Below are 144179 nucleotides of genomic sequence, written 5' to 3'. Positions count from 1 at the left end.
TGTCAGTCTGGTTAAAAAAGCAAGACTCAACTATATGCTATGTATAAAAAACAGCTGTCTACAAGAATCTTTAAATAAAGATTCAGCAATCGAATACCAAAAGATATGTCATATAATCACTAACCATAAGACACCTGGTATGGCTTTACTAGTGTCAGACAAAAGAGACTTCAAGACAAGAAGTATTACCAGGTATAAAGAGGGACATTTTATAATATTACAAGTGTAAACTCAACTGAAAGACATAACAATCATTTTTTTGTGGTAGAATATATATAACATAAGATTTACAACTTAACTACTTTCAGGTGCACAGTTCAGTGGCATTAAGTACATTCACATTGTTGACCAACCATGGCCACCATTCATCTACAGAACTTTCTCATCTTCCCAAACTAAACCTCTATACCCCTTAAACAATAACTTCCCATTTCCTGCTTGCCCCAACCCCCTGGATACCACCATTCTATTTTCTATCTCTATGAAGTTGACTACTTTAGGTACCTCATATAAGTGGAATCATACGGTATTTGTCCTTTTGTTTCTGGCTTATTTCATTTAGCACATCTTCAGGGTTCCTTTACGTTGTGAAATGTGTCAGGATTTCTTTCCTTTTTAAGGCTAAATATTATTTCATTGCATGTATATACCACATTTTTATTATCCATTCATCTGTCAATGGATGTTTGGATTGTTTCCACTTTTTGGCTATTGTGAATAATGTTACTATGAACATGGTTGTATTGATACAAATATCTGTTCAATTCTCTTCTTTCTATTCTTTTGGGTATATACCCAGAAGTGAAATTGCTGGATCATATAGAAATTCTATGTTTAATTTTTTGAGGACCAGCCATACTGTTTTCCACAGTAGCTGCACCATTTTACATTTCCACCAGCAATACACAAGAGTTCCAGTTTCTCCACATCCTCATCAATACTTGTTATCTTCTGGGTTTTTTAAATATATAATGACTATCCTAAAAGATATAAAGTAGTATCTTATTGTGGCTTTCAATTATATTTCTGTAAAGATTAGCGATATTGAGTAGCTTTTAATGTGCTTATTGGCCATCTGTATATCTTCTTTTGAGAAATCTCTACTTAGTTCCTTTGCCCATTTTTAAGTTGGGTTGTTTGTTTTTTGTTGTTGAGTTGTGGGAGTCCCTTATATACTCTATATTAATCCCTTATTAGATACATGATTTGCAAATATTTTCTCTTATTCCATTGGTTTTCACTCTGTTGATCATGTCCTTCAATGTACATATAATAATCTTAATGAACTTCAAAATACAGGAATCAAAAACTGACTGAATTAAAAGGATAAACAGACAAATCCACAATCACAGTTGATTCCTTTAACATTCCTCTATCAGAAATTGATGGAACAACTAGACAAAAATATCTATCAAGATAAAGATTTGAATAACAAAGTTGACTTAATTGACATTTATTTTAAAAATAACTGACTGCAGGCCAAAATTTTATAGAATATGTTATCTGAGCACAACAGAAGTAAACCAGAAATCAACAACGGAAGAGATCTATGAAATGCCAAAATATTTTTAACTTAAGTAACACATTTCTAAATAACCCATGGGCCAAGAATAAATCACTGTTTTAATTCAATTAAAACAATTTTAATTGAATAATTGAATAGCAATAAAAATACAACATATTAAAATTTGTGTGATGCAACTAAAGCAGTGCTTAGAGGGAAATTTATAGGTTTAAACACATATATTAGGAAGGAAAGATGGTATAAAAATAGTGATATAAATTTCTACATTAAGAATCTGGAAAAAGAAGAGCAAATAAAAACCAAGGTAAGTAGAGGGAAGGAAATAAAAATATTGGAGCAGAAAAAAAAAGGAAATAGAAAAAAAAATCAGGGAAAGTTAACAAAATCAAAAGATGGCTGTTTGAAAAGAATAAAAATAACTGATAAACTTCTAGTGAACTGAGCAAGAGATTAAGACATAAAATATAACTTAGTGAGAGGGGATATCACTCCAGATCCTACAGACATTGAAACTATAATAAGGGCCATTCCAACACTGGCTTAGATATAGAAAGTTGCAAGAGACCATCACTCTCATCCTAGCAACCAAAACAAGGCAGATCAGATAAACTACAAAATAATAGGATTATAAAACCAATCAAAATACTGAGCACAAAAAGAACCGCAAATAACCCAAATGTCAGAAATAGAGGAGCCATATTATGTTGGAAAAGTAAAACCTCCAGATGCTCTCATCCCAGGCAGAAACGTGAAGAATCTACCACTGGTGGGATTAGGATACAAAGTATTGGGTTGTAGGCCAAAATGTGCCTTCGGTTCTTAAATAAAAATAAAAGACACATTTTTCATCTTTACAAAGAACTTTATTGAACTACATATTCGCCCTTTTGTTCCACTGCCTTCTGCCATTTTTCAGGCAACTTCATAATTCCATCTTCCCAAAACTTTTTATCTTTCTGAGCAAAGAACTGTTCCGGGTGCCTTTGACAGTCTTCCAGGGAATTGAAATTTTTTCCATTAAGAGAATTTTGTAAAGACCAAAATAAATGGAAATCCGAAGGTGCAATGTCTGGTGAATACGGCAGATGAATCAGAGCTTCCCAGCCAAGCTGTAATAGTTTTTGTCTAGTCATCAAAGAAACATGTGGCCTTGCAGTATCCTGATGGAAGATTATGCGTTCTCTGTTAACTAATTCCAGATGCTTTTCATTGAGTGCTGCTTTCATTTGGTCTAATTGGGAGCAGTACTTATTGGAATTAATCGTTTGGTTTTCCAGAAAGAGCTCATAATAGAGGACTCCCTTCTAATCCCACCATATACACAACATCACCTTCTCTGTATGCAGTCCGGCCTTTGGTGTGGTTGGTGGTGGCTCATTTCGCTTACCCCACAATCTCTTCCATCTCACGTTATTGTACAGTATCCACTTCTCATTGTCCATCACAATTTGTTTTAAAAATGGAATGTTTTCATTACCTTTAAGTAGAGAATTGCATAAGGAAATATGGTCAAGAAGGTTTTTTTGTTTAACTCATGTGGAACCCAAACGTCAAAGCCATTCACATAACCAAGCTGGTGCAAATTATTTTCAACACTTGATTTGGATATTTTGAGTACGTCAGCTATCTCCCATGTGCTATAATGTTGACTTTTCTCAATTAATGTCTCAATTTGATCGGTATCAACTTCAACTGGTCTACCTGACTATGGAACATCGTCCAGTGAGAAATCTCCAGCACAAAACTTCACAAACCACTTTTGACAGGTTTGATCAGTCACAGCACCTTCTCCATACACTACACAAATCTGTTTTTGCATTTCGGTTGCATTTTTACCTTTCTTGAAATAATAAAGCATAATATGCCAGAAATGTTGCTGTTTTTCTTCCACCTTCAATATTAAAATGGCTACACAAAAATTCACCAATTTTGATAAGTCTTTTTTTTAAATGCGCGCTGATAAGACAGCTGTTACATACAGTCTAACCAATTTGTTCTGAATGAAGTTAAAGACGACTAAGTGCTGCTAGAGCCATCTTACGGAAAAAAACCGATTGAACCTTTTGGCCAACCCAATAATAAATAAAGCAATTATATTTCTGTATCCTATCAGCAAAAACTTAGAAAATAAAAATTTTCCATTTAAAAAGCACCCAAAATACATACTTATGAATACATCTAACAAAAAAAATCAAGACATATATATTGAAAATTCAAATCATTCTGTGAAACACTAAAGAATTCCTAAATAAATGGACAGAGATAAACCATATTCAGAGATTAGAAGACTCAATAATGTTAAGATGTTAATTTTACCCAAATTGGTGTAGAGTCAATGTAATCTCAATCAAAACCCTAGAAGAATTTTGTAAAAATTGACATATATATCATAAAATTATATTATGCTATAAAGGACTTAAAACAGCCAAACAAACTTTTTTTTACAAAAAGCAAAATAAAGTTGTATTGATGCCACTATTTGATTTCAAGACTTTAATATAAAGCTACCATAATTATGTGATATACATGTAGTGCTAGTGTAACGATAGACAAAAAAACTCTGTGTAAAAATACGTTAGGGTGTATATATGGTCAAGATAGTTTTGACCAAAGTACCAAGATTACTCAATGAGGAAAGGAAAATCTTTTCAACAAGTAGCACTGAAATAAAAGGATATCCTTATGGAAAAACAAACAAACTTCACCCCCTATCTCACTCAATATACAAGAACTAATTTGAGATGGATTACAGACCTAAATGTAAAAGCTAAATCTATAAAACTTGGAGAAGAAAATATAAAAGAACATTTTCATCACCTTGTGGTATGCAAAGATTTCTTAAATAGGACACCAAAAAAGCATTAACCTTAAAAGAAAATATTGAGTAGACATCATCAATATTAAAGACTTGTTCTTAACAAAATATACCATTTATGCATATAAAAAAGCAGGCAATGGACTGTAAGGAACTCCTATAATGCATACACCTAACAAAGGATTTGTATACAGAGTATAAAAGGAACTACTACAATCAGTAATAAAAAGAAAAACAATCCATTTTTTTCAAATGGGCAAAAGATTGAACAATTTACAAAAAAAGATGCACAAATGGTCAATAAGGTCACAAAAAGTGCTCATTGGAGAAATGCAAATTTAAACCAGAATGTGGTACTATTTCACACACACTTTTTTAAATGGCTAAAATTAAAATACTGACAAAATCATATGTTGGTGAGAATGTGTAGCAACTGGAGCTCTCATATACTTCTGGCAAGAGTATAAAAATGCTACAACCACTTTCAAAACCAGCAGTTTCTTATATAGTCAAACATACATTTACCCTCATTACCTAGCAGTTCCTCTCCTAGATATTTACCCAAGAGAAATAGAGACATATGCCAAGACAAAGACAAATATAATACTTGTACAAGAATGTTTGTAGAGACCTTATTCATAATAGCCAAAAAAAAAAAAAAAAATGGAAGCAATGCAAAATCTCAACAAGAGAATACAGTAAAAACAAAAAAAAACATCCGTGGCATATTCATAACATCAGTTACTATTCAGCAAGAGCAAAAAGAATGGATTGATACAAACAGCAACTGGATGAATCTCAAATGGATTGTGTTGAGCAAAGAAACACAAACACATACTTTATTATTCTATTATTCCATGAAATCCAGAACAGGCAGAACAAATCTAGGTACAAAAAATCAGAATGGTGATTGCCTATGGGGTTGAGAAATATTCATATATATATATGTGTGTGTATATATATATATATATATATTTCTCAATGAGAGAAAGAGTGAGAGTTAGAAAGAGAGAGAGAGAGAAATAGAGAATGAGAGAGAATAGGAAAAGAGAAAGTTGAGATAGCAAGTAGGGATAACTCTTTGGGGAATTTCTGCTACAAAGAGATTCAGAAAAACAGAGCAGGAAGGGAATGTGGGGTCAAGGTAACGTTGTTTGTATAAAGTCGGGTGATATTTCAGCCTTTTTGCACCATGATTCAGAAAAGAAAGAGTACGTGAAGATACAGGGCAAGAAGACCTAAATATAGAAGTGACGTTCTTCAGAAGGTAAGATGGGATGGATCCAGAATATAAATGGAGGGACTCTTCAGAAAGGTTTTTGAACAACCATCGTGGTCTCTTTAAACACACCAAATTAAAAGAGATAGTGCATTTAAAATGTTTAATGCAGTGCTGGCATATACTCAGTTGCCAAACAAGAAACACACACACACACACACACACACTACTATTGCTCCTCCTTTTCTTTTCTTTGTTTATACAGATTACATACCATGGGTGATTTCACAATTAACACTTCTCACAGCATGCAAAGAAAGCAAGTTTGTCACTAAGGAAGGATGATGAATTTGGGTTAAAGAATTTTCACAGAAGGTTTTAGAAACTGATAACTTTTAATGGCTATTCTCAAAAGACAAGCACAGCATAAAGAGGAAATGTAAACTTCTTGGTCCAATGCAGGTTCAAGAGCTGAATTAAGGTTACAGTAGAATAACTGGTAATCATCCTTTCCTCATTTTGAAAAGATTGAAAGCTCCAGCTCTTCCATAAATGTTACAAATATCCTAAACTGCCAGTGATTTCCATAAGCCTCACTGGTTTAGAATTAATACCACTAAAGCTCCATTCTCACCACTTACAGGACTGTCACACACACACACAAACACACACACACACACAGCCTGTGTTCAACATCGACAAATACCCACAGCTTGAGACTAATAGTCAGGAATTAGGAAGGCAGGAACCTTTGATAAAAACCACATATAAAGGCCAAAGTGGATTTTAATCTTGGGGACAACAAGAATTTACTAATTTTTTCTACTGTAGTGCACTGTCCTTCAATCTCTATTTCTGCTCCTAATTGTTCCTGCAGGTAGTAGGTTAACATGCATCGTACTTAGAAAAGGAAGCAATTGAATATGGCATAGATACTGAAAGAAAGGGCTCAATAAAAGAGCAGCATGCACTTTAATCGGGCCTTTTACAACATCCACTATCAAAGAGCTTTGGGGGTTTAAGGGGATTAGATACCATAACCCATCTGTCAGGTCATTATGTAAAGAAACGCTCCTGCTGTTTTCAAGGGAAGATACCCTACTGTATATTATTATCATTAAGCATTTACAGAGTACCGTAGGCTCACAAAGTACTTTCAAGGCATTTTTATCTGTTTTTCCTCAAAAAACACTGTCAACTCTGAGAATTATTTACAAATGAAGAAACTGAGGTTCAGGAAGATGATGGCAAACATCTCAGTCACCCAGGGAGTAGCAGGAGGTATGAGGTGAATTCAGAGCCTTAAGAAAAGGGAATACTTCCTGTCTCCCTTTACCTAAAAATATTCCAAAGGATTTATTTTCTTGTTTGTTAGTTTCCTTTTTTCAGCCAAGACCATTTCTCCTGTGTTTTTCTGCAATCTTATGCATTATTTTATAGCAAATACTTATGGGTTATTTTCTGTAGACATAGGATGCATCTTAACAACAGCTGTACATCAATGATTGACATTGTTCCATATGGGAGGAGAAGCAAGATGCATTCAAGCATAAGCATGTGTAAAGATGGCCTGAAATATCATAGCTATCATTTACAAAACTGGAGATCCCAAATCTAAGGCATAATGAGGCAAAAGTGAAATACTACATGTCCATTCATCCATATTGCTCATAATTTACTAGAAATAATTTAGCATTCCAGTAAACCCTAAGCAAGCCACTTAGGATACAGGGAAAAAAAATAAAGATGCCCGCTGGAAAATAGCAAAGCTATCTAATATGGGCTCCCTGGAGAGATGTAACATGTCACAATAACATGGGTGCAGTTACCTGATTACGTTTGTTTTCCTGAGATTTTCCTGTTTTTGAGTTTTTTCCTTTTTGTCTGAGACATTCCTTATTTCTCCTTTATTTCTTTTTCTTCTTTACATCTTTATTGGAGTATAATTGCTTTACAATATTGTTACTTTCTGCTATATAATAAAGTGAATCATCTATGTGTATACAAATATCCCTATATCCCCTCCCTCTTGCACCTCCTTCCCACCCTCTCTATCCAACCCCTCTAGGCAATCACAAAGCATCAAGCTGATCCCTCTGTGCTATGCAGCTACTTCCCACTAGCTACCTATTTTACATTTGGTAGTGTATATATGTCCATGCCACTCTCTCGCTTCATTCCAGCTTCCCCTTCCCCCACCCCCATGTCCTCAAGTCCACTCTCTACATCTGCATCTTTATTCCTGTCATGCCCCTAGGTTCACCAGAACGATTTTTTTTTTAGATTCCATATATGTGTTAGCATACGGTATTTGTTTTTCTCTTTCTGACTTACTTCACTCTGTATGACAGATTCTAGGTCCATCCACCTCACTACAAATAATTTAATTTCGTTTCTTTTTATGGCTGAATAATAGTCCATTGTATATATGTTCCACATCTTCCTTATCCATTCATCTGTTGATGGACACTTAGGTTGCTTCCATGTCCTGACTATTGTAAATGGTGTTGCAATGAACATTGTGGTACTTGTCTCTTTTTGAATTATGGTTTTCTGGGTATATGGCCAGTAGTGATATTGCTAGGTCTTATGGTAGTTCTATTTTTTGTTTTTTAAGGAACCTCATACCATTCTCCAGAGGGGCTATATCAATTTACATTCCTACTAACAGTGCAAGAGTGTTCCCTTTTCTCCACACCCTCCCCAGCATTTATTGTTTGTGGGTATTTTGATGATGGCCATTGTGACCAGTGTGAGGTGACACCTAATTGTGGTTTTGATTTACATTTCTCTAATGATTAGTGATGTTGAGCAACCTTTCATGTGTTTGTTGGCAATCTGTATATCTTCTTTGGAGAAATGTCTATTTAGGTCTTCTGCCCATTTTTGGATTGGGTTTGTTTCTTTGATATTGAGCTGCATGAGCTGCTTGTATATTTTGGAGATTAATCCTTTGTCAGTTGTTTCATTTGCAAATGTTTTCTCCCATTCTGAGGGTTGTCTTTTTGTCTTGCTTATAGTTTCCTTTGCTGTGCAAAAGCTTTTGTTTCATTAGGTTCCATTTGTTTATTTTTGTTTTTATTTCCATTATTCTAGGAGGTGGGTCGAGAAGGATCTTGCTGTGACTTAGGTCAAAGAGTTTTCTTCCTATGTTTTCCTCTAAGAGTTTTATAGTAAACAGTCTTACATTTAGGTGTTTAATCAATTTTGAGTTTATTTTTGTGTATGGTGTTAGGAAGCATTCTAATTTCATTCTTTCACATGTAGCTGTGCAGTTTTCCCAGGACCACTTATTGAACAGGCTCTCTTTTCTCCATTGTATATTCTTGCCTCCTTTATCAAAGATAAGGTGACCATAGGTGTGTGGGTTTACCCCTGGGCTTTCTATCCTGTTGATCTATATTTCTGTATCTATGTCAGTACCATACTGTCTTGATTATTGTAGCTTTGTAGTATAGTCTGAAGTCAGGGAGACTGACTCCTCCAGCTCTGTTTTTCTTCCTCAAGATTGCTTTGGCTATTCAGGGTCTTTTGTGTTTCCATACAAATTGTGAAATTTTTTGTTCTACCTTTGTGAAAAATGCCATTGGTAGTTGGATAAGGATTGCATTGAATCTGTATATTGCTTTGGGTGGTAGAGTCATTTTCACAATGTTGATTCTTCCAATCCAAGAACATGGTATATCTCTCCGTTTATATTATCTTTAATATTTTCATCAGTGTCTTACAGTTTTCTGCATACAGGACTTTTGTCTCCTACATAGGTTTATTCCTAGGTATTTTACGCTTTTTGTTGCAATAGTAAATGGAAATGTTTCTTTAAATTCTCTTTCAGATTTTTTATCACTACTGTACGGGAATGCAACAAGTTTCTGTGCATTAATTTTGTATCCTGCTACTTTACCAAATTTGTTGATTAGCTCTAGCAGTTCTCTGGTAGCTTCTTTAGGATTCTCTATGTATAGTATCATGTCATCTGCAAACAGTGAGAGTTTTACTTCTTCTTTTCCAATTTGGATTCCTTTTATTTATTTTTCTTCTCTGATTGCCATGGCTAAAACTTCCAAAACTATGTTGAACAAGGGTGGTGAGAGTGGCCCTTTTGACTTGTTCCTGATCTTAGAAGAAATGGTTTCAGTTTTTCACCATTGAAAATGATGTTGGCTGTGGGTTTGTCATATATAGCCTGTATTATGTTGAGGTAGGTTCCCTCTATGCCCACTTTCTGGATAGTTTTTCGCATAAATGGGTTTTGAATTTTGTCAAAAGCTTTTTCCTCACCTATTGAGATTATTATATGGTTTTTGTCCTTCAATTTGTTAATATGGTGTATTGCATTGATTGATTTGCGTATATTGAAGAATCCTTAAATTCCTGGCATAAACTTCACTTGATCATGGTGCATGATCCTTTTAACGTGCTGTTGGATTCTGTTTGCTAGTATTTTGTTGAGGAGTTTTGCATCTATGTTCATCAGTGATATTGGTCTGTAGTTTCCTTTTTTTGTGACATCTTTGCCTGGTTTTGGTATCGGCGTGATGGTGGCCTTGTAGAATGAGTTCAGGAGTGTTCCTTCCTCTGCTATATTTTGGAAAAGTTTGAGAAATATAAGTGTTAGCTCTTCTCTAAATTTTTGACAGAATTAGCCTGTTAAGCCATCTGGTCCTGGGCTTTTTGTTCGTTGGAAGATTTTTAATCACAGTTTCAATTTCAGTGCTTGTGACTGGTCTGTTTGTATTTTCTATTTCTTCGTGGTTCAGTCTCAGAAGGTTGTGCTTTTCTAAGAATTTGTCCATTTCTTCCAGGTTGTCCATCTTATTGGCATAGTGTTGCTTGTAGTAATCTCTCATGATTCTTTGTATTTCTGCAGTGTCAGATGTTACTTCTCCTTTTTCATTTCTATTTCTGTTGATTTACATCTTCTCCCTTTTTCTCTTGATGAGTCTGGCTAATGGTTTATCAATTTTGTTTATCTTCTCCAAGAACCAGCTTTTAGTTTTATTAATCTTTGCTCTCATTTCCTTCATTTCTTTTTCATTTATTTTGATCTGATCTTTATGATTTCTTTCCTTCTCCTAACTTTGCAGGGGTTTTTTTGTTCTTCTTTCTCTAATTGCTTTAGGTATAAGATTAGGTTGTTTATTTGAGATTTTTCTTGTTTCTTCATGAAGGATTGTATTGCTATAAACTTCCCTCTTAGAACTGCTTTTGCTGTGTCATAAAGGTTTTGGGTCATCGTGTTTTCATCGTCATTTGTTTCTAGGTATTTTTTGATTTCCTCTTTGATTTCTTCAGTGATCTCTTAGTTATTTAGTAGCGTATTGTTTAGCCTCCATGTATTTATATTTTTTACATTTTTTTTCCTGTAATTGATATCTAGTCTCATAGTGTTGTGGTCAGAAAAGATGCTTGATATAATTTCAATATTCTTAAATTTACCAAGGCTTGGTTTGTGACCCAAGATATGATCAATCCTGGAGACTGTTTCATGTGCACTTAAGAAAGCACATTCTGTTGTTTTTGGATGGAATGTCCTATAAATATCAATTAAGTCCATTTGGTCTAATTTGTCATATAAAGCTTGTGTTTCCTTATTTATTTTCATTTTGGATGATCTGTCCATTGGTGAAAGTGGGGTGTTGAAGTCCACTACGGTTATTGTGTTACTGTCGATTTCCCCTTTTATGGCTGTTAGCATTTGCCTTATGTATTGAGGTGCTCCTATGTTGGGTGCATATATATTTACAATTGTTATATCTTCTTCTTGGATCAATCCCTTGATCACTATGTACTGTCCTTCTTTGTCTCTTGTAATAGTCTTTATTTTAAAATCTATTTTGTCTGATATGAGTATTGCTACCCCAGCTTTCTTTTGATTTCCATTTACAGGGAATATCTTTATTCATCCCGTCACTTTCAGCCTGTATGTGTCCCTAGGTCTGAAGTGGGTCTCTTGTAGACAGCATATATACAGGTCTTGTTTTTGCATCCATTCAGCCAGTCTGTGTCTTTTGGTTGGAGCATTTAATCCATTTACATGTAAGGTAATTATCAATATGTATATTCATATTACCATTTTCTTAATTGTTTTGGGTTTGTTTTTGTAGGTCTCTTGTGTTTCTTGCCTGGAGAGTCTCCTTTAGCATTTGTTGTAAAGCTGGTTTGGTTGTGCTGAATTCTTTTAACTTTTGCTTGTCTGTAAAGGTTTTAATTTCTCCATCAAATCTGAATGAGATCCTTGCTGGGTATAGTAATGTTGGTTGTAGGTCTTTCCCTTTCATCACTTTATATATGTCCTGCCACTCCATTCTTGCTTGCAGAGTTTCTGCTGAAAAGTCAGCTGTTAACCTTATGGGAATTCCCTTGTATGTTATTTGTTGTTTTTCCCTTGATGCTTTTAATATTTTTTCTTTGTATTTAGTTTTTGGTAGTTTGATTAATATGTGTCTGGGCATGTTTCTCCTTGGATTTATCCTGTATGGGACTCTCTGCGCTTCCTGGACTTGATTGACTACTTCCTTTCCCATGTTAGGGAAGTTTTCGACTATAATCTCTTCAAATATTTTCTCAGTCCCTTTCTTTTTCTCTTCTTCTTCTGGGACCACTATAATTTGAATATTGGTGTGTTTAATGTTGTCCAGAGGTCCCTGAGACTGTCCTCAATTCTTTTCATTCTTTTCTCTTTATTATGCTCCCTGGCAGTTATTTCTACTATTCTATCTTCCAGGTCACTTATCCTTTCTTCTGCCTCAGTTATTCTGCTATTGATTCCTTCTAAAGTGTTTTTAATTTCATTTATTGTGTTGTTCATCACTGTTTGTTTGCTCTTTAGTTCTCCTAGGTGCTTGTTAAATGTTTCTTGTATTTTCCCCATTCTATTTCCGAGATTTTGGATCATCCTTACTCTCATTACTCTGAATTCTTTTTCAGGTAGACTGCCTATTTCCTCTTCATTTGTTTGGTCTGGTGGGTTTTTACCTTGCTCCTTCATCTGCTGCATATTTCTCTGTCTTCTTATTTTTTTTAACATACTGTGTTTGGTGTCTCCTTTTTGCAGGCTGCAGGTTCATAGTTCCTGTTATTTTTGGTGTCTGCCCCCAGTGGGTGAGGTTGGTTCAGTGGTTGTGTGTAGGCTTCCTGGTTGAGGGGACTGGTTCCTGTGTTCTGGTGCGTGGGGCTGGATCTTGTCCTTCTGGTGGGCAGGACTGCTTCTGATGGTGTGTTTCGGAGTGTCTGTGAACTTAGTATGACTTTAGGCAGCCTCTCTGCTAATTGGTGGGGTTGTGTTCCTGTCTTGCTAGTTGTTTGGCATGGGGCATCAAGCACTGGTGCTTGCTGGCTGTTGGGTGGAGCTGGGTTTTAGGGTCGAGATGGAGATCTCTGTGAGAGCTCTCAACAATTAATATTATGTGGGGCCAGAAGATCTCTGGTGGTCCAATGTCCTGGACTCGGCTCTCCCACCTCCTCAGCTCAGGCCCAACACCCAGCTGGACCACCAAGACCCTGCCAGCCGCATGGCTCAGAAGTTAAGGAAGAAAAAAAAAAAGAACAGATAGAACCCCAAAACAAATGGTAAAAGCAAAACTAAACAGACAAAATCACACAAAGAGACATACACACAAACCCTCATAAAAAGAAAACAAACAAACAAACAAAACAAACAAAAATGAACAGGCAGAACCATAGGACAAATGGTAGAAGTAAACCTAAACATACAAAATCACACAAAGAAACACACACACACACACACACGCACAGAAAGATCAAAAGGAAAAAATAAAAGGGAGAGAGCAACCAAACCAATAAACAAATCCACCAATGATAACAAGCACTACAAGCTAAACTAAGATAAACATAAAACCAAAAACCAATCAGATGCAGAAAGCAAACTCCAAGTCTACATTTGCTCCCAATGTCCACAGCCTCAATTTTGGGAATTTTTGTTGTCTATTCAGGTTCTCCACAGATGCAGGGTTTATTAAGTTGATTGTGGAGATTTAATCTGCTGCTTTTGGGGCTGCACAGAGAAATTTCTCTTTCTCTTCTTTGATCGCACAGCTCCTGGGGTTCAGCTTTGGTTTTGGCCCCGCCTCTGCATGTAGGCCACCCTCAGGCATCTGTTCCCTGCCCAGACAGGAGGGGGTTGAAGCAGTGGCTGATTAGGGCTCTCTTGCTCACTCAGGCCAGGGAGAGGGAGGGGTATGGGAGCCATAATTGGAATGCTGGACGAGCCTGTGGCTGCAGAGGCCAGTGTGACATTGCAACAGCCTGAGACACACTGTGTGTTCTCCTGGGGAAGTTGTCCCTGGATCACAGGACCCTGGCAGTGGCAGGCTGCACAGGTTCCCATGGGGAGTGTGGGTAGTGACCTGTGCTTGCACACAGGATTCTTGGAGGCAGCAGCGTCAGTGTTAGTGGTCCATACCTGCCTGTAGGGTTTGAGATGATAGCTTCAGCTTGCACCCATCTCTGGAGCTCACTTAAGCCAGCTGTGGGCACACAGAGCAGGAAGCCCCTCTCCACGTGCACCCCAAAACAATGGTCTCTTGCCTCTTAGGCAGATCCAGACTTTTTCTCAGACTCCCTCCTGGCTAGCTGTGCCACACTAGCACCCTTCTGGCTGTCTTCACGCAGCCAACCCCAGTCCTCTCCCTGGGATCTGACCTCCAAAGCCCGATCCTCAGCTCCCAGCCCCGGCGGGTGAGCAGACAAGCCTCTCGGGCTGGTGAGTGCTGGTCGGCACTGAACCTCTGTGCGGGAATCTCTCCGCTTTGCCCTCTGCACCCTTGTGGCTGCGCTCTCCTCTTTGGCTCTGAAGCTTCCCCCCTCCACCACCCGCAATCTCCGCCCACGAAGCGGCTTCCTAGTGTGTGGAAACTTTGCCTCCTTCACAGCTCCCTCCCAGAGGTACAGGTCCCATCCCTATTCTTTTTTCTCTGTTTTTTCTTTTTTCTTTTGCCCTACCCAGGTACGTGAGGATTTTCTTGCTTTTTGGGAAGTCTGAGGTCTTCTGCCAGCATTCAGTAGGTGTTTGGTAGGAGTTGTTCCACATGTAGATGTATTTTTGATGTATTTGTGGGGAGGAGGGTGATCTCCATGTCTTACTCCTCCACCATCTTGAAGGTCTCTCCTCCTCTGCTTTTTAAAACAGAATTATGGGAGTCATTTTTGTGAGTTTTACTATTGAAGGATTGCAGTTTTCCTTTGAAAAAGAATTAATCCCTATTTAAAATAAAGGAATGAGTAGCATTTATATATTTAGATCTTAATGTCAGAAAATGGAATCTTCAAGTGTGCAAAATTTTATGAAGATTACGATCAAACTGAAAGACTTAATTAAAACTATGTTTTGTATCTTTTAAAGTTGTTGTGTCTCCCCCACATTGAAAAGAGGAAAATATACTATTCTTTTAATCACGAGTTGGTAAACATGATTACCAATATTCACTTACTTATTATCTACTGAGCACCTATCTTATGCCAGACATGATCCCTTTCCTAAGGAGTTCACAGCCTGATAGAAAAGATAAGATATATTCATATATAACCTTATTGCATGGTAAAAGGTGATGGTCCATCCACGAATTATAGGTTAATTATTCTGGAGCTTGAGGCAGGATTATCATCTCAGTCTCATTCACTGGATGAGTCTGGGTTTGGACATGTGAAGAAGGAAGAGGGATGTGAGAAAGCTTTACATGACAGATTTTAATTGTGGTGGTCCTCCAAGGATGTCTAGGAATTGGCCATGCAGGGAAGTAGGATACTGGACATTTCAAAAAGAAGGTAGTGGCACATGTAAAGGCACAGGGGCAGAGAAGGGACTTATGGGGAGCACTAACAGTAGCTGGTAGACATTCAGATTTACTAGGTGGTTAGACTGGATTGTAACTACTAGTAAAAGGAGGTAGGAGAGAAGTCAAAGGCAGACCAATCAGTGCCACTATTTGCAAATCTGGTTAATCGTCAGTTTTAAGAAATTCCGACTGAGGTGGCCTGGGGTACAGCCTTTGAATCTATAGCTATAATGATCCACAAGTGATCCGATACTCAACCAAGTTGGGAGTCACCGGCTACTTTCAATTTCCTCTCATTCAATATGTCTCTTCCTTTCATACCCACCCCCACTGCCCACCTCAGGTCCTCACTATTTCTTACCTGGATGACTGTAATAGCCTCCTGCCTCACTTTCTCATTACTGCTAGAATCATATTCCTAAATTGTATGTATATTCCTCACCACCCTACTTCAACACCGCTGATGGCTCCATATTGCCTATTAAACAAAGGACATGGTATGTACTTGGTTAGCCAAAAGCAGACCCATAATCTACCTTTTATCTGCTTCCAACACAAATGTGCACACACACATACACCCTCCCAACATTTCCTAAAGCCCATTCAGCCTCTGTTGCAATGTCCTGTGCTCCCCTTCTCTCCCAGCAGAAATACTAATGACATTTATCATTTTGTTCCAGGGAATCTATTCTAAAGGAAGAGTCTAAAATATTAAACTGTCTCTCTTTAGCCCTATCTCTGTCACTTCCCACAGCACTCTCTAGCTCCAGCTGTAAGGAACTACTGGCAATTCTCATTGTCTTTTGTTAACAGTCTCCCTCTACTTAATGGCTTCCAGCTGGCTGATTCCCCCCCTTGCTTTTCACTTCTCTGTATTTCCTCCTTAAAGAACAGTTCCAATGCCCCTTCCCTGACGAGTCTTCTCCATTCCGCTAAGCAGTTAGCTCTTCCCCAGACTCCATAGCAGCTTGACTGTGTCTCCACTATCACACTCATCCCATTGCATTGCAGTGACTTACTGATGAGTCCATTGCTCTCTAAACCACAAGGGCCCAGAGAACTAGTAGCATTTCTTATCTAGCTGGGTAGGCTTTATCATAGGCCTTTCTACATTTGTGAATAAATCAATAAATGGTTCAACTCAGAAGTAATAAAGTCTTAAACTAGGGGTGTTTTGGAGGCTGTTGCATAGGTTTGTTGCCTGTTAAACATGAATGATAAAGCTATGAAGGGTGTCAAATACAAAGTCAAGCCTAGGTGATGGTGAGGATGATCTTGCAAAAGAAATCAGAAAACACAGGTTAGAATGAGTAAGAAAGTAAAAGATAAATGTTAACAATTTCAGGCTGGGGCTTGAAGAAGACAAGGAGAAAGAGAGGTCAGGGTTCCAGGCACAGACACAATAGACATGCATGTCAGCCCATTCGTACCTCTCTGTGAGCTGGGGAATCTGAGCCCCTCCATGTTCTGCTTGGGATCCTCCATCTTCTGGCTTTCATGCTTGGGATTCAGTGTGGGTTGCTATTAGTCATTGTATGACTACATGAAAATCAATAAATGTGTAACCAGTCTATTGAAAGGACTGAACATACTGAGTACAAACAGGAAGCAGCTGTATCTTCCTCCTACCACTGCCTTTCAACATGTCAGATTCCCTTCTCCCATACCTGAATGACATTTTAGGCAGCTTCATTACTTTCTAGTCATTTTCAATAACAACAACAAAAATTAGTCCCATTTCAGTAATTATGACACACTTCCAGATAGTAAAAGGTTCTCTTAAATTTGAAACTTGAGGCCTTTCTCACCTTCTGAGACGGCCCACACTCTGTCTGTGGAGCGTGTTTCTCTCTAAATAAATCCACTTCTTACCTATCACTTTGTCTCTCACTGAATTCTTTCTGCGATGAGACATCAAGAACCTGAGCTTCATTAAGTCCTGAAACCAGATACTGAAACCCCCACCAGGTGGGAGAGGTTAACTGTGTTCTACCCACAGGCACATAGACCCCCAGACCGATAGGAACCAGAGGGCTGATGATGCTGACTCCTGCTTGCCTCCCCACCAGCCAATCAGAAGAATGTCTACCAGCTGATCATGCCCTCCTCTTTGTACGATTACTATGAAACTCCTCACTACCCCCTCCAGGTTGGGACACACAGTTTTGAGAGCATGAGCCCACTATGGCCCCCATTGCCTGGCAAAGCAATAAAGCTATGCTTTTCTACTTCACCCCAAAAAAAAGAAAGAAAAAATTGAAACTTTAATCTCACATCTCATTCAAAGCTTCTCTTCTCCCCCAAGCACGGTTCAGGCCCAACCTGAGTCCAGGATCCTGTAGCAGAAAAGCTGGACATTGTCTGTTCCTCTCTCTCTCTCTCTCCTCCACCAGCTACTCTGACTTTTCTAGAGTCAGGACAGGGAGAAGGAGTGTCCAGAGAAAGGGACAAAATATTGTTACTTAGGCAATGATGCTTATAGTTCTATACTGGCTGCTCCTGATACTTTACATGCCATCTGTGTATTCACATGTTAGCTTTTCTGCGGGGGCCATTTGCGGGTACATCATAGCCCCCTATTTAGTAAATGTGGGCATGCCCCACCTAACTTCTTATCACACACACACACACACACACACACCAGGGTCTCATCAAAGCAGTTGGAGCCCAGTTACATTGAGAACTTGTTCTATGGAAAATACATATTTGTGTGACACCAGCTGATGGGAGCAGAGACCTGCCTTAATGCTGCCACTTCTCCCTGCACAGGTGCCTCCATAAGCCCCACAAAATCTTGATGAACCCATCACTCAATAATGAATATCCTTCTTTGTCTCTGGGAGATCAGCCTTGTTATAACAGGAATGAAAAGAGAGAGAGAAGAGAAACGGTCAGTGCTCAGTTTTTAGTTTTTTATTTTTTAACATCTTTATTGGAGTATAATTGCTTTACAGTGGTGTGTTACTTTCTGCCTTATAACAAAGTGAATCTGCTATACGTATACATATATCCCCATATCTCTTCCCTCTTGTGTCTCCGTCCCACCCTCCTTATCCCACCCCTCTAGGTGGTCACAAAGCACTGAGCTGATCTCCCTGTGCTATGTGCCTGCTTCCCACTATCTATCTAGAGTCTGTCATACAGAGTGAAGTAAGTCAGAAAGAGGAAAACAAATACTGTATGCTAACACATATATATGGAATCTTTAAAAAAAAAAGGGGTTATGAAGAACCTAGAGGCAGGATAGGAATAAAGACACAGACGTAGAGAATGGACTTGAGGACATGGGGAGGGGGAAGAGTAAGCTGGGACGAAGTGAGAGAGTGCTCAGTTTTTAAATTTTAAAGTAGATTTGCGAAACTGATAGCAGAGAGCAAAGTGTGAACACTGAAGCTTTTCCTTGCAAGAACCAGGTTATTTTGCAAGAAAGACTTTTTTTAATTCGAAAGCATGGTTTGGGGAATTGGGTAAGAAATAAAAAGGCAAAGCACTGAAAGAACTTGGGACATAAACTTTATGCCATAAACACTAATTGGAAAGACCAAAAGAGAGCCAGGTTACTGCACTCCAGAGAAGATAAAGATTCACGGGGCTGGAAGAGGAAAGACAATAATGAAAGAGGATGTGACTAGGGGAAGAGGTCCCTGAGGCCCAAGACGGGGGCCTGAGCCTGAAGGAAAAACAAAGTGCACCCCGAAACTGCCCAGCCTTTGCCAGAGCAAAAGGTACATGTTACGAGCATCAGAGAGGCATAGAAAACCCTCTCATTGTCCCATGTCCATTCTAAGAGCATCCAATGGACCAGTACACATCATTGATGCTAAGAAATTCCATTGGCTTTTCTTTTTATTACCATCCAGGAATTTACTATTCACTGCAGTCTACTTATCACCTGGTGATCATGCCTATCTGTTTCAGCCCTATCTGAATCATCCTTTATGGACAATCTACTTCCTCCTACTGACTCTCTGGAAGCTCAGGACACTTGAAAGTCTCCAACAGAGTGCACTGGAGTCTTAGTGTGGTGGTATCACAGTAGAAGGAGAGGCCACCAGCCCCCAGCTTCTGTACATGGGTTATGTTGAGTGATTACTCCCACCCAATGCCCCTAGCAGCCCCCATGCCAAAACACCACAGTTATCATTGTTTCAAACATACCAAGGTTTACCTAGGAGAAAAGCATAACAACAACAATAAAACCTGACAATCTGAAAAAAGCAGAATACAGCAAAGTAAGTTTCCATCTTACTACAAGTTATCACACCAGCTATTGTAACTACTTTCTCAACTAGAATATGTGGGGAAAATGGGCTTTCCTGGATAGCAGGGCTTCAAACCACTTTCTCCCATAGTCTCATATATTAAGAGCAATATAACAAGAATATTTTATTCTTTTCTAAAAACTCTAAGTTATGTCAAATAAGTTTCTTATTAAAAGAAAACAGAGAGGAAGGAACATATGCAGAGGTGGTATGGCTATGAGGAATTCTAAAGTCAAATCAACACAGGCATTTAAAGACACTCTATACTGAATTCAATAATACTCGGTTTTCAAAATTAAATACCTAAAATTTATTGGGTCGTAAAAAATGTTCGTGGTGCATTCCACACTTCTCTAGATATTCACAAGCAAATATTTATTTCAACTTCTTAGAAATTTTTTCGGTGTCTTTTGAAATGTATTTGTATTGACCATTTCAGAACATATCAGTGTTGACCTCAACAATTATAAGTCATGACTCCTTCTTCCATTGCTTTCCATATCAGTAGGCTAAAGCATAATGGAAAACCTTCAATATTCAGTGAATCTCTTACAGTCCTTGGATGAGTGACTACAGTTTATATATTCTGTTCATGCCTGTAGTTGCAAAGTACCTTTGTAGGCTACAGAATGAGCTATTACTCAACAAGAAATTGTTTTCTGTTTTTTCAACATTTTAACAAACATTTACTAAGAACCTACTTTGGTGTACTAGGAGCTGAAGACACAAAGATAAATGAGAAACAAGCCTTGCCTTTAGGGAGTTCATAATCTCTTTTATTTAGTGTATTTATATGGTGTTCTTTTCTTCTATTCAATTTATCTAGATAAATGGGGTGTGCCTGTTAAACTTTGTTTTCATACTTGTGTTGCTGTGTTTGAGGGGAAATCTGATTCTCCTTCCCTCTCTTGGTAGCTGTCCACATGAATGTCAGAAGTCTATTTCTTTTTCTGGTCCTCTCCCTCCTTCCACCTCAAACTTCCTTATATTTCTTCTCCCTTCCTTAGGGAGTTAAGTGACAGTATACTTTATTTTATATTTGTTAGATTTGTTAGATTTTTGTGTTCCCTGATCTCAAATCTTAATTTTTACACTTAAAATGTCTCTTTACTGCTTAGGTAGCCTATATTTCTCCCTATATATGTCAGTAGAACTCAACAGAAAAACAAGTTCTTTACCTTCTGAGCTGACAACTTTGAGGTTCTTTTCATATTTAGATGCTTCAATTATATCCCAAAACAGTTCCTCATGAAATATAATGATAATAATAAAAACCCATAAATAATAGAAGGTGATTACATTCATTTCTCATTTCTACTCATTGTCTGATAGCAAGTGTCTCACTCTATGATTTTCATTAGACTTGACCTCATTTCTTTTATGTTCTTAGTATGTGGGCCAAAATAAAGCTATTTAATTTGAGAGCAATAAGAAATGCCCTTAAAAGAAATCAGAAAATGAACAGATTATGAGCAAGAAAAAAAATTCCATCACACCTAGAAAATAACATATGAACAAACCTGGCTCAATCATCATTTTACTTTATTTCATGCCCTTATATAATCAACTCCCCCGTGCAAAGCAAGATCAAGTTTACATGTATATTAAGTAAACAATATTTTGTGAAACTCCAACATTCTAAAGTCAGATTATTCACCTTATTTATTCTTATTTGGGGACTCTTTTACTATTAAGACTTACCCTTAATCTTAGCTCAAAGTACTGAGTGAATATATTATCAACTGTTTTCTCCTGAAAACTTTGCCTCCGCCAGTCCGCTTTATGAACTCCTGGCCACGGCTGTAGACTGCTGCAGCTCCCTGTCTCTCTACCACTGCACAGCTCCCTGTCTCTCTAACACTGCACAACAAACATGTCTGAGTTCTCTCTGTAGGGACCTTGGATCCTTTGTTCTAACAGCTGCCTTCTCTCTATGCTGTGTGTTGGGAGAAGTTTTAAATCTCTTTGGTCACATGTCTGCATTTGGCGTTTAAACTGAAAACGGATTGCACTACTGCACTGCTGCCTAAAGCATCTGTGTAGCTCCAGTGTTCCCTGCCCTCTCCTTACCCCCACAGCAGTCCTTACTGGCTTCATGCTCCACTCACACCGTGGGACTAAAGTAATTCAACTCGGTCAAAATGTTTGGGATATGTACTCTATGCTGCACAATCTGATCGGTGTTTAGAGATAAAAAATGAAAAGACACGTTAGGGGCAGGTGGAGATTTCAACCGATTTCAAGTAAAGGGAATAGCATTTTAGAAAAGGAAAAGCAAGGAGGTAACCAGCAGAACCTCTTCCAAGAATTGCATGAAACAAATGTTACGGATAAACAAAGAGCCTCAGAGAAGCTTAAGATAAAAGAGGCTTAAAAGCTCTTGTAAAAGTCTTAAGATGACAGAACTAGTATCAGATTTAGAATTAATACTCAGGTCTGACTCCAGAGCCCATGCTCTCCACATTATTGACCCAAACAGAATGCGATTCACTGTCCATATTACACATATGTCACATATGTAGCAACATGAGATACCTTCTTAATTCCTAATTCCTTGTTGATATTGTGCTTCCCATAATATGGTCAACCTAATTTAAACTGGCTTCCTTCCCTACCGCTCTATTGAAACAGCTCTTGTGAAGGTCACAAACTGTCCCATGTTGACCAATTCACCTCTTTTCTCATCTCACTCAATGTCCATGCAGCTTTCATCTGCTTGAAACAATTTCTCCTCTTGGCTCCTATGACCCTTCCTACCCCTGGTTTTCCTTCGACCTCAGTTGTGGCTCTTTTTCTGTCTCCCTTGCTAGCTTCTCCTTCAACACCTCTAATGCAGGAGTGTACAGGCATGGCTGGGAGTCTTTCTACTCCCTATCTACCTTCTCTTCCAGAGGGAGCTCCTTCCAACACCATGATTTTAAAAATCTCCAACCCTGAATGCCAAAATGACAGAGAAGTGGCTTAAAGAGTAGACTCTGGAGCCAGACTTCCTGGATGGTAATCCTAGCTCCACTGACTAAACTAAACTGGATGATCTTGGGTTAGTTGCTTAACCTCTCTGTGCCTCAGTACTCTCATTTGAAAATGGATATGAGAATAGTAGCTATTTTTATATACAACTATCTTCCTAATAATTCCACTTGGATATCAAATTTAACACATCAAAAGTGAATTCTATATTCCCCAGCCCCTCACAAACCTTTCCTTCTCATGTCAATAAATGTCAATAAACCATACACTCAGGTGTTCACGTCAAAAAATCTAAAAACATCCTTGATTCTTTCCCTTTACTGACCCCCAATACCAGCAAGTCTTATCCTTTACCTCCCCAATATTTTAATTTCTCCTTTCTTCATCTTCATCGTCTCTTTCACCCTCATCAAATCTACTAACATTAGTAGCCTCCCAAATGACGTTATATTCACTCCTTCCACCCTACAATCTGTCTTATGCATAGGAGTAAGAAAGGTCTTTCTTCAAAGGTATAGTAGCGCCTCACTCTTCTGCTTAAGACTGTGCAGTGGCTTTCCACAGAACTTAAAAAATCCAGCCTCCACACTATGACCTAGCAAGCCCGTGTGAGTAGCTCCTTCGTCTCCATCCTCATCTGTGCCACCCTCCCTGACCTACCACAGGCCACCCCTCCCTCTTGTCAGAGCCTTTCTCTGTTCCCTAAACTTGCCATCTTGTACTTTTCAAGGACTTTGAGCTTTGGTGGGATGTCCTTCCACTGGCAGAGATATTTTACCTCTGGATCTCTACTACTCATCAGACTGCCTGGAACATAGTGCGTGTTCTATAAATAGCAATAGCTTTTTGATTGATGGATGGCCCTTTAAAGTCTACAAGTCAAAATTTTATTCATTTAATTTGTATTTTAAATGCTTTAGGGGAATTTTCTATATAAAGAAACCAGAAGTAAAATATTATTAAATGTGCAAAATAATTCCTAAGTTACAACTTTAAAATTGGGATCTTGCAGTTATAAGTGTGTGTTATACGAATTATACGAGTGTGTGTGTGTGTGTGCACATATACATGATCTGAAGATTTTTTTGCAAAGTAGGTGGCTCACTGAATACATAAAATTTGTTATATTCTGAGGTAACTATGTCTAGTATAGAGTTAGGCGCAGGATGTTAAATATAATTACTGTTTTTTCAAAACTAAGTACAATATGAAAGGACAAGAGCAGGACCAGACCTCAAGGGTACAGGGCAACGCCTCCTTGTGGCATTAACATTCCTAGCACACGCCTGTCAACATTCCCAGCAGCAAGCTACAGAAACCAGGCAAATATTTACACAGAATTTTTTAAAGCCACAAGCTTCTTCTTATAAAGAATTCTAGAAGTAAATCTTTTAAAAATAAATGCTTTAGGTGTATTTTTTCTGAATTTTCCTGAATTAAAGTAACATGAAAGTAACTTTCCTAAAAGCATAGATCTGATGAATTTATTTGCAGCCATGACCTTTTTTTTTCTTTTTCTGCCCTCACCTGGTAAATGCACTCCCAGAGGTTGACAAGTATCTAAAGATCCATAAAACTTGAATTTAAAAGTATAATAAATCATTTGTCACTGACATTTTTAAGATTTGGCCTTATCGAGTTTTAACTGATATGTTTTGCAGGCAGTCCTGCTGTTATATGGAAGCAGTATAAGTTTAATATTTAGTTACTGCAACCTAAAGACACTGTCTTACTAAAGTATGAAAACCTTAAGAGGAAATTTTGTCCCTAAAGTAATTAAGGCAAGACTTCGAGACACAAAATCCAGCAAAATGTCCAATTAAAGTTAATCACAATTAATTCTTTGAAAGCTCAAAATTTATTGGTGACATCTTCACACTTCCACTTTATGGTCAAGTGCCAGTTGTTTGTATTCAGAGTTGCCATTCCATTTAATAAAACTAAAATCTCCCTAAAGAAAAGTTCCAGACATACCAGTTCTCTTAAAGTTGGATATTATACACCTTAATTATTTTCAAACAATATAAAAATTAAAAATCCACCACTCACACATTTAAAACTCCTGCAGTTTCACTTAACTTCATTATATCAGATGGAGAAAATATATCTTGTTGAAAAACATTTCTGACAGGACAGTGTCAATATTCAGAAACTTAAACATGGACGATAAATGAAATCGTAATGAAGAAACATATTGTGCATAGAAAAATATCTGAAGGCAAAAATATGATCTTTATAGAGATCGTCAACTGCCATAACCCTAACTAATCACTGCACCTCATCCATCATGTTCAGAGGCAGGTAAAGTAATAGATTCCTAAGTAAAGCTCGGACACGATTCTACCACTTACAGTGTAAAATGGCCACTTAATGTATTTTTGTAAAGCGTGCTTATGTTGCTCTCTCTTGGTGAAAAGGTAGTACTGTTCAAATTGATTGCCACCGATTTTTTTAAAACTTTGTTTAAAGGTTTTCTTGTTAAGAGAAACAGTCTGTTTCAAAACAGCATTTTCAGTGCCATTTGCACAAATTGAAGTGCTAATTGCTAACCTTAGAACAGCTAGAACTGCTTCAAATAATTCCGAGTTTCTAAATTGACATGAATTAAAAGCCAGTTGGAGCACACACTTAAACGTTTTCATTTATGGCCTGCCAGGAAATTTCATTTTGTAATAAACAAAGTACCAAAGAAAATGAACAGGAGGGTACTAACTACTTAAAAAATTCAGCTTTGAGAAACTGATTTACTGAAAAGTGAAAGTCTTTGCAGTTTCCTAAGTGCTCTATCCATTTACATATTTGCAGAAACAAATTATGAACCATTTGAAAAGAAAACTTACTGTATAAACATAAGTAGTAGCAAAAGTCCAAATGATTAATAAAAAAAAAAACTTGTGTGATTACCAATTTTAAAATCAGAGCCAGTGGTTTGCTGGAGCCAACTCTTACCAACTTGCAAAAGCTGACTCTGAAAATAATGTCCCAACTCCACGTTCACTGACATAATTTTGATATGAGAAATCTGTCATGTGGGAGTATTAACACTACAGAAATTGGCAAACACTGTAAATCAGCGTTTTGTTTTTCTGTATGTGTGTGTATTTACCAGCACACCACCAGAAATGTCAAAAAACATGCCAAAAAGGTCTTTCCCACTGGTTAATGACAATTGATCTATAATTAACAAATTAACAAAAAACAAGATTTTTCCTAATTACGATGAATATAAACACTGAATAAAGAACCAGGGGAAGCCAATACCTACTAAACATTGTATAAATGAAAACACAACTAAACTGAGTGTAGAATCTTGGAATAAACAGGCAACTTTTCCTTTCTCTTTAATTCACTTATAATTCAAGCAACATATAGCATTTTATTGTCAGAATAGAAACTTCACAATTACCATTTCCTCTCCTCCAAATCAAGAGTCTTTTCAGAGAGTCACTCCAGTCATACTTTAACCAGTTCTCTGCATTAGTCAAATAGACCTGACTAACCTTTGGGAAATTTAGCTTACCAAAATACCACACTCAACCAACAAAGTGAAAGAACGTTTTGTATGCTTTTGTATTTTAAATACGAGACTGAATAAAGTGGATGTTCTATCAGGTGAACGAAGATATGAAAGATGTAAGCAAAAGTTTCTTTGACAAAGACATGAAAATGGTATTCCATAAGCCAAGCCCCTCTTGTGCTCACTGGGTCATCTTTGGAAGGCAAGACTCAGGGACTTCAGAGTTTTCCTTTCCCTTGGAAGACTTACCCATAAGTTTAGAGAAATAACCTCAGGAAACAAGTGTTATGTTGTTTAAAACCTTAGAGCAGGACCTTCTATCTACAAGGTACAAAAACTTAACTTCTGAAGTATCATAGTCTTCTGCAGCTCACAGATGTCAAAGGCAATGCAAGGAACTCACAGCGCACGGTCTGGTAGCTTGCATCTGCATTAAGTACAGTTCACTGTGCAGGGAGGATTATCGAATAGAGGTTTGATTATTATTATTTCAGTTCTGCCTCTTCCCACAGGATCTGCTTGAAGATGTTATACCACAAGGTGACTATTTTATTGAAAGTAATATAATATTAATTAATGATTGCATATAAATAATGGAAAGAGACTAACTGAGCAATAGTTCAGTTAAGTAGCTTAACAATGTCACTAAGAGTGACAGCAGAGCTGAGCAATGGATAAACAGTACCAGATACTGAGGGCAGAAACAGTGTCTTTTAAATTAATCTTTCCATGTATTTCCTCCTAATGAAAACCAATAACAGAAGCACACTTTAGATGAAAAGATGTTAGAGAATATATAATCATTAAAGCAGCAAGAGTTGTCTCTCTATCATTTAAACCTCAGAATAGAATATCTAGCGATATAAGGTTGTTGCTAATATTGACAGACAAACAGGAAGATCATCATATCAGTAACGTAGAAAGAAAGAATTATCACACTGCAAAGATCAATGGGAATGCAATTTGCACTGTTACAAGTCATTCAGTTGAAGATATGTGAGAATCAAGTTTTAAATACAACATATAATCAGAATCTATTGTGAAACCATATAATAAAAATAACTTTAAAAACTGCATCAAATCAATAAGGTATTTCCTTACTAAAATAAAATCCTGACCTCTGGTACAGCTATTTTGAAGGTTATCTAGCATAAGGAATGAAATGCATCTCTCTCATTGATGACTTCAGAAATGCACAAAAAATCTTCATAACCACCCTATCAACACTGTCATTATTCTCTCCATTTTACAGATAAGGAAAGTGAGAAACAGGGTATTAAGGTCAGACTCTTAGGAGGTGGTAGGACTGGGATTCAAATCCTGACAGTTTCACTTCTGAGTCCTGCCTCCGAGCAGCTGCATTACACACCTCTCATCATTTGGACTAAAGCTGAAACTGTAGAAAATCCAGGAGTCCTTTCTGAAGAGAAAGTTTAACTTTTTTGTTTTTTTTTTTTACCTCTTCCTATTATGTGCTCCTATTTTTAATCTAAATATTAAGCCTCAATTCCGCTTTCTGTTAAGCAAATTACTCATGGTACCTGGATGCCTATAAGGGCAATTCCATCTGGCAACCAGAGCTAAGCCCTCACATTATAGAGGTCCTCCATGTCACCAAGAATAGAACATTTTACAGAGTTCCTTACATATCTCTCTGTTATTTATCCTTAGTATATTTTATTATAACGATCTATTTAGCTGACTTTTTCATCTGCTGGAATTGCAGCTCATGGAAAGTGAGCATGTTGTCTTATTAATCATTTGTTTCTCTGGTATCTAGCACAGCTCCTGACATACAGCTGATACTTGATACATGTTTGTCAAAATGAAATTACATGCCTCAGCCAACAAAAGCAGGCTTGAAAGGAACAGCTTCAGCCTGAATATTAAACACAAGTTTTTTACACTAAATTTTTCACAATAATTTTTTAAAAAGTAGACAATCCCTTGATCTCTCTCCTTCATTCCTCATATAAAATTGGTCCAAAGGTCTGAAGGATTCTTCCTCAGAAGTGTCTCTTGAATCTGGATCCACCCACCTAAGTTGAGGCCCTGGTCCTAACTCCAGTCCTAACTACTTTCCTGCCGCCCAGCCCAGTCTTCCTCCTTCTCCCACCAGGCCAGCGTAGCCAACTCCATAAGTCGCAGACCCCACCTCCTTACTACTTGATTTTTTTTTAATGCCCATCGATTCCAGTGTGTAAAGGGTATAATCCAAACTCTTAACTGTAGCATCTAAGGATTTTGCAGTTTGGGCTCAACCTACATCTCTTCATCCACTCCATACCCCAACCCACGCTGAGCCACACGGAGTTTCTCGGCTCTGTGAGTGAGTCGGGCCCTCTCACCTCTGATATTCCCTGTATCTGGAACCCTCTTCTTTTCTTTTGAAATCCTGCTCATATATCAAGATCTAACACCACTGCTGTCTTGTGACACTGTTCCCAGTTCTCCCACGCAGGATGCTCGTGGTTTCTGCTGTTCTCGCACAAAACCCTCATATCTCCATTGTGCCACCTGCCTGCGTTACCGTTACCTAGCAGTGCCTATGTATCTCCCCACCCAGAATGTGAGGTCTGTATACCCCAGAGCTCCGTTCAGCAGTGCTTGACAGGTAGGAGGCCTAGTGCTGTTTGTGGTGCTGACAGCATACATCAAGCCCTAGTGAGCAAAACCAAGAGCAGCCCATAAAAATTTTCACTTATTATGATTTTTCTTTACATCTTCTTGTTTCAGAAAAGGCATGTGCACGGTAATTCTGTGATGTTTATACTTAGCATTTCCTAAGAACAAATATGTAAGTCTGTTCCTTACAGAACACTCTATTTTCCCTTCTATTCAGTGTATTCAGAGATCTTGATGGTTAGAGGAACTTTTGGGGAATTGAACAGACACATTGTTCCCTTGACCAAAACTGACCTGCTTCAAGAGGAGGAACGAGCTAGACAGCAAGGCTGGAAATATGTGATGGGAGGACCTGGAGCATGGCCCAGAGTGCTGTGACAGTTCGGGGAGCTCTCAATCCTAAAATATCACCACAGAATTGTGTTTCTCTGGGATGGTGGAGAAAGGCATCACGTGGAAGTAAAATGACAGCAACGAACATTTATTGGGAGGTATGCACCAGGCTCAGAACCCTGCATAGAATAGTCCAGTTAGTTCCCTTACGACACTATAGGGAATGCCCTATTCTACCATGAAGAAACTGAGGCTCAGAGTCATTGAAACCCAGGCCATCTGGCATCTGAGGCCAGTCTTTCAACCAGCATCTTACTTTACTTAGAATAACAAAATCTACAGATTTTGGTTTTGTTTTGTTTAAAATCCCTGGCTGTGTAAATAACTTTTTTTTTTTTTTTTTTTTTTGCGGTACTCGGGCCTCTCACTGTTGTGGCCTCTCCCGTTGCAGAGCACAGGCTCCGGACACGCAGGTTCAGCGGCCATGGCTCACGGACCCAGCCGCTCCGCTGCATGAGGGATCCTCCCGGACCGGGGCACGAACCCGTGTCCCCTGCATCAGCAGGCGGACTCTCAACCACTGTGCCACCAGGGAAGCCCTGTGTAAATAACTTTTAACTTACTTGTGATCTTGAGACTGAATTTAGTGGGTATATGTACGGTGTTTTTATAGAATGGGTGAAGATGATCACCACCTGGTAACAAGTTTCCTTCGTCTCATTCTTACAGATCCTGACATCCTGATGATACCCGACAGACTCAGAATCACAAAGAAGAGTCTTCTGATCGTCGGTGAGATTTTTTTTTATATACAATGGGGAAATGACACTACTTTACTACAGAGACTAGTGCTTCCTATTTTCCTCACAACACAATTCTCATATAGACAAAGTTGGTTTTTATTTTTAAGAAACGAAGACCCTGTCCCACTCAGGTAGATCATAGCAGAACCAGGATTGGAACACACATCATCTGCTTCCTATTCCATTGGATGTTCTATTACATAAGAAAAGTAAAAAAGACAGTAGATGAGAGATAATAAGCTAAGGAAGGTAATAAAGCAGACTCCAACCTTTATAAAGAACTTCCTTTTATTTTCCCAAAGCCTTGGGATTACTTAGCAAGGTGTTATGGTGCCATGGAGTTCTCTAGAAATCTGTAATCCCCTATTTAATAATTAAGTACCTAGGTCAGATGTGCAAACTGGTGTGGAAATTTCTAGCACGTATAAGAAGCAAGATCGATATTAGAACATTTCAGCTCTAGAAGTGAGCTTCTCCTGGTTTATCAGGATGTACATTCTCAGGAGATTCTAAACAACACAACTTAAGAGAAGTGAAACCATTTACCTGTTGCTCAGAAAAAAATGGATACTATGTGGACCAAAATGCTGAAAAAAGTATTAATCCAAAAGTGTAGACAGTAATGCAGAAGTGGAATCTGCCTTTGCACTTTGTATACATTTATAAGAACTCAGTGTTTTAGTTAAAACAACCAAAATAGGCAATGATCATTTAGTATTTTTAGAGTGAGAATAATGTGGTAATGCTTCACATGGTAATAAGTGGAACCAGAGGAGATGAAATGCAGAAAATTAGAAATGATCAGGAAAAAAATTCAAAAACACAAATATAAGTAATCTGTGGCTGAGAAACCTGAGGCTAAAATACAAAATGAAGCTAACTTCTGAGGAATGTACTTATTCTTTATTTGTAGTAAATGTTTCATGACAACAAGATTGTTGCTTCAGTTTGGAAGTCAAAAACATAATGGGATTAGCTAAAGTTGCTTTTTAAAAAAATAATCCCTTCATTTTCTTCCACAAATGTGAGATTTCCTTTCTACATCACATTATGGTGTAGAACATTTACTGAACAAATACCAATTTGAGTTTAAATGATATTAGGTTTTGATGATCTACCTATTTTTAGACTAAGGACTATGTGATTTTCTGAATTCATATTTTCATCATTTTAATGAAAATGAGGTAATATGTTGAAATTGTATTTTCTTAGATTGCATTAAGGTTTATATACTCTGTATTTTTCACACACACTGTCATATATTTTCCACAAAATCAGATATAGTATAACCATGGCAATATATTAATGTTTTTACTGCTAACAGCATACTGTACTGCCATTTAAAAAAATAAATTTTATTATGTTTCTTGACCTTTAAAAAGTTATCTTATTCTATCACTAGCAACAGCAGCATCTGTAATAGAACAAAGCTTGGCTAAATTTACATAGTTTTGTTATTATCCTTGAAGGTTTTTGTTACAACAGTGCCAATTTATGTGGTTTATGTCCGCTTGCACCTGTTCTTAGGACAAAATTTGGAATTTGCTTACCTTCACTGTATATTTCTACTTCTATATAAAATATTGAAGGCTGCCTTGCTATAAAGTTATAAAAATGGTGTCATTTCTGTACAAAAGTCTAGACACTACTTTCCAAGCCAAAATTTTAGTATTTTTGATAACTATATAAAATAGTTCAGTTTAGGTCATTATAGTACCATTCAGTGTATAACTCCCTAAATATACTGAATAGCAGTATTTTTCCTATATTTTTAAAGAGGGAGACTAATTTGGCAATATTTCATAAGGACAAATAGAAATGAAAGATGAAACTTCTGAAGGCTCCCAAAGTGTCTAACATACTGCTTAAGGAAAACTTAACCACAGAAAATAAACTGGTTCAGTAGATTTTGTCTCTCACAAATACAACAAATTTTTAATAAATTCCAGCTCTGAAGGAAACTTATCAGCCACAAACAGGCCTTTTTGTTTATATAAGAAGAGTCTTTCAGATGGCCAGCAAGGGCATCTAGATATATTGTCTGTTATACAAAGCTCTTATCATCTGCTGATGGGTGACATTAGACTCTCATTAAAGACAAACTTTTATCATGTTAGACCCAATACATCATTAATAGTTTTTCATAAGGGCTTGAACCACATTCTGACCACATCTTAAGCATTTTATATTACTTTGCATATCATGATTATGTTTCAAGTATCTAATATAACTCATGTTTACCATTAAGACTACTTATCTGCAGTCATCCTTCTTGGGTCAAGACATTCCTGCTGAAACACTTGTTCAAATATTCCTCTGGAAATGACCAAATTCTCAAGCAACAAGTGCAAGTAAATTCTTGCACTAGATTTGTCAGTGTTCATAATTATATCACAGTATATATTAAATAAATAAATTAATAAATACCTTGATTCCTTTATTAGTGAATGACTTGGTGTAGTTAAGTGTTTTCCAAACCTTAGTCAATAGAAGACTAGTCCTGGGAGATGCATTTTAAATAAGATACCATAGCGAAATTAGTTTAGGAACTAGTGTATGTCCCAGTCCCTCACTGGGGACTCTCAAAGCATCTTAGAATACTAAAGACTCTTGATAGGTCCTGAAAGTAGAAGGAAACACATTCCAATTTATACATCCAATGTTTTCCACATTTACTTGACTGTTGTGATGGACATTTTCGTCACTATATTCTATATGTACATGAATAATCACTAAGAGACTAACTACTCTCTGCAAATTAAAGATCTATTATCTTACTTTCTACAAAAGAGTGAAATGTTAATCTTATTTTAAGGCACTACAAGAAGTTTTCTAACACTTGAGATTATTTCAGAATGATTTATTTATAGTGTTAAAAGATTTTCAATCATTTACTATATGTATATTTATCTTACAAATTATTTGATATAATAGGGAGATACTAAACTACCCACATTGGTCTCATCTTTATCTATCACTGAAAAAAATTCAAAGTTTAAAGCTTTTATAGAATATTTTTACTTTATAAAATAACAAATCTTTAAAAATACATTTAAAAAGTCAATATCTATATCACTTGTTGCTGAGGTATACATGCATTGAAGTTCCTATCATGATAGATTTTTATCCAAAGAGCTTCCTTTCTTTAAAGGAAAAATATTCAATTTCTTTATATACAATCATCTTATAGACAATGGTAATAGTGGCAATAAGACTAGGATATGCTACTTATTGAGGTTTAGTATATTTTAATAGTGATAAAATTATAAATTCCTGAAAAAAATGTCATAGCTGAGATGCTGACATATTTCTATTCAGATTAGTAATACTATTGTTATAATGATGCTAGAAAGATATAAAAATGTCATTTCTAAATTTTAGACCAGTCTACCTTCCAGCTAACTAAGAGAGGAATTGACACCAATTCTGTTTACTCAACCTGACTTTAATAGCAGGTAAAGTTATCCCCACAGTTCTACTGCTGACTCTACAGCAGAAGAAAATTACTGTGAAAATATATTTCATTACCCTGAAAGCTTAATTGAGAGCCAGTCTCTTCTACTACTAAAAACAGTGTGTGTGTGGGGGGGGGGGGAACAGAAATAACCATCTGATGACATATGTAGCTTTCTTATATTAAATATTTTTTATTATAGTAACATATCTGAGTAATTGAAATAACTTCACCATACAGATATCACATGCTGAAGCATGACAATGCAATACTAATTGCACATTGTGTTGACATTTCAAGCATATTTTCTGTAACAACATTTGCATTCATATACAGGTAGTAAAACACATGGGGATAATTTGCGTCATGATTCATGGTAGCAAATGTATTGCTTTCAAGCTAACCCTCAAACCCAGAATCTTCAGCAAATCTATTAATATTCAATGTAGTAGCATGTACATTAGTTATTGTATGAACCAACCAGCTCAGGACCAAGAACTGTCATTGTTAGCCTTTGAAAGAGAAATATCAGCATTATCTGATTATTTTTGTAAGGTAAGTCTTACTAATTTAGAAAATATTAGTGTACTGAATGATGACTTTACCAACAGTTTTCAAATTAGCAGGTGGGGATAAAATAAAAACTTTACGTAGCTCTTTTTAGGTAATACAGCCCAGTTAATGCAGAATGTTTCACCTGAATAGTTTTCCTTCAATACCCATAACAAGGCAAAAAAGCACCAAAAAAGGGCAAGAATCTCAAAATGTGCAATTAGTTTTAATTTAACAATTTTTGGTCGCAAGACTGTTATTTGTGGCCATTATCTTGGTTCATATGGATCCAGACAATTAATGCTTTTTAGACATTGAAAGTTCAACCTTGTTCTTAAAAATCTCAGCAGAAAAACTGAACTTGATCCAATAACACATCTTATAAGTTTTATTGTTGCTGAAGCAAAAATACACCACCATAAACCAATGTTTAAAAGGCAGGATTTCTCTTTTCTTGAATTTGTCCATGCAAAGGTCAAAACTTCAAATGGAACTTAAGTTTAAAAAAGAAGAAGAAAGAAAAAACAGTGTAAGGAGTAAAATTTTGATTATCAAAATACTTTCAAAATTTTAATTTATTGGTAAGTAGCATTAGTGCAAAATATTTAGATAACTAATTCAGTTCTTGAAAGCTTTATTAAATTTCTCAATTTAAAGAGAAAAGAAATTTTCAAAAACCATCAGGTCACAGGAACACAACTAATTGTACTTACACTTTTTATTGTTTAACCCTTAGAACCAAGTAAACTAAGACTCAAAATGTAAAACAGCATTACAGAACAGAAAAGGAAAGTATTTATTGTCACTCTTCTCAAGATATTTGGTATTATATTTTCAAGAATATACGTTTAAGAATGAAGCAATGCTTTATATAGAGTTTATGCAACTATCAATTTTTTGGTACTTTTGAAAATAAGTAATGTGGAAGTTTAGATTTAAAGAGAAGTTTTAAATGGAATGACTTTGTCATGCTAAAGAAGAAAGCGTTTGGATTAATTTATATTAAAATGTGAAATTTAGAGTTAGGTAACAAAATTCTATAATCATATACTTTCCAAATTAAAAAAAAATTAGAATGAAATCTTTTTCTTGATGTCTAGAAGCCACTATCATCTAGCTGTGTGTAAATATTAGATGAGAAGAAGATCGGGGTTTTTTGCTTGAGTTTGGTTCATTTTAGTTCTGGGGGGAGGAATTAGTAGAAAAATTTTGTATTTAGACCTAATTCAGATATATGAAAAAATTTGTATAGATCTTTGCATCTGATAGAGGTTACCATTGGCATTTCCATATTTGATCCTGTTATAATTTCATTTTTACACATGCAACATGAAATAAAATTTGTTGCTAATAATCATAATATGAATCACAAATAGTTCCTTCAACAGAATACATAAAGCAAATGGTAATTATTACAATGCTGGATTATTACAGTGAAAACTAATCTTCAATCTCATACAATGTTCATAGATGATAATTTAACATTAAAAGGTTACTTCTTATACAATTCTGCAATCATTCCAAACATATACAGTTCTGGAAAGCATTAGTCACAGAATGAGCAGGGATATATTTTTTAATAACAGAATGAAAATATGCTTTCATCATAAGTAAACCAAATTCCCTATCAAAATCTCTTGGTAAGATTGAATAGCTTCTGAGTTTTTCAGATAAAGTTATTTTCTCTCCTAGAAGAGAGAGAGTCAGACCCATACTATCACTTATACTGCTACGTTTTAACTCTATGAATAAAAAATTTATAATTAAAAACTAAGGAATATTTTATATCACTAAAATATTTCTATGGCCTCTAAAGACTTCCACGGTTTATTACTGTATCTTCTTTTCTTAGTTTCTCATTAGGGAATAAGCATTAACACAACCGTAGTCCACAGCATACCAGGTAGTATACATAAATAATGAGCACATGGCTTTTATTCACAACTTCATCATATCAGACTAGATCAGTATAAAGAGGCAAATGTGGGCAATAAAATTCTAGCACTCAAACAATGCCAGACTTAGGTAACTAGAGGAATGAAAATGAAATTTGCTCATCAGTAACTAACTGGGTAGTTTCATACATTTAAATTTACTTTTTTTTGTATTTATTTTTCCCCAGGGGGAGACATGTTAGATATTCTTTTCTCGTTTTAAATAAAAATTTCACTTTTATACAACTAAGAAAAGAACTTCCAAAGTACCCACTCTAGCAAATTAAGTCACCGTTGTGATTTAAGCTAATGCAAGTGAGTGGCCAACAAACTGGGTTGATATCATATATCAGACACTTGAAATTGTGTCTCATTCATGAACAAAATCATGAATTTCAATGAAAAATGACTAAAACTGCTCCATGAAAAGGCCTACCTGACGATCATTCTTATAATAATTTTGTTAATCTCCCAATTTTTGCATTATTTATTCCAAAAAATTCTAAACATATTTAAGAATTCACAAAATGGCGTCATAAACACTCAGAGCTACACTGCAATTTCCTTCATCCTGACATCCTTATCCTCTTTTCCCACAAAGACAATAACAAACTCTTCTTTGGGATGCAATTAGCAAGGAAAAGTATCCACTGGAATACGGATGATAGGTAGTCATAAAGAATCAAGTAGCCAGCAATAATTTAGGGAAGAACCTATTTTATCCTAATCCAGCCTCAGAACATGGCTTTAAAAGCACAATATATCAACTTACAACTTTGGGTTGCCAGTTATCCAGCTTGTGAATTAAAGCAGGCCAGTTTGCCCCTCTCAATTCTCCTTCTGCTTTGGGACCATTTCTCCATTTACTGGAAATAGCTTTCAGGATAGTAAAAGGAGGTAAAACACTCATGAATGTTGCAAATAATTACCATCTGTGAGAGAATAAAACTACTGGGAGAAGTTTAAATAAAATTCTAAAAGGTGAATATTGCAATCTCTAAGGATATCCATGGTACTATTTATATTTGTATAGAAAACTGAAAGCTCACTCATTGTTTTTGAAACTGTAAGCAAAAAAAAAGGAAGTAAACTGCTATGAAACTTACACATAATAACTCTGGACAAGAAGAAAACTTCAAACTCTATTTTGACTTTTTTTTAAATTCTCAAGGGCACGTCGATAACTAATAATATTTAGTAATCAGAATCTCCTATTTGCAATAATTTAGCTTATTTTCTATGGTGCAATATGAAACTCTGTATTAGTCTTTGCAATGTAATTTGGTCTCAGCATTGAGAGATTTATAAAATAAGTGTGACACTTCTGTAACACTGAAATAAGTTTAAAATACCAGCTCTTTGAACAGAAGAAATTGTATTTGACCATATGTACTCATCAGAGATATACTTTCCAAAAAAAAGTGAGTGGTAACAGCGGTAAGAGATACCAAAATCATATGGAACGATTTTGTTATTACCACCATTTTCTGTTCCCTTTATGTGACTCCCAATAAAAAGTAAAAATACAAGCTAGTAAGTTTTGTTTATTTTTAACCCACTGGATTGTCTTCCATTTTAGATCATAGTATGACCTTACTAGATCCTTACTGAAAATTTACATTATCACTTTCACAAGTAGCTAAATTTCCACACTGAGGGATAAAAATCTTGGAGAATCTGGTTGGGATTTTTATAGTACTTTACAGTGTGCTATAGTAATGACAAACCTGTTTCCTACTTAATCCTATCATCAAGCAACACCAGGCTTCTAATTTTTGTTTTCATTTTAAATAGCCACTATATATGAGAATTAATAAGGTAATTTACTATTAATGCTTTTTCAAGTCAAAAGACATATTACCTAGAAAATAATTTAACACTGTAATGGGATCTTCAAGATCAATTCTGTTTTATACACTCTGCAGCAAAAATAACATTTCTAGTAGGAAGGTATTAATTATAAACCTAGCAAATTCTAGACATTCACATATTTGTGTAAACAATTTTAACATGGTTTATTACATTTCCAGAAAGGTTAAATCTTATATCCAGTTTCCTGCTAATTCTTCCTTCATATATTATAATAAATATATATGTTATTTGAGTGCATGTGTGTATATAGTTTCACACACATATATGTCATATATACATAAAACAGCACTTAATGGTCACTGTCTTTGCAATGTTAAGTTGGGAAAAATATGAATTGCTATTGTGCATAACCCATGGCGATCTTCCCTCTGTTTCACAAGTGGCCATACCGGGATGTAAACAAAACATTGGAGCGAGCCATTCCAGGTGAACTGTATTTCAAGTTGTAGGTTGGTGTTCTCATGAAGAATTGTGTACTTCCTGGTAGTAAATACCTAAAAATGATAGTTAAAAAATTAGACTTTACAAACTAATATTAACATCTCTCACTAAAATATTATGTGGTTAATAATTTGTACATCTTACATGAGAAATGATACTATAACAATGCAACCCACATAAACAGATTTCCTCTCCTGAGTTGAGGAGGGGAGGCAGGGAGAGGGTCATAAAGCCTCACCCAAAGAGTTGAATATAGATGTAACATGTGATCTTAGTGTCCCGAGACATCCCATAAACAGCCATGAACTCACATGCTAGGAGACTGTTTATATGACTCATGTTAATTTGGAATTCATCATTCACCTCTGTAAATAATGTGTGTAACCAGTCAAATATTTCTTAAAAACATGTGACAGGAGAATTTGGCTAACCAATTAAAATAATGTTTCAAGGATGTTGAAACCATTGATTATTATTTAATAAATATATCATTGATGTGTTATGACTATAGGTAATCTAAAAGAAAAAGTTAAAGATTAACATTCATAACTAGATTGTAAATTTTATATTCTTGGACTACTGGGTGCTTGTGATTACAGACAACCAAAAACAATCATAATTACAGGTTGCATGCAACCGTTTCAGCCAAATATATTTCAGAATACATAAATTTTCCAGATTTTAGGACACTATAGTATATATATTATATATAATGTAACATCATCAGGGTCTTGGGGCAGCATCCTGTAAACAAATCATTAATATTTCTGTAGTGAAACAGAGAAATATTCACAATAAATTGGATAAAGACTATAAACAACTTCGTGTCAATTCAGATGTGCCAATAAATGGGTTACTTTTATTTTACTTTTATTCGTTTGAGTTTTCAGAGCTTTGGGATTCAGTAATTACAAGTAGGAGTGTGTGCCTGTATAATCTGTTTTCTCTGGAAAACCTCTGATTAGCATTAGGCCAGTCCAATCTATATGTCGAGAGAGAAATGATCAAGGAAATCCACATGAGCAAATGCAAATAAGCATCACTATTAAAAGCGTTAAATCCTGGTAATGATGAGAAGGACATGCTAGAAAGTCAGGACAAAGATATCTATAAAAAATTCCAAGAGCAGAAGTAGCAACAGAAGGAGATTTATAATTAGTCTTGAAAAAAGAAACGAAGGTAGAGCATCAAATCACTTATTTTCTTCACTTGACTTTAGCATCTTCCAGCCACAGTATCATACTTCCAAAGACACATGAAGAAATTGAAGGCCAAGGATTAGCTACCTATTCTATATGAAATAATGTTGGTAACTACTAACCTCTGTGTCAATGGGAAATTACATTTATAGTTGTGTTATATGAATTTTGTAGAAGAATATGAATTCACTATGATCAAACTGCATATAGCATTCAGATTAAGATGGCAGAATTCTCCATAATATTCATAAATATCATTTGATCATGAATTATCTGATAATATCCCCTTAATCTATTACTTAATATCACAAACTATAAATAATTGCTCAAATCATTAAGTTAATAGAGCAGTTAAATAATATACAACAATATAAATTAAATCAAAATTGCACAATGGGTGATGAATAATGAAACAATTGATTTCTCACATCACAGATTATATAAATTATTTTCTTAATACCACTTGGGTAATTTATATGGATTAATTATTATGTCAAGAGCTAGTGGAGTCATGATGATTGATCTGATATCTTCTGCCAGGGAAAGGCTACCCTTCCTATCTAGGGCAAAGGTGCAAAAGAAACTAAAGTGTTTGATCAAAAACCACTATTCCATATTAGTTGAGAGTTATTCTATCTTCTACTGAAAATACATTCTGATTTCATTGATAATTATTATAGTAAACAGTAACTTTTGCTGACTTTCTTTTGAAGAATTTCCAAGCAGTAGTTACTACTGACATTACGATAACATTCACATAGCCTTCTGAGCTAAAGATCTCCATTTTCACAGATGAAAAAATAAAAGTACAAAGTCCAGGGTTAGAGCTAACTTACACTATTTTCTTTAACACTATTTTGTATTTTAAAAGTGTTTTTGTGTGCCAGGACCATTATAATTGATTTAAAAATATTAGTTATTTCTAACGATTCTCTATGATACGTATTATTATCAGCTCCATTTTAAAGATGAAAACACCAGAGTGCACAGGAGTTAAATGCCTTGCCCACAGGCACGTAGCTAGTAAGTGGCAGAGCCAGGATTCAAATCCATTTGGTCTCACTCCAGAACCAGTGCTCCCAGCAACTATACTATACTGTCATTTCTGTGTGAATCCCAATTTTAAAACTAAAGGATATAATGATTATACTCATTTTTTTCAGAAATATAAAGTATAAAAAACCTAAAAAGTAGAAAAATATTATATATCTGCAAACCTAAACTTTTTAATAGAAGCAGAAAAGGCTAAAATAAAACTTTTTTAAAGACTTAGAAAGGAAAAGAAATTCAGTGTGAACTAGAAAAAGCATATAAAATCACATTGGAAGAAACATTTTGCTTCCCTAAAGCAAGTGCTGTGGGATATTTTAAAGCATTACAGGGAAACACAATGGATTATTTGCCTTAATATCTCCATTAGTATCTCTTGGGAGATCCCACACTAGCTGAACATCAAAGATTAGTTTTGAAATGTTCTTTGCAATGAAGTTAAATAATACAATTTGATTTTTTTAGCAGGAAGAATCTCTAGAAAGTGGTTCTATAGACTGTATCTAAAGAGTTTGTGCTAAAGCACCAAAAAATGTGAAGTTTCCAGCTTTATTTTTATTGTAGCTTACTCTCGAAGTACAAAACTAGCTAACTTGTAGCTAACTCATCCCAAGGAGAAACACCTTAGACTTACACATTTTTGTTACATTTATTCCTAAGAATTATTCTTTGATGCTATTGAAAAATGATATTGTATCTAAAATGTCATATATTCTAGCTGTTTGTTATTAATATAGAAAAACTACAATTGATTTTTTTTTTTTTTTTTTGGCGGTATGCGGGCCCCTCACTGTTGCGGCCTCTCCTGTTGCGGAGCACAGGCTCCGGACGCGCAGGCTCAGCGGCCATGGCTCACGGGCCCAGCCGCTCCGCAGCATGTGGGATCTTCCCAGACCGGGGCACGAACCTGTGTCCCCTGCATCGGCAGGCGGACTCTCAACCACTGCGCCACCAGGGAAGCCCCTACAACTGATTTTATCCCAACTTTGATTTCATCAAAATTGTTAAATTTACTTAATAATTTATCTGTAGATTTACTTAGATTCTGTGAACACAATCATATCCATTAGTAATTAGTTTTAGTTCTTTCTCTCAAATCCAATGCCTTTTACTTCTTTGGCATGCTTCCTTGAATGAGCTAGGTCCAACACAATGGTAAATAGAAGCGGTAATAACAGTCAATCTTGTTTTGTTTCTCACCTCAGAAGGAAAGCCTTCAACATTTCACCATTAAGTATATGATTGTAGGGTTTTTGTACTTATCTTTTATTAGATTAAGGAATTTCCCCTTGGTTTCTAACTTGCTAAGCATTTTTTAAGCATGAATGTAATATACTGAATTCTAACAAGTGACTTATCCTTTTTTTTTTTTTTTTTTTTTTTGCGGTACGTGGGCCTCTCACTGTTGTGGCCTCTCCCGTTGCGGAGCACAGGCTCCGGACGCACAGGCTCAGCGGCCATGGCTCACGGGCCCAGCCGCTCCACGGCATGTGGGATCCTCCCGGACCGGGGCACGAACCCGTGTCCCCTGCATCGGCAGGAGGACTCTCAACCACTGCACCACCAGGGAAGCCCATCCATATATTTTTAAATGATTTTTTATTCCACTAAAATTACATTGATCACTTTTTAATGTTATTGTACAATTAAGCTGATGCAATAAACAAAAGTTAGTCATGATACATTATCCTATTTAAGGTTTCTGGGTTTGTTTTGCTAATATTTTATGTAAGATTTTTCCATCTATGTACAGGAGTGAGATTAGACTGTCAATGTCCTGGTCAGGTATCAAAGGTATGGTAGCCTCATAAAACAAGTTAGAGAACATTCCTTCCTTTTCTCTCTTCTCTGGGTGGGTTTAATTAGATAGAATTAGATAGTACTTCTCTCTTCTCTGGGTGGGTAGAATTAGATAGAATTAGATAGTAATTTTCTCTTCTCTGGATGGGTAGAATTAGATAGTAAAGACCTATGAATCTGGACTCATCTTTGTGGGAGGGTTTTTAATTACTGATTCAATTTTTTCAATAATTAAGAGTATATCTTCTTCTCACTTTTGGTAATATGTGTTTTTCAAGGAATTTGTTAACAATCTAAATTACCGAATTTATCAGCATGAAATTATTCATATTTCTTATAAAATTTTCAATATTTGTAATATCTGCAGTAACATCTCTATTTCTATTCTTGACGTTAACTATTTTTGTCTTTTACATTTTGATCAGTCTCACCAGTTGTTTATCAATTTTATTAGCCTTTTAAAAAACCCACTTTTGCCATTTTGATCTTCTTTATTCCGTTTGCATCATTATATTAATTTCTGCTCTCATTTTTATTATTTCCTTTTTCTGTATTCTTTGGGTTTACTTTAATATCATTCTGTCATCATTCAGGACGGTTGCTTAGATCATTTAATTTTTGCCTTACTCCTCCCTAATATGTTCATTTAAGCCTATAAGTATTCCTATAATAATGATTTATGTACATACTGTGTTTCTATTTGTAATATTTTTGTTATCATTCAGTTAAAAATATTTTCTTACATTCATTATGATTTCTTCTTTCATTCATGGGTTATTTAAAGTATATTTTTTATCTTTCCAAAGTATGGATTTTCTGGATATTTTGTTATTTTTAATAGCATGTGATGAGAAACGATACTCTGTGTGATTTTAATTTTTCGAACTATGTTTTATTATTCCACTATATAGTTGATTTTTATAAAAGATTCAGATATGCTTGGTGTATTGTATTCTGAGGTCACTGAATTCACTATTATATGACAGTTAAATTTGTTAATCATATTGTTAAAATGTTCTTTGTCTCTAATTTTTTGAGAAGTATATATTAAAATCTCCCTCGATGGCTGTAGATTTGTCTATTTTTCCCTGTAATTCTGTCAACTTTTGCTTTGCAAAACATCTGGGACATTGTCACTTGAAGGAATCTATGGTGTTTATCAAGGCCCCAATCTTTGACAGGCCCTGAACTCCTACTTTTTTCCCTTAGGCCCATGAGTCTGTCAAAAGCATTATTCAGTACTAACAAGTACTCACTAACAAGTACCTGGTTTTAACTCTCTGATGTCTTCAAGCAAATGTTTTGGTATTTTGTCCAGCTTTTCTTGTTGTCATCAGAGGGAGGATTTGTCCAAATACCCAGTGCTTGCTCTATTACCAAAGGCAGAAGCCCTAACTCAGTGGTTTTTAAAAAATGTTTTTACCCACGTAAATGAGCTTATATGGAAGCTCAGTACATGAAAGATAGAAATACAGAGATGCTGAGACTGAAAATTGTCTCTGAGAGTACTACAACTTACACATACTAAAAGTCACATATTCGTCTTTAATTCTAAATGGAACTACGACTGTCTTGAGAAGTGCTAAAATGTACTTCCTGTTTATTCGTGTATCTTTGCAGCTTAAAAACAATATTTTCATACTTTTGGAAAACTACCTATTTTAACTGGACAATATTTATAAAAATCCAGTTTTTAAATGGAACTTAAAATCCACCTCCCATAGATCTTTTTGGTGATGAAGGGAATAGTAGAGGCATACTGAACAATAAAAATTAAACTAAAGGCATCTTCTCAACTATATTAGGATAAAGGACAAATGTTGAAATATCCCTACTGGGGGAAAAATTAAATTTATTACCCTTTTGTATGCTCTTACTTGGCTTTTGAAAGCAAAAGTATATAAGTTAAATAATACCATCTCCATGTAGGTTATTTCTGTCACCTCCGGCTTTGTAATTGCTGTCCTTGTTCAGTCCTTTAAAGGTAAAGATTGTTCAAATTAAAAGGATCTTATAGATAATAGCATGTATGAATTTTTAGTCTTTAGCTTTTTCTCTAACCATATAGACAAAAAGCGACTTTCAATTTCAAACTGCATTGTGGCATTACTTTATATAAAACTCACAGGGTCTAGGAAATGTAAACCAGTACCTGGAATTACCCCAATTGGTACCAATGCCTGAGAGTGATCCTCTTGAGTCAGTTGCATATTTGTAAACCACTAGCAGGCACTGTTTACAAAGCTCGACCAGGCGCTGGCAACATTGGAGCTGCAAAGGAGTCACCACCTCCCGGCTTTTACTGAAAATACTCTCCCAAGAGGATCTGTTGGCATGGAAACAGACATGACCTCATGTGGCTGTTAAAAATGGCAACCAACTATATCACTTACCTAGCAACAAACCCATTAAAAAAATGTAGAAATGGCCTCACACATTTGAAGTGACTACAGATGGTTGAGAGGTATGAAGTAAATATACAAATTTGGAAATTAATCTTTACATGAAAAAAAACACAACATAGAATTCATATCTTTAAAGACTTCACTGCTGCTAGCTCTAAGTAACAGGATGGTTTCCCAACACCTCCTAAAAAATGAGTTACTCTACATTAAAGTAACTGTAAAATACTGAGCTAATTTCTCACAAGTTAGGTATTCTAAGAATTTACATTTTCTAGGAAGCTACATTTATTTTTATATTAATAATGATCCCACAAATTAAAAAGTTGCTGCAACTTAATTTGTGACCTCTTAATTGTTATCTCTCAGATTCACTCTGAGAATTTTGGTTAATCCTTTGCTTATGACCACCCCTTTCAAAACACTTTCATATGTAATTATGTCCATGATATTCCTAGAGCACAGGTTCTATACTGTAGATGTAATGTAATCTCCACAAGTCCTGCCCTACTGCAGTTCCAAAGGTAGTGTCTTCCCTCCTTCAGTGCACTCAGCTTAGTGCACAGCAGGCAGTAGTACATACTGTCTTGGTAAATTTAAATGTGTGCATGCATGCATGCGTGCGTGTGTGTGTGTACACATATATATGTATTCACAATTCCTAAGCTGATTGTCATGGCCCAAATCAGGAAACATCTTATCATCCTACCACCATCGAGAAAGGGAGAGAGAGACAGAGAGAGAGAGAGAGAGAGAGAGAGAGAGACTGACTTATTTCCTTAGTGTAACTGAAACTCCTTTCAAGCCTCAAGGGGAAGGTTTGCTTTAAGATTTGGTAATGGTTCAAGTCTCATTTTACATAAACCAATTCGCTTAACCCGCAGAGAGAGAAAAGACTAGAAAGAAAAAAATATTAAGGAAAATATTTTTCTGAAGAAATGTACTTCCCAGTGGGAAATTCAAAGATTCCATTTTCAATCTCCTGTGGATATTTGATATCTTTGGAATTTTTTAAAAATGCTTTAGAAACTCAGAAAGGTATTTTTTAGTAGAAAGGCTACTGTTTATTTTTTCAGGAGAAAAGACAGCATGTCATCAGTGAATGACAGATTTTCTTAAAGGGAATAAGATTCAAATAAGTAGATTGAAAGGAATAAATTTTCCTCCATTTTCTAAGATGTTCAGGGCTAAATATAATACTGTTTTTATTATTTAAAAAGGATTAAAAGTTACTTTCATTCAAGAAATAGTAATATGTTAGTTAAATTAACTCTAAAAATTTAAATTATTACTAAATATAAGAAAAACTAGATATGATATGCATATTTGTGTGTATATAGATATATCTCCAATTTACTTGATGTAATCAAGAAAAACAGGAGAACACCAATTAATAAGGGAATATGTTTATAACTGATAAGTCTTGATCTAGCAAGGCTTACATGCCTGGGCCCAGAGAAATCAAAATTTCATACAAACGTAAATACACGAAGAAAACATTCTGACTGTCTGACTCTCAGCTGAGCACTTTTACTTTCTCTCCCCTGGGATTCTGGGTATTTCTGTAAAAGCCTACCTCCATCACCACCCTCCCCCCTGAATTTGAATATATTTATATTTTGATACTTTGGAGACATCTGATTAGATTCACTATCAGGTTCCTCACATCACGGTAATTTTTCTTTTGCTGACTTGGAGTACAGACGTAAGAAAAGAACACATAAAATGGAGGAAAGGCAAAGGACCTTCTTCAAATAGCACCTTAATTTGATGTAACACTCTGAGTAATATGTGAGTTATAATATAAGCAGCTTTGGCTTCTCATTCTCTCATTGTTCCTTAAATATTTAAAATAAACATATGAATCAAGGTTCTCTACCTAATTTTGGTGTGTATGTTCACCATCACTGACCAAAGACCACATTCTACTCTATTAATCCATATTTAAGTGTCAACACTCCAGAATCACTCATAAAGAAAAAAGAAAATGACCAGGACTTGCTTTGTTTGGTACTAGGCTAATGGCACCCCCTCTGCACAAAAGAAACCTATTCTTCAACCTGAATGTTTTTGAACCGTGTCCCCTCCCTCCTACCCACTACCTGGCACAGCTGAGTAATATGAAATGCCTCTAGAACACGACAGTGTTCTCAATTTTCAATACTAACACACAAAATTTTAAGAAGGTGAAAGGATGGAGAAATAATTTAAAATACCAGTGCCTTTATCAAAGAACCCAGGGTCTTATCTGCCTGCTTTCTAAATCTAAATTCCAAGGAAATGGGAGGGCCAAAATCTATGAATTCAAAAAGAAAAATTAAATGGTTAAAAAGTTCTCTCCAGAACTCCCTAATCCTCAGAGAAATATGAAAAGAAATGACTTCAAATGACATTTTTAATAATATAACAATAAGATACAGAATACTGAATAACCTCCCGGTAACAAAGGGGAATGATTAATGAAATCCAGAGACTTGAAAAGCCTCATATTATCCAGTAATCCAATAATCTTTACCAGCTTTTTCATCAAAATATTTAATAAAGCAGCTATCTAAAAAGTGAAACATTCATTTCTTTCTCCTCTGGTAGAAGCCCAAATGAATGACTGAGTAGCCCAAAGAAGAAAGGAAAGTAAAAAAAAAAAAAAAAAAAAAAATCTGGACTACACCAACCGGACAATCAGCAACAGAAAGATTAATGAGCTGAAAAGTATGAACAACGCAACATCCAGTTGAAAGTGATATAAGAACAGAAAGATTCACATCATTTTAAGTAGTCTATATGATACGCATACATTTTCAGGTAGGCATATAATTCAGCCTAGAAGCAGACTGCTGCCTTAGAATACTCCTTACAATTTCTTCTTTCCCTGAGATTGTAAAAGAAAAGCTTTTCTACGACAAACTTCCATAGGAAAATGTCTTTGGCTAAAGGGTCTAAACTAGATTCTTTTCTTTGGGGTTTACATATCAGGAGTTTGAGTGGAAAGAGGGCTTTTCCAAATAATACATTCCTTCTCCCATAGTCCCCCTGCCTCCTCCTCTTTGCTTTACCTGGCAGATTCCTCTTCTTCCTCATCCTGCAAGTCTAAGCTGAAATATTGCTTCCCTTGGCCACCCTTCCTGAGCTCTGTGGCCTGAGTTTGAGTCCCATAGCACCTAGGCTTCCCCTAGCTCAGTAAAACATGGTGGATAATTTTATGCATGAAAATTCCAAGAGCTGTTCCCCTGGAGAGGACACATTCAGAACGTGGAGCATCATTCTGAATAGCACTCCCAGGAGGCTGCATGTGATAAAAAACGGTCACTGAGCATGGGCTTCAGCAGCCTGGAAGAGCAAGAGAGGGGGATGAGGGTGTTTTCTCTTTGATGCATCAGCCAAACCCCTGGGCCAATTCTAGGAAAACCTATGACAAACATCTACAATATTCTTTGAAGTTTCTGGACGTGGACAGGGAATGGTTTATTCATTTTGTTTTATTATTGAGATGTTGACAGGCAGAGGCAGGAATCAAGGTGGCCCAGAGTTATTTGGAATATTTTTTCTAAGAGTTTTACACCTAACTGTGAAAGACAGCTACACCTTTTATTAAAATCATTCCTTTAGAAATGAGCTAAGAGTAGATTTTTACCTAGACCGCTAGGCTGTTAGATCAAAGGTTAAAGGAGTATACATTGACTAGATACGATTCAAAGAATAAGCAGAACTAGTCTGGGTTCAAAGTGACAATCAAACACACACAACACTATGTGACTTCACTAAGTTGAAGAAGCCTAGGAATGCCATTTGTAAGGGTACAAAAAAAAAAAAAATCGGATGTAAAACTCATCTCTACAAGCCTCCAAGTTTTTAAAGAAATGGATGGAGAGTGGAGGTCAAATAGGACTCAAAGCTACTCCTGCTCCAGCCGCTCCAGTGCAGGGGGCTGGGGATTGGGCTAATGCTATGGGCTTGCAGTATAGCAAGCTCGGCAACCATGGGCAATGCTGCTTTGAGAGGACTGAATAAAGCATAGAGTTAAGAGCTTGGGCTCTTGACTCAGACAACCTGGGTTTAAATCCAGGCACACTATGAGAACTTGGGCAAGTTATATACTTTATGCTTCCATTTCCTTATCTATACAATGAAAATAATAATAATAGTTTATTCAAAATATTGTAGTGGTAATTATAAAAATGTTTACTATGAAAAACAGTATCAGGCACTTAGTAATCTTTCAATAAACGTTATTTACATTCTTTACAATTACTAGTAGTAATAGATACCACCAGAGACATCTGGGGGGGAGTAGTGTGCTAGGTACAAGAGGAAAGGATTCTGAATGGAGTCAGAGTAAATTACCAAAATGGTGTCATCAGCACCAATTTCAGTAGCAGACTATCTCAGTGCCTTCCATTTGTGAAGAGTAGCTGAAATCCATGTTCAACATTCCAACCAATGGATCAACAAACAGAAAAAAATTCTAATTATGACTTTAGATTAATTGAACTTCTACAGACAGCCATCAACTAAGGGCCATGGAGTACAGTTCAAATGTTTCACTTAAGTCTCTGTAGAAATAATTTATGGCCAAGATTATTCTCAGATTTCATCACAACCCAGAGCACCTTGTGAATTCTCCCCGTTGGTGAATGGTAGCTGAGGAAAATTATGGTGGTGAGAATAAGTCTGCAAATGGTATAAATGATTCAGTACTAGATGACTAGAATATTTAAATGGAAGACATTCAGAGATCATGTCAGACTAGAATAGTCTGTTAAGGTTTTACCAAAAAAAGGGCACGGTCTGGGTCTTTACATAGGATTTAAATAATGCAGAGGGGATTGGAGAAATGGGGTTGTAGAAGGCAGCCCAATCAGCTACTCATTGACACTAACAGTTCGGAGGCAGAAAAGGACAAATTTTTAAGATATTTGAAAAATAATGAATTTATTTTTGGGGAGCAAAGTTTAAGTAGGAGAGTAATGAGAGAGAAGACTGGAGAAATAAGAAAGAATCAGCATATTAGAGAGTCTTATATCTCTAGATAAAAAGTCTAGACTTTAATGATAAATGAGGGAAATCATTAGATTTTAGGAAATGACTCTGACAGTAGGATGGATAAGGGAAACAAAAAACTGGAGGCAAAAATGCCTGGGAATCTATTAATTTCATTTAGCCTTTCTACCAAAAAGGCTCCTCTTCTCTGAAATCCTAAAATAACGTATCTGTCATCTCCTTCATGATCATGACTTTTGCATGTATCTTATTTTGTCTATTAGAGACAGCAGAGTTTTATTGGTTAAGAGCATGAAATCTGGGACCAGGCTGCTTAAGTTCAAATCCCAGTTGCACTAGGTCCTTAGCACCTATCTGTGCCTTGGTTTCCTTATCTATAAAATGGAAATTATCATAAAACCTGCTTCAAAGTGATGTTGTGTGGATTAAATTACTTAATACATGTACAGTGCTTAGAACAATGCCTGGCACATAGTATAAGTGGTATAGTGTTAGCTATTATCATTTTTAAGTTTCTTCAGGGCAGGATCTATGTCAGATTCAGCTTTGTATCTCCAAAAGTATTTAAATTATCAAGTAAATACTCGATAATTGTGAAGAACAGTGAAAAACAACCTACAATTAAATAATTGATAATTGTTAAGAATAATGAAAAATAATCTAGAGTAGCCACAGTGGGGATGTGACAGAAAAACTAACAAGATTTAGCACATGACTGAATAAAGAAAATGAAGGAGAACAAGGATGCGGATGCCCCTGAGATATCAAACCCATGTGATTGGGAGAATAACAATGGGGTTTTGGGAAGTCCAGAAGGGAAGCCATTTCTGAATAAAAGGGAGGTATGGAACGTTTGGTTTTAGATATCTTGAAGACAAAATGACAGTGAGTCACAACAGCTTTGACAGGACTGAAAGTCTGCAGAGGAGCAGGAGTGTAGCCATGATTTTGGAAGTCTGCTACATAAAGGCAACAGCAGAAGAGCTGTAAGGATACAGAGGTCTAACTGAGACTTTTTATTAATTAAGACTACTTTCTCTCCACTGAATTCAAATTTGTTGAGTGGTGTTGTGTTCATATCCATCATCTCATCTACATCAGCTTAAATGCTATAAATTATAGTTGAGTACTGAAACTTACATGCAGTTACAAATCCACACTTTAAGAGATCAAAGAAATTCAGCCATTTTATTGGGCTAACTTTATAACTAAATAGTAAATTATTAAAAATGACAATAATAAAAGGTAACTTAACACTTACCCTGAATCACAGAAACAGTTCCACAGTCCTTGGCCATGACTCCAGAGTAAGCGATTAAAAACTCGGTTGAAAATCCGATATAAATTTACTTCCTCAACATCAGGTACCTTCCAGATGCGTGGAAGAACTGTACGGACACTTGTTTTTACTATGTCCAAAACCTAGTGGAAAACCCAAAATATTTCAAAATCTAGGTGTATACATGTGTGCCTAAAATTCAAAGATGAATATATATAATTCAAAAATGAATACACACACACACACATACTCACTCACTCACTCACTCACTAAACGACAGCACAGAATGAAAAGTCCAGAAATAGATCCAGTATTTATGAAACTCTGGTATATGACATAGGTGGCAAGTCTGACTCATTGGAGTAAGAAGAGATTAAATTTAAAAATTAAAGTTAAGTGAAATTTAAATTAAATCAATAAATGGAGAATTTTTAAATAGTAATCTTCATGGAAAAAATAGATAAAGTTGAATCATTCCCTCAATTCACAAAAATCAACTCTAGAGTGATTAAGGTTTTAAGTTTGAAAAATAAGCCATTAAATATCTTAGTGAAAAGTATTAGTGAATATCTTTTAGACCCTGGTTTAGAAAAAGGTTACTTAAGTAGCAAAAAAGTATAGAACATAAAAGATTAATAGGTTTCCCTTATATTAAAATTAAGAACTTCTGGCCGTCAAAAGATAGCTTAAAAGAAATAAAGATCAAGTTACAAACTGGGAAAATACATTCAAAACATATACATCTAACAAAAGATTAGTATCAGGAATATATAATGAATGCCTAACCAATTGTTAAATACACACCAACAAATTAACAGAAAAAAATGGACAAAAATACATGAACAGGAATTTCACAAAAGAGGAAATAAATATGTCTGATAAACATAAAGAATAAAAATTAAGACTTATATAAGACATCATTTTCTATCCATTTAATTGACAAAAATTAAAAGTCTGACAACACCAAGTGCTGGAGAAATATGGATCTACAGCATCTCTTAGACTTGTTGGCAGGAGTACAAACTGGAAAATAGCTGGGCATTATCTCCTAAAGTTGAAAATGCATATACCCCAAGACCCAGCAAGTTTATTCCTAAGAGAAACTCTCTCACAGGTTAAAAACAAAAGCCACGTACAAGAATGTTCAAACAGCTGTTCACAATTACAGACAACTTGAAAAATTCTAACTCTCCATCAATGGGAGAGTGAATAAAAGTCGTATACTCATTCCCTTGGACTTTTATACAACAGTCAAAATGAATGAAATTAAAGGGCACACAACAATCCGGAGCATCTTAATTATCAATGGTTAAGTTTTTAAAAAATACATACCAGTCATTACATACAGTATGAAACTCTTTTAATAGAAGTAAAGACAATTAAATTTTAAAAATACTTACGAGGAATACACATAGATATAATAAGAATATATAAAGAAAGAAAGGAAGGGACTGGGGAATACTGAATTTAAGAAAATGGCTACCTGAGACATAAAGGGCCAGGGGGATGGAAGGTAGTCATTTGATAAGAAAATAGATTATTGCCAAGATACTTGATTTGGGTGTTGGGTTCACAAATGGTACAATAACTTAAAAACACTAACTAAATAAAAGCAGACCACATATGGACCATAATGAGGAAGTATCATGAAATAGGCCTAGGATTAATCTAATTCTGGGAAACTAAAATCCTAGAGGTTCTGAAAAATTTATAAATCCCAAAAAGCTACTTTGACTAATTCAATGTATTTAATACTTCTGCAATTCAGGTATTTGCAAGGAAACACTTTTTTTAAAAAGTAAATATGAACAAACACAGTTATCCTAATTTCAGTTCACCAAAGTAGAATTTTCACTTCTTATTTTATCTAATTAAAGGGACTCCTTGTAAAGATGACAGTGAGAGATGAAAAGAGAAAGACTTTCAAACATACAGACTGAATGAAGATCGATTTTTCTCCATAGGTACAAACGTATAGAAAATTGGGAGCATATAAAAGAAGAACTGAATTTGTTTCTCTTTAAAACAGCCATATTTAAAGAAGTGATATTAGTTTTCTCGGAAAAAGGCAAATTTAGAATAAACATCTGTTTAAAAACTCATTCTACGAGGCCACCATCACCTTGATACCAAAACCAGAAAAGGATGTCACAAAGAAAGAAAACTACAGGCCAGTATCACTGATGAACATAGATGCAAAAATCCTCAACAAAATACTAGCAAACAGAATCCAACAGCACATTAAAAGGATCATACACCATGATCAAGTGGGGTTTATTCCAAGAATGCAAGGATTCTTCAATATACGCAAATCAAACAATGTGATACACCATATTAACAAATTGAAGGAGAAAAACCATATGATCATCTCAATAGATGCAGAGAAAGCTTTCAACAAAATTCAACACCAATTTATGATAAAAACCCTGCAGAAAGTAGACATAGAGGGAACTTTCCTCAACATAATAAAGGCCATATATGACAAACCCATAGCCAACATCATCCTCAATGGTGAAAAACTGAAAGCATTTCCATTAATATCAGGAAAAGACAAGGTTGATCACTCTCACCACTCTTATTCAACATAGTTTTGGAAGTTTTAGCCACAGCAATCAGAGAAGAAAAGGAAATAAAAGGAATACAAACTGGAAAAGAAGAAGTAAAGCTGTCACTGTTTGCAGATGACATGATACTATACATAGAGAATCCTAAAGATGCTACCAGAAAACTACTAGAGCTAATCAATGAATTTGGTAAAGTGGCAGGATACAAAATTAATGCACAGAAATCTCTGGCATTCCTATACACTAGTGATGAAAAATCTGAAAGTGAAATCAAGAAAACACTCCCATTTACCATTGCAACAAAAAGAATAAAATATCTAGGAATAAACCTACCTAAGGAGACAAAAGACCTGTATGCAGAAAATTATAAGACACTGATGAAAGATATCAAAGATGATACAAATAGATGGAGAGATATACCATGTTCTTGGACTGGAAGAATCAACATTGTGAAAATGACTCTACTACCCAAAGCAATGTACAGATTCAATGCAATACCTATCAAACTACCACTGGCACTTTTCACAGAACTAGAACAAAAAATTTCACAATTTGTATAGAAACACAAAAGACGCTGAATAGCCAAAGCAATCTTGAGAACGAAAAATGGAGCTGGAGGAATCAGGCTTCCTGACTTCAGACTATACTACAAAGCTACAGTAATCAAGACAGTATGGTACTGGCACAAAAACAGAAAGATAGATCAATGGAACAGGATAGAAAGGCCAGAGATAAACCCATGCACATATGGTCACCTTATCTTTGATAAAGGAGGCAGGAATGTACAGTGGAGAAAGGACAGCCTCTTCAATAAGTGGTGCTGGGAAAATTGGACAGGTACATGTAAAAGTATGAGATTAGATCACTCCCTAACACCACACACAAAAATAATCTCAAAATGGATTAAAGACCTAAATGTAATGCCAGAAACTATCAAACTGTTAGAGGAAAACATAGGCAGAACACTCTATAACATAAATCACAGCAAGATCCTTTTTGACCCACCTCCTAGAGAAATGGAAATAAAAGCAAAAATAAACAAATGGGACCTAATGAAACTTCAAAGCTTTTGCACAGCAAAGGAAACCAAAAACATAAACAAGGCCAAAAGACAACCCTCAGAATGGGAGAAAAATATTTGCAAATGAAGCAACTGACAAAGGATTAATCTTCAAAATTTATAAGCAGCTCATGCAGCTCAATAACAAAAACAAACAAACAACCCAATCCAAAAATGGGCAGAAGACCTAAATAGACATTTCTCCAAAGAAGATATACAGACTGCCAACAAACACATTCTTTCATGTGTTTCAACATCATTAATCATTAGAGAAATGCAAATCAAAGCTACTTTCATGTGTTTCAACATCATCAATCATTAGAGAAATGCAAATCAAAACTACAATGAGATATCATCTCACACCAGTCAGAATGGCCATCATCAAAAAATCTACAAACAATAAATGCTGGAGAGGGTGTGGAGAAAAGGAACACTCTTGCACTGCTGGTGGGAATGTGAATTGGTACAGCCACTATGGAAAACAGTAAGGAGGTTCCTTAAAAAACTACAAATAGAACTACCATATGACCCAGCAATCCCACTAATGGGCATATATCCTGAGAAAACCATAATTCAAAAATAGTCTTGTACCAAAATGTTCATTGCAGCTCTATTTACAATAGTCCAGAGATGGAAACAACCTAAGTGTCCATCATCGGATGAATGGATAAAGAAGATGTGGCACATATATACAATGGAATATTACTCAGCCATAAAAAGAAACGAAATTGAGCTATTTGTAATGAAGTGGATAGACCTGGAGTCTGTCATACAGAGTGAAGTAAGTCAGAAAGAGAAAGACAAATACCGTATGTTAACACATACATATGGAATTTAAGAAAAAAAAATGTCATAAAGAACCTAGGGGTAAGACAGGAATAAAGACACAGACCTACTAGAGAATTGACTTGAGGATATGGGGAGGGGGACGGGTAAGCTGTGACAAAGTGAGAGAGTGGCATGGACATATATACACTGCCAAACGTAAAATAGCTAGCTAGTGGGAAGCAGCCGCATAGCACAGGGAGATCAGCTCGGTGCTTTGTGACCGCCTGGAGGGGTGGGATAGGGAGGGTGGGAGGGAGGGAGACGCAAGAGGGAAGAGATATGGGAACATATGTATATGTATAACTGATTCACTTTGTTATAAAGCAGAAACTAACACACCATTGTAAAGCAATTATACTCCAATAAAGATGAAAAATAAATAAATAAAGCAAAAAAAATCAATTTAGGGAAAAAATTTCAAAATAACATTTTATTTATAGAAGAATATCAACTACAGCTTCTCACAGTGAATTGTGTAAGCAGCATGATTCCTTCGTTTCCTACTCCAGCTTCTTTCACTGTGAAGTGGGAACAGTATGTAAACCCTACAGGTGTCAGGGGTGTGTGGGCTGAAGGGGAGGAGAATGAGGAGAGATAATGCAATCTGTAATAAAGTAGCTTGTGAAAAACATTGTCCTGGAAAAGCTTGTTATTAGATAATGAAATCTTAATTATGAAAAGGGATTTAAAAGTTTTTGATATGAGTTGTTCACAATAATACTGATATAATTTGGATATCAGACATTAATTCATACTTTTTATCTTTTTACGATTTTCAGTTAAGCTAATAGTTTAACCTTTTATATTTTTAATGTAGAAAACAGGACTCATAATTGATGTGATACAAGAATCAACACTAGCAGTAAACAGCAAATTTTAATCAATTCTCTTCTCAACTTCCCTTCCTCCTTTCTATGTATTAGTGAGTAATAACAGGCCAAAAGTCATAACGCAGGAAGAATTTAAAAAGCAGCAAAGATAACCCATAAATTGGTTTCAAGAATAAATATGAGTTCTACATAATAAATGCAATTAAAATGTTAACAATACTGGAAATTTTAACATTATCTTCGTTTCATATTCTATTATTAAATAATTATTCAGCTTTAAAGTGACACAGCATTTGAGATGACGAGTTATTCGTTATTCCTTCTGAATATGTGCACAGTGAAATCCATAGGATGCGACAGAACCAAAGAGGAGGGCAGCTCACATGAACTGGCTGCCTGCTCCGCGCCAAGCACTGCTCTCCGTACATCACTTAGAGGAGGCTCTCTTGGCCGCTACTCTGTACATGCTTTGTTCTTAATTTCGAGGGAATTTTAAAGCATGATGGTCTAATATACTAGCCTACACATGGCTAAAAGCAGCAACTTCGGAAAACGGCCCAGGAGTTAGGGATAGGGAATGCAGCTGTGCCACTCCTCATGTTTCCTCCAACATGGAGACGGATAAATCTTCAGGCCTCTTGCAACCCAGCAAACAACTCTGCCTGAGGAGTGATCTCCCAGATTGTGAGACCAGCATGGTCTGGGCAACCCAGAAACTTGCTCGTTCTTTGCCAGAGCACCTTCTGGGAAGATACATTCTCCTTTGCTTCCCTTCATCTTTCAATTTCAAGCTCTGGTCCTGGAGAAAGGAGTGGGTTAGAGAGACCTGTAATTTGGAGGATATGAGGGCATATAAACCAAGGAAGCAAGAGCCCAAACCCTTCATCTCTCCTCTGAGTCTTCACACAGCCTCACTCCTCTGCCTGGAACAGTCTTGCCCCAACTGTTCACCTGGTGAACTTCTATGTTTTACCTCAAACATCACTTCTCCAGGGAGACCTTTACCTGCCACTAAACTATTGTATGATCCCTGAATGCCCAACTCTTCCCCTATTAATAATTATCTCACTTTATTTTAATTTCCTGTTTAGTTAATGGAGACTGTTGGCTACATAAAAAGAGGAATTATACCAGTATACCTACCATGTCCCCAAGGCTCAAAAGAGGTCTAGCACTTAGTAGGTGTTTGTCTTAGTGAAAATGCTTCTTGCAAGAAAGTGAAACCTATGCAAACAAGGTAAAAATCAGAGCTAACACTTATTGAAGGCTTACAATGGACCAAACACTGTTCTAATCACTTTTACATATAGCAATTCATTTAATCCTCAAAATAAAAACACTGAGATAGATAACACTGGTCCACAATCCCTTTCCAAAAATCTTGAGGCTAGATTTCATAATCATACACATTACTATTTCCACAGGAAAACATGTGAATATTCAAACCAAGAGACAGACAAAAATAATAACTTCCTGTAGGGTCATTGTCTCCAAAGGAGTTCCGGCGGGTTAGGTTTTGCTGCCTAATGGTTATGAAAAATGTTTGGTTCTGAAAACATTTTGGATCTCATTTTATGGATGAGAAAACCCAGGCATAGAGCAGATAAGTAACTTACCCAGGATTGCACAGTTAGGTAATGGATAGCTATGTAGCCTGACCCATGATCTTAACCACTACCTGACAATGCCTCATAATTAATTTGATCTGTCCTGGTGCCAACAGCAAAATCCTAGAAGAGATTGTCTCTTCTTAGATTCAGATTCACCTCTAGTCAAGTAATACTTGGGAAAATGGGTGGAGTCACTGTGTACAAACAAGGTTGCCCAGGCACCCCCTCCAATAAGGCCATGCAGTCCATCAGGAACCAGTTTGCTTAAAAGGCCACACAGATGGGGAGACAATGCCTGTACCTCTAGCAAAACACTGGCTGAGTAATTTTAGGAAGGCAGAAAACAGGCAAGAAATCAGACTGGGATGAGGAAAATTAGTGTCAGTTCTATCTGCAGTGCTATTTGGATTTCTGGGTGTTTTGCAGTTAGAAGTAAATGGATGGGAGATGAATAACTTGTGAAACACAAAAACAAATAGTCAGCAAGGTGCCCTTTGTGTTTACCTGTGGACTCATGTGAGGCTAACTTATAGAATATGTTAGGTAATGGATCCATTTCCTGACATTGTGACTTTTAAAAGCATCCCGATCCAACATCAAGCTCTCCAAGGGAAAAAATAAATGGGATATTCAGTCAATGAAAGCATTAATAAAATGAAAAGATTTATCTTTTCCATATGAAATATAGCACATTTGAAGGCATAAAGCCCACAGACAAATTCATATTTTGCAAGAACATACAGATGCTGAATGACAAACTGCTCCATATGGCTGAACAGTTGGTCCTAAATTAAAATAATGGCATGAGGTGAGGGAGGTTTAGAAATAACATTAAAAACACTACATGCTGTACTAATGATGCATGCAGCAGCCGTGACATAGAGTAAAGGCATCTTTGCTGATGGAAAATGAACAGCCCTGTACAGCATCTATGTCAGCCCAAATGAAAAAGAGATGGAAAATAATAACGTCAAAATTCATGCAGAAGCAGCTACAGTAGGTATTTAAAAAATTGCTATTTAGAGAAGAAATACTTGATAAACAAGGGTTTCTTAGAACCCCAAAATAAATGCAAATATTGTACAACCTTATTATCACTACTTATTTCTCTTCCTTCTCCAATCTTAGTTTATGCCTAGATATCAGAGAATAAGCTTTTCAGAAAATTTGGCATTCTTCACAGCCCACCATTGCTGTGATATTTTCATACTTCAAGTATATTCCTTACAAACTATATAAAGCAACTGCATTCTTAGCAGAAAGCTGAATTATGCTAGTGTGGAGTTACCACAACATGCATTAAGTAAGATCAGCTGATTCCATTTTCACCTGGTGAGGATTCCTTTCAGTAGTTTAGTCCTACATCACTGACCTTTAAATTTTACTCCCATTAAGAAAAATTTGAAATAAGACATGTGGAAGAGTTTGTGTGTGTGGTATTCTAATCTTAAGAGTTTTGCAATATTCAAATGAGAAACTAGCAAAAGCTTCCAATACTGGAGCAGAAAAAGTGAGATACATATTTCAACAATGGTTTCTAAATGGAATTAAGAGATTTAAATGAGTCTTGTGCATTCCACATCTAGAATTCTCCTTGCGACATGGTCGTCTCTCAATCAATATTGTTGAGTGCATGTTTTAATGAGCAAATAAATAAATGAATGAATAAACAACTCTCAAAATCCCCAACAGTGCCTAGTATAGCTCTTGAACAAAATTGGCAACCAATAAATGTTTGTCAAATTAAATTGTATCACACACAACCTTTGTGGTAGTCATGGAGACATGCCATTTGAATCAACCAGCTTCTAAGAGTGCAGTTAGCTGACAGCATCCCCATTCAGGATTTGTTACAACAGTCAAGCCAAGCTTATACTCTCCCCGGGCTGCTCCCGACCAAGGATTGAGCACGATTGGGATACCAGAGGGGGAATATTTCTGCCCAGTGTGATCCTTCTAACAGGCAATCTGTGTTCTGGGCTCCCCATCAGCCTGACAGGCCTTTCTCAGAACTTCACTAAAGTCTGAAGATCTTCCTCCCCAATCCTCCTGCCTTCCATTCACTGGTGTTAGACCAATACTGCAGGTGGAAGGCTCTTCTACCTGCTCAAACTTTCTCTCCCCTTTATCCTTCTTGGGTGTCTTCTCTCATAAATGTCTTTCACTTCTAATTCTGTCTTATGTCTGCTTCCCAGGGAACTGAACTGACATAGCCATCCAATGATTATTGACTATCATCATAGTCCAAAGGATAGATCTGATTAATCCACATCTAGATGTTAAATGAGTTAAGTTCTTGGCCTTCTAAATGGGTAACTTTTAATAATACCTAATGCTACATTCTAAAGCCGACCCACATTTCTAGGTTTCTTTTTTGTCTTGGTTGCAGTTTCTAGCTTTATAAAGCAATAGCACAGGTTTCAAACAGATAGTCAAATGAAGAGTCAACATGTTACAACCCAACAGACAAATTTTTATACTTCATTTATACATATTCTACATAAAATAATTCTACACATGAAGAGTTCTTAGTAATAAAATACATCAGAGAAACAGCCTGGCATGAAGATCCTTAGAAGGAAAAAAATTCACCTGCATTTTATACCTTCTAAGCCTAGAGCACCTTTGCCATATGATGGCTCACTTCCTCACAAGAACTCTCCAATACTTAATGCTACGAACCTCAGAGAAGTTGTGAGAGGTTACCTGCCCCCGCAAAAAGGGCAGGGGCAGTACTGAACCCAAGTCCATATGACTGCAAGTCCAGTTCCTCTTTCCACTACCTATTATTGCCCCTTTAGTTTAATATCAACATATAAAAGCTTTAAAAAAAAATTTCAATACACTTTGCAGCTAATTATTATATTGGCTCTCTTGTTGTCAAGAAAAAAAATATTCCAGTCAGTCAGTCATTCTCTGATCCCACTTTACCTCTGATTTCATCTGAAATAAACAAGGTAGGGAATAATGTATAATATATACATTATTATAAATACATAAGGAAGTCTCATCCATCGCTATATATCCAGGAAATTAGAGTCTGTTTTGGGGGAAAAAAGCCTTTTAAAGAACAAAATGTTGATGAAAGAACAGGAAACAGAGTAATCGTAACAACTGGAAGAAAAGTTGCTACAGATAAGTTGCCTACTGTGTAAATACTGGGCTTCCTCTTCTCATCATAACCTACACCTAGCATCCCTCAGCCACCTTTCTGGACCCTCCATGAACCTGGGCAACTTTGCAAGATAAACTTATTCTTGTTAAGATCAGCCCTTACTCTTCTCTGAGAGTCAAAATTCAAGCTATGAAATAATGCCATTTGCAGCAACATGGATTGCCATACTGAGTGAAGTAAGTCAGACAGAGAAAGACAAATATTGGGTTGGCCAAAAAGCTCATTCGGGTTTTTCCGTACAGTGTAATGGAAAAAAACACAAACGGACTTTTTGGCCAACCCAATATCATATGATATCGCTTATATATGGAATCAAAAAAAAATAAGGTACAAATGAACTTATCTAAAAACAGAAATAGAGGCACAGATGCAGAAAACAAACTTATGGTTACCAGGGTGTGAGGGAAGAGGAGGGATAAATTGGGAGATAGGGATTGACATATACACACTACTATATATAAAATAGATAACTAATCAGGATGTACTATATAGCCCAGGGAACTCTGCTCAATACTCTGTAATGACCTATATGGGAAAAGAATCTAATAGAGTGTATATATGTATAACTGATTCACTTTGCTGTACAGCAGAAACTAACACAACATTGTAAATCAACTATACTCCAATAATTTTTTTTTTTTAAATTCAAGCTATGAATTCTTCTGCCCCAAATAGAACTGTCTATTAAATTACCTTGTAGAAGAATGACTATAACTGCTTGGGTAGCTTTGTGTTGGAGATGGGACATCTTATCACTGATAACAAGCACAAAGGAAATATAGTAGCTTTGAGTAATGCCAAAATGGAAGATGCAACAAAGGAGTTCAAAGAAAAAGAAAAAGGTGTTTAAGTTGTAATAAAAAACATGCCCTCTCTCATCAGTGCTCTCACTCCCTTAACATAACAGGGTATGATGAATACAGAGATGCAGATGCACATCTGAGAACTGGAGGGAAGGATTACACAAAGATAACTTACTCCAAATATTCTTAGAGTAAATCACTATAGCAGAAGTCACTATACTGACACAAGTACTTGCTAGTAAATTTAGAAGCAAGTATTTACTTTTACTCGAAATTTATAAACACAATCGAGCATAACAACCCTAAAACATGAAATAGATTGTTTCTTCTAATTGATAAACATTATTACTATTCATGCACATCATTTGATCACCCCATACAATGTTTTATCAGACCTTCTCGTATCACATGTTAAAAAAAATAACAGCATTATCTTAATTTGTTGATGTTCAGATAAATACATAGCACTAGTAAAGAAACAAGGGTAAAGAAAGAAGAAGCTAACTTGCTATTGACAGGATCCACAAAAGAGTCTAGATTTGAATCAACTGAACAAATGTTTATAGAAAGCCTACAGCTGACTACAAAGTAAGACACACCTCCCCCCCTCGCCCCTGGCTTTTAGAAAGGTGGAAAAATTAATACAGAAACCTCTCAAGTCAGATCATAAGTACAACTGAGTATGAAGTACTGTGAGGATTTAGAATAGGGAAAGATAATATCTGGTTATGGGGGAATACAGACAGGCCTCACAGAAATGCCTGTGTCTCCCTGTCATTGTTTCATTTCTAAAAAGATTATGTTCACTTGAAAAGAAACAGAAATATACAAAAACAAAAGGAAACATGACACCAAATATTACCACTTTCCTTCCTCTGGCTCAGTAAGTCTATCCTCCAGAAATAAAATATCTTAATTTTTGAAATTTTTTAACACTAGATATATATTTTTAAAACAGTAAAAATCAGAGTGGTGATTTAAAGTAGAACAACACATATTACTGTATAACTTGTTTGTTTAATTTACTATCTTGGTATAAGATGGCATATGAAAAGGAAAAAGGCACTCTCTCTTTGAGATGCCCAAGGCAATGGTGACCTTAATGGACATCCTTGCAAACCCTCTGATAGAATTTCTCAGCAGGAAAATAACTGAGAAGGTTCTCATGTAAGAACTTAGAAGGCTACACGTGGTCTGTCTAGATCCACGCTCTTAAATGCAGTAGTCACTAGACACATTTGGCTATTTACATTTAAGTTAATTAAAATTAAAAGTTCAGTTCCTTAGTCACAATAGCCACATTTCAAGATCTCACTCAATGGCCACATGTAGCTAGTGACCACCGTATTGGACATCACAGATACAGAACATATCCGTCATTGCAGAAAGTTCTATGGGACAACACTCACAGTAAATAAACCTGGTATTTTTATTTCACCTGGCTAGAGAATGGATTGGTCACAAAGACTGCATGGGTAACTAATGAAGAATAAAGATGAAAGTCACCCAAATCTGGAAGGCTCCCTCAGTGCCAACGTGAACCACACTTAGTTGGCCTTCATCACTCTGAACCAGAATGCTTCCCATATGTGAAAAGAGATGCCTGACGGCTGATGGACTCATGACCTCCCAGAAACCATGCACTTGGTGGCTGCTTATCGCTTATATTCTTCACTCATGATTAGTAAAATCTGGCTAATTCTACCAATGTACATATGTTGCATATGTCACAAGTCATAATCTTGTGCTGTATCTCAAGTTAAGATCTATGATTCCAGAATAGCACTCAATTTAACACAACTGAATAGTATGGGTGTACTATAATTTATTTAACCATAAATCTACTGATAGATATTTAGGCTGCTTCAAGTGTTTTGCTTGTACAAATACCACTGCAGTGAATGCTCATGTGCATAAATCTTTTACACATACATTTTATACAGATTATTATTCTGTAGGACAGAATGCTGGAAGTGGTTTTGCTGAGTCATAAGGTTGTGAACATTTGTAACTTTAATAGATACAGCAAACTACCTTTCTAAAGAGCTGTACCGATGTGTTCTCTCTCTAATAGTATAATAAAGCCCCTTTTATCCAGACTATTTCCATCATTGCATATTATGTCTTATTAATTTTTGCCGATATGTTTTTTACTTGCTTTTCCTTCAGCATTAGTGAGGACAAGATCTAGTTACATGTTAATTGGCTCTTTGAAGATCCATAAATTGTCTTTTCATGGCTTTTTTATATGCTTTTCCATTTTATTTATTAACTTTACAAGATAGTGTGTCTTCTGCTGATTGATCGGTAGGAAGTATTGGTTTACTTGTGCTACTTTGTGTTTTATGTGCTGCAAACATCTGTCCTCTTCAACATCCACCCCTTTCCCCTGCCACCCAATTCTCCTCACCACTTCTGCCTTTTAACCTGGTTTAAGACATCTTTTGCCATCCATTAAGTTTTTATGTCATCAAATATGTCGTTCTTCTCATTTATGATTTCTGGGTTCTAAAACCTAAGTCTTCCTTATGAAGTTGTTTCTTCATTCTAAGATTATAAACATAGCTTTCTGTATTTTCTTTTAAACTTTTAATATTTTTTTACATATAAAACTATCATCTATCTGGAATTTATTTCTGCATATGGTGAGAGGTAATGCTCCAACTTAATTTTCTTACAAATAGGTAGTCAATTGTTTCAGTATCATTTAGGGGAAAAAATTATCTTTACTCCACTGATTTGAAATGTCACATTTATCAAGTATTAATATCTTATAAGTATTTTAATCTGTTTCTGGGTTATCTATTTTGCTTTTATTACCAATTTAGCTAAACTCTTCTATCTTCTAGGTTACAAAAAGTACAAGGACTTGAAAAGATTCAGGGTTCCAATTCCACGAAGAGGTCCTTATTTTAATGAATAAGGCCACAGTTAGTGACTTGACAAACAGGAGTACTGGGCTTACAGTATGTTTTCAATCTACTTCTGTTACCAGCTTTGTTACACCCTCCTCAACAGCAGCACAGTGTTTGGCACATGACAGGACACTAAGTTGTCCTTTGTTGAATGAGTTAATGCTTAATAATGAGTTCAGTTTACTCAGAGGAAAGTACGTAACTTCAAAGTCATTATTTGATCGCTGTCAACTTTCAGCTTACTAGCAATAAGTCCTAGAAAGGGGAAGTAATAGTTTGCACTATTTAGGAATACAACAGCTTCACTAAAGCTACTAAAATAGTACATCTCCCCCCAGATAATGTTGCAGTGCATCTATGGGCCCCTCGGGCTGCTGGCCACTCCCCTCTCCTACTCTCTGAGATGTTGTACTGTCTCTGAAAATCTCCAAAGCCCCTCCCCATTGGAGGAGAACCTTCACATCTTCCCACCACAATGCCACAGACTCTACCTTCCCTCCTATTAGAATAAGTGCTCCTGGTAGGACAAACCTTCCCAGCTTACTTACTTCGAGGATTTTCTATCACCTCTCTTTTCTGTACCATTCCTCTCTTCTAGATCATTCTCATCAGCAACTAACAAGTGTAAATAGCTTCATCTTAAAACAAACAAACAAACAAAAAAAAATACCTTGTCCTCAACCCACATACCTCTCCAGCTACCACCACATTTAACTTTCCCCTCTATAGCAAAATTCCTTGAAAAAGTGCTTGGACTAGCTGTGCTTTTTCCCATTTCTTGAACCTACTCCATTCAAGTTTTACTCCCCACCATTCCCCTGAATTTGTTATGATCAGGTAACCATTAACCTCCAAGTTGTCAAAAACAACAGTCAGGTCTTGGTGTTCATCTTATAACTCCTATCAGCAACATCTGACTCAGTCGATCACTCCATCCCTGAAATAATTGCTTTACTTGGTCTCAAGGACCCCAAGTTCCCATGGTTTTTCATACTTTACTGGCTGCTCCTTCTTAGTCCCCTTAGATTAATCCCTCCACCCCATCTCTCTGATTTCTATACATAGAAGTGGCCCAGGGCTCAGTCCTCAAAACTCTTCTCTTTTCTAACCACACTTACTCTCTAGGTAACCTCATCTAGTCCCAAGGCTTAAATATCCTAGTGACCCTTAAATTTTGTATCTCCATATGCAACCTTAGCTCTGAACTAAAAAACTCATATATACACCTACACACTCAATATCTTCAGTTGGATGTCTAACCAATATATCAACCTTAGCAGGTCCAAAACCAAAATCAAAGTAAAACAAAACAACAGGAACAACAAAGCCCTGCTCTTTCTCCAGCATCCACCCAATTCAGTTACCACCCTAGCTAAGCAACCATTAGCTCTTGCCTCAGTTACTCGAAAAACCTACCTGGTCTCTACTTCTGTTCTGCCACATTCCCTCTCCCCTAGTTCTATTCTTCACAAGTAGCTCTCATGAACCTTCTAAATTATAAACCAGACTATGTAACTCCTCTGCTCAAAATTTTCCAGTGTTTTTTCATTACTTGGAATAAAACCCAAAGACTGTCCATGGCCTGTAAAGTTGTGATCTGACCCCTGATTATCTATCCAACTGTCACCTCCACATCACTCACTCTTAACCAGCACAAACCAACTATCCTGTACATAAGGAAATAAATGGTGTCTCCTGTCTCATGGATACATCAAGCTGACTTCTACCCCAGGGCCTCTGTATCTGCTCTTCCCTCTGTCTGATGCATTGTACCTACAGATGTCTGCATAGTAATTTTCTCATTTCATTTAGGTCACCTTCTCTCAATTTTTTAATCCTGATTTATTTTTCTTCATAGTACTTAATACTACCTTACATTCCAGTATATATTGGTTTATTGTCAAACACCTTAACTAGAATATAAGCTCTATGAGACCATGGAATCTTTTTTTAATCTACTTGTTTATCCTCAGAAGCTAGAACAGTGCCTGAAACATAGCAGATACATAATAAATATTTGTTGAGGAAATGAGTAAGCAGATGAGCATTTATATAGTTTGATTATGAATGTGGCTTAATGATCCTAGCTTAATACATAATCCAAAAGAGCAAACCTGTTTTTGGGTATTCATTACTCACTTTTCGTTGTTTTACAGAGTCCAATTTTATGAGCCAATATGAAGCCACTTTTGTTTTATGATACTTCCAGTTATCAATCATCTGTTTTGGAGGAGAAACATTAAGAAATTTAATCTAATTAATTTGTGAAATGAAAGCACTATAATACTATTTACAATAAAGAATGTCTACTTTCATAAAAAGACATGCGAAAAGACTTTTAATGTAAGATAAAGAAGCCATCTGAATTTAAAGCTTTTCTCTTTTTGCTGTAAAAAAAGCACACAATCTCTAATGGTTGAAAGTCAAATGTCTTCAGGAATATAAGGTTTGGGAAGAAGCCCAAAACATAGATTTTTCATTTTAATTCCAAGAACTGTATTTACAACATCATTCACAGTAACAAAATATTGAATAACACATTAGAAGATAGCCTATATTTAATTAGGATTCCATTATGCCCCTGTTTTGTTTTTTGTGCAAATCTGCAAAATTTCTGAATATATATTCTAGTTATATATATTATAATGAATAGATAAAAATAGTTGCTGCATAAGTAAACATATAGTAAATAATCTAATGTCTTGTATAATTATTAATATCTTTTATCAATTATATAAGCCTATATCCACGTTTTTTATAGAACAATCACAGTAGCCACAAATATTAGTTCTACTCTGATTATCTAATTTTTCATCTAGCTGATTCAGAAAGGTATTACATAACTTATATCTCTAAGATATAGAAATAAAATGTCTGGTACAAAGACATCCTACTTTATTGAATAAAATAACATATGTAAATAAAAATATATCTAGCATAATGCTTTATAACTAATGTCCATTTTTCTTCCTTTTCCCCTGATGTAACAAATAGCACCTCATTTGCAAACAAAATACCATTTCACTTTTTAAAAAATATATTAACAAATGCAACGCATAATATTTGGGGATTTTGATTATAACTATGTTATGACTACAAAATACAAATTGCCATTATTGATTTGTTAACTAAGAAAGTCTTTTTTATTATTGTTTTTTGTTTGTTTTGTTTCTAGACAGCGCTTTTAGACAGGCCTAAAGTAAAGCTAAAAAGTGAAAAAAGCCAAATGTATGGCTGTGGTTTTTATCCTACAACTGGCCACTAGATGGTGCCTTCTCCTCTGGATTAAAAAAAAAAACAAAAAAAAACAGGGAAACCAGAAAACAACGTTCTATTCTGAGGAATTATCTAAGAAGGACAATTTGAGAAGAATTCTTGAATGAAGAAATAGAACTCTGAGTGAAGAAATGCTCTTTCACCAAAAATATTCGAATACCTTGGACCTTCTTTCTAAATTAGGAGTAAGTCATTGACTTTAATGTGAATTTTAGGACTCTGACATTTTAGAACGTTCCACTGGGTGGTGCAAATGCTTGTGTAACAAGAAAACACACACAACATAAGCCATTTCAAAATCTGACTAACACCATGCAAGGTGTCACATTCAAATATTCTGGACACTTTATGCCCATGGCCCCACTTTTTTCCTTATTATCTCATTCCATAATAGATCTTTCTAAATCGTTACAGAAGCAGGCTTAACTTGATGTGTCTTTAATCATTAAGAACGATAATTATTTAACACTAATTATTTTCACTTGATGAAGCATCATTAAAATAGGACTATACACTAAAAGATATTTTGCATTGCTGATTATAAATGTGATTTCGTTGCTCGTGAATCATAACGATTAAAATAACCCCTGTATCTTCTAAAGCTTGTGGAGGTTGAAAAGAACATCAATTAAGTTTACTATGTCATTGAGGATAATGCCATCAAGCAATAAATTTTAATATTTTAAGAAGAAGAATAAAAAGGCACGAGCTCCTTGGTATTTTATATACATCAAATACTCACATCTTCTATCAGAAGTAATGATTCTGCATCTGATTTTCCTGGAAACCGGATCTTCATGTCCTTGAGAACAAATAAGGTCTGACTTGTTAGATCGTCTTCTTGTTCTTTTGGTCTCAGTTGCCGCAAAGACTCACTCTTAAATTTGAAAGAATACAGATATTTGGAGGGGGTCTTATTTCATTGTGCCACTATAATCTGAAAGATATTTCTAGGTAAAAATGATGCACTTTTAATTGACAAAATAACAATAAAAAAGGAAGAAAATAATGTTTTTACATTTATTCTTAGCATTAAAATCTTAGCATTAAAAGGGTATGATTTCCCAAGAGTGTCTTTCACACTTCCACACAGTTGTATTTTATGTAACTCAAAATACTAAAACAAAAATACAAGTGTTTAAAAAAGACTTCCTGGTCAGTTTCATTTTCTACATATACCTTAGGCAATTCTTGATTAGAAAAAAAAGCATTCATTGTTACCCAGTGAAATTCATTCACTTATATTCTTCAGACTCTTCCCTTTGGAAGCAACTTCCACATTAAATAAACAAATTAAATAAGTCCCTGGTCTATGTGAAGGTACATGGAGATATCTATTTGAGCATTTATAAAACTAATACTATATGTTAACAACACACAGGAAACATTATAAACAATGCCGTACTTCAGTGCTCTAAGGCTAATTTACCAATAGTTTATTTTTTAAAACTATTAATCAATAGTCCCATTAAGGAAAATTTTCCATACAACAAATTTCCCCAAATTTACAGATATACTGTACAGTACACTGGAAAATCACATATCTACTCAGATGATTTTCAACAAAATTATCCTACTCCATCAGCAAATGGAAAATAAAATACTATTCTCAGTGTTCATCCTCAAGTTCTGTGATACAGTGAAGTCTGCCTTTTAAGAGTCCATACTCAGTTATAGGTGAAGAAAGATGAATAAACGCAAATTCCAGGAGGCCATGAGTTGAATTATAGAAAGGATCTGAAGTTCAATCTGTCCTCCTTCCAGCTAATCTCTTTGCCACTTAAATCCTAAATACAGCGCTAATCTCAGGGGAGCAAAACAGAAGACTTACCATCGGAGAGTCGGTAGAGCTGGAATCATTTCTTTGAGGCGGATGCCCCACGTAGGAGGAAGCACGGTTTAAAGAATGTGACCGAGACCCTGAAGCTGACCGGGATGATGATATCACTTGTTGAGCAGAAAAGGGGCGGTTGTCTGCACTGGATGGTGATTGAGAAGAGATGGACCGAGGGCAACTGACTGAACGCCTTATGGAGCCTATGGATGATGGAGAGGAGGGATCGCACAGCAGCAGAGTTAGTAGAAGTTTTCCACTGTATTGGATCTATACAAAGTAATAATTAGCAGGGTGGCAGTAAATGTCAAAGCATAGGCATCATCATGAGAATATGAGTTTGGAGTTAATTCTTCAATTTAAGCAGTGAACTTGGTGCAGAACCCCTGTCATGTGTAAAGAATGGCTATCATGAGAATAATACTTATACAGTACTTTAATGTTCTAGTCTCAAAACATGACATAAAAGGAACAAAAGAAAGGAACGCTAACATGTATGGAGCTCCTTCTATAAACCAGGCATCATGCTAGGCGCTTCACTTTTATTTTTGTTCTCACAGAAACCCTCTGAAGTACAAATCTCCATCACCTGGAGACTCAGAGAAAGAAATTTCTCAAGGTCACATGACAAGAAAGTTACCAAGTTCAGATTTAAATCCTGACTTAATGGCAGCAGCCTCCCTCTTTCTATGACGTCATGATGCCACCTACTATCTTCAGACTAGACTGGTCGCTCATCAGAATCTGTGTAGAGGTTAGAAATAGAATATTTTACAACAGGATTCATAGGGGGAAATGGATAGGAGTCTATATAATGGCCAGGATAAGTGGATGTTATAAAATTTAGGGCCCATGAGAATAAAATAATGATAATAAAACAGAAGAAAAACAAAGATTATCCTAATGAAGTTTAAATATGTAACTGGTTATTATAAGAGTAGTACTAGACAGATAAGTCTTCTTATTCACAGGACAGAAGAATTTTAAAAATTAGATTTACATTCCTATAGTAAAAGATTTAAGTGAAGAAAAATGTCTGGATCAAAAGGGTTGTTATCAGAACAACTAGGGAAAACCACAGAACATCTTCCTCAGGGCATATTGAGAACATTTAAAAAAGAGAACCAACTATTCCAGGTAAATTTTAATTCCTGACACAGAGAAATAGAATATCACTCAATATTATCAACATTTATATCTTTTTTAATACATATATTCTATATACCCTCTGTTGTATATTCTCTCTCGGCTTGGGAAATATATCAATCACTCTTCATTAATTAAATAATTTAATAAAACTCACATGAAGGCAGGATGAATACCCAAATATTTCTCTTCATTAGCTGTTGAAAAAAATTTAAACCTTTATAAAGGCAATGGACATGAACCTTATGTTTAGGGAAGTATTTCTAAAGAATATTTTGAATCGATGATAAGTCTAATAGTCCTCTTTTGGTTCTGGAGAGGACCAAAAATGTATACTCATTCAAGCTATAAAAGATGTTAAAAAAAAAAAAAAACCTTCCATTTGTTCCAACCTCCTTCTGAACCTGAAAGTCACACTATTTTTTTAAAGAACGGTGCTTCTAAAAAGGGCTGTGTGGGGTACATAACACTTGTCAATCTTCTACTAAGAAATACCCATAAGCATGTACTAATACCTACACCTTGGCCCTGCTCTCTTCAAGGGCTTACAGTGATGGGTTTGGACATATATAATCTGATCATAGCTGCAGAAAGAAATATCCTTTCTCTTGAGTCACCAGAGATTTCCATTTTTTCTTCTGCATACACTAGAATTCAGACAGAATAACTAAATAGCTAGACATGCCAATGATACTTAGGTAGATTAACAATAAATGGTTGAAACTTGCATACACAAATTATCTGAGAAAAAAATACTTCATATAGTTTTGTGTAGGACTACCATATATCAAATCTAAATATATCCTTTGGTACTGTAACAATTTTAAATTGCCTAAATTAACTATCTACAACAGAAAGCATTGTACATAATCTGGATTTTTGTCCTCGGTTATCAACATCCCTTTGTAGAGAAAACTCAAGGAGTGTTTGTGGCTAAAATATTCCTTAGTGTAAGATTAAAGAGGGAATATAAAACAAATTGAAACCCTTGCTGCAATTCTTAATGACTATAAAAACGAATAACCAATAAGGAAAAAGATATTAATTGAAATAGACTAGCTATAAAGTGTGAATTTATGCTTAAAAACATTTCTAGTACACTCTTTGTCTGATCTCAATTTATTAACCTATTGGTCTGAGAAGAAAGAAGAATCTCAGAGCTATAGGAGCCCTAGCAATTTTTTCTCACCACTACCCTTATCCTCTGTCAGTTCCTGCTGTTAAGGATACACACATTAGCCAATAGAAAAGGGGCTCCAAAACTGACAAGATCTGGGCAGAACAATGTCAGCTTCCAAAAGAGAAACAGAGTCATATTTACACAGAGATGCACTGAAAGTACTTAAGGAGCTTTTAAGAAAAAGGGAAATAATAGATAAAATAGCTTACAAACTCTGGAACAGGTGCTCAATAAACATATATTAAAGGAGTAAATAAACAAATGAAATGGAACATAATACGTTATTTCCCCTCCAAACACATAAGCCCTCAAAGACAGGAACTTTAGCACGTATCTTTATGGAATAATTTGGAAGTAAAAGAAAGACCATTGAAAACCTTCAACTATTAGGTCTGCATTCCTTATGCATTTTCTCATAAGTCTGGAAGGCCAGGTTTAAAACATACATATTATCAGGTAACTATTAAACCATTGGTGGAGATAGAGCAACAAAGGCTCAGAAATGTGTTTATTGCGTGATTGGACCGGTCCCTTTGTGGAGCCCTAGGATGAGGGAGGACAAGGCAAACAGCGAGAAGAGAAACAGAGGTTAAGAAAAGTCCTGCTTTGGAGGCAGCATCAGGAAGGGGTATCCGACTGAGCCTGGGCAACAGCAGTACCACACTGGACATCTGGGGATGAAAGACGAATAACAGACACAATAGTGGACATTTGGGATCGAAGAAGGAATGAAAGACAGGAGAATGGAAGAGAGAGAAAATGGGAAAAGGAATAAAAGAGGAAAGAGGAAAAAGGCAGCAGGAAAGGAAGGAGACAGAGAAGCTGGTTGGTTCCTCTCCTGAATACTTCCTTCCTATACACCGAAGCCCTGACTGAAGTGCTTACCCGTGACGAAAATGGGAGGGAACAAAACTTCTAACTATTTCACAATTGTGTGGCTCACAGATACAGTCAAGTCAAATGCCTAGGGAGATACACACATTTTTAAAAACAGGCGAGAATATGAAACAAAATGAGTGCCAGAGTGGGGAATGCAATGAGAGAATATTTGGGCTTAAAAGAGAATGCAGTCATCAGATCAACCATGAGGCACATTTTACACAATTCATGCAGAAATCTAGGACTTAACGAAAACTTTGAAATATAGAAGAATGGACTGTAGAGATCCTTAAGTCAACTCTTTTGTTTTCTATTTGCAGACCCCGAAAAGGGTTGTGGGATCCAGACCTAATCAAGGTCTGGTTGGAGAAGGAAGTGGGATAGAATCCAGGTCTCCTCACACACAAGGGTTCGTTTGGCCCAAGGTCTTTTTATTGAGTTCAGTAATTTCAGTTCCATAATTTGTCACATAACAACTAAATTAGAAGAAATTAACTTACTGGATGGTTGGATTAATCTGTAGTGGTTGGACTGTTTAAGATTATATGTAACTTGCTTTTCTCTTTTCTTATTTTGGTACTCTTCTTTTTCATTTTCTTCTGATTCTGAAGAGCTGCTGCTACTACCATAGCTGCTGTCACTGCTGTAGTACTTCTGTCTTTTTGTTATCTCGGTACTCTCGGGCATGGAAGACAGAGGCTAAAATGGAAGGAAATGTGATATTTTGTTAGAATTCAGAAAGGCTCATTCACATGATTACTTACTATTTTTAATTTCTCACTTACGATTACTGCTTTTCACTTAAGTCTGAAAAATCCCCCCGAAGTACTACTGCTCTAATGCTATCCACTAATTGTTCTGTTTCTATGAAATATTCTTTCTTAAATAATACAGTTCAGTCATGATGAGGAAAATGCCGTTTATGCACGATTCAAATAAAGGACCAAAATATCCACAAAGAATAACAAAATAAAGAAAAAACATTTGAGCTAAAAACATAAAAATCAAACATAGCTTTTCTTCATTCCATGCAGAATGATTACTCATTACTCATCAAGACTCAGAGGTATACCTCTGTTGTATCCCTAATGTTCAAAATCACTCAACAAATGTGTATTTGTGTGTGTGTGTATGTGCACTTGTGTGTGAGAGAGAGAGAGAGAGGAGAGAAGAAGGGGAAGGAGGGGCAAGAGAGGCAAAAGTAAAATAAAATAAGGAAGCAGAAGCCAGATAAATCACTATAAGTAAAATAATCCACTATCAATAAAGTAGGTCATATCTTAAAACAGAGCCTATGAGCCTATGATACACTCAGATAATATGCAACAAGAAGCAAGGCATTCCTCACATGTCTAATTTCTCTTTGGACATTTTTAGAAATAAAAATTTTTAGTTAATTATCCACTTTCCAAATTGGCCATGCACAAACTCACAGCTTTGCTTGGAGGATTTCTACCTCTGTTACATAGGATCTGGACATAATGGAGTAACATTACTTTTCATTGCCCACACTACATTTTTAAAAAGGGATATAATGTAAAAATCAGTATGGCATAAATTTTTTAGAGGATAAGTGCCATGTAGAAGGGTAAATCTGTAAAGATTTTAAATGCCAGGCTATCATGTTCCAATAATATCTCCATCAGAATCACTTGTCTCTGAATCTCCCAATCAATGTGTTTCCAATGATGCCAGCTGAAGGAATAAAAGATAAGTGGGACATCTTCACTTCAGAAAGAATGTGCACAACCAAGAGCACAACAGTTTTGTAACTTAGTCATTTTAAGAGACAATTACACATGCCACATGCCTCTTATTTCCTGGGGAAGGTTCCTGCAGTTGTATACTAGTTTCTTGTTCTCTGTTAAATCAAACAAAAATGCTTTGATGTTAGCATATACCATAATGAAATCCTGGGTTACCCTGAGATTTCACTGAAATAAGGTATATCCTCTCATGTAACAGTGTAGGATGAAAGATAAAGAAAGAAATAACATTTCACGAAGTGCCTGGAATACATAGTAAGCCAAAGCATGATGTTCTTAAAGTTACTGTCTTAGCAGAGGATGAAAAATAACCAAAGCGGGGAAGTAGTTTAATACACTAAGGTACCAACTTGTGTTTAAAAATATGTTCTCCTTTTGATAGTCTTAATATTTACTGAGCACTAACAATGTTCAAAGAGATATGCATAAAAACATTTACCAGTAACACAATCATCAAACATTTTGATAGTCTTAGGGAATATGAATTCTAGAGGAAGGATGTTTCTTCAGAAGTCTAGCGTACCCAAAAAAAACAGTGGCACAATCAGGCTTGCTAGTAGTGCCTTCCTTCAAGTAGGCAAACAGCTTTAAAGTTTCTTAAGGAGCTTGACTACATAATGAGTTACTCGATCCTATAAAGAATCACAAAGGGAAACGGATAGTTGAACCTTTGTGTCATATATGCATTTGGGATTTGTTAACCAATACACTGTTAAAGCAATAAGTAATAAGAAGTCACAGCAACATAAACTCCAAACAGTGCCGTAACTACAAATTGGAATTTGTAAACCGGCGCTGAGTTCTGACACAAACCATACCATTTATTTTTATGTCCAATTGTATTATGAACTGGCTCATATATTAAAATATATATAAATGGCATAAAGAATAATAAATACTAAGTACCTAGCACTTGGCTGAAGAACAATGCTAATACTTTACGTGATATTATTTACATAGCTAATTAATACTTCTTAGATTCTCAAATAAGTGAAAAGTTATTTCTCCCAAGTTCAATTTAACCTTGATAACCTTCAATTATTCTACCAGTAAAGACACTGGAAATCAGTGTTTGACATGTGATAACAACCCTCTAAAAAGGAAAGGCTGCTTTGAAGTTTGGCTCACTCCAGACCCTCAGTATACCTAAGGTTAGAAGTTATAAAAATAATTTTACTTTTTTTACTTTTTACCTTTTTACTGATTATGCAGTTTTCAACACTTCAAAACATTTCTGGTGTTAATAACTATAGGAACTAACCAATTCATTTCATTTCAACGAATACATTGTTAGTTCCTACTATTTGCCTGGAATAAGAGGGGTTGAAATATACACAGTGTAAATTCTGCCCTCTAGGAGGTTATATTTTTATTTGGATGATAAGCCTTATTTGATGAAGCAAAGGAAAATATAAGACAGTAGAAGACTGACTTAGAGCCTTTGCATTTGCCAATCTTCCATGAATATTGTGCCCCCAGGTTGCCTCATATCTGGTTTGCCAAATTGCTAAATAATTAATATACAAAGTTTAGAGACTTTCCGATGTTTTCCAAAATGAAGCAATAACTCACGAAGGTATTGACTTTTACAGATACCCTAAAAAATATTTGTTCCAAAGGAATTATCAACATCTTCTACAGTTCTTTGATATAGAATACATAATTCAGAAGAACAGTGCCTGACATTCAAGGTCTCTGGTCTTCATCAGATATGTATCTTTTACCAGGTTCATCTTGCACCAATTTACTCTCCAAGAATCTTCCACCTGAGTCATACCAAATTCCTTCTCATTTCTCCAACATCCTAAGCAGCATCATACCTCCATGTCTTTGCCTTTAATGTTCAATTCAAATGGCACTGCCTTTATGAAGCCATCCATAATCTACCAATCCCTTTCTTCTCTATGTTGCTGTAGCACTTCCCACTCCCTTAATTACAGTACTTGCCACAATATACTCTGGTTTTTGGTTCACCTATCTGCCCTTCCACTAGTCAGTGAGGTCCTTGTGGACACATTCAACAAATTTAACTAATGGTTTTGAGAACCTACTAAGTGCCAGATGCTATGCTAGGTGCTAGAGATGTAAAGATGGAATACACCTCCTATCCTCAAGGAACTTACAAGCTCATACTAAGGCAAGCATGCAAACAATTATTTGTCACATCTGCTCTATAAAAGTGTCACTTGTGGTACAGCAATAGAAGGAGGGAACAGAAGATCTAAGTCCAGCTAGGAGAAAGAGGGAAGATTTCACAAAAGCAGCTGGATTAGGAGGGGGGTCTCTAATCAATCAAGCAATTAATCAATTATTCTTTTAATAGGCAAGCATTCCAGGCGTATAGAAAAAGCATGACAGAGCATGATGTATGTAAGGATATAGTAATAGTTCAGTATTGCTGAAATGTAAAGTGAAAAACAGCAGAATGAAAAAACTTTCCAAGACTTTACAAATTCAACTCTTTCCTACTCTACTAGCAAGGACTTTGACATATAACAAAAGAACATGTGGATGTCATCACCACAGAGCAGATGAAGGTAAAGCAAACACCTGCCTATTTTTGCCAGCATGACAGCTTTCTATGTCTTCCTAGAAACTGTAACTATTTTTCCTTACAAAATTTCAATATTGCCGTGCCAGCAAAAGATGGGGCTCCCCATTAGGATCTCTGGAGTCATGATTTGCCTGATCTATAATGCTACATGTCTCTGATAATTATATGTTTGGAGATAGGAAAACATAATACTGAGTATAGAATGAGGGTACCAGTTCTAGGTCCTGCTTGGCCCTGACTCACAGGGCTTTCACTAGATGAGGGAAAGAGTCAGAAAATGAGGAAAACTATCAAAACAAAACAAAGCTTCTCCTGAGTATAAGAAAGCATGATCTTCCTAATTCTATCTTCACTGGAAACACAGTCCACAGAGTTCCTTGAAAGTAGCATCAGTCATTCTTACAGTGAGAAATACAAAGGGAAAATCAACTGTCCTTAGTAGAGTCTATCTACTCTGATATTAAGGAAGATAAAGATACTGCACCTTTGGTCCTCGAGACTTGGCAGTTTTGCCCATCAACTTTTCGTCATCAATTTCACATTGTTCCAGAAGATCCAAAATATCTTCCTCCTTAAAAAATATTTAATTAAAATTGTTATGACTAATGGACTCCAGAATTAATTAAAAGATTATTAATCTTGTGTACAACAAGGATTCCGAAAAGTATTTAACAAAGATTGCTCAGATCAAATGAGAAATAAAGGGTCATGGCAAACCCTCTTAAAGAAACTTTCACTAAAACCTGGCAATAAAAATAATACTTAGCTGAAATCTATTATGTATTGATTATCATAAACAAATATATCCTTATGTTCTAGTATACTATTAAAATCTTAGAATACAATACTTCAATAAATTAGCCATTGGACACTTTAAAATTTCTAAAAGTTCACTCTAATTTTTCCAGACCGCAATTTCATCAATCATTGCTGTATCAATTAGTGCAAAATAATATTACGACTGCAGACAGAACACTGATGATTGGCCTAATAGTTTCACTTAGAACAATCTAATGTTAGTATTTAGGTAATAGGCACAATTTAATGAAACTTTAAAATTTTTACCTATTGCACACGAGTATCTTTAGAACTTTATGAAAGGTTTTCACTCTATAGGCCTAACACCTTTTCTCATGCTCTTCTAGAGTCACTTTGAAGTCAAAGGGTAAAGTTACAAAAACATACACTCAAGTGGATGTTGAGCAAACCAGAGCAATAGGAGTACAACAGCTTTACTAAACGAGGTAGAGTTAACTGCTTTCATTGAGTTATTTATTCAACCTATACAAATATCACAACTTCATTTATATATTTATGATTTATATCTGTGCTTCTTTTTTTAAAAAAAGGGTTTTAGAGAAACTAGAAATCTCACTGTGCAATGGAAATCTGTAAAATAGGTTACTCTTCATCGCAATCTAAGATTTAGCTATTAAAATATCAAAAGACTCTTAATATAAAGTTTGATTAAACAATAACCCTACAAAGGATTCCAAAGACAGCAGCACAAGACAGTTAAAAAGTAAGGAGTTCTGCTTCTGTTCAGGAGAAGGAAGGTCATATAGACAGCATTTTCATCAAGAGCTAAAAAAAGATGATAAACTAAATAATCATATATTTTAAGACATTAGAAAGCTGTGGATAAAAGTAGTGTAAAAGGAATTATACCAGAGAGGGAAAAGTTCTCCCTAGGTGAGCAGAGATAAGTGGCCACTTTCTACTTTACGTTCATTTGTCAGGTCTGGACACAGATGAGCAGAGATTAGGTCTATAATAGAGAGATTCTGCGGGGGTAAAGAGAATCCAGTGGAGTTTTCAAAGGTCACGTGGGCTACTGAGACATCTAGAAGAGCCCCACAGAGCTGGTTCTCTTCGCCTGCTGGGTCTTTCCAATAGCAATTTTAGTTGAGTATGTAGTAGAATAGGAGGATAGAGGCATGGATGGAAAACCAGAACTAGAGAGAAGCTCACGCACTGCAACAAAGAGCCCGCGCTGCAACGAAAGATCCCGCATACCTCAATGAAGACCCACGAGCTGCAACTAAGACCCACCACAGCCAAAAAAATTAATTAATTAATTAAATATAAATAAATAAATTAAATAAATAAATAAATAAAACTCTATAACCATCGCCTGTAGTGTACACATTATTTTCAAGTAGACTTGGACATTCACTAATATAAGTACCATATTGAGTTAAAGCAAGTCTCAATTTATTTTACAAGACTGAAATCAGAATATGTTTTCTAACACCAATGAACTAAGCTAGAAACTTTACCAAAACTAAAACTAGAACATTTTAAATGTATGGAAATTAAGCAACAAACTTCTAAGTAACCAAAATAAAAATAAAAAAATAATTTAAAATGCAGTTAGTAAAAATACAATATATAAAAATGCTAGATATAAGGGTAATATACAAAAATAATCAGGTGTTCACATCCTGGCAACAAGTTAAAAATTTAAAAAAATTACAAACAATATTATCAACAACAGCAGCAAAAACATCAAATACTTAAAAATAAATTTAATGAAAGATGTGCAAAAACTATAAACTGAAAACTACGAATATAGCAGAGTTATTAAAGATCCAAGTAGATGGAGAGATATGTCATATTAATGGATCGGAAGACTCAGTATTGTTAATTCCCCAGAAATTGTTTTGTAGATTCCTCAGTCCAAATTAAAATCCCAGCAGCCTTTTTTTGTAATTAAAAAATTAATCAAAATCTAGAATCAAACTGATTCTAAAATGTGTATGAAAGCATAAAAGGACCTAGAAAAGCCAAAAGAGTTTTAAATAGAATAAATTTAAGGACTCACACTACCTAGTTTTGACACTCATTATAAAACAACAGTAGTAAAGACTGTGTGAGTGTTATATAAGAAGAGGCTCCCAGATCAATGGAAGGGGGCAGGCAAAGTGGTGACATTTAAAGTAGATTTTGAAGAATCAAATTGAGACTTGAAGCCTATTTATTATGTGCCAAGGTACTTAAAACAGACTATTTTAATTAACCTCAATTTTAGTTTCATAACCTGTCAAGTATACTTTTAATACTACTATTTTAGTGATCTGATTGATCAAATAGTTTAATGTAAGTTTACAAAATTAACATGTGGGGGAGCTGGAATTTGAATGTAGGTCTATCTGGCTCCAGAATCCTTAGGATTTCTAGGAGCAGAGTGATGGGAAGATGGAACAGAGGCTGCATCCAGAGGAGAGAGAAATGACATTATAAAACAGGTAGAGGAAAATGAAAAGGTCTCTCACTGTCTGGGTCAGGAAAAACAAAAAGACCACAGAACATAATTCTAATGGTGAAAATACTTGCATATGTCAAAAGAGGGATATTTAAAGGAAAAGAGCATTGGGGTATACAATATTCCTTCTGCTTCTGTCCCTTAGGCCTAGCCAGCTTGAAAATGGCTTTATATCCTCCTGTTGCAGAATTTTAGTGAAAAGACCATAGCAAAATCTATCTATAATAAACTTTATCAAGATTTTTGAATCACTCAATATAACAGGGTATCCAAGATACTGGAGGTATCACTCTAGGGAGATTTCCAGTAATGTAAAATATAAACAATTTTAATAGGTCTGTGTGATGGAATGAAGAACACAAGGAAGAGTAAGTACGTGAGTAAATATGAATACTTAGAAAACTATTAAAGACCACTGACTGTTTAGACAACAAATAAAAACTTGATTGTCCAATGGAACATTAGCAAGCATGATGCTAGCAGAGGCTTGATTAGTCGCTGCACTCTGGGCTTGTCCTCTTGAAATGCTCCATTTTGGAACCCTGAGCTATCGTATTAAGAGATCCAGTTACCCTCCTTACATGGTCATGTAGAGAGAAAGAGACACCCAGCCTGCTCCCCAGATGTTCCACCTATCTCATCTGATGCACCAGACACAGAAGTGAAGCCTTCTTGGATTTCCTTCCCCAGTTGAGTTGATAAATGCAAATATATGATTCACTCCAAGCTAGCTCAGCAGAAGAACCACTCAACTAAGCCCAGCCAAGACTGTGGAATAATGAGCAAATAAATGCAATGGCTTATTATACTGCAAAAGATAACTAACAGACCTTTTAGTAAGGCAAATAGATTACTCTGTGTGTGTGTTTCAATTACTTCTCATATGCCAGGTCTATGCAGTATCAGGAAAAAATTATTGTATAACGTTAGTTACAATCTAACTATGTAGCAATATAGTTACATAGTTAACTATATTGTTAACTATGTAACTCATATCTCATTCTCAAACAATGAGAACATCACAAACCACTAGGTTATTTCAATCTATTTTTTTATTCAGTTATGTATAAATAACAGTAATAAAACATTTATTAAAATAGATTACAACATAATATCAACATTTTCTACTGCTTAACTTGTCTTGTTAAAAAACATCTTATTTATGAAATCATTTGGTTGGTTATGAAACATTACCAACTGTTAAAATGGAAGGAAAGTGCATCTTAAAAGTAAAATGTTTTTATATGTGGAATTAAGATGGGTTGTTTATAAAGACATATTGTGTGGCTTCATTCTTTTTTTTCTTTATAAACATTCATTCCTTTACCTTCATCTTTTTCAAAGGATTATTCATCTCTCGCTGGAATGAAGCTGCTCTTCCTGAAAGGAAGGTCTGAAAGGCAACAGCCAACAAATTTTCATACTTTTCAAGTAGTGTTTTATCTTCAGGAGGATAAATTCGCCTACAATAAAATCAGATAAACCAGCTTGTTTAAAAAAAGCTATCATAGCACAAGAGTTAAGGTCAACTACATAGATAATTCTTGACCATCTACTCTGTCAGTCACTTTACTAGGTGCTAGAAATAAAGGTGAATATAGTTACAAGAAATCCATAAATTTTCATTTGTTACCAATACAAATTGAAGTTTATCTAGAAAATTATCATTAAACAATGCAGTTCCAGAAGGCACAGTATAAAGGTTTGGTCAAGGGGAGGTGGTTGAAGAAGAATCACAATTGGGCATATTGAGAAATATAGAACTTTACTGGAGAGAGTTTAGGTGATGAGGGATAATTTGAGAAGTTTTAGACTCAGTGTGATTATTGATGTATACCAGAATGTAGGGATTAATCCTAATGATCTTTTGAGGGGTGGTGGAATTTGTCTCTCTGGTGGAGAGAATTAGGTAGACGTAGGGTGAGAGGAATGTGTTCTCATCATCACTGTTGATAGTGTTAAGGCCGGAAAGAACATCTTACCAGGAGTGCGGGAAGCTCTATGATGTCAAATCCTCCTAATTCTGCTGAGTCAGTATCAAAGCTTGGGAGGAGGGGCTGTCTTTCCAAGAACACAAAGAGCTTAGGGGATCCCCTTTTCTCCTGTCAAAGGTGATACTGTGGAGGAGGTCCAGTTCTGTACAGTCCAAACCCCTTTCTATTGTCTCATACCTGCCTCCTCCAAACATTTTCATTATTTGCCTGGTTCCTGATATATTTGAACTTAAAACAAAGTACAGGGGCTTCCCTGGTGGGGCAGTGGTTTAGCGTCCACCTGCCGACACAGGGGACGTGGGTTCGTGCCCCGGTCCGGGAAGATCCCACATGCCGCGGAGCACCTGGGCCCGTGAGCCATGGCCGCTGAGCCTGCATGTCCGGAGCCTGTGCTCCGCAACGGGAGAGGCCACAATAGTGAGAGGCCTGTGTACCGCAAAAAAAAAATAGTAATAAATAAATAAAAGTAAAACAAAGTACAGCAACCACTCTGAACTGACAGAAAGAATACTAAGAGACCTGAAACCTGACTTTTTCAAAATAGTGTATTATAATTAAATAAGGTCATATGATTACATCAGCCTGAAAAGACTTCACACAAACCACCCCAGGAGCTCTCTCCAAGTCTGAACCATCTACTTGCTAACTATCTTTTCTTTCTGGAAATAAATTAAACAAAAAGCACTTTCTCAGAATGAAATAAACAGCGCTTAAGATAAGCTTAAAAGTTAAAAAATGCAGGCACTTCTGTTTTGACACTTCACTTCTTCAATCTATTAAAAAACAAAAGCACAGTTACCTGTAATTCCCCATGTGTCGATTTTCATGTTCTTCTTTCGAGATCTGCTTCCGTACCTGAGCAAGTCTCTCCTTCTAGAAATGAAGAAATTTTACAAATAAAACCTGACAAATGAATTATGCAATTCAAATTGCAGGTACATTGTTAAATTTTTCATACCAACTCTTCTTTCCGCCTCTCCAACTGATGTCTCTGCTGTTCTGAGTCTGAGGAACCCGGTAAAAGCCTTTTGATTGAATTTTGACCATAAAGCCTCCTTTGAGCCTCAGCTTTTTGTTTAGCCAAGTTTCTCCTTTTATCACTGGTCCTAAAATATAGAACACAAGACCATATTCAAGAATTCAAATAAGCTCTAACCTTATCCCTGTGAGAATCAGCAGAAGAGGGGACCCAGTGGAGATAAGAATCAGTTTTTATTAAATTTATATATTCACATATGTTATATTCACCTAGTCATTCATCAAATATGGATCTCCATACAGTAAATAGACGTTCTGAAGGTAACAAGATAAAATGGAGACAGTATAGCAACTTACTAGCAATACAACCTTAGGTCAATTAACTGCGGGGTCTGTTTTCCCATACATTAAATGCTAACAATATCATTTCCCTCCTAGAGTTCTTATAAAGATTAACTTGGGGTAACATTAATAGGTCCTTAATAAATGTTGTTTCCTTACTCTTCCTTCAACCAATGCCCTTTATATTTAAGCATTCTTACTTATACTGACCACCCTTCAGCATATTTTCAATTCAGATTGAAATCTCAGCCTAACAATCATTACTGAATTGAAAGCATCTGCATAGTCCTTCTCATTTTTGCCCAGTGATGCAAATTTAATCATAGCTGTCTGATTTTTATTGGAAAATTCCTGTTGTAAGAGTGCTTTCCTCTGAACTTGTTTTCTCTCTCTTCCCTCCCATGTAGCTGGTACGATCAGATAAGCCTGAGGTCTCTTCTCTCTCCCTCTGACTTACACTATTATATACCAATCTTAAAGATCTAGCAGGAACAGGGTGAAAAAAGAAAAAGGCAAAAAAGAAAAGGCAAAGCCAATTTTTCCCTCAGCCATAGGAAAAAATAGAGTTCTTATTCTTGAGCTTATATTTCCATGCCTTGCAATGTCATTAGTCTGGTAGGGCCCAGATGAAGGTGTAAAGCAAAGGAAAGGGTACAAAGAGGCCATCTGGCCAGCTTCTAGTGTGGAGAGGTAAAAGACACACCTAAGTTTACAGGAGGTCCCATTCTATTCAATAAGGGATTGCACTGAAAATACTGGGCCAAGGCCCTAGATAATAGAGAGTGTTCTTTTGCCTCAAGTATGCACCACCTCACAACTTGAACTTGCAAGGGTATTAGGAAACTGATCTATTATCTTTCATAACAACATTACGGTTTGAGTGGCAGGAGTTCAACAAGTGAACAGGATAGAAGGAATAATTTGAGAAAAGGAATAAACACGTCCAGAAAATTGTAAGTCATTTAGTATGTCTGGAGCTATCAGTGAATGCAGGAAACTCAGCTAATTAAAGCCTTCTAGCTTTAATACTAGGTTACTGACTCTCAAATTGAACTTTAGGCAATGGGGGAGAGGAGAGAGTGAGTTTTAAAAGGAGAAGAGAATAATTATATTTGCAGGTTTTAAATGTTATGCCTTGGCAGCAGAAGCAAGAAGAACCACAATCCTGCAGGCTGTGGAAAGAAAACCACATTCACAGAAAGATAGACAAAAAGAAAAGGCAGAGGACTATGTACCAGATGAAGGAACAAGACAAAACCCCAGAAAAATAACCATATGAAGTGGAGATAGGCAATCTTCCAGGAAAAGAATTCAGAATAATGATAGTGAAGATGATCCAGGACCTTGGAAAAACAATGGAGGCAAAGATCAAGAAGAGGAAAGAAATGTTCAACAAAGACCTAGAAGAAGTAAAGAACAAACACCTAGAAGAATTAAAGAACAAACAAACAGAGATGAACAATACAATAAATGAAATGAAAAATACACTACAAGGAATCAATAGCAGAATAACTGAGGCCGAAGAACGGATAAGTGACCTGGAAGCCAGAATGGTGGAATTCACTGCTGTGGAACAGAATAAAGAAACAAGAATTAAAAGAAATGAAGACAGCCTAAGAGACCTCCGGGACAACATTAAAAACACCAACATTCACATTAGAGGGGTCCCAGAAGGAGAAGAGAGAGGGAAAGGACCCAAGAAAATACTGGCAGAGATTATAGTCGAAAACTTCCTAACATGGGAAAGGAAATAGCCACCCAGGTCCAGGAAGTGCAGAGAATTCCAGGCAGGATAACCCCAAGGAGAAACACACTGAGACAAAGAGTAAGCAAATTGACAAAAATTAAAGACAAAGAAAAATTATTAAAAGTAACAAGGGAAAAATGACAAACAACATACCACGGAACTCCCATAAGGTTAAGAGCTGATTTCTCAGCAGAAACTCTACAAGCCAGAAGGGAGTGGCATGATGTATTTAAAGTGATGAAAGGGAAGAACCTAAAACCAAGATTACTCTACCTGGTGACGATCTCGTTCAGATTCAATGGAGAAATCAAAAGCTTTACAGACAAGCAAAAGCTAAGAGAATTCAGCACCACCAAACCAGGTCTACAACAAATGCTAAAGGAACTTCTCTAAGTGGGAAACACAAGAGAAGAGAAGGACCTACAAAAATAAACCCAAAACAATTAAGAAAATGGTCACAGGAACATACATATCGATAATTACCTTAAATATGAATGGATTAAATGCTCCAACCAAAAGATACAGGCTCACTGAATGGTTATAAAAACAAGACCCATATATATGCTGTCGACAAGAGACCCACTTCAGACCTAGGGACACATACAGACTGAAAGTGAGGGGACAGAAAAAGATACTCCATGCAAATGGAAATCAAAAGAAAGCTGGAGTAGCAATACTAATATCAGATAAAATAGATTTTAAAACAAAGAATGTTACAAGAGACAAGGAAGGATACTACATAATGATCAAGGGATCAATCCAAGAAGAAGATATAATAATTATAAATATATATGCACCCAACGTAGGAGCACCTCGATACATAAGGCAACTGCTAACAGCTATAAAAGAGGAAATCAACAGTAAAACAGTAATAGTGGGGGACTTGAACACCTCACCAAAGAACATATCATCCAGACAGAAAATTAATAAGGAAACACAAGCTTTAAATGAAACAATAGACCAGATAGATTTGATATTTATAGGACATTCCATCCAAAAACAGCAGACTACACTTTTGTCCCAAGTGCGCACGGAATATTGTCCAAGATAGATCATATATTGGGTCACAAATCAAGCCTCAGTAAATTTAAGAAAAATTGAAATCATATCAAGCATCTTTTCTGACCACAATGCTATGAGATTAGAAATAAATTACAGGGGAAAAAAATGTAAAAAACACAAACACATGGAGGCTACACAATATGTTACTAAATAACCAAGAGATCACTGAAGAAATCAAAGAGGAAATCAAAAAATACCTAGAAACAAATGACAATGGAGACACAACAACCCAAACCTATGGGACGCAGGAAAAACAGTCCTAAGAGGGAAGTTTATAGCAATACAATCCTACCTCAGGAAACAAGAAAAATCTCAAATAAACTATCTAACCTTACACCTAAAGGAATGAGAGAAAGAAGAACAAATAAAACCCAAAGTTAGTAGAAGGAAAAAAATCATAAAGATCAGAGAAGAAAACACTGAAATAGAAACAAAGAAAACAATAGCAAAGATCAATAAAACTAAAAGCTGGTTCTTTGAGAAGATAAACAAATTGATAAACCTTTAGCCAGACTTATCAAGAAAAAGAGGGAGAGGACTCAAATCAATAGGATTAGAAATGAAAAAAGAGAAGTTACAACAGACACCACGGAAAAACAAAGCATCATAAGAGACTACTACAAGCAACTCTTCGCCAATAAAATGGACAACCTGGAAGAAATGGACAAATTCTTAGAAAAGCACAACCTTTGAAAATGAACCAGGAAGAAAGGAAAAATATGAACAGACCAATCACAAGCACTGAAATTGAAACTGTGATTAAAAATCTTCCAACAAACAAAAGTCCAGGACCAGATGGCTTCACAGGTGAATTCTATCAAACATTTAGAGAAGAGCTGACACCCATCCTTCTCAAACTCTTCCAAAAAACTGCAGAGGATGGAACACTCCCAAACTCATTCTACGAGGCCACCATCACCCTGATACCAAAACCAGACAAAGATACTACAAAAAAAGAAAATTACAGACCAATATCACTGATGAATATAGATGCAAAAATCCTCAACAAAATACTAGCAATCAGAATCCAACAGCACATTAAAAGGACCATACACCATAAGCAAGTGGGATTTATCCCAGGGATGCAAGGATTCTTCAATATATGCAAATCAATCAATGTGATACACCATATTAAAAAATGGAAGAATAAAAACCCTATGATAATCTCAACAGAAGCAGAAAAAGCTTTTGACAAAATTCATCACCCATTTATGGTATAAACTCTCCAGAAAGTGGGTATAGAGGGAAACTACCTCAACATTATAAAGGCCATATTCTTGGATTGGAAAAATCATTATTGTGAAACTGACTATGCTACACAAAGCAATCTACAGATTCAATACAATCCCTATCAAATTACCCATGGCACTTTTTACAGGACTAGAACAAAAATGTCTTACAATTTATATGGAGATGCAACAGACCCTGAAGAGCCAAAGCAACTTTGAGGGAAAAAAACAGAGCTGGAGGAATCAGACTCCCTGATTTCAGACTATACTACAAAACTACAGTAATCAAGACAATATGGTACTGACACAAAAACAGAAATATAGATCAACGGAACAGGATAGAAAGCCCAGAGATAAACCCACGTACCTATGGTCAACTAATCTATGACAAAGGAGCCAAAGATATACAATGGAGAAAAGACAGTCTCTTTAATAAATCATGCTGAGAAAACAGGACAGCTACATGTAAAAGAATGATATCAGAACACTCCCTGACACCATCCACAAAAATAAACTCAAAATGGATTAAAGACCTAACTGTAAGACCGGACGCTACAAAACTCTTAGAGGAAAACATAGGCAGAACACTATGACATAAATCACAGGAAGATCTTTTTTGACCCATCTCCTAAAGAAATGGAAATAAACCCAAAAATAAACAAATGGGACCTAATGAAACTTAAAAGCTTTTGCACAGCAAAGGAAACCATAAACAAGACAAAAAGACAACCCTCAGAATGGGAGAAAATATTTGCAAACGAATCAGCGGACAAAGGATTAATCTCCAAAATATATAAAGAGCTCATGCAGCTCATTATTAAAAAAACAAACAACCCAATCCAAAAATGGGCAGAAGACCTAAATAGACATTTCTGCAGAGAACACATACAGATGGCCAAGAGCCACATGAAAAGCTGCTCAACATCACTAATTATTAGAGAAATGTAATTGCAAAACTACAATGAGGTATCACCTCACACCAGTTAGAATGGGCATCGTCAGAAAATCTATAAACAACAAATGCTGGAGAGGGTGTGGAGAAAAGGGAACCCTCTTGCACTGTTGGTGGGAATGTAAATTGATACAGCCACTATGAATAACAGCATGGAGGTTCCTTAAACAGCTAAAAAAAGAATTACCATATGATCCAGCAACCCCACTACTGGGCATATAACCAGAGGAACCCATAATTCAAAAAGAGTCATATATCACAATGTTCATTGCAGCGCTATTTACAATAGCCAGGACATGGAAGCAACTTAAATGCCCATTGACAGACGAATGGATAAAGAAGATGTGGTACATTTATACAATGGAATATTAGCCATAAATAGGAACAAAATTGGGTCATTTGTAGAGATGTGGATGGACCTAGAGACTAAGTCAGAAAGAGAAAAACAAATATCATATATTAACACATATATGTGGAATGTAGAAAAATGGTACAGATGAACCAGTTTGCAAGGCAGAAATAAAGACACAGATGTAGAGAGAGAACAAACGTATGGACACCAAGCGGGGAAAGTGGGGGTGGATGGTGGTGGGATGAATTGGGCGATTGGGATTGACATATATACACTAATATGTGTAAAACTGATAACTAATAGGAACCTGCTGTATAAAAATAAGTAAATCAAAATCAAAAAAAAAAAAAAAAAAAAGAGTATCCCTTGGCAATATGTACAGTGGCTTAGAAGTGGATGAGAAAAGAAGCAGGCTGTTAAGATAGTCTATGGTCTGAATGTTTGTGCCCCCCCCCAAAACCCATATGTTGAAATATTAACTCCCAAAGGTGATGATATTAGTACATGGGGCCTCTGGGAGGTGATTAGGCCATGAGGGTGGAACCTCCTTGAAAGGGATTAGTGTCCTTATAAAAGAGACTCCAGAGGGCTCCCTAGACCCTTCTGCCATGTGATGATACAATAAGAAGTATGTGACCCAGAAGCAGGCCACACTCAACCACACTGGCACCCTAATCTTGGACCACCAGCCTACAGAACCATGAGAAATAAATCTCTGTTTTTTATAACCTATTAAGTCTATGGTATTTTGTTATAGCAGCCCAAACAAATTAAAACAAATGGAATGCTATTTCATTAGCAAATATAAAATATGACAGCCTGGACCAGGGAAGCAGCAGTCAGATTAGAAAATAAGGAAAGATTCAAAGGGTTATTTTAGAGGAAGAATGAATGACTTTGGTGATTAATTATTATTATTAGTTAGATGTGAGGAGTAACAAAAAGGGCTGAACTTGAGATGGCAACAAGATTGATTTTAGTGACTGGATGATTGAGAATATCATTTTTCCAATGGTAAATACTAAATCTGGATGAGTTTCCTTTGTTTAGGGAAAGGGGAAATGTGGTTTAGGTAGCTCTTAACTTTTAATTTTTTTGATATTCCATTTTACGTAGAACAATCATTACTATTTACCATACAATTTAAAGGAAGGAGAGGAGAGAAAAGAAGAACAAAGACCAAACAGTTGGTAAGAAAAAAAAATGTAAGAGAGGAAGGAAAAATGAAATGACAGAAAAGAGGAAGGGAGAATTAAAAAAAAAGGATTGAGAATATTATGAGAATGCTGTGGAAGATATGAACATAGAGCTATATGCACCTTCACAGCAAACACGGCACTCACAGCCAAGGACACTGACACACACAGCTCAAGAACATACCTATAAAGAAGAGTAACAGAAATAAGCTCACAAAGTCCTTTGGACACACTGAGAAACAAAGAAAAGCCAGTCACACCCAGATATTTTCTCTAGACGACTGCTCCCATATTCTGGCGTTGAGCAATACTGCCATTCTAAAAACTGTGTTTGGATTCCTATAAATATAGGTATAAATCAGCACTAATGACTCTTAGTCCACAATAAAAATTTAACCAGAGACCAAAGGATCACCATTCACTTAGCATTGTAATCAGCATTTTTCCATTCAGCTGTATCCACACACTGTCCTAAGGAGTTTTGTTTATAGTTTCTGGAGCTCTTTCCACTACTCATTACTCTGTGATTCCATACAAGGGATTTCTCTTTCTAATCAGCTGGCTTCACACACTCAAGCTCCTGTAATATGGAATCCCTGGAAGTTCTATGAACATCCTGTGCTTGCCTCACTTCCTTATCTTACCACAAGGAGTTACCTTGGAATGAAATGTCCTTCCCCTACCCTTGTCTTCCAACCTAATTTTTTTTTAGTACTCACTATACGCTAGTCCTAGATATGGCCCTGGAAATACAAAGATGAATAGACAGAGACATTGCCCTCAAGTGTCAGCAATGGCATGTGAATAAATACATAGAGTACAATGGATGCTATTTTAAAAAGTGATAGTAGGTAGGGTGATGGCACAAGGGAGGAAGTAAACCACTTTGCCTCAGCAAAAGCTTCAAATAGGAAGCCAGGCCTGTGCTAGGTATTTAAGGATTAGCTGACAAAAATGTGGTATATGCATGCAATGGAATATTATTTGGCCTTAAAAGGGAAGGAAATTATGACACATGCTACAACATGGATGAACCCTGAAGACATTATGCTAAGTGAAATAAGACAGTCACAAAAGAGCAAATACTGTATGATTATACTTATATGAGGTACCTAGGCAAATTCATAAAGACAGAAAGTGGAATGGTGGCTGCCAGGGGCTTGTGGCAGGTGGAAATGGGGAGTTGTTTAATGGGTACAGAATTTCAGTTTTGCACAATGAAGAAAGGTTCAGAGAAGGATGGTGGTAATGGTTGCATAATAATGTGAATGTACCTATCGCCACTGAGTTGCAGACTTAAAAATGGTTACAATAGTAAAGTTTAAGTATATTTTACCACGATTTTTAAAAATGAATCAACATTCACCAGAGGAACAAAGCTAAGAGAAAATTTAAATAAGAATACACGCAAAACCATGAACATGTGAAACAGCATCGCACGAGAGTTCTTAGAAAAATTAATTCTAAGTCAGGGAAAAGAGAAGAACAAAAAGTGATCAGATTGGCGAGATATGCAAGGGCCAGATCAAAAAAAGTCTTGTGTCTAAAGATCAAAAACACTTTGTAGGCAATGTTTAAACTTTATCTGATTGTGTGAAACAATCTGAGCAGAATATTAGAGTTTATAAATATCTCTTTAAATGTTGGCATCACTCAGGCTCTGCCCTTACCCCACTTTACTTCTCAATATATACACTCCAACTGTATGTTCTCATCCACTGGATTCAACAGCAATCTATATACAGATTTCAATCACATAGATGTCTCTATCCCCTGGAGCCCTGTATATCAAATCTCCCACTTAACAATTCTGCCTGGGTGTCTCAAAGCACTTCAAAATCAACATGTTTAAGACTGAATTATCTCTCATTTCTACCTTCTCCCATCACTTCTAAGCCTGTTTCTTGCCTTAAAGCTCTATCTAAATAAATGGTATACTGTCAAATAAGTCATCCAAGCCAGAAACCGAGACTTTGAACTCCCAGCACCTACCCCTATAGTAGCGGGCACTCAATAAATACTTGTTAAGTGATTTGCAGATCAACAGAGTGGACACTGCAAAACGGGGTGAAGGTTAGTGCTGAAGGAAGGAAGGAATCCAATAAAATAGCCAAGGAGAGAAATTAGAAGTCCCTAAACTTGAAAAGGAGTCTAAGAAATTAAGCGGAAGTCATACATTTGACGGAACTACTTAAACAATATATATGCCAAAAAAATGTATAGGCATATTGCTTAAATAATCTAAAATACTTGATACACTTGTATAAGCTAAATAAAATTTTCCGATTCTACATTTCTTTCCTTTCTCCTCATTTCCTTTAGAATAATTGAAATATCAGTAGAGTTTAGGCAAATCATAACTTGATCATACAAAAGAAGGGGCCATATGAAAATTTCTGAACAAGTTTACATGTCAATCTTTTTTTAATAATGCCTTCCACATAAATCTACTTCTCAATCAGGCATCTGCTAAATGCTTGAAAACATTTCAAATAAATAAATTGCTTGGAAGTATCCCACAACTCTTTTAGAGTTCCTGAAATGACAATTAGAACCAACTGAGATCATAAAACTCCTGAGTTTAAATGACCTCAGAGGTCCTTTAATCTAATACCTTAAATGCTATTTGTTTTCTTTTTCGCACACACACACTGTATTTTATTTTTACAAGAGATAAAATAAACTGACACCAAGCATTGTAAATGGATGACCACAACGAAAGCAACAATGATTGCAATTGCCAAACATGAAACACACTTATACTATGTCACAATATTGACATTCAGTCCAGTAATCCTCCACTGTAACAGCTCCTTTACTTTGCAGTGAAAATTCAGTTGTATATTTTTTGCCTCTGAGTTCTTGAGGGATTTTTTTTTTATTCAAACAGAAAGAAAGTCACAAAAATTATAATCATCCTCATCAGTTCACTCAGTCCCATGTAATTATTTTTTTTATCTTGATCTTCTGTTAGCACTTTTATGAATTCATCAGTTTTCCATTAGAGTTCTGAAAATGCTTATTCATTCAGTTCAGCAGTATAGTCAGTTACCAGAAACCTGTACTTGTCAGAGTCTTTTCCATGAATTCCTCGAAAATGAAACCCTTTTATAAGAACATTTTTGCAAAAGCATCAGAATACACCCAGAACTGTCTGTAAATGACAAAAGACTTAAAAATGACCACGGTTAAAGATTTGATGAAAGTTCATAATAATGCAATTGACAAGGAAATTTAGTTACTTCTGAGATATATATTTTAAAGTAATAACTAGAATTATGACTTATAACATTATACTAGAACGTATAAGATTTTTAGAAATTTCATGTAATGTATGAAACATTTATATTAACATATTTCCATACAAATAACCCAAAGAAAGTTTAGTATTAGTTGTTTCTTTTTGTTTGTTTGGTTTGTTTTTTATACTGCAGGTTATTATTAGTCATCAATTTTATACACATCAGTGTATACATATCAATTCCAATTGCCCAATTCAGCACACCACCATCCCCACCCCACCGCGGTTTTCCCCCCTTGGTGCCCATACATTTGTTCTCTACATCTGTGTCTCAACTTCTGCCCTACAAACCGGTTCATCTGTACCATTTTTCTAGGTTCCACATACATGCGTTAATATATGATATTTGTTTTTCTCTTTCTGACGTACTTTACTCTGTATGACAGTCTTTAGATGCATCCACGTCTCAAGAAAAGACTAAATTTCAATCCTTTTATGGCTGAGTAATATTCCAATGTATATATGTACCACATCTTCTTTATCCATTCGTCTGTCGATGGGCATTTAGGTTGCTTCCATGACCTGGCTATTGTAAATAGTGCTGCAATAAACACTGGGGTGCATGTGTCTTTTTGAATCATGGTTTTCTCTGGGTATATGCCCAGTAGTGGGATTGCTGGATCATATGGTAATTCTATTTTTAGGTTTTTAAGAAACCTCCATACTGTTCTCCATAGTGGCTGTATCAATTTACATTCCCACCAACAGTGCAAGAGGGTTCCCTTTTCTCCACACCCTCTCCAGCATTTGTTGTTTGTAGATTTTCTGATGATACCCATTCTAACTGGTGTGAGGTGATACCTCATCGTAGTTTTGATTTGCATTTCTCTAATAATTAGTGACGTTGACCAGCTTTTCATGTGCTTCTTGGCCATCTGTATGTCTTCTTGGCAGAAATGTCTATTTAGGTCTTCTGCCCATTTTTGGATTGGGTTGTTTGTTTCTTTAATATTAAGCTGCATGAGCTGTTTATATGTTTTGGAGATTAATCCTTTGTCTGCTGCTTCATTTGCAAATATTTTCTCCCATTCTGAGGGTTGTCTTTTTGTCTTGTTTATGGTTTCCTTTGCTGCGCAAAAGCTTTTAAGTTTCATTAGGTCCCATTTGTTTATTTTTGTTTTTATTTCCATTACTCTAGGAGGTGGATCAAAACAGATCTTGCTGTGATTTATGTCAAAGAGTGTTCTTCCGAAGTTTTCCTCTAAGGGTTTTATAGTGTCCGGTCTTACATTTAGGTCTCAAATCCATTTTGAGTTTATTTTTGTGTATGGTGTTAGGGAGTGTTCTAATTACAGTCTTTTACATGTAGCTGCCCAGTCTTCCCAGCACCACTTATTGAAGAAACTGTCTTTTCTCCATTGTATATCTTTGCCTCCTTTGACATAGATTAGTTGACCACAGGTGTGTGGGTTTACCTCTGGGCTTTCTATCTTGTTCCATTGATCTATGTTTCTGCTTTTGTGCCAGTACCATATTGTCTTGATTACTATAGCTTTGTAGTATAGTCTGAAGTCAGGGAGTCTGATTCCTCCTGCTCTGTTTTTTTCCTTCAATACTGCTTTGGCTATTTGGGGTCTTTTGTTTCTCCATACAAATTTTAAGATACTTTGTTCTAGTTCCGTAAAAAATGCCATTGGTAATTTGATAGGGATTGCATTGAATCTGTACATTGCTTTGGGTAGTATAGTCATTTTCACAATTTTGATTCTTCCAATCCAAGAACATGGTATATCTCTCCATCTGTTGGTATCATCTTTAATTTCTTTCATCAGTGTCTTATAGTTTTCTGCATACAGGTCTTTTGTCTCCCTAGGTAGGTTTATTGCTAGGTATTTTATTCTTTTTGTTGCAATGGTAAATGGGAGTGTTTCCATAATTTCTCTTTCAGATTTTTCATCATAGTGTATAGGAATACAAGAGATTTCTGTGCATTAATTTTGTATCCTGCAACTTTACCAAATTCATTGATTAGCTGTAGTAGCTTTCTGGTGGCATCTTTAGGATTCTCTATGTATAGTATCATGTCATCTGCAAACAGTGACAGTTTTACTTCTTCTGTTCCAATTTGGATTCCTTTTATTCCTTTTTCTTCTCTGATTGCCGTGGCTAGGACTTCCAAAACTATGTTGAATAATAGTGGTGAGAGTGGACATCCTTGTCTTGTTCCTGATCTTAGAGGAAATGCTTTCAGTGTTTCACCACTGAGAACGATGTTTTCTGTGGCTTTGTCGTATATAGCCTTTATTATGTTGAGGTAGGTTCCCTCTATGCCCACTTTCTGGAGAATTTTTATCATAAATGGGTGTTGAATTTTGTCAAAAGCTTTTTCTGCATCTATTGAGATGATCATATGGTTTTTATTCTTCAATTTGTTAATATGGTGTATCACATTGATTGATTTGCATATATTGAAGAATCCTCGCATCCCTGGGATAAATCTCACTTGATCATGGTGCATGATCCTTTTAATGTGTTGTTGGATTCTGTTTGCTGGTATTTTTTTTTTTTTTTTTTTGCGGTACGCGGGCCTCTCACTGTTGTGACCTCTCCCGTTGCGGAGCACAGGCTCCGGACGCGCAGGATCAGCAGCCGTGGCTCACGGGTCCAGCTGCTCCACGGCATGTGGGATCCTCCCGGACCGGGGCACGAACCCGCATCCCCTGCATCGGCAGGCGGACTCAACCACTGCGCCACCAGGGAAGCCCCTGTTTGCTAGTATTTTGTTGAGGATTTTTGCATCTAAATTCATCAGTGATATTGGTCTGTAATTTTCTTTTTTTGTAGTATCTTTGGTTTTGGTACCAGGGTGATGGTGGCCTCAAATAATGAGTTCGGGAGTGTTCCTTCCTCCCCAGTTTTTTGGAAGAGTTTGAGAAGGATGGGTTTTAGCTCTTCTCTAAATGTTTGGTAGGATTCACCTGTGAAGCCATCTGGTCCTGGACTTTTGTTTGTTGGAAGATTTTTAATCACAGTTTCAATTTCATTACTTGTGATTGGTCTGTTCATATTTTCTGTTTCTTCCTGGTTCAGCCTTGGAAGGTTATACCTAAGAATTTGTCCATTTCTTCCATGTTGTCCATTTTATTGGCACAGAGTTGCTTGTAGTAGTCTCTTAGGATGCTTTTATTTCTGCGGTGTCTGTTGTAACTTCTCCTTTTCATTTCTAATTTTATTGATTTGAGTCCTCTCCTTCTTTTTCTTCATGAGTCTGGCTAATGGTTTATCAGTTTTGTTTATCTTCTCAAAGAACCAGATTTTAGTTTTATTGATGTTTGCTATTGTTTTCTTTGTTCCTATTTCATTTATTTCTGCTCTGGTCTTTATGATTTCTTTCCCTCTGCTAATTTTGGGTTTTGTTTGTTCTTCTTTCTCTAGTTCCTTTAGGTGTAAGGTTAGATTGTTTACTTGAGATTTTTCTTATTTCTTAAGGTAGGCTTGTATAGCTATAAATTTCACTCTTAGAACTGCTTTTGCTGCATCCCATAGGTTTTGGATCATCGTGTTTTCATTGTCATTTGTCTCTAGGTATTTTTCGATTTCCTATTTGATTTCTTATGTGATCTCTTGCTTATTTAGTAACGTATTGTTTAGCCTCCATGTGTTTGTGTTTTTTACTGTTTTTCCCCTGTAATTCATTTCTAATATCATATGTTGTGGTCAGAAAAGATGCTTGATATGATTTCAATTTTCTTAAATTTACTGAGGCTTGATTTGTGACCCAAGATGTGATCCTAAATGCTATTTGAACACTTATAATAGCAGACAACTCACTACCTCATTAAGCAGTTCAGTTAAACTTCTAACAATTTTTTTCATAATGAGCCAAAGCTTACCACATAATAAGATTTCAAACATTTGACATTCATGATTATGTATGCTTCAACCAAACTAATAATATTCTATTGATGCAGCAATCCCAGTTCTGGGTATATATTTAAAGGAGTTGAAATCAGGATTTGACTGATCCTGTTGAACCAGGATTCAACAGATACCCTGCGGGTATATGATCTAAAGATACCCACATTCCCATGTTCACTGCAGCATTATGCACAACATCTAAGACATGGAAACAACCTAAATGTTCTGCAATGGATGGATAAAAAATGTGGTATATATAAGATGGAATATTATTCAGCCTTAAAAACGAAGGAAATCCTGTTAATGCTGTTCAATGGGAAGGTTAACTCTCACTTAACTGCTTCTCTTTTCTTCTCTGTTTACCCAGGCAGCATGATACAGTGGAAAGACCTTTGGACAGAAAGGTTGGAAATGCATTTTTGAGGTTTTTTAACTCCCTGAGTGACCTTTGTGCTTTAGTTTTTTCTTGTGAGGTGAGGAAAACAGTCCAGAAGGTTGCCTAAGGTATTCTCCAATTCCACCCCATAGTCTGTATTATACCAACAATGCAATTTAAGCATATTTACTGTAGGTTCAAATAATATGGGGAGAAGGAGAAGCTGAGTTCAGGAGAAGAGGAAAAGATATTTAAAAAGAAGAAAACTAAATGGGTTTGAAGAATGGAATCAAGAAATTCACAATACAAAATACTAAAATTACAAGACAATTCTACTTACAAATGATTGTTCTATGCCAAATATGGTGACAAAAATTCCAGAAGATGGAGGAAACACTTTACCTGATATTTAGTAGCTTCAGTGCATTTAGCAGCACTCCCCTTTTTACATCATAGTCTATTTTCTGATCAGTTCCAAAGCTTGGAGCTCGATTGATCTGAAATTTACAAAGAAAACAATAAGTAAACAAATGTTGGTAGGTCAATCAATATGCAGTACAAATTTGTTAATTTAATGTGGGATCCCCAACCAGTAGAAGGACTCTACAATAAATCTCAAAGCACTATATGGTAGATGGCCCAGTCACCATTGCCACTCCTCCCTTCCCCAACACCTTAAGTCAAAGAGTTGCAAGGAATTGACTGTCATCACTGCCCCTTCCCTCTGCTGCCTTAGCTTCAGATGTTCAGTCAGCATATCTGCCTTCTCCCTCTCCACTCTCTCCAATCTATTACTCCATGAACTCTAGGTCTTAACTTTAGGAAGTTAAAGTGACTCATCCAGACAAAAAGGTTGGAGGACCAGTAATAACAATAACAATAATAAAAATGGAACAAAAAATAATAGGGATATTACCAATATAGTAATAATTATATTCATGTATGTATTTCCCATATTGAAATTATCAGTGCCCTCTTTTCACTGCTTTCAGATCTTCTGGATGAATATGTCTATTGTTGCCTGAAAAATAAATTGTATTTCTTTCTTCCTGGGTCAGACAATAATTCATCAATTTTCATTTCATTTCATTGAAATTACTCAGAGGATATCATTAAAGGTAGCTGCAAACTAACCTCTATGAGCTTTTCTAACTGTTTAAGGAGTCATGGGAATAACTGAGCCATTTGTGGTTGTTCTTTCCCACATCATTTCTAAGATTTCACTAAGAAGAAAAATAAGAAGTAACTACATATACCCTGAAATCTAGTATACAATATATTACCACTTCAAGAGCTGGAGTGTTTGTTTTTGTCTTTGTTGTTTTGGATTTTATTGTTGTTGTTGTTGTTGTTATGAAAATGTAATTGGGATAGCAGATGTTTAAGAAAATTACTTACTCAATTAACTCAGTTGGTGAGAACACTGCTGAGTTCAAAACTACAGCTTTGCTTCATGACCACCAACTAACTCCACAGGCTATCTCAAAAAACATGCATGCTACTCCTCATAGAGGAGGGTCATCTTATACAAAACCATCAGCACAAAAGACAAGATAACTGACAACACGCATTTTACAACTGGCAGCTGAAGGAAATGCCACATTACACTTAAGAAATCATCCAGGAATACAAATGCCTCTAATTATAAATGTGGCACAAGATCACTGCAGAAAAATTAGAAACAAAAGCCAAACAAACACAGAAAGATCACCTGCAATTCCACTACCTTGTGTCTTGTTAACCATTTGATAAATGGTGCTCCAGATATTTGCTATGTATACATTTTATAATATTCATTTGCCTTCCAATATATCTCTATACTAAATATACTACTTTATAATCCAAGGTTTTCTCTTAATAATGTATTGTGAAAATCTTTCATGTCATCATTTTGATAGTTACCTGGTATTCCTTGTGTAGAATTATGGCAAACTGTATTCTTTTCAATAGAGAAATGCCTTACTATATTATGCCTTTGCTGATTTCTGATATAGAAGGTGATGAACATATTCTTGTCTGTGTGATGTGGTCTCAACGGGAATAGAATAGCTTGGTAATTGCAAGAACATCCATTTATTCCAGGTAAATTTGAAAAAGGAAGTTTATTAATCTACTACTTTAAAGCTCCAAGTATTTCCTCTTACAAGTACAGAGAAAGGGTAAAGTAATATTTTTATATGAAAAAAGTTTCAACCATTCAATACTGATTCAAATCTCTGGAATTTGAAAAACAAAGATAGTTCTGCTACTACATGTAACAGGATTATTAAAAAAAAAAACATTTTTGAACTGATGATTAAGTGGTTTACTGAAATGTTATCTATCTTTATAGAATTCCTCAGTGCTTCATTCTAAAACTGCAGTCTGGAATTCTGCCAAGCATATCCCTCCTCCAGGATGGTAGACAGTCTTGGTACAACATAATCTCAGACCCTCTCTCTTTTCTATTTCAGATTCTTCACTCTACTCTCATGCAAGAGAAATTGGTCTATCAAGAAATGTACCTACACATCAAATAAACTAATACATGGAAAGGTAGAAAAACTTAATTCAATTAACATTTTGGATTTTTTCTTTAAGTTTTATGAGAAAGGTAAAGAAAAAAATAAAAGAAAAACCACAAATGGCTGACAGAAGAAACGCTGAAAATTAGGGTTCCAGCCCAAGTTCTATTCTATAATGTGGACGGCTTCTTTTGGTTCTCATTTCCTAACCCAACTGTAAAACAAACAAAACCCACAAGTGTTAGAGTCTTAAAGCACAGCAGCTTGTAAATGCGTGCAAAAAGGAAAATTATTAGAAAGCAAATTAAATTAATAAATACTATTTATTAACCAACCAAATCACAGTTTTATTATCAAGATAAGCACAATCATTTCATGCACACATAAAAGTTTCCATAATAGATTCTGTGCTCCTAAATTAGTGCTGTTTCCTCCGACCAGTAACTTCTCCCAGCCCCAGCCCCTACCCCACTTTCTACCACCTTAAATACTCCTCAGGTGTTCCCTCTTCTGCAAAGACATTTTTTTAACTCTCAAATTTACACATGTACACAGAGAGATTAATCACTCTGCTTGTGCTGGCTCCTTATTCCCTACTTATACTTGTAAATACTAGCATAAACACATATCTGAGTCCCCACTAGACCAGGACAACCTTATTTTTCTTCTATCTCCACCATCTGGCCCAATGATTTGTTGAAATTAATTCAAGGATACTTAAAATATTAGCATTATATTTATACTCCACTCAATTTCCATGTTTTTCCCTAAAAATGTTTTCTATGATTGAAAATTTCTGCAATTTGCCACTACGAATCATTGCCTGCAATTATTCCAGTCAACTAAAAGTTAACATGTTCAGAGGCACTCTCCACCTAATTCCACTTGATGGCGCCAAAAGGTTTTTAACCAATGTATATTAGAAGTACTATGATTGCAGCCAGGAGAAAATACAAAGGAAGATCTAAATAAGATTCTTTAAACTGTTTTGATATAATAAATGTTCATTACCCACAGCTGTTGGTTATTGTGGAGTTTTTAAATGGTTATGATTGATCTGAAAATGATGAAAGAATGAATAGAAAATGAAAAGAAGTTATTGTGGAGTTTTTTAATGGTTCTTATTGATCTGGAAATGATGGAGAAAATAAAGTATAAAGAAACATGAATGTAAACAATAGTATTTCTGAGCCTTTAAAAAATACAGAACCATTTAGTCAATTCGGATCTACCAAGCTAATGGTAAGTTCCAGTTAGGCAAGTGTTTTTAAAAACAGGTAAATAAAATATATATAAAATCATTATTCCTTGCTATCCTTTCAGTTCTACTTCATGCATACTGCCTTCACTTCTTTCCCACTCCATCAAGGCTAAAAGACAAGCAACAGGGGCAGAAAAAAAAAAAAAATACAGGTAAAAACAGGAAAGGAAAGTAAGAAGAGGAAAACAGCAAAATAAAAGGAAGAAAATGTTAGGCCTTAGGTGAAGGGCCATAGTCCAGAGTCAAGTGCTTTCATATCCAAGGAACGGAGGAAGCAAAATGATAATCAAAATTCTTCACATTTATCATATTTCTAGGACCCAGGCAGGAGCAAAATTTGAATACCTGACAGAACTGTATTTGATTGGAAATATAATACACATTATTTGCTCATAGTAGATTCAACACACACACAAATGAAACCAGTAGCCCTCAAACTGGAAAAGTGTTCTTTCCTAAAAATATATTTTGAGTGTCTTGATCTCACCTATCACTCATTCAATTTGCTTTTGCAAACCTTGATATTACAGATATAACTTCTAACTTCTAAATCATTAACAAAAAAAGAGATAATCAGCTTAAAATGACAGGTAGTTGTTGATGATATCTTCTATAGTAATATTTTCCTTAAAATGTAACTAATCTAGTAAACACTATTTAGGTAGGTGTTATTTTCCTGACAAAGTTTCCTAAACACAGTATTCTGTGGCCATGTGATCTATGACCATGGAGCTCGATGATCAGAGCCACATACTCTATGATCAGGGAGCTTAGGGGAATTGCTGGATGTGGTACTGTGTGACTTCCAAGGTTTCTTCTGTATACAATATAAATACAAACATGACTGAAAAGGTACAGAAATCTTAGACATTATTTTTATTTTGCCTTTATATTATTCTATATTTTCCAAATGATCTTTTATAATGGAAGAAAAATAATGATGACTCTGACCAAACCAGGGTCTGGGAGCAAGCCCAAAGGCACAGTTCACAGGCTAGACATGAGGGGAGCCCCAGGCACGTAATATGGCCTTAAAGGAGAATTCATGTCACCTGGGGTGTGAAGTATTAACTACTGATTAATGAACTAATTGGAGCCTCTCTCCTCCTAGAGAGTTTGAAGGGGAGACACACTGAAGGCAGGAAACTACAGTCCTGCAGCCTAGGCACCCACGGAGAGGAAAGACAACAACCAGAAGTCATGAAGTGGTAGAGCTGTGAGGCTGAGAAAATAGTGGAGAGAGTAGACAACAAATCAGTAAAAGCAGATCCACGTGTATATGCAAAATGCCTAACCTAGAAATTCACCCAGTACTAATTTGGGGAAAGTAGGATTAAATACACTGACCCACTATCGGAACTGTTCTATTCCCCGAATGCTCATTCTCTTCCTCCCACATACTCTATTCAGTCTTCTGTCTGCTCAGTTAATGAAACAACTGTGCCAAGTACACATGTAAGAAACATTTGTTTTAGTACACAAGAATAGGGATCACAGGGGCCCTGAACCAATATGGCAGAGTAGAAGGATGTGCTCTCACTCCCTCTTGCGAGAACACCAGAATCACAACTAGCTGCTGGACAATCATCAACAGGAAGACACTGCAACTCACCAAAAAAGATACCCCACATCCAAAGACAAAGGAGAAGCCACAATGAGATGGCAGGAGGAGCGCAATCGCAAAAAAATCAAATCCCATAACTGCTGGTGGGTGACTCACAGACTGGCGAACACTTATGCCACAGAAGTCCACCCACTGGAGTGAAGGTTCTGACCCCACGTCAGGCTGCCCAACCTGCGGATCCACCAATGGGAGGAGGAATTCCTAGAGAATCAGACTTTGAAGGCTAGCAGGATTTGATTGCAGGACTTCGACAGGACTGAGGGAAACAGGGACTCCACTCTTGGAGGGCACACACAAAGTAGTGTGCATATCGGGACCCAGGAGAAGGAGCAGTGACCCCAGGGGAGACTGAACCAGACCTACCTGCTAGTGTTGGAGGGTCTCCTGCAGAGGTGGGTGGTGGCTGTGGCTCACCGTGGGAACAAGGACACTGGCAGCAGAAGGTTGGGAAGTACTCCTTGGCATGAGCCCTCCCAGAGTCTGCCATTAGCCCCACCAAAGAGCCCAGGTAGGCTGCAGTGTTGGGTTGCCTCAGGCCAAACAACAAACAGGGAGGGAACCCAGCCACACCCATCAGCAGTCAGGCAGATTAAAGTTTTGCTGAGCTCTGCCCACCAGAGCAACAGTCAGCTCTACCCACCACCAGTCCCTCCCATCAGGAAACTTGCACAAGCCTCATCAACCAGAGGGCAGACAGCAGAAGCAAGAAGAACTACAATCCTGCAGCCTGTGGAACAAAAACCACATTCACAGAAAGACAGAAAAGATGAAAAGGCAGAGGGCTATGTCCAGATGAAGGAACAAGATAAAACCCCAGAAAAAGAACTAAATAAAGTGGAGATAGACAACATTCCAGAAAAAGAACTCAGAATAATGATAGTGAAGATGATCCAGGACCTCGGAAAAAGAATGGAGGCAAAGATCGAGAAGAGGCAAGAAATGTTCAACAAAGATCTAGAAGAATTAAAGAACAAACAAACAAAGATGAACAATACAATAACTTTAGTGAAAAATACACTAGAAGGAATCAATAGCAGAATAACTGAGGCAGAAGAATGGATAAGTGACCTGGAAGACAGAATGGAGGGATTCACTGCTGCGGAACAGAATAAAGAAAAAAGAATGAAAAGAAATGAAGACAGCCTAAGAGACCTCTGAGACAACATTAAACACAACAACATTTGCATTGTAGGGGTCCCAGAAGGAGAAGAGAGACAGAAAGGACCAGAGAAAATATTTGAAGAGATTATAGTCGAAAACTTCCCTAACAAGGGAAAGGAAATAGCCACCCAAGTCCACGAAGCACAGAGAATCCCATAGAGGATAAACCCAAGGAGAAACATGCCGAGACACATAAAATCAAATTAGCCAAAGTTAAAAACAAAGAAAAATTATTGAAAGCAGCAAGGGAGGAACAACAAATAACATACAAAGGAACTCCCATAAGGTTAACAGCTGATTTCTAAGCAGAAACTCTACAAGCCAGAAGGGATTAGCATGATATACTTAAAGTGATGAAAGGTAAAAACCTACAACCAAGATTAGTCTACCCAGCAAGGATCTCATTCGGATTCGATGGAGATATCAAAAGCTTTACAGACAAGCAAAATCTAAGAGAATTCAAAACCACCAAACCATCTCTACAACAAATGCTAAAGAAACTTCTCTAACTGGGAAACACAAGAGAAGAAAAGGACCTACAAAAACAAACCCAAAACAATTAAGAAAATGTTCACAGGAACATACATATCGATAATTACCTTAAACATGAATGGATTAAATGCTACAACCAAAAGACACAGGCTCACTGAATGGTTACAAAAACAAGACCCATATATATGCTATCTACAAGAGACCCACTTCAGACCTAGGGATACATACAGACTGAAAGTGATGGGATGGAAAAAGATACTCCATGCAAATAGAAATCAAAAGAAAGCTGGAGTAGCAACAATCATATCAGATAAAATAGACTTTAAAATAAAGAATATTACAAGAGACAAGGAAGGACATTGCATAATGATCAAGGGATCAATCCAAGAAGATATAAGAATTATAAATATATATGCACCCAACATAGGAGCACCTCGATACATAAGGCAGCTGCTAACAGCTATAAAAGAAGAAATCGACCGCAACACAGTAATAGTGGGGAACTTGAACACCTCACTTACACCAATGGACAGATCATCCAAAATGAAAGTAAATAAGAAAACACAAGCTATAAATAACACAATAGACCAGATAGATTTAATTGATATTTATAGGACATTCCATCTAACAACAGGAGATTACACTTTCTTCTCAAGTGCGCATGGAACATTTTCCAGGATAGATCACATCTTGGGTCACAAATCAAGCCTCGGAAAATTTAAGAAAATTGAAATCATATCAAGCATCTTTTCTGACCACAATGCTATAAGATTAGAAATAAATTACAGGGAAAAAACCGTAAAAAACACAAACACATGGAGGCTAAACAATACGTTACTAAATAACCAATAGATCACGTAAGAAATCAAATAGGAAATCAAAAAATACGTAGAGACAAAAGACAATGAAACACGATGATCCAAAACCTAGAACTGCAAAAGCAGTTCTAGTGGGAAGTTTATAACAAGCCTACCTCAAGAAACAAGAAAAATTTCAAATAAACAATCTAACCTTACACCTAAAGAAACCAGAGAAAGAAGAACAAACAAAACCCAAAGTTAGCAGAAGGAAAGAACTCATCAAGATGAGAGCAGAAATAAATGAAATAGAAACAAAGAAAACAAAGCAAAGATCAGTAAAATTAAAAGCTGGTTCTTTGAGAAGATAAACAAAATTGATAAACCATTAGCCAGACTCATCAAGAAAAGAAGGGAGAGGACTCAAATCAATAAAACCAGAAATGAAAAAGGAGAAGTTATAACAGACACCACAGAAATACAAAGCATCCTAAGAGACTACTACAAGCAACTCTTTGCCAATAAAATGGACAACCTGGAAGAAACGGACAAATTCTTAGAAAGGTATAACCTTCCAAGACTGAACGAGGAAGAAACAGAATATATGAACAGACCAATCACAAGTAATGAAATTGAAACTGTGATTAAAAGTCTTCCAACAAACAAAAGTCCAGGACCAGAAGGCTTCACAGGTGAATTCTATCAAACATTTAGAGAAGAGCAAACACCCATCCTTCTCAAACTCTTCCAAAAAATTTTAGTGCAAGGAACAGTCCCAAACTCATTCTATTAGGCCACCATCACACTGATACCAAAACCAGACAAAGATACTACAAAAAAAGAAAATTACAGACCAATATCACTGATGAATATAGATACAAAAATCCTCAACAAAATACTAGCAATCAGAATCCAACAACACATTAAAAGGATCATACAACATGATCAAGTGGGATTTATCCCAGGGATGCGAGGATTCTTCAATATAAGCAAATCAATCAATGTGATACACCATATTAACAAATTGAATAATAAATAACAAATTGAATAATAAAAACAATATGATCATCTCAATAGATGCAGAAAAAGCTTTTGACAAAATTCAACACCCATTTATGATAAAAACTCTCCAGAAAGTGGGCATAGAGGGAACCTACCTCAACATAATAAAGGCCATATACGACAAACCCACAGCAAACATCGTTCTCAATGGTGAAAAATGAAGGCATTTCCTCTAAGATCAGGAACAAGACAAGGATGTCCACTCTCACCACTATTATTCAACATAGTTTTGGAAGTCCTAGCCATGGCAATCAAAGAAGAAAAAGAAATAAAAGGAATCCAAATTGGAACAGAAGAAGTAAAACTGTCACTGTTTGCAGATGACATGATACTATACATAGAGAATCCTAAAGATGCCACCAGAAAACTACTACAGCTAATCAATGAATTTGGTAAAGTTGCAGGATACAAAATTAATGCACAGAAATCTCTTGCATTCCTATACACTAATGATAAAAAATCTGAAAGAGAAATTATAGTAACACTCCCATTTACCAAAACAACAAAAACAATAAAATACCTAGGAATAAACCTACCTAGGGAGACAAAAGACCTGTATGCAGAAAACTATAAGACACTGATGAAAGAAATTAAAGATGATACCAACAGATGGAGAGATATACCATGTTCTTGGATTGGAAGAATCAAAATTGTGAAAATGACTATACTACCCAAAGCAATGTACAGATTCAATGCAATCCCTATCAAATTACCAATGGCATTTTTTACAGAACTAGAAGAAAAAATGTTAAAATTTGTATGGAGAAACAAAAGACCCCAAATAGCCAAAGCATTCTTGAGGGAAAAAAAACAGAGCTGGAGGAACTAGACTCACTGACTTCAGACTATACTACAAAGCTATAGTAATCAAGACAATATGGTACTGGCACAAAAACAGAAACACAGATCAATGGAACAAGACAGAAAGCCCAGAGATAAACCCACACACCTATGGTCAACTAATCTATGAAAAAGGAGGCAAGGATATATAATGGAGAAAATACAGTCTCTTCAATAAATGGTGCTGGGAAAACTGGACAGCTACATGCAAAAGAATGAAATTAGAACACTCCCTAACACCATACATAATAATAAACTCAAAATGGATTAAAGACCTAAATGTAAGACTGGACACTATAAAACTCTTAGAGGAAAACATAGGCAGAACACTCTATGACCTCAATCACACCAAGATCCTTTTTGACCCACCTCCCAAAGAAATGGAAGTGAACCCAAAAATAAACAAATGGGACCTAATGAAACTTCAAAGCTTTTGCACAGCAAAGGAAACCATAAACAAGACAAAAACACAGCCTTCAGAATGGGAGAAAATATTTGCAAATGAATCAATGGACAAAGGATTAATCTCCAAAATATATAAAGAGCTCATGCAGCTCAATATTAAAAAAACAAACAACCCAATCCAAAAATGGCAGAAGACCTAAATAGACATTTCTGCAAAGAAGACATACAGATGGCCAAGAGGCACATGAAAAGCTGCTCAACATCACTAATTATTAGAGAAATGTAATTGCAAAACTACAATGAGGTATCACCTCACACCAGTTAGAATGGGCATCATCAGAAAATCTACGAACAACAAATGCTGGAGAGGGTGTGGAGAAAAGGGAACCCTCTTGCACTGTTGGTGGGAATGTAAATTGATACGGCCACTATGGAGAACAGTATGGAGGTTCCTTAAAAAACTAAAAATAGAATTACCATATGATCCAGCATTCCCACTATTGGGCATATACCCAGAGAAAACCATAATTCAAAAAGACACATGCACCCAATGTTCATTGCAGCACTATTTACAATAGCCAGGTCATGGAAGCAGCCTAAATGCCCACCAACAGAAGAATGGATAAAGAAGATGTGGTACATATATACAATGGAATATTACTCAGCCATAAAAAGGAACGAAATTGGGTCATTTGTTGAGACGTGGATGGATCTAGAAACTGTCATACAGAGTGAAGTAAGTCAGAAAGAGAAAAACAAATATCGTATATTAACGCATATATGTGGAAACTAGAAAAATGGTACAGATTAACTGGTTTGCAGGGCAGAAATTGAGACACAGATATAGAAAACAAACGTATGGAAACCAAGGGGGGAAAGCCACAGGGGGGTGGGCGTGGTGGTGTGCTGAATTGGGCGATTGGGACTGACATGTATACACTGATGTGTATAAAATGGATGACTAATAAGAATCTGCTGTTTAAAAAAAATAAAATAAAATTCAAAAGAAAAAAGAAAAAAAAAAAAGAATAGAGATCAGTTCTCTTTCTTCTTAAAGAAATGCCTTACCTCCAGAAGCCATGGCTTTAGTTTTCTATCCAACAAAATATCAAATCCCAGGACTTCGAAGCAGACACTTTCACTTCCTGGAGGTTGACCAGGTCTGCACATTCGATATGCATGCAGGACATGAGGTTCTGCTACAATCAGAGTCTTTACCACCAATTCCTGTAAAGATTGTCATTTAAAAAAAAAGATGAAAAGCCTTATTTCTTTGTATCTCATTTACATACTTGGAAATCAGGCCTGGACTTACCAACTAGCATCCTGGCCAGGTTCACAAAGCTCTGTGGCATCTAACCCCTGCCACTGCTCTGACCTCATCTCACCCAACTCTCCCCCTGCCCACTGTACTCCAGCCATGCTCCTCTTCTCTAGGCCTCTCACACTAGCTGATCCCTCTTCCTGGAACACTCTTCCCCCAATATTCCCATGTCTGGCCCCTTGATACTCAGAGAGTCCGTCCCTGACCCCTGAGTCAAAAGTAGGCACCCATACATCATTCATTACTGTGTCACTACACAGCATAGGACAAGCTGATCTTTTTCTTTTTTTTGTTAAAACAGAGTCCTTGTCTGTATTATTTACAACCCCATTCCCAGTGCTTAACAATAGTGCCTGGCATTTAGTAAGTGCTCAAGATCACCTGTGAACAAATAAAAATTTATGAATGCGGCTTGTATTTGTTAAATAAGTAAGGTAGGATCACATGCTTGCCTTCTCAGAAACCATACAGAAGGCAAGGGGATGGGAGGGAAGACAAGGAGAGTAAACTTCCAAGGAGAGAAAACTATTTCACAAACAACATTATAGAACCTCCACTTAGACAAAGCCTGAAAGGTCAAGAGGACAGAATCTAGGAGAGCTGGGTTTCTCTGTGCAGTGATGATTCTGTTGTTCATAAGGTTTATCTGAAATCAGAGTACTGCCAATTAACAAACTAGCTGTCAACATTTTCTGTGAGAACACATAATACTACTAGGGTGAGTTACTAATGCTAATAAAAGAAAAAGTTGGTTTACCGAAGTTTGAGAACAAGCTATGGATTGTGGAAAAGCTGTCTTGCTGGTTTTTGCTTAGAATATACTGTCTTTTTAACTCCCATTCTACAGGTACAGGCAATATAGCATGGCAGTTAAGAAAATGGCTCCAAAGTTGACTTTCTGGCTTTATCCCAGGCTTTGCTACTTGTTAGATGTGCATCCTCAGTCATGTTGCTTAAACTTTGTCTCATTTTTCTAAAATGTAAACTGGCAATAGCAATAATACCTGCTGCAAAAGACTGATGGAAGGACAAAATGAGACTCCATGTATAACTCTTAGCATAGTGCCTAGAACAGAGTAAACCATCAAGAGGGGTTAGCAACTTAACTACTGTAGTTATATTTATTCTATTATTCTTCTGGAATTCCACCTCATATAACTGGTCAGACACAAACATTCAGCTGCCTGGTGGGAGCAGTATTTATTATGAGAGAAAGAAATGGAAGATGAAGTTAACCTCGCTGTTACCAAGAATCCCAACCCAGAACGTATTTGGGGATATCAGAGATGCCACAAGAGGCTGTTCTTAGAAAATTCTATTCAAAATAACAAATGTGTGGTAGCACCACAGTATGTGAGGATAAAAAAGAAAAGTCCACATTATATAAATCTTGAGATATTACTGAAATCACCTGAGTAGGAAAAAGAAGTTAAAACCTTGACTAGTAAGTGTCTATGTGAAACAAGACAGGTGGGGAGATGGGGGGGGCAGAGTGAGGGGGAATGAATATTTAGACTCTGGATTACAAATCTGTGTTTTTACTACATAAAAACAGCACAATTTTAGGAATCCAGAGGCAAGATTGCAGGTATATGTGAAATCAGTAATGATACAACCAAATACAAATTCCACTAATCAAATCAAATTCCACTAATGCTTTTGAGAATTTCCAACATTGCTTTGAAAGATGATTTTGTAGATTTGTACCCAAAGTATATAAAAAGCATTCATTAAGGATGATCTTATGAGTGATTAAAGTCATTTTTAACCTCCATGGCCTGCTTTTCTGTTGATTTCTTATTTATTCTTGACCAGCACAAAAGCACATGTATCTGTTCTTCATAGAAGGTATTGCTGAATGTTAGTTTTCATATGCAGACAGCTACTTTTCAGAGAAATTACCATCAATAAAGTAGTCACCGAAAAAAAGTTCTAAGTTAAATTCATGAAATTAGTAAACTATTAAGATAAAAATTTATTGCACAATTGCCTTCTTCATCTCCTCTTATTCTCTTTTTATACTATCCTATTGATTCACCTTCAACAGACATCTGTAAGTACATGCAATTCTTAACAAGAAAAAGTACTACTTATCTATTAAGGTCCATGACAAATTTCAATTCTTAAAAGAATTACATAAGTGCAGATAGTTTGACAAGATAATTGTAGGAAGGTACTTGGAAAAGTTAATGTTATTATTTATTAATTGGTTACTTATAGATTTATTAATATACATTTTAACAAATGTAGGCAAGAATGATGCAAAATTTACCCATTTATAGAAATGATCATGCAGTGTATCAGAGCTTAATAGGCCGGCAATTGCTATGTTCAGGTAATATCTGAAAATTATATTTTAAGCTCTGAGGAGTTAATTTCCATACTCTTATTAGTATTAGTCTTAGTTGTATACCTTGTCCTAATTCAATTATGTGGGGAAAGTACCACTTAAAACCAATGTCTGTAAAGCTAATGATATCCATTTTTCTCTCTGACTGATTCTCTCCGTACATTCCTCACCAAGGCAACCCAACAGATTGCACCTTTTCACAAAGACTTCCCTGAACAATCAAACTCATAAGAAGTGAAGAATCTGGTAAAGAAAAAGAATACCAGAGGGCATCTAAAACTTTCTTGGTCTCTCTGAGCTAGTCACCAAATGACCCATTCATTAAATCATCCAGGTATCACCAAGTAGATCTTCCATCATTGAGCTACTGTATCAAAATTGCAAATTTTACCACTTTGATGTTTCTGACCCACATGATAGTAAACTATCATTATTAGAATATTTTTTGGAATTTCCAAAAAACTGGCCTTGATAAAGTAAATAGATAAATAAACGGCATTGTTGGAATCAAATTTCTTGTTTGGATGTATCAATATGTAGTCTCTCGGGAAGACATAAAAGAAAGTTAACAAGTTGGTGAGAATCTGACCAAACCCAAATGACAAACTTTAAAATTTGATGGGACCCCTAAATTTTTAAAAATTTTGAATTTGTTGCCAACATTTATAAATCAGGAGACTTAGGGCATCTATTGACAAATTAGAGAATGAGGCACACTGGGCCCAAAATACCACATGGCACCAATAGGCTGGTGCTGAGTGATATCTATCCCCTTTAGACCGCTTACGCTCTTCAAATGACCACCGTTCTCAGCCTGCCCTATTTTCTTCTATCCAGGCTACTTAACTCCTTTTTACTTGTCTGACACCTAAGTATCTTCCGGTTTACATTCTGTGAGACAGAAAATAAGATTTTTAAAAAGATTCAAACTAACAAAACACTAAGAAAAGGAATAAATATAATGATGCTGATTTTTTCTCTGATTTTCTCAAGAGAACCAAGTTCAACCAACAATGAACTTTCACATCCATTTTCCACAATATTTTTATTTAAATATATATTACTTGTCCCAGAAGTCAAATTGTATAGCCCTAATCATGTTAAGTATTTTCAACATACTCTTCTTAACTATGAATACCATTTTAATATTTCTGCTAGGATTAATAAAAGGGTCTGTTTCACCAAGGTTATCTTCTCATACATGTTTCCTTTTCTCTCTTTACCCTTACCATTTGGAATTTCATCTACTGCCATGGCTTTAATTATCCATTACACCTCATACATACACTTTTAACTGCCTGCTCAACTTTTCTACCTGAGAGAGCATTTCAAGTTTAACATATCAAAAGTAGAATTCATCATAGCCTCATGGACTTTTAAAAAACTGAGTTCAGGTGTCAATGCCTCCAGGAAGTCCTGCTATGCCCATCCACTCAAAGCTACTACATGTGGTCTTCCTCTACAACCCCACAGAAGCCAATGTATGCCTCTGTTTTTGTACTTGCTACATTGCATTTCATTAACAATTTATGTGCAAGTGTTTCCTACCAAACTCTTGAGTTTTTTGAGGCTTGGAGCTGTATCTTATAAATCCTCAAATTATCAGCCAGGGACAGGCTTATATTATGGGTTCAATAAATGTTTACTGAATAAATGAACAAATGAACTAGCAAATAAGTGAATAGAACTCTTTTCTCTCATCTGCAAAACTAAGCTCTACATCTTCTCAAAATAAACTCCTTCCTATTCTATTTCAAATAAGGCCACACCCATTCTCCTTATAATTATTCCTCAAAACTGCAGAAGAATATCTGAATACTTCTTCCCCCCTCCCCATTCTAAACATTCAGTTAATCTCAAGGTCTACTTCATTGTCACCTCTTTTATTGTGGTTCAATTCAGGCCATTCTTTTCCCTGAAACTACTCCCAAATGCCCTCCTCTACCTACTTCTGGTCTTCACTCTAACCCATCCTATACCCATTGTCAGATTTATCTTTCAAATGCATGCATGGTCTTTGGCCTTATTAATATCCTCCCTTAAAAACTGAATGAATCCTTACTGCCTACCAAGTGAAGCCTTGATTTCCAGACCTAAAACTTGGCTCCACATATCTTTCCAGCCATTAAGTCTTCATGTATCTCCCACAAATACGACATGCACCAATCTGGGCCACTTTGAACTATTTTCATACCTCCATGCCTTTACTCATGCTTTTGCCTCCGCTTAGCATTCCCTCTTTCCGATCCTAGCAGTAAAAGTACTACTTATCTATTAAGGTCCATGACAAATTTCACTTTCTTCATAAAAGCACACTTTATCTGCCCAATCTAATGTAATCCGTTTTTTATTTAAAATGGTTGATGATCCTTTCAATTAATATGAGGAAAGACAGCTAAAATTGTGAAATGGTATAATCTTACTGAAATATCACTCCAAAACTTAGCAACATCATGTTGATTTGCTTGTAGAAATTCTGTAAACCATCTGATGGAACGTTTGCTGCCTTTGTTTTCAGTTTCATCCCTTTCAAAATGCTCATTGTGCTTGTTCACAGAGTAGTTTGTCAGATGCATGTATAACTGGGTCTGTAACAAGTCAGAACCAAAGTTGTTATCACCTATGAGACTCTAGAACCATGACGTTTCACAGAAAAGAAAGCATCCAAAGAGGAAAGCCAATTTTAAAGTTTAAAATATACATATTCATAATTTAATGATTATAAAGGTAATTTTCAAAATGCAATGGCACATTTTTCTAAAAAAGGTTGTGAAAGTAGTCACCTTCAAAGTTACTTTGTATATTATTGAAAAGATATCTACCATAGAAAGTATGAAAATAATAAGAATATATAGAGTAATTAAATGAAAATGTGAAACTACATATTGCTAAGCAAGAAAAATGCTGTAACTTTGAAGTCTGTTTTTCTTGGTTTGTTTTTAATGTTTTTCTAAAATTTTCATCCTAACTTGTTTTGGGAAAGGAATTTTCTGAGAGAGTATTCTATATCTTCTCAAACAAAGATTTAAAAGTAAAAGCTCAAGTAAGTAGCAGAAACCTAGAGGTAGGATACCAACCTCAACCTCTGCCCTCCCATCCTGACTGGAAGATCACTGTAACTTGTTAACAAGACAGAGTGCACTCAGAGTCAGGAGACAGAAGCACCACACGATGCTGTACAAATGTCTAAATGATTAACAGCAAATTTATAGCGCTCCATACTCGAGTTCTTAGGTCTTAGTCCCTCTATATTCTTATGTTTGTTGACAGTGTTATCCTCAAATAAACTTGAAAAAGAATACAAAATTTAAAATTTCTCATAATTGTCAATTAATATACATTAATAGCTCCTTATCAATCTATCATAAACATTCATGAGGTCTGTAAATCCCACCCTCATGATCCTATTCCCAGAAACCACTTTAGATAGCAATGTTGCATCACAATGAATACATACTTTGAGCACATCATTACTATTCTGATTTGTTAATAACCAATGATATTTATATCATATTTTATTTTCACTGCAGTTACTTAAGTCTACAGTATTGAAATCTTTGAAGCAAATATGCAGAACTGATCATATGAGCTACATGTTGTTTATTAATCCATATGCCCACCAGTAATTAAGAATTTTTTTTGTATATTGAACAATATTTAAGGAGCACCCACCACTGGCAGGAATGTGTGCTGTGCACTGTGGACACAAAGATTAATAAGGCAGACATAGTCCCTACCTTCATGAAAATTATCACTTTAAGTGATATTTAAAAGAAAGAGCATAACTCATACTTGTCTAATTTTAAGTGCTTGATTTAAAGAAAAAAGGAAATTAATCAAACTATAACATTTCTTAGTTTCCAAAAGAGAAATTATTTTTGTTTGGAAAATAATTTTTTGAGGAGCTCTCCATTTGGCAGGAATTTCTTAAAATAAATACTAACAGCAGTAATAAAAACTCTAGCTATCCTAGTGGAAACGTGAATAAGAAATGGAACTTTGCATTTTTCTTAAAACATTATTTTTATATGTAGCATTGGAAATTCCACAATTTCACATCTACTTTGACAAAAATCCCCTTCTAAACAGTTCACTGTCAGTTGGACATTTGCCATAAGGAGAAGTAATGGCAGCTCTGAATCAAATAGCAACCTGCAATGCATAAAAAGTATATAACTATTCTCTATCCTATTTTATAGTGTATAGGCTCAAAATAACGAATTGGAATATACAGAACCTTTCAAGGATTGACTGACTGCTACACGGGGTGGCAAAAAAATTTATGTTTATTATATTTCAATTTCTGAAATTCTCTCATGATTTCCTTACATGTAGCTTATCAATATACAGCTCATGACAAAATGCACGCTATTTTAAAAATTGGAAATACGAAGAAGGAAAAAAATATGAAGCAGTCTGCTGTCCAAAAACAACCAATGGGAGCATTTTGGTTTATTTTTTCCACCTTTTTTCTTAAACTTATCTTTTAAATAAGAGTGATCTCACTTTAGATAAAGTTTTGCACTTCACTTTTTAAATTTTTGGTATCTTCATGTAGGAACTCAACCGTGAAATTTTAGAGATATATGAGGAACACTGATGTTTATACAGGAGAACATCATTTTTCATATATGTGAAAACCAAAGCCAGGAGATTATGTGACTCAAGAGCACTTGGCAAAGCGAAACCTAGAGGCCACATTTCCTGACTCCCAATCTTTCAATATGATTTCCTAACCCAGTGTACTTAAGCAAATCACATACATCCAACTTAAGAAATTAGAATAAATCACTTTATCACCTAAATGAGCTTTCAAGTCTTACCCTTTCCTATCTCTTCCTTTACTCTTTCCTCTCAAAACATGACTATCTGCTTTACATATATATAATCCAGTCTTACCCACTCCAACTATTTTAATTATAATCTATAAACTGATAAGCCCCAAATTACGCCTGTAGCTCAGTTCCCTCATCTGAGCTTTAGACCTATACTGTATATCCAAATGCCAATAGTATAGATCCATTTGGAAGTCACACAGGCATCTCAAATCAAACACATCAGCTTTCTGCAAAACTTTAAAAGCTCCTATACTCCCTATCACAGTGAATGTCACCATCCACCCAACTGCTGTGCCAAAACTCTTTTGAGTTTTATCCTTAATTTCTCTCTCTCTTTCCCTTATTCTACAAATCAACTTGTTGGTATATCAGTGTTACCCATGGTATCGTAAATATATCTGAAATCTGTGTTCTTATTCGTAGTCCTGCCCTACTATCACTTCAAATTAAGTCATCTTGTCTCTCACATGTGGTTAGACTAGAATACAGCTTCTTGTCTCCCTTACTCTAGTCTCCCCTATCCATCTACAGCCCCATCTCACATTCCCCACACCATAGACCAGGTGACCTTTTTAAGACAACAATCTCATTCCTTCTTTCCCTTGTTTAAAATCTTTCAATGCTTCCCTTCTTCTTAGGTTAAGTTCCAAAATCCTAGCCATGATCTACCAAGATCTGGCCTCTGGGACTCTCCATCCGGATGTCTTAGTCTGTACTTTAGCCATATTGAACGTGTGTGCTCTCTCCAGACGTATCACTCTCCCTCCTACCTCTGGGCCATTCTTCTACCTGGAGTCTTAACCCATCCCACCCCACCTCTAACTTAGCTAACCCCTCACTCTTCAGATTTCACTTTACAAACTCCCTCTCTAACTGTATCTCCAACTGAGTTAGATGTTCCTGCTATGCACTGCCATAGCATTCTCAGTTTCTTAAACCATTACACTTACCACTGGGTATTATAATTGCTTATTTTATTTTCTGCCTCCCCACTAGATTGTTGCTTTTGTGAGATCAAGTACTGTATCTGTCTTGGTCACCGTTTTTCCCAAACCAGCACAATGTCTAGAATGCAGTAGAGTTCAAACATTTCTTGGAGCTTGGATGTATCCACACCTTATGAGCTTTGAAGAGATGATTCTTTCTTTTATCTTCCTTCCCTGTAAAAACTTTGACAGTTCCCTTATTCTTCCTTTGCCAGGTTTACAACATTTTTTAGTTAATTGAACGTAGCAACATTTATGATTAGTCATTTAATTTTGGAAAATGACCACTCAATGTAGTCATTTATGTGCATAATATTATAGAACAATAACCAGGCCTTTGACAAAAATGGGAAACGATCCTTAATTAGGTATATTTTTTTACTGTAATTAGTAGATCCAAAAATAGAGGTAGAGGTTAACTAAACTTTGAAGTATGGATAATAAACTACGGTTTGTCTCTCATAAACTATAAATTACATTTATGACTTTCATGATAAATTATGATAATAAATTACAGTTTGACCTTCATAAACTACAGTTATGACTTTCATCAATATGTTATGGTTACACAAAGATAATCTTAATGGAAAAATACTTACAAAAATCTCCACTTAACAGAATTAAAAACATACTATGAAACTGCCAATTTATGTCTCTACTTCACAATTGATCAACATAAATTTAAAATCTTCTCTTTTGTTCCAACAAAAAATAACTCTACTTTCTGATAACTTTTGCTTTCTCTGTTTCATATACTTTCTCCCACATTCTACATGTTTAAACCATACCTTTCATACAAAGACTGCTTAAATACCACCTCTCCCATGAGAAGCTGAACAAAACCTATTCCTACACTCAATTCTATAACACTTTATCTGTATTTCTCAATGGCATATTATTTTAATTTGTATTTCTGTATCAATCATTTCTATCCAGTACAACTACACACACATATATACTTCGAAATCCATCCTCATGCTCACAGCACCCAGATGGGGTGTATTTTCCTAATTAGCCTACCTGGAGAAGCAGGCACTTTTTTTTCTAATTTCCACAAAGCTGTCTTAAATTAGAGGCAGTCTTATTTATGTATATAATTCTTCTAGACTATAAAAGCCTGAGAGGAGGAACTTTGTTCATTTAACATTTATACACAATAGGTGTTTTAAAAAATAGATGTTGAATAAATTAATAAAATCATAGTGTCTGGTATCACTTACCAAATTGGTCTCATTAGGTGGAATGTACTTCTCTGTTCCCATTCGCACAAGTCCATCGTGGTAGAGAAATATTTTTAGTGGATCACACGATGTTACCAGAATATAAATTCGTAAATCAAACTTGTAACCTTCCATTAGGAAAGGCTTTTCAATGTATTCTTGAACAATCAAATGATCCTGAGATGGAAGTTTGTCACCATTTCTTATCAAAGAAATCCTAAATTTAAAGAAAACGTTAAAAGAATAATTTGTTATGGAGTCAGGATTTTAACAAAGTTATAGGTAATACACAAGAGGAAAGTGGTCCCATCACACACACACAAAAAAAATACAGCATAAAAATACTGTCAGAAGCAACTTTTTTAGAACCATGGATACTAACCAAGGAACATGTAATAAAAAACAAACAACAACAAAAAAACCCAGCTGAATCTGTGTAAAAGAGATTTCTAGCATTTTAATTTACTCTGGTACCACCCCCAACCCCCAGCTCAGCAGTGGCCTTGAGCAATAACCTGTGTTCCCAGTACAGGTACTGGTTCTAGAGGCAGTAGAACAGACCTATTCTTGTGGTTGTTTTGTTTGTTTGTTTGTCTATTTGTTTAATTCAGTTCTGTGGTTCCCTGGACAATCTCAAAGGTTTTCTTTTATCTTGTCTAACTGCAAACTCTCCCAGTGCTGAGGCAGCTACTTGCGGGGGGCGGGGGGGGGGGGGGTGGTCGGCAGAGACAATATTGAAAACATTTACAGACAAATGTAGTAGTCCCTGCAACAAATAGCAGTTGGGAAAACCATCAGACTAACTGCAAAGATTGGGGGGAAAGACAGGAATGACAATCTTTGGGGAATAAGGACTTTGAAAAGCTCTCATATATTTCTGGGATTCTAGAAGACTACATGAATGCCCAGGGCTAAGTGCATGCTCAGGAAAGATCTGAGATGGCCCTAAGCTCTTACCTCCAGCTAACCATCAAGTAGGAGGTGAAGGCTAAGGCAGAGTTATAAACTACCTAGCTAAGTGTTGAAGGCATGTTCTAACACACACACACACACACACACACACCATCTGCAAGGATTGGGGGATATATATGTATATCTATACCTATATCCATATACACACACACACATATGTGTGTGTGTATATGGATATAGGTATAAATACAGATATTTGGTTCCCAGTGTTTAAGGAAATTTCTGTTCAATTACTAACGGATTGGACAATTACACTGACCACTGATCTAACAGAACAGGAACTTCAGAGGTCACACACAATTAAAAAATACAAACTTTACAAAATTATTTCAGAAAGGTCACTAAACAAATAAACATCAACTAGAACAAATGGTAACAAAAAACCCTGTAGAGGAGGGAGAATCTAATTGTCAGAGTTGCTACATTACAATACACAAAATGTCCAATTTTCAACAAAATATCATGAGTCATTCAAAAAAAAAAAAGTATGACCCATACACAAAAAAAATTCTCAATTAATAGAAACTATACCTGAGGAAACCCAGACATTTGGCTTACTAGACAATAAATTATTTAAATCAACTATTTTAAATTTGTTCAAAGAGCTAAAGGAAATCATGTACAAAGAACTGAAGGAAACCATGGGAATAATATCTCACCAATGCAGAATATCAGTACAGATAGAAATTACTTTTAAAGGTGGCGGGGTAGGTGGGGGTAACCAAACAAAAATTCTGAAGTTGAAAAGTACAATAACTGAAACAAAAATACATTAGAGGGGCTAAACAGAAGATGTGGGAAGGCAGGGAAAGGCTCAGTAAACCTGAAGATAAATCAATTGAGATTAGTCTGAGGAACAGAAAGGAAAAAGAATGAAGAAAAATGAACAGAGCTTAAGAGTCCTGCAAGACAACATCAATAATATCAACACACTAATAATGGGTGTCTCAAAAGAAGAAAAGAGAGAGGGGCAAAAAGACTCTTTGAAGAATTAATGGCTGAGAATCTCCCAATCTGATGAAAAATATTAACCTACAAATCAAGAAGCCTAATAAATTTCAAGTAAGATAAACTCAAAGAGAGCCACACTAAGACATGTTCTAATCAAACTGTCAAAAGCCTAGAGAAAGAGAAAAAAGTAGCAAGACAGGCCACTCATCCCACCCAAGGGATCCTCATTAAGATAAAGAGCTAATTTCTCATCAGAAACAATGGAGGGCAGAACACAGTAAGATGACATATTCAAAGTGCTGATAGAAAAAGAAAAAAAAAAAAAAACTGTTAACCAAGAAATCTATACCTGACAAAATATTCAAAATTGAAAGAGAAATTAAGACATTACCAGATAAACAAAAACTGAGAGATTTTGTTGCTATTATACCTGGCCTATAAGAAATGCTAAAGACAATCCTTCAGGCTGAAGCAAAGGGACACTAGGCAGTAATTCAAATCTACACAAAGAAATAAAGAGCACCTGTAAAGATTACTACATAGGTAAAAATAAAAGTCACTACTAGTGTAGTTTAGGTTTGTAACTGCTTATTTTTCCTGTATTATTTAAAACACAACTGCATAAAACAATTATTATAAATCTATTTTGATGGGTACACAATACATACAGGTGTAATTTGTGACAAAAACATCATAAAGGGGGCAGAGGCAAATAGAAGCAAGTTTTGTTGTTGTTGTTGTTGTTTTTACTGTTAAAAGTAATGATATTAATCCAAACTAGGTTGTTATAAATGGAGATGCTAATTGTAACCCCAAAGCAACCATTTAAAAAATAACTCAAAAAATATATAGTAAAATAAATGACAATGAAATTAAAATGGTACACTAGAAAATACCCATGTAATACACAAGAGGGCAGAAATGGAGAAATTGAGGTATGAAAACTATATAAGACATAAAGAAAACAAATAGCAAAATGCCAAAAGTAAATCTTTCCTTATCAATAATTACATAATAAATAAGAATGGATTAACTCTCCAGTTGAAAGACAAGATTTGGCAGAATGTATAAAAAATATGGCCCAACTACATGCTGTCAACAAGAGCCACACTTTATATTCAAAGACTTAAATAGGCTGAAAGTGAACAAATGGAAAAGATATTCCATGCAAACAGTAACCAAGAGAGAACTGAAGTGGCTATACTAGTATCAGACAAAATAGACTTTAAGACAAAAAGTACTGCAACAGACGAAGAAGAACAGTAATATAATAATTTTTAAAAGTCAATGCATCAAGAAGATATAATAATTATAAACATATGCACCTCACAACAGAGCTCCAAAATATATGAAGCAAAAACTGATAGAATTGAAGGCACAGATAGACAGTTCAACAATAGCAGCTGAAGTGTTCAATGCTCCCCACTCTCAATAATGAACAGGACAATTAAACAGAAAACCAGCAAGGAAATAGATATATTCTACAGATGAGAGAGGTGTACTTTACCTATGTACTTCTGCATTGCATGAGATAAACCATGGCAGCACAGTATGTATAGTATACTTTTTCAGCTATTTTATTACTGTAGTCAATTCATATTATTAACTATTATACTAACATTAAATATATATAAAAATGAATTTTTAACATAATTTTAACATTAAAATTGAGAAAATGTGAACTTCAATTATCTTCCCCAAAATGTTTACCTTGATACTAACATATAGTGAACCAAATTTACATTAAACAATTAATATACAATTTCCACTAACACTACATGTCGTTTGTCTTTTAAGTCACTAAACCACAGTTTAAAATAATGTCTGATTAAATTATTAAATTATGATTAAAAGTTAAAAGGAAATGTGTTGAACAGTAATTTACCTGGCAGCTATATTTCCAAATATCTTTTTTCCCCACAGCACTCTAAATCAAAGATAAAAATTACTTGTGTTTTTATTAAAAGTAGCTTCAGCCACATTTTCTTTGAAAAAGTAAACAGCAGAAAACTAACATAAGAAAGCAAAAGTAAACAGGAATATTAAGTTGTATAATCTATCCCCAGCTAACAGGTCTAGTTCTCAGCACTTTAACTTAAAATGTGTTCTACTCATCTTCAATCCAATTACCATGGCTACATAAAGAAAAAAATCATTTGTAAAGCAAAGAAAATAGATATTTTGTGCTTAAGATTTTTTTTTTAAGATGAAAACAGTAACACCCTTTCCATTTCATTCACCAACTCAATTTAGCTCTATCGTATCAACTGATTTTCCTCTCCAAGCTTACTCTAAAATTATGATGAATGCAAATTTTATGTTTAAGAAAAAAATTAGAAAATATTTACTTTCTCTATTTTGTAGTCTCCTATCAAAGTCTCACAACCTGTTGATTAAATTTTTAGATTGAATTATTGAAGTCTCCAGGACAGGGTAAAAGGGCTCATTAAATATTTAGTTCCAAAAAAGCAAAAGTTAGAAAGCTATTTTATTTTTTTTTCATATTAGTACTCAACCATGAGCAAATGGTCACACTTATTCTTTCCCCCAATTTTTTAAAATTTTTATGTATTCCATATGAAAAATACCTACCCATGACCCATTGCACCATTAGCTGGTTTTACTATAAAAGTCTTCTGCTTTCTTTTTTTCTTTAATTCTTTCATATAATTCTGAAATTGTGTATATTCAGCAGGGAAGATCCATGTTCGAGGAACAAAGGTATAATCCAGAGGCCGGGACTTGATCATTCTGTAAGTTAGAGATAATATGAAAAGTAATTTCTATTCAAACTTATCTAAACTTTCTTTCTCTGTGCTACTGACATTTACTACAAGGATTTAAATTCCCTCCATTTCTTCATTTATTGATCAATTCATTAATTTTTTAAAATGCCTATTAATCACCTACTATATGTTAGGCACTATTCTAGATACTAGGGATACATTAGTGGAAAAAATAGACAAGAATTTCTGCCCCATGTATTAATTTACATATTAGTAGATCAAACATTTGAGTATATACTACGTGTTGGGCACTGAGGATTAACATGGTCTCTGTTCTAAGGAATTTATATATAGGCTATTAGTTAAATACAGTGTGATAGGTGCAATAAAGCTACATAAGGCAAGGTAACATGTGGAAGGCGGCATTAACTCTGCCTCTGGGATGCGGGTGGTTAGTACGGTTCACAGCCAGGTGCCATTCATATTGCTTCTTAAAAGATGATTTGGAGTTTGCTGGGTCATCCATAGGGAAAAATTTTAGATTGCCTTTTACCCCGGTGTTTTCTGGAGTTTTACTACTTTTGTGAGAAAACCATTGAAGCCTCTGAGTCAGGTTTTGTTTACATCAACTACATCTACCTATACATGTAGTTTTATGGCTACAATGTATGGCCTGACATTTTTGTATTTGCTATAAATCAGGCTGCCTATTTGGTACATAACTTAGGGATACTGATACAATACTAGGTATAAAATGTTTGCTTTTGATTAATCCAAATGCTAATTATTTGGTACATACTGATTCCCAATAACAATTTTAAAATCCTTAGAAATATTTTAAAATATTACCTATTTAAGAAAATCTGATTGTTTCAAAAAGTCTTCTTTACAAATGTATGCAAGTCTTTTATAGATGAGTAGTTACTGTTTCCAAACGAGATCAGTTAAAACTAAAATGGGACCATAGTATATAATATGCACAGAAGCAGGGCCTATACTGTAAGACTAGGGTGTGGAATATATAAGCTACCTGGCTTCCACAAAAACTGGAAGGTCATACAGTTACATATTTCAAGTGCTCTTTCAAGAGAACCCGATAAAAAAAGTTACGTTTCCTCTATGAGAAGGAAAATAATCACCAACTACATCTGTCAAATCCAAAATAAGCCAACCAGGTAAATAATCTCAGTACCAAATAGGCTAACACTGATTGCTTTGAAACACACACACACATACACACACACACACACACACACATCTAAAGGAAGCACAATAACAGTGCTAATGTACTTGTTTTTATTTCCAACACCTTTGCATGTATTTATTATATTTTAACAATAATGTGAAATTAGATCAAGTTAAAGCTTTAATAGAACAATACATTTTAAAACTAACCATGAGGTGTTTATGAATGATACCATTCTTTGTTATATTTAGAAAAAAATCCAAGCATACAATTTATCAACTTTCTTAAAATAAAAAAAAATCTAATCAACAGAAATATAAGCTGCACAAAAATTCCGCAGTATATTCAGTATAACACTTTACCTGTTAACAGTTTTTCCCATGAAAGCAGATTATTACTCTAAATAATGGTCTCTGAGATAAATATGTGTGCATGTATCCCCAGGTAGGAACATATACATGTGTGTATGCGTATATGTGTGCACACAGGCACCTATTACAGTGCCTGGCTCATATTAGATGCTCAATAACCAGTATTCTGAACACATACATACCCACAGGCGGGATATAATGCAACAAATTAGTTCCTGCAAGGTTTAACTGAAAATAATTAAGTATATATTGAATGCCATGTACAGAAAACTTTTTACATTTAAAAGAAAAACTTATGCTGCTAGAGAGACAGCAAGTTGCAGTGAAAAGAACCTTGAAATTCTGGAGACCAGGTTTCTACTCTAGCTCTGCTGTTAGCTATTTGACTTTGTGCAAGATATTCATGTCTCTGACCCTCAATTACCTCCTCTGCAAAGTCAAAGAATAGAACCAGGAAAATTTTAAAACACTCCTAGCTCTAAAATTCTATCTCTTCCAACAAAATATCATTTCAAATCAATATAAATTTGTGAAAGATAGCACTATGACATTCAAAATGTAATTTTTGAACAGGTCTTCTCTACTACAAGAAAATGAAGATTACTTGGTCATATTTCTTGCTAGGAAATCCTTCCTACAGATCTCCCCCATTCCTGGAAAATGGTTGATCCTCTGGAAAATAAAAAGGTCAACATTAATATTTTCATTAACTTAATGAATATATTCATTTATACTATAATAAAGTTACATTCATTCTTTGAGTTTAATTTTTTTTAGTAGAAAACAAAAAACCTGATGAAAATGGACTAATTTGTTGCCTACAGTCAATTTTGTATAACCCTCTACACTAACAGGAAGAACTATTCAAAATCTCAATTGTCTAAAATTCCATGTATTTGGCTTTTTTATTTTTTAATATGTTTGTATTACATTCCAGAAATAAAATAATGAAGCCAAATTACACATAGCTGACATTACAAGGGATATCTGTGTTCAGATCTCTTTATGCAATCTACTCCACATTGTTCATCTTTAAGCATAATGCAAAGCACCAGCGTAGGAAGAGTTTTCCTCTATCAATTCTTCCTTAAAGATGGAAAGAGGTTAAAAGTTAAATTTGAGAGGATGCAGTCTTCAGGCAAAGAGTCAGTATAACTGGACAGCAACAAAACAGGCTATTCAGGTAAATTAGAACTGAAATTTAATATGTCAACTTATTAAGAGCCTTATCTAAAGAAAATTATAATGGAATTCATATAACTTTCCTACTGACCAAAAATTGGTCATGATTAATTTCCCACCTGGTAATTTCGCAGCTCTGCAATCTTCTCCTGCTGAACAGCTGAATCACACCATATAAGGTTACTTGTTTCATCCTCATCTGGCGTTTTCATAAATCCCATTTCATCTATTACTAAACGAACTGCCAAGTAAACAGTTAAGTTAAACCAAAATTAAAATACTTCTGAAATACATTCATTATGAAAATATTTTTTGATATATATCAATTTTAGCTCACAGTATTTCACTTGTAAAATTTCCATTAGTTATAGCATAACCTTATCTTTAGCTACAACAATTTAATGCCAAATTATACTCAATAGCAACAGAGAACTGTTTTTAAGTGGCACCCAAAATCCTTAGTTTCAATTTTCTGAGATTTAACAGGTACAAACACTATTAAAGAGTTTAGTGATTATTCATAGCATAGTGAAAATACACACACAGCTGACAACACCTCTACTCAGGAAAATGTACTTATGGCTTTTTCATGACCTTGGATTAGGTACAAAAAGGAAAAGATAAAAATAGCCCCGATCATTAGACCTATCCTATATTTTCCACCTCCCTAGTTCAAATTATTTTTAGCAGTTAAAACCAAGTCAGCTATATTGACACAGGATACAAAATAATGAAGCAGAATTACAGTAGAGATTTGGAAACTCTGGCCCTTCTATCTGCTCCCAACCCTCTAATCCTATGGAAAAAATTTATGCTCAGAGAAAATCTTGTTTTTTAGATTTCACAATCAACACATTGATATCACAATTACACAATTAACATATTGACATTTTTCTTCCAATGAAGTTCAAATTTAGAATAAAGATCAGCAAATACTTAGGATAAATTTAGGTTCCAACAGAATTTGGAGTCTTAATAGAATGGCGTAACAAATTAGCAGCACTTCAATGTTTATTTTTAAACATTTTCTTTTTACTGCCCTATATATGGGGAGATACGGTAAAAAGGGATTAATTGTCTGAATGTACTTGGCTCATGTATGCAACTGATGACCAGACACCTGCTGGTCAAGTCCTAGGGACTCTTGATTTCTTTTAGGCTGAGGAGAAAGAATGGGCTTTTTATGCAATAATGCCTAGAACACAGGCATAATAAAAGAAGAGGACAGTGACTGGAGACGGATGAGGTCAGGGAAGGGATTGTTGAGGTGAAGTTGCTTTTATCCATGAGAAGCTTGATAAAACGTGGGATTGTTCTGAAGACCTACGTGACAACATACAGTACAAGAATTTGGGGAAAGGGCTGTTCCTCTCTCTGCTGCAGACCACCATGCAGTGCTGGCGTCCTGAGGGCCCAAGAGCTTCTGTGTCATCTAGAGCTCGTGGGGAGGGCAAGGACCGTAGTGACACAGCCTAGGAGAGTTCTTTCACTGGTTCACAAGCAGAAAACAATGACAAGGCCAGAACCGCAGCTCAGGGGCAGACCCATTTCTGAGTGCATGGAAGTCATTGCCCTGGGCCTCTCAAATAACTGGGAAACCCCTGAGGAGAGAGATGGAACTGGTGGCAGTTATGGACGGAGGGAGTATAATGAGCTACTAAAATGTGGGTATTAATGTACACATGAGCTGGTGAGGCTGGGAACATTCAGGGTACATAATGGTGGAAAAGATCCATTCTTTTTTTAGATTCTCAAAGTCAAATTTGTAAGGTCGGTCATATATAAATCTCTCTTATTATGAAATTCAAAGCTTGGAGAGCTGACAAAGTTGAACTTCAAAGAAAAATACAATGTAGGGTATTAAACTGTCACTATTTTTTTCAGCTAAGCTATTTAATCATATTTTTGTTTGAACTGAAGTTTTAGAAATCAATTGGCATCTTTTTAAGTATACCATCCTCCATTGCATAGAAAAGAACTTCCTTTAACATGTCAGTTTCAAATAGAAGGCTGTTGGCAGCCAAAGCCTAAATCCGTGCTTTTAAATGTTGGTCTTTTAGGAGCTCTCTGTACAAAAAGAAGTGAAGTAATTGCCTCAATATTGAATTTCTACCAAACCAAACTCCCCACTGATAAAACAGAGATAACCACACCAACCATTTTTCTCACATTTCCCCTTGCATAATTAAGTACCCCCTTCTCCAATCTGTCTTGTCCCCATTTAATGAAAATTACCAAAAATACATTCCTCACAAATTTGTCCTACTTTTTTCTTACCTTGACCCATAGAGCTTTCAGAGGCTGTTCAGGAGTTTTAAAAATAGGAATCCATGCAACAACTCTCTGAATTTTAGATACAGAGGACACCTTAATGTTCCTCAATTTAAATTTCAATTCATATTTTATTTAGGCAGTATGATAGAGTAAAAAGAACACTAAATTTGGAAGCAAATTAATTCAGATTCAAGTTCTACTTTTGCCATCTGTACGATCTTGAGTAAGTTGCTAACTCTCAGTGAGCTTCAGTTTCTTCAACTGTGCTAAGGGGCATTTTAAAAAGTAATAATTAAAATTTCATAATGTATTAATTATAGGACTAGTATGAGAATGTAGTTCCCCATTCCACAACGTGTCTCCAAGAGGAATTATGGGAGAAATTTCTCTCAAGACTCAGAATTAGAAAAAAATTGCATTTCTCTTGAATAACCAGTATGGTTTTATCTTCTGGGCACTGTGTATTCTATATAGCTGATTATGTTTCGATGATTTGCTTTGCTTGCTAGGAAGCTCAGAGTCAAACCCATGCACATCTCTAACTATACAGGATTTCATGGAATGCAGTTTGTATTCTGATCAGCCACAAGATTCATCCTATTTTACTGTTTTTATTTTTCCTTATTTATTTTCTTATGGCTGTTAGCCACTTCAAATTCACTATTAGAGTGAGGAAAGTCAGGGAAAAGGACAACAAGGGAGTAATGCAGCCTATTTGACAGGGTTACTGGAAGATTAAATGAGGTAATTCATGTGAAAATATTTGGTCCAGGGTTATAAAAGAATTAATATTAAGACTAGTAGTGATCAAAGTATTCTACATGAGGAAACAGGCAACACCAGGAACAAAACACAAGTGTCCTGACTATGGATTAATTATCTTTCTATTATATAATTCAACCTGTCAAAGGAGCAGTAATTAAATTACAAGAAGTAATCTGTTGCATATCACAAGGTTAAATAAGGGAAAGCAAGGTAACACTTTCTCCTGGACACACAGCCAATTGTCTCTTTCCCTCCCCTATACTTAGCTTTGTATTCTCCCAGCAGTCCCTTGTCCAAGTCTCCAAGCCTGATCTAGCCAGGGCTTTTGCTAAGCACAACTGAGCAGGCTCAGCAAAGAGGTCTGGAATCAGTGTGAAGAAGGCTAATGCAACTTCAGCCCTTAGAAGTGAGAGGGAACTACAGTCAAAAACACTCTCCTTTAGATCAAGTTGCTTATAAACCCCACCAAGACCTTAAAAGCAAACAGGAGGATAAGCTGACACCGCCCATTAGTCACCTTGACAACAGTTACTCTTGTTTTTTCACTCTAGAAAATACGCTACACATAATTCACATCTCACCCTTCCACACTAACTCGCCCAAAGTTTTTTCCTCTGAGGAACACTTGTTGAAATAGAGTATTAGGGGACCTCGATTCCTATGAAATATTCCATTGACCCCTGATGAACTTTGGTGAATTACTGTAAGTGGAAACACGACCCTCAAAGGTTAATAAGAGTAAGAATAATTAACATTCTTGAGATTCACATGGTTTCCTCAACTCTTTTAATGCAAAATTATGTTTTAAAAAGAGGAAGATTTTTTGAGTACTTGTAGTAGTAATGAGTTTCTCAGTGCCGGGCAAAAGTATCTTAATTTAAGGTAATTAATTCTTACCTATTCTCTCCACTGCAGATACTGCTTACATATAAAAACTAAAATTCTATTAATAAAAGGCAACAGTATCATCAAAATAATTTTTAAAGCATAGAGAGAAATATGTTCTTACTCTATTGTCAGGTTCTCATTGTTTAATATAAATCTCAAATTCTGCACTTTTCATTTTACATTTTTAATCTGTTTTAAAAATGATTTACAGGGCTTCCCTGGTGGCGCAGTGGTTGAGAGTCTGCCTGCCAATGCAGGGGACACGGGTTCGTGCCCCAGTCCGGGAGGATCCCACATGCCACGGAGCGGCTGGGCCCGTGAGCCATGGCTGCTGAGCCTGTGCGTCCGGAGCCTGTGCTCCGCAACAGGAGAGGCCACAACAGTGAGAGGCCCGTGTACAGCAAAAAAAAAAAAAAAAAAAGATTTACAAAATAATGAATGTTAAAGATTAAACATAATTTTAGCCCCAAGTGAAAAATGCATTACAACAATACAATTTTCCTAAGCACTTCTGTATTTAAAGATTAAAGCTAAACCATTGGTTTTACTGCTCATATTACTTTACACTTGATTTAAAAACTATTAATCAAAATCATATATATTTAATCCAACCCCATCAATAACTAAAGCCTTTTAGTTTACAGTGATGTTCTATTTGATTACTGACATGTTAAATATCTCATAAAAAAAGAAAATTTTATAGAAGCCATTCAAAAATCCATTACATAGAAGATAATTATCTCTGAGAAGATAATTATCTCTGAATTTCTATGTTGTTTTCAACATCAAATTAGTTTTTCCGACAATTATGAAAATCTCATGATTCTGAGGAGACCTACCAATTTCAAACTTTGTCCCAGCAACATTTGCTGTAATGGTTCCCTTCTTTTTCTTCTTTCTGACTTTCCTTTTCATCGTGCTTTGATAAGGCAATTCTGTATTCAGATCCAGGGGAGAGGGTCCCTGAATAACTTTAAAAGAAATGTAAACCAACCAAACATCACTGAAATAACAAAAAACTCCATACCAGAGAACATAAATGCCCCCCACAAGGTAAAATTATAAATGCTGATTCTTCGAGTCCCCAATTAATTTTTAATTCTTAAAAAAATTAGCAGTGTTGATCTATAATGCAGCCACATAATAGGTACACATGATTAAATCAAGCTGCTTACCTCTTTCTTGAGGCAAAGATGGCATTCTTGCCTGTGCCGATTAACAACAGCAGTGTGTGCTGCTGTACAAGCTCTTAGGAAACCTGGAAGGCCCGCATTAGTCTAAGTAGGATACGGCTCCAAATCACTGAAAGTTCCTATCATATTATCTTGGTGGAATCCTCAGATTTCAGGACATTGACATTATGAGATAAGAAGGGACCTGCAGTGATTTTAAAACAAAGGCATTAGAAAACAACTTTTATGACATTTTTTTGATATATGCCAATATTCTTCTTTTTAAAAGTCAAGGAGAGATGAAAGTTAATGTAGTTAATCAACAAATATTAATTTATTAAACCTTATGTAAAAATGCCAAGCAATAGTCCCCCGTTTTTAAAAGTACACAATCTAAAGGAGGAGGTTTTAAGTCATGTATCATATTTGCATACAATAAATAACATGCTTTACACAGACAAGAACAACAATAACAATATTCACTACCATTTGTTGAACATTTCCTATCTCAGGTCACTTATACCACTTAAACTTTCAACAAAACTATAAGGTAGAAGCTTTTATCCCCATCTAACAGATAAGTAAATTGAGCTCAGAAAGGACAAATCTTCACAAAGAAAGTAAGTGACAAAGTAGAGATTAAAATAACATCTCTCTGATGTTAAAACCAGTGCCCTTAACCAGGACCCCATACGACCTTCAAACCCAATGCCTGTAACTTAGTTGCAGCCCCGCTTTTAATATGAAACAGTGAAATAAGTGCCAGTGCCAGGGTAGAGATCACATGCTGACAGAATGGAGGAAAAAGAAATTCCTTTTAAGTTGTGTGAGGGGGAGGGGTGACTTCATCAAACAGACCACATTTGAATTACGCCTTTAAAAATGAGAACAATTTTGAAAGGCAGAAAATAGGAGTCATTACCATGATGATCTTATTTGGGCACACGGAGGAACACAATAAACATTTTGTAATGAATGAACTAATTAGTTTGGCTATGCCTCAACATGGCCTATTACACTTCACTTATATTTTCATTGTGTATGTATGAACCTAGGGGTTGTGCCCTGACTATACTATACTGCCCAGTCTATACTATCAACTTGCTAACTTCTCCCTTCATACTTCAAGAATCTTCATGTTCTTGTAAAATGTCTCTAAACATAATGAAAGTTATAAAACCTATCACAATAAACACAGGTATGGTATCAACACCTTTATCAGGATATTATCAGGTTTATGAGAAGTTCACAAGTATTTAAAACTTCAGCTACATAAAATGTGACTCATATACACCACTCCCAACAGACATTATTAATAATAAGATTCATAATAGATTCAATAAGAGAATATAGAGCTTGATTTGTTCTCAAGTATCATTTCACTAGAATAATTCTCTAGAGTAATTCAATATCAAAACCAGGGCACTATTATTTATTACAGACCAACTGTGGGCAGGCACTATGTTAAGAATCTAAACTATTTTACCTCATTAACAAACTTGGAACTTAGGTATCATTTCCCCCAGTTTTCCAGACTTGGAAACTAAGGTTAAATAAGTTAAGTAAATCAAGGTAATACAGCTTATAAATAGAAAATCTGGGCTTTGAACCCAATTTTGTCTGATTATCTGTTCTATTCACTGAGCCCCACTAGTTTCAGACAGCGTGCTAATATGCTACATAGATGTACAAGAAGTTTGTGACCCTACTGCAGTCCATACTGCAAGATATGGGTGTATCTGGGAATTCACGATACTTCAAACCCAACAGTGAAATCACAGTAAACATCCCTAACCTGACGACAGTTCCCAATTCCAAGCTGGAAATAGACTAGATCATTTTTCAGAATAAAAGAAAGGAGTAGTCTATGGTTCAGTTTGGTTTCCTTCTGGAAGGTCTGATACCTCAGGGAGGTAACTATTTGAGTTTACAAGTCCTTGTGCAACACCTTGTTACTGGAATAAACAAAGATCCTCTTACGGTAATGGAGTACTTATTACATTGAAAGTAGGTGACAAAGTAAACAAGAGCTTGAGAACAATGTTTGCCTAACTATACTAACAATAAATTAATAATTGTTATAGGCTGTAAAAACAGATTTATTAATTTCTGACTTACATAATGAGCCTAATAACTTTGATTTGTATAGAGATCAAAACAAGAACTGTTATCCCTTCCCCCACCCACACAGAATTTAAAGGCCTTAAAATTATTCTCTCCATAGATTATGCTTAATTCCATTTATGGTTTGGTGATTAACAATAAAAGTGCTCTAACAAACTCCAGGACCTCACTCTGCCATCCAATTCTAACCATTTCACTTTATTCTAAACAAGAGATTTGAGATGACAGATTGATCACACCACTCAGGTGAACCATGGTTACCTACTTTCCGAAAGCAGAAAGCATGTTTTGGTTACCTCCCAAATAAGCCAAGTTTCGCTGCAAAGTAAAATCACCTGAGGCACTTTTGAAAATCCTGGTACCCAGGCCACATCCCAGACCCAGGTGGGGTTTAAGCATCAGCATTTTTAAAACTCTCCAAATGATCCTAGTGTACAGCCAAGGTTGACAACCTCTGCTGTAAGCACATAACTGCACTAAAGCAAATAATAGTTAATTACAACATACACATATCAAATTATAATAAAAAAGTAAAACAAAGATGAAAACTCTTATAACTGAATGAAAAGGGTCAAATAGGTAGAAGTCATCTATAAAAATCCTCATATCTAGTTCAAGTAAACAAATTAGAAGAAAAAAGAATTAGATCAGCAGAAATTGATTTCTAAGACAATTTTATTTTGCAAGTAAAGAAGCCATCTCCAAAAGGAATCAATTTACTAAAATGTCAAGCAAATAGTATCCTTAAATGTAGAACTTCAAGTGCTACCATGCAAAACAACAGCTGCATAAGACTGAAACAACAAAAATTCTAATATATTCGTGATGGAGTACCCTTTCTTCCCAGTTCTTCCTGCTGAATTTCTACCCATCACTTAAAATCCAAATAAATTTCCACTTTTTCCTTAAAGCTTCCTCTGATCATGTCTGAAGAAATTCATTTCTCCCTCTTCTGGCCTATCCTAGAGACCATTATTTGTACCCCTATCATATCACCAATCACAAACCAAGAAACTAAGCTCTGTGAAAACAGTGGTTTTCTTCTATCTTGTTTACTCTTCCACTCCCAGAGCCTAGAATAGTACCTAACTCAGTGCTCAATGAGTGCTTGTTCATGAATTTTAAAAAATCAATCAACTAACGACACCTGGGAGTAAGAAGAGGCGGTTATGGAGCTCTGAGAAGCAAAACACATGTATATAGTACTTTCACATTTTTAAGTGAAAACAGCAAAGTACATAAAAGTTTACATTTGTGTAAAATGATAGGTGAATACATGGATATATGCACAGAGCAGTGGTGGCCTTTTGTAGCTGGGGGCAGAGCTAAGGGAGGCTAACTTTCATGTATACCCTTCAGTGACCCAAGCATGTATCACCTATTCAAAAAGTTAAATATATGTGATAAAAGTTTGTGTCAACATTATCATGTGGACAACAAAACCCATCAAATTGTGTATTTCATTTAGATGAAAATAATTTAATCTAGATGAAAGTATAATATGGTAGAAAGAGCACTGAACAAGAAGTCAATTAGAACTCTTACCCTTTACTCTGCCATTTACCAAATAGATGACTTAATTTCTTAATATGCGAAAGGAAGGAATTGATTCTTTCCAGCCCTAAAGTCTAAAATGTCAACCAATGAGGATAGCATTGTTGATATTTCAGATGACAACAAGGTGAAGGCAAAACTACTTTTGTGTAAAAAAACTAGGAAACTCAGACCTTCTCCAACAATTCCCCCAAACCCATGCCCTGGTGAATGGTATATGGGCTCTTTGTATGTACTGAAATTTTAGCTTACCAAAGATTACTAAAATAATCTAACAAAAGGTCATGGGAACCAAAATTAGAGCTAAATTGAAAATATGTATAATAATATTAAATAGAAATGTAATAAAAGCTGGTTTTCTGGTGATGAGAGAAAGGAGAAGGGACCCAAATAAACCAGTACCTACTGTATACTAAGCACTTTCACATAACTTTATGTGTATTTAGTCCATACAAAGCATTTTTTATTCTAATTTTACATATGGTAAAATTTAGAGTCCGTGGATAAGTAACTTGCCCAAAGTCACACCTTAATAGGTGACAATGAAGTGATTTCTCTCTAAAGCCCATATTCTTTCCCACTTTTTGTGCTACCTTCAAAACTCAGTCTTTAAACATGACATATTAACAATTTCACAAAGAAGCTTAATTCTGCTTGACTGGAACTATTTTAAAAGCTAGGGAATGAAAGTAAGAGAATCAAAGTGTAGTTTAAAATGTGGTTGAGATCACAAAGTTGCATCAGCTTTAGTTTTTCTTCTTGGAACACCTAGGCAGCTAGCAGGATCCAGATCATCTTCCCGGGTTTCTCCTTCATGAATGTACTGCAATTCAACAAGTATTGTTATATATCAGGTACTGTTCTCAGTAAACAAAATAGATAAAAATTTTCTTTCTCTGTGGTGCTTGCATTCTAGTTGTGGAGAGACAAACAATAACAGTAAACTACAGAAATTTTCTTAGGTCACTCTTCCAAGGCAATAGATATAAAAGCAAAAATAAACAAATGGGACCTAATGAAACTTACAAGCTTTTGCACAGCAAAGGAAGCCATAAACAAAATGAAAAGACAACCTACAGACTGGGAGAAAATATTTGCAAATGATGTGACTGACAAGGGCCTAACTTCAAAAATATACAAACAGCTCCTACAATTTAATAACAAAAAACCCAGTTGAAAAATGGGCAGAAGACCTAAATAGACATTTCTCCAAAGAAGACACATGGATGGCCAATAGGCACACAAAAAAGATGCTCATCATTGCTAATTATTAGAGAAATGCAAATCAAAACAACAAGGTACCACATCACACCAGTCAAAATGGCCATCATTAAAAAGTCTACAAATAATAAATGCTGGAGAGGGTGTGAAGGGAACCCCCCTATGCTGTTGGTGGGAATGTACATTTGTGCAGCCACTATGGAAAACAGTACAGAGGTTCCTCAAAAAAGTAAAAATAGAATTGCCATATGATCCAGTAATCCACTCCTGGGCATATACCCAGACAAACTATAATTAGAAAAGATACATGCACCCCTATGGTCATAGCAGCACTATTTACAATAGCCAAGACATGGAAGCAACCTAAATGTCCATCAACAGATGAATGGCTAAAGAAGATGTGGTATATATTCAATGTAATATTACTCAGCCATTAAAATGAATGAAATAATGCCATTTGCAGCAACATGAATGGACCTAGAGATTATCATACTAAGCAACATAAGTCAGAAAGAGAAAGACAAATACCATATGATATCACATACGTGGAATCTAAAATACGACACAAATGAACATGTGTACAAAAACAAGAACAGACTCACAGACATAGAGAACAGATTTGTGGTTGCCAGGGTGTTGGGAGGGGGCAAAGAATTGGGAGTTTGGGATTAGCAGATGAAAACTATTATATATAGGATGGATAAACAACAATGTCCTACTTCATAGCATAGGGAACTATATTCAATATCCTGTGATAAACCATAATGGAAAAGAATATGAAAAAGAATATATATGTATAACTGAGTCATTTTGTTTTACAGTAGAAATTAAAACAACACTGTAAATCAACTATATATGTCAATAAAATTATTGACATAAATTTTAAAAATAAGTAAATAAACTAAAGAATATGCTAAGTTCTATGGGGGAAAAAAAAAACAGAGCTACTAGTTAGGATGTCAGTAGTGTGGGGGGGAAAGGGTGAAAGTTTGCAATTTTAAGTACTGTATCCAGACAGGCCTCACTGGGGATGATATACTAAGGAGGACAATGATTTGTAATCACAAGTGGAGTTGATAAAAATATTATGCAGGGGCTTCCCTGGGCGTAGTGGTTAAGAATCTGCCTGCCAATGCAGGGGACATGGGTTCGAGCCCTGGTCCAGGAAGATCCCACATGCACCACAACTGCTGAGCCTGCGCTCTAGAGCCCGCGAGCCACAACTACTGAATTCTGAGCGCCTAGAGCCCATGCTCTGCAACAAAAGAAGCCACCACAATGAGAAGCCCGCACACCACAACGAAGAGTAGCCCCTGCTCGCCACAACTAGAGAGAGCCCGCGAGCAGCAACAAAGACACAACTCAGCCATAAATAAATATTTTTTTAAAATATTATGCATATGTGAGCATATGGGCATGTAAGCATGTGTGGATGTGAACATGTACAATAGGGAGGAAATGGGGAAACCTACTACCTTCTGGGTACTGAACAATCTTTCAGCCCTTCAACATGATTCTTCCTAAATCCTAGTTTTCCCACATCATTTTCTACATTGATTTTCGTATTTCTATTTTCACACTGGCAAGGAGTAGAACAGATATGTTTCACAACGTATGTAGATTTGTATACTTTTGATAGTGTATCACTTTTCTGAAGGAGGGAGGCACTAGAAAGATCCCAACCACTCCCTCCACCTTGTGTCCCCTATACCGACACTAGACTGTGACACACTCCTGAGGACTCTCTTTGGTTCTTGGGCTCCTAGCAAAAACTGTGTAGTTTTTGGCATCTACCTCACTCTCACCCCACTTCTATACTTTCAGTTTTCAAAACCCATCAAAAAATCTATATTAGTCAGTACAAGCTATATAATGCTGCAATAATAAACAACCCCCAAATCTTAGCAGCTTGAAACAACTAAGGTCTATTTCTTGATCATGTTACATCTCAACCATGGCAGGGGTGCTCCACATATCACAGTCACACAGAAACCCAAGCTGTCAGAACAGCCATCATCCTAACAATAACCAGTCACTGTGCCAGAGGGAAAGAAAGTTTTGGAGGATCTTTTCCCAGCAGCTAATGACACACACAATTTCTGCTCACAATTCAATGGCCTCAAGCAGTCACATGACCCTGGCCAACAAGAGTTAGGAAGTGCAATCATATCAAATGACTAGCAGGAAAAAAAGCCAGTAAATAACACTAAGAACCATCACAGACTCAGACCTTGATTACTGCTTACATGAACCTAGTTTCTAGTTCTCCGTGACTCCACTTTATAGTGTTCTCCCTTGCCTGGAAGAAAAATTGCTGAGATCTGTATTGGGTCCACTCTACCTCTCAGCTTTACGCAGTAGATAGTTAAATTTCTCTATCCTGAGCTGCTATGGAATGAAATAAAGATGGTGAAGAAGAGGAAGAAGACAAGGAGGAAGAGGAGGATGGGGTTGACACAGTCATTTATGTAAAACATACTATGTGCCAGGCACTCTTTTAGGTTTCTACATATAAAACTCTGATCTTCCCAACCCTAAATGGTATCCTGTTATTATTATCCCCACAGACGGTTGTTTAAAGAAAAGAGGTATAATGAACAATGATATTAAAACACAAATAAAATTTTTAAGTGATAACAATTTTGCAAATTTGCCCCAAGATAATTCTCTCTGGATGTCAAACTGTTATCAACTGATGAAAGATGTTTCGACTACTACTTCAAGAAAAATGAAAAATAATAAATATAACAAAAATTATATCCATTTAACTTGGTGGGGAAAACACTCGCCTTACACATAATGTATTATTTGCAGAGAGGTTATTGCAAGTAGCAGTCAGGAATCTATTATTTCATGAAAATCATCAAAATAAGGCAGTTGGTTTTTTAGGTAAAATAGTAATATTTCCAAACATCAGGTCATAAATACAATTTTGTCCATTGTTGTGTTTTAAAACATCATTAAATGTCAGCAGTTGGTCCTCAAACCAAATTTGATGTTATTTTTATTTTCCAAGAAATGATGCATTTTCTTACATGAAAATAAGATAATGAAAGTAAATGAATCATGTGCTACTTTTTAAACGTTAAAATTTGAAGTGTTTCTTATTTGTTTTACATATGATTAGGATCATATTTAATGTGAGCCTTAGACCACCAACTTCAATTTTAATGTGCATACTAATCACCTGGGTATGTTGTTAAAGTTCAGATTCTGATTCATTAGGTCTGGGGTGAGGCCTGAGAGTCTGCATTTCTAACAAGTTCCCAGCTCTGTTGGTCTATAGACCACACTTAGAGTAGCAAGGCTCTAGACAACCACAATGCTTAATATTATGCTGATAGAATTTTTTTAACTTAAAGTCTTTCTTTATAATATGTAAAAATTATGAAATTATAAACTGATTTTTTAATTTTTTTTAATTTATTTATTCTATTTATTTATTTTTGGCTGCATTGGGTCTTTGTTGCTGCGCGTGGGCTTTCTCTAGTTGCAGCGAGAGGTGGCTACTCTTGGTTGCGGTGCGTATGCTTCTTATTGCAGTGGCATCTCTTGTTGCAGAGCACGGGGTCTAGGCACCTGGGCTCAGTAGTTGTGGCTCACAGGCTCTAGAGCGCAGGCTCAGTAGTTGTGGTGCATGGGCTTAATTGCTCCGCAGCATGTGGGATCTGCCCAGACCAGCGATCGAACCCATGTCCCCTGCATTGGCAGGTGGATTCTTAACCACTGTGCCACCGGGGAAGGCCTAAAATTATTTTTAAATTCATGTAGTTATGTGAAGTTATGTATTAATATTAAATGGGTCCATGAGTCAAAAAAATTAAAATAAAATTTAAAAGGTTGGGAAATGTTGACCTAGAACAGTGATTCTCAAAAGTACGGTCCTAGGAACAGCAGTATCACCTGCAAAGGTATGAGAAATGCATATTCTCAGACCCAACCTGAGATCTTCTGAATCAGAAATCTGGGGGTGAGGCCCACCAGTTGACAAGCTCTCCAGGTGATTCTGATGTAGGCTAAAGTTTGATAACCACTGTACTAGAGGGCCAAGCACCAGTGACATGCAAACCCCAAGAAAGTAAGGGACACCACTACTGGAGCCTACTCTCTCCTCACGGGTCTTTTGAAGCAAAGCCATATGACTTAGAAATCACCTGGCCAAGCAACAAGTAGTGGAGAAAGCACATGCCACACAGGGCTTTGAGCAGCTGCAAAGGAAGGCATTTGCTACAAAGGATCTCATTTACTACTGCAGACAGCCCTGCTAAGTGAGGTGAGGTTTTGCTAATTTAGAAAGACAATTTATACCCCTTGCTTGAGCCCAAGGCAGTTGCCAGTGCTGACCAACAAAGACATTCATTTTAAAGATAAGCAATCTACCAAAAATAATTATTTGAAGATTAACAGCAACCACAAAGATCAATTATATACCCTCTACTCCCAAGTATTGGTCCAGGAGCGTGGGAGCTTGATCTGAAAAGGTCATGGATAGCAGTAAAATGGTGGGGGAGGGGATAAAATGATCAACAGGACAGTGCACACATTGTGGTACACTCATACAGTGAAAGTACTATACACGAGTGAAACTAAATGAACTAGAACTACATGATGAATCTCACAAGCAATGCATATCAAAAAAGTTGAGGAATATACACGGCAGTACATTATTTACATGAAGTTTAAAATTATTAAAACAATAATATATGATAAACATTGAGATATACATATAGATCTCTTAGAAATTAATGCATATGAAATAAAAGTGTAAAGAACTACATGGGGATGATAAACACCCCATGATACCTCTTGAGAGGAAGGGAGAGCATGTAATAGCCAGTCCTGTTTTACAGAAAGTGAGCAGCTATGCTCCTATACATGCCAAAGATGTAACCCTTAATGTAAAGAATGAATATACCCTTATCATTCTAGCCTTTTGAAAGAATAGGTAGAAATGAAATAGCCAAAATACTTTTGTTTGAACCACTATATGTCTCCTTGGAAGTATTCTGTTTTAAGTCACACTGTTGAAAATGTAGGTCCAATTCTGACTCACTAGCAATATGGTGGAGTCACTGAAGGATTTAAAGAGGAGTAACATAATCCAAATTTCTTTTTTATAGATTACACCAGCAGTTATTGTGGGGGCTGGATGGGAGAGGGGCAGGAGTGAACAGAGAGTCTCAAGAGTTGCACAAGTCCAGGAGAGAGATGGTAAGAGTTCGATCATGGATACAAGCAACAGACACAGGGAGAAAGAACACGTTAACTACGGAAGAACAGCAGAACTTGGTGATCAAGAAGGAAAAAGTAATCTTGGATGACTTACAGATCTCTGCCTTAGGAGAACTGGGTAGAAGACAGCACCATTCAACAAGAGAAAGCAGAAAGAAAAGGCATTTTGAGGGATAAGATGATTTCAGTTTTATATTTGCAGAAAAGGATAGATGGAAAAAAAAAGACAATAAGACAATGGAATTAGTGATGACTGAAGATAAGGAAAACCTCCACTTTTAAAAATAAAATGCTTTTGGTTAAACACAGAAAGGTCCTTTCCAAAGCATAAATGCTCTTATCTCTGTGCTCTCTGCCAAGAAATGGCAACAGATTTTCAAAATGCCCAGCTGCCTGACTGGTGAACAAATGACATCACCCAAACAACTGTCACAGTGATACTGCTTTGCCACCACTCATTGTGTGTATAAATTAAAAGGGTTTTTAGAGAAGCTACTTACTCCCTGAACACAGAAACTTTTGTCTCCCTATCCCAGACTGGGTATATTCTCAAAAGCTAGATCCGTAGTGTTTTCCAGACCTTAAAAAAAACCATTTGATCAACCACTTGTAAAGACCCAATAGGAAGCCAAGTGTGACATTACATAAGAATAAACAGAAGAACTATTTATTCATTCTAGCAACAATTAATATTTACCTTGAGCAACAGTAGCTCCCATGAATGTACTGCTTATTTATATTTCAAATTGCCTTAGACTGTTTAGCATTTGTTCACTGTTTATAATTAAATTACAGCACCCATACAAAATTCCACTAAGCTCTGTGGAATTCCTTGTCTTTGGAATTTAGTGTAGTATGACATGAAAAAATAGGGATTGATAAATAAGTAATGATAACAAAGCATAGCTTGAAGGCATTTTTTTCCTTATTAATAGATGTATTTCCAGTACTTAGGATAATGAAAAATACGCAACCCATGCTTGACTCCACAAAGACCTCTCTCTTGTTCTAAGCTATAGAATTGGAGTTAAAGGTTCCTTGGACCCAACTTTCCATGATTTTCAGGCACCTAGATCACAAGTTGAAAGAGAGGGACTGAGGGAAGCGGAAAATTTCTAAAGTATCTAGTTCTCTGTACTCTGCCAGAAAATGCACAATAGATATCAAAATGCGCAGCTGGTGAACAAATGACATCACCCGAAAGGTCATCTGATGCCAGCATTTATAGTGTTCAATGTCCAAAACTTAACGCTTTAACTTCTGCTGAAAACCTGGCACTCCTCTTATGTTCCTTATCTTAGGCAAAGGCATCACTACAGCCAAGTATTCAAGAGACAGATAAGTCAGAATCATCTTTAACTCTTTTTTTGACTTCCTTGTTTGATACTCATTCAATGAACACCCTGTTACTAATTTTAGGGTATATATTAGTTCCATTATTCATCTTACCATCTACCTCTAAAATGTGTTTTAAGTCGTAAATGTATAAAATGCATTGGGTTGTTAAACCTCAGATGGCATCCATATCAGTTAATGAGTTAACACATGTAGAAAGACCACTAGCTATCTACCTAATAGCCTTTCACTAGTTCTTCCTTACTAACAAAACACCTATTGAGTTATTATTAGAGGTGGCATTGTACCGATCTAAATAAGCACATTTCCCAGACATCCTTACAGGTATACATGGCCATGTGACCAAGTTCTGGCCAGTGAGGTACAAGTAGAAGTTGTTGAGCTGGACCTTCCAGTAAAAGGGAGGTAGACAATTGATGGACACTCATTTATTTGCTTTCTTCCTTCCATCCTGGAATGCAAATGTGATTGCAGGAGCTGCAGCAATTCAAAGGGGCGTTGGTTTTGTCATGGAAATGCTAATTCAGTCTTGGACTGCCTACCTGGGGTGGGGGGGCCTCCATCTTGTTAAGCCATGGTTATTTTAAGTTTCTGTCATCATCAGCTAGATGTGCCTTCTAATGGACATGCTACTCCAATAGAAATTATGAGTTTTGTTTCTGAAAAAGATAAACCAAATGCAAAGTCACTGGCACAAGTGACTTTAGGCATTTATCGTTTTTGCCACAGCTTACATTTACCCATTTTCTGTGAACAGTGATCTGAATCTCCTGTGAAGAACTACTCCGCCTGCTTTCATTCCCTGTGCCTTCATGGGGTTGATGCCAATCCCAGCCCCAAGGCTAGGCAAATGACTCAGATCTAAAGTGATTGTGGAAGTCCATTCCCTTGACCATGGAACTGGTTCAGAGAGGAACACTGGATCCAACTAAGACCAGCAAGAATCAAGTCTAGAACTCGCCTTCAGACTCTTAAAGAATATAGGTTCTCTTCTGAGCTGGATTTGAACCTGAGAGGATCTGCATTGCTGGTCGTCATCTTGCCTCTACACAGAGTCTGAGGATAAAGTCAACGTGAGGGAGGCAGCGACAAAGACAGATAACATATTCCTGAACTTTTCAGTAACATAACCTAAAAAATTCATTTTTTGCTTAAAACAGATTCCTAACCAATGGAACTTAACCAACATAGGTTCCATTTTTAATTTTGATTTTAAATAAAGAAAGTTACTTCAAAATGTCCTTGCATAAAATTCCACAACTCAAGTGAAATAAGAACAGGCTTCCTTGCACGTTTTCTCCATGAGACAATTGGCTCCAAGGCAACAGCTTTAGAAAAAAGTATTTTAATTTACATATTCTTCAATCTCAAACACACAGTCTGGAACATAGAAACTAAACTGCTGAGCTTCCATATCAGAGG

The 144179-nt window shown here is 35.9% G+C and overlaps 1 protein-coding gene across 3 annotated transcripts; it reads right to left on the bottom strand.

Annotated features, from left to right (window-relative positions):
* Positions 1-33489: 33489 nt before the first annotated feature.
* On the bottom strand, positions 33490-131469 carry TTLL7 (tubulin tyrosine ligase like 7). 3 transcript variants are annotated; one of them, XM_030866049.3, is made up of 21 exons: positions 131274-131468; positions 130938-131069; positions 126291-126412; positions 125594-125661; positions 123299-123457; positions 122592-122633; positions 118784-119000; positions 114163-114327; positions 109134-109292; positions 98322-98416; positions 83485-83632; positions 83326-83399; positions 81860-81995; positions 77752-77838; positions 73448-73646; positions 69740-69945; positions 68651-68785; positions 66772-66852; positions 50830-50990; positions 44321-44494; positions 33490-38172 (listed from the first exon to the last, which is right to left on the bottom strand). In XM_030866049.3, the coding sequence occupies exons 1-21, from the start codon at positions 131296-131298 to the stop codon at positions 38052-38054; spliced, it is 2706 nt and encodes a 901-aa protein (XP_030721909.1). In that variant the 5' UTR covers positions 131299-131468; the 3' UTR covers positions 33490-38051. The 3 variants fall into 3 exon arrangements, with proteins under 3 accessions (XP_030721909.1, XP_060159537.1, XP_030721910.1); XM_060303554.2 differs by lacking the exon at positions 114163-114327 and having other exon boundaries at positions 131274-131469; XM_030866050.3 differs by lacking the exon at positions 122592-122633.
* Positions 131470-144179: the final 12710 nt, after the last annotated feature.

This window comes from Globicephala melas, chromosome 1 (assembly GCF_963455315.2).
Source record: "Globicephala melas chromosome 1, mGloMel1.2, whole genome shotgun sequence".
Classification (NCBI taxonomy): Eukaryota; Metazoa; Chordata; class Mammalia; order Artiodactyla; family Delphinidae; genus Globicephala; species Globicephala melas.
The sequence above is the reverse complement of the archived record's forward strand: the minus strand, read 5'-3'. Positions and strand labels throughout refer to the sequence as shown.

What these genes read in the sequence shown, in the direction of transcription:
- TTLL7 (XM_030866049.3), bottom strand. Translation starts at nt 131,298, where the DNA reads ATGCCATCTTTGCCTCAAGAAAGAG. An exon ending in AGAGGCGGAAAGAAGAGTTG is followed by an intron (nt 83,400 to 83,484) that starts GTATGAAAAATT and finishes CTTCATTTCTAG; the next exon opens with AAGGAGAGACTTGCTCAGGT. An exon ending in CGACACATGGGGAATTACAG is followed by an intron (nt 81,996 to 83,325) that starts GTAACTGTGCTT and finishes ATTTTATTGTAG; the next exon opens with GCGAATTTATCCTCCTGAAG.